The 143,491-nt window shown below is 47.5% G+C and overlaps 4 protein-coding genes across 5 annotated transcripts in view; 3 read left to right on the top strand and 1 right to left on the bottom strand.

The window, feature by feature from the left end:
- Positions 1–37,366, top strand: part of CFAP77 (cilia and flagella associated protein 77) — a gene marked incomplete at both ends in the record, with an annotated part of 121,864 nt that extends 84,498 nt beyond the window's left edge. Inside the window, 3 exons of the mRNA XM_080927378.1 lie at positions 7,289–7,394; positions 12,548–12,649; positions 37,244–37,366. Coding sequence (XP_080783504.1) covers positions 7,289–7,394; positions 12,548–12,649; positions 37,244–37,366 — 331 coding nt within the window. The remainder of the gene's footprint in view (positions 1–7,288; positions 7,395–12,547; positions 12,650–37,243) is intronic.
- Positions 37,367–48,549: 11,183 nt separating this feature from the next.
- Positions 48,550–54,490, top strand: BARHL1 (BarH like homeobox 1; the record flags this gene model as incomplete). Its single annotated transcript, XM_080927186.1, has 3 exons — positions 48,550–49,015; positions 52,584–52,806; positions 54,196–54,490. The coding sequence occupies 3 exons, from the start codon at positions 48,550–48,552 to the stop codon at positions 54,488–54,490; spliced, it is 984 nt and encodes a 327-aa protein (XP_080783312.1).
- Positions 54,491–58,528: 4,038 nt separating this feature from the next.
- On the bottom strand, positions 58,529–119,296 carry DDX31 (DEAD-box helicase 31). Of its 2 annotated transcripts, XM_080927727.1 has the most exons (20): positions 118,998–119,296; positions 114,853–115,109; positions 114,674–114,749; positions 113,888–113,931; positions 112,569–112,639; positions 111,753–111,817; positions 105,678–105,722; positions 104,246–104,287; positions 103,312–103,376; positions 102,615–102,734; positions 102,417–102,523; positions 101,447–101,655; positions 100,650–100,826; positions 97,933–97,992; positions 88,658–88,708; positions 87,073–87,212; positions 82,151–82,232; positions 76,840–76,951; positions 71,634–71,796; positions 58,529–59,480 (listed from the first exon to the last, which is right to left on the bottom strand). In XM_080927727.1, exons 1-20 carry the CDS (start codon positions 119,004–119,006, stop codon positions 59,312–59,314), a joined length of 2,064 nt encoding a protein of 687 aa, XP_080783853.1. In that variant the 5' UTR covers positions 119,007–119,296; the 3' UTR covers positions 58,529–59,311. The 2 variants fall into 2 exon arrangements, with proteins under 2 accessions (XP_080783853.1, XP_080783854.1); XM_080927728.1 differs by lacking the exon at positions 114,853–115,109.
- A 266-nt stretch (positions 119,297–119,562) lies between these two features.
- GTF3C4 (general transcription factor IIIC subunit 4) lies at positions 119,563–137,656 on the top strand. Its single transcript, XM_080927726.1, has 5 exons — positions 119,563–119,968; positions 124,701–126,524; positions 129,566–129,696; positions 132,792–132,880; positions 133,520–137,656. Exons 1-5 carry the CDS (start codon positions 119,624–119,626, stop codon positions 133,582–133,584), a joined length of 2,454 nt encoding a protein of 817 aa, XP_080783852.1. The 5' UTR covers positions 119,563–119,623; the 3' UTR covers positions 133,585–137,656.
- The last annotated feature ends 5,835 nt before the right edge of the window (positions 137,657–143,491 follow it).

Here is a 143,491-nt window from a genome sequence, read left to right as displayed (position 1 = left end):
CTGCACTGAATCCAGTTTGTCAGACCCGGATCTCCTTCTTAAACACCTTTCAACACATGTGTACCTAAAGTCCCTCAGAAGGCGCCTTCACTTTCCTGGCTCCCGCCAAGTTCTGGGCTCAGCAAAGTTTTAATGAGCCTCTGGGATGAAGATGAGTTTCTATGAGAGGGCCTCTCTGATCCACGGAGCTCTTGCTCAGAGACGGCGGGCAAATCAGAGCTGTCAGCCCTCATTTGTGCCCACCCCGCACCACGCGACACCCATGTCAACCTAACATGTGCAAATGATCCCCTCCATCTCCCTTGTGAGCTCACCCCGAGCCTTCATTGGAGATCAAGCCTTGGTCTGGGGTATCAATTGCAAAGCTTTGAGGGTAGATTTGATGGAACGAATCTGAACCTTCTCAGGGCCCGCCTGCAGCCCAAGCTGGTTTCCATTCCGTTTATTCCCGACTTTTTGCACCATTAGACTTAATTGTGACATGGTGTGGCTGAGACAGGAGCATCGGGGCCGGAAGGGACTTCTCTGAAGGTCCCTTCCAAGCTACAGCAAAGGATTTGTTGGAGCTCTAAGCAGTGGCTTGGCCATCACAGCAGACCGTGTGAGACTCCCCAGGCCAGGACTAGGCTGGCTTCAGAGGCAGGGGAAGCATCGGGCCCAGTCCAGGCGCCCCAGTGTGGATCAGTAAATGTAAAAGCCCTGATATCCAGTGAAGAAAAAGCATGTTTCCATCCTCCAAAAGTCCCCATGTCTCCTTGCAACCAGTCTCTGTCCCACCTCTGACTTGGATCAGCTCTTCCTGCTACTCCTAGAGCTGCCTGTTCTCTCTCTCTCTCTCTCTCTCTCTCTCTCTCTCTCTCTCTCTCTCTCTCTCTCTCTCTCTCTCTCTCTGCACTGAAAATATCTGGGTAACTGGGCATACCTTACTATCCCAAAGACTGTCCTGCCCACCTCCTCTGCCATCCCCACTTGGGACATTTAGCCTCCCACAGAGGCACAGAATTGCATAGCCCACCCACATGGCTTTTGGGCATTATTTTCAAGACGGGACATGAATGACTGCCACTGGTGTCCGAGACTCTAGTCCCCTGGTTCAGGAAAGCATGGCCAGCCTCCAGGGGTAGAGACCTTGGATTCTGCTCTATCATGAGGATTTCACAGGTCAGACACATCAATACTTGCCCTGAGTCCCTGTACCCTTTCTAAGAATGTCAGGCCTGTTACAGGGTTCTTTGAGACAGGCACCCCTCTCCCACTTCCTCTTCCTGAGCTGTGCAGATGAACAGGGCAGTTGTCCTCAAGAGCGCTCAGGGGCCTCCAGGGATAGTTGGTGCTTATCAGAGGATAGCAAGCATCTGGCATGTCTGCTTACATTGGATGAATTATCTGAACCCACACAGGACTGTCTACCTGTAGCCTGCACATTTGGAAAACAAATTGCAAAAACCCACTTACAGCAGTAACAAAAAAATCACCCATACACCTCAAAAAAACTAATAAAGGGGCTAAGGATGATAGAGGGCTGGCCTAGCATGCAAAGGCCCCAGGTTCGATCCCCAGCCGTGCATAAACCAGGCACATCTGGTACGATCCCATCACTTGGGAAGCCAAGGTAAGAAGATCAGAAGTTCGAGGCCTTCCTTGGCTACATAGTTACTATGAAAGCCACTCTGGGCCGTATGAGCCCCTCATATTTTAAGTAAGTTTAGGATTTTGTATTGGTCCAACTTATCAGTATCTTGGGCTGCAAGTCTGATAACCTTGGACGGAGTACAAATCCAACTCCAGCCTAGAGATTCCCGGAGAATGTCGTGGGAAAGCTGATTAGAACAGGTTGGAAGCGTGGGCAGTAATCACCAACATTATGAATGGTCCCAATCTATCCCATGCATAGTACAGCTCAGGGTAGCCTGGGGTAGCCTGGGGTAGCCTGGGGCTGCCTGACCAAGGAAAGGAGAATCCAAGGAGAAGGATGCAGATGACATTCAGGGAACCCTTGGGGAGATCAGGAAGATGGTGGTCAGCTGAAATGTGGCAGGGGGTCCTTAGAAAATGGAGTAGTCTATCCTGAGAGCCCAGGTGCCAGCTTGGAACAGCTGTCAGCCTCCCCTAAGACCCCAGCTCAGGCAGGGCACCAGGTGACAGTGTCTGCTGAAGGGAGCAGTGACTGAGAAAGCCTGGGGTCTTCTGTGTAAGGAGCCAGACTCCCTGGACTCGGCCTCCAGTGAATGCTGATCAGAATGTACTGGACTGCGGCATCTGTAGCTAGAAAGCTGGGAGTTCAAGCTTCACCACTCGTGTGCTGTGTGACCCTGGGCAAGCCGTTTGACCTCTCTGAGCATCTGCTGCCCCAATCCCACCCTTTCCTGTGCACATTTAGTAAAGATAAATAATTAAGCTTTTCTGGGTGAACTCCTCTGGCTCCTCAAAAGAGAGGCACAGGAAGGGCAGCTGTAATTGTTGGAGAAGGGGCCTCAGCCTGTGGCAAAATCATTCATGTTAGAGTCAGAAAAAGCTTCAGTAAAAAGCTAAACTAAACAAAAAATAAGTAAGTGGGCCATAGTCACGACGCTGGAAGCAGCTCTGCTAGCACAGCCCCTCCCTCACCACATAGGGATGTGGGATACAGGACAGTGCTTGCCCGGTGTACAGAGGCCCTCACGTCTTTACATGCAGGTAGGGTGCCTGAGAGATGGAGGCCAGAGAACCAGACGTTCAAGGTCATCCTCAGCTATAGGATGAGTCTGAGGATAGCCTGTCTGCATGAGACCCCGTCTCAAAATCCTACGAGAACAAATAGTCTTTACCGAGCTCTAAACCTCACAGGTTTTCTCTTGTGCCTTTGGCTGTGTTTGTTTTATATTTGAACTGATATCCATCTGAAGCGAGAGACTTAGGTCGAAGGACAGCGTTTGTTTTGTTAGTTGCTCTGAGAGGCTCAGTATCGGTCATCCCTCCACTTGTGAGGAAGGCGGCCATCCTCCCTGAAGGCGAATTCCACCAGTTTAACCCCATAACTTACTGTAGTGCTCACATAGCCTAAGTTGTACTGTGCAAACTGAAGACAGACTAGCTGCCAAGAATCTGCTTAAAATTTCTTTTCCCTTTTTTTCTCATCCCTCCTCGGTTCTTCCTGCTTCATTTTCCTGTGTAAATGTGCATGTGTGTGCACGTGTGTGTGTGCACCGGTGTGTGTGCATGGGCACACTTGTATGCAGGTGCATGTCTTGCAGGTATGTGTGTGCGCCTGTGTGTGGAAGACAGATTAGCCTCCGCCATCACTCCCCTGGCACTACTCACCTTCTTTTCTGAGACAGGGTCTCTCACTGGCCTGGAACCACCTCCCTAGTGCTGGGATTAAAACTGTGCACCACCACACCCAGTTTTTGTCCTTTCTTAAAAAACATGAGTCCTAAGGGATTGAACTGGGGCTCCATTGTTGGCAGAACTATACCCCCACATATCTGTTCGTGTGGAGTCCTGTCAGCCCCCAGAAGGCACAAAATTGTTTCTGCCCTCTGGCACTAGCTGAATTCAAAATTTGAGGTTCTTTGTCACCAGAAGAGGGATGATTGGGCTTATGTCCAGGTGGAAGGACACCTAGCCAGGCTGTTTAGGGCAGGGTAGCTGGGACCCAACCCTTGGAGGAGGCAACCCCACAGTTAAACCTATATATGAAGGAGAGACTGCATATGGGAGCATGCTATCTAGAAGAACTCTCCCCAGGAAAGCCAGGCAGGGTAGAGTCAGTGCCAGGAGTTGAAGAGGGAGCTGAGCCAGGGGAACCACAGCTTTGAGTCCAGGTTTAGCACAGAAATGGGAGTCTGTGCAGGGATGATGACATCCAATTTATGGCCTGAGTTCTCTCCACCCCAGGCCAGCCTCTGCACCTGTTTATCCACGTTAATGAGCCAGAACAGGAACTAGCAAGCTTGTGGGTGGCCGTGGAGGACCTAGGCCAGGGTTGCCTGCCATAACTCACAGTGTCAGAGGTTCCCCCTGGCTCAGCCTCCACTGCTTCTTCCCAGAGAGTAAGAATTGCTGGGCTGGCCAGAGCAGGACCGAGTGGGTCATCCAGGCTGGGGGAGGGTTGAAGAGCTGGCATGAAGTGATGGATACAGGGGGGTGCTGGGAAGATGGCTGTTCTCTGGGAGCAGCCTCTTGGGGTAGGTATTTCCAGATTACGCTCACAGTGTCGTTAAAAACACAGCTATAAATTAGGTTGCTCAGAGGCATGGGGCGTGTAATAATTAAGTAATAAAAGTCGCCACAGGGGTACAGGAGGCAGGAACAAAGAGCCACTGTCTTGTCTATGAGAATCAAAGCCTGGGACCTCTGCTCAAATAGAATCCAGCCTAGCAGCTTCCTCTCGTGCCAAGGCACAATAGGCTGGGGGAGTGGGTGGTTACTCAGGATCCTGGTTAGCTCTGGTTGTCTCTGGGGCCACACATCATGGAAAGAGCCTGTCGGGGATTACAGTTTACCAGTGCCAGGACAGCGAGAAAGCTGAGAATTGGAGCTAACGGGCAGCTGGGACAGTAAGGAACACCCACCAGGAATTTGGGCCTATTGGTCAGAACTTACTTTCACAAGAGCTGTTTTAAAAATGCTGGCTGTCCTGTTTCTGCACGGGGAGGGGTGTGTGTGTTTCAGGGGTGGAAGTCAGGGGTCAACTGTGGTTGTTAGAGGTCAACTGTAGTGTCCTCCTTGTTTTTGAGACAGGGTCTCTCCTCAGCCTAGTGCTGGCAAAGTCTGCCTAGTGAGTCCCAGTGATCTGCTGGTCTTCCCTGCCCCCCGTGCTAGGACCAGTGCATATCACATCAGGCTGTTTTCACATAGATTCTGGGGATTTAAGTCAGGGTCTTATGCTTGTGGAGCCAGTGCTGCACAGAGTGCGCATCAACCCAGCACAGACACTCGTATTTCTAAGGGTTGACAATCATTTCAGACTTTTAGAGCTGCCATTCGGACCAGATCAATCAAATCGAAGGGCAGAGGTTTGCAGCCTCTGGACCTTGCTGGTCAGTTAAGGGGCTTGCTGCTCCTCTGGGGTCTACCTCCTCTTCCTCTGGTGTGGGCAGAGGGGTCCCAGGCTGAGCTGCTTCTCATACCCACCCTCCCTGGCCGCTTTGGAAAACTCTCAGCGCTATGACTATCCAGACAGGTGTCTGGAAGCAGCTGAGAGGTGACTGTCGAAGCCTCCTGGGACCTCAGGGGTGTGAGTCTCGGGACTGAGAGAACCCCTAAATTGCTGTGTATAGTGTGTCTGGCTCTGACTTTCTCATAGCATTTCCTAGAGCATCCTGGGGCTTCCGTAACAAGTTGCCACAAATGGGGGCGAGGGAGGTTAGAGAAGAAGGTGGGAGGATAGTTAAACAACACCAACTTGGGTTCTCAAAGCTGTGGGGGCCAGAAGTCCGACCCTGAGGTGTCACCTCTTCCAGTGTCAGTGACATGCAGTCTAGCTGGAGGATGCCTGTGCGAGATAGCGCTGGTCTGAAGGGCTGTCCCCAAACACAAGTGGCAGGAGATGCTGCACACCTCCCAGGGCAAGACTTCTGGAACAGTCCACTGCTAACAAGGTTGAAATGGTCATTTATTTATGTGTGGTGCTGGGGCTCGAACCCAGGGCCTCACACACTCGAGGCAAGCACTCTTTCATTGAAATACCCCAAGCTTGAGTGTGCTCTCTTATGGCATGGCTGTGTCAGCACAGCAGTGAAATAACAGCAGTAAGACCTGGCCGTGCTGCACTGTGGCTGAAGTCACCATCCCCGGGGAAGCTCACCCACTGGGAAGTTCTTATTAGCCTTCTGGCCATTTCGGCCCCTACCGATGAGCATCACCTATACTTCTATTAATTATTCATTATTATATATCTAATTCTTAAATTTATGTGTATGAGTACTTCTCTGGCACGTGTGGCTCTGTACTAAGTCAGTGCCTGGTGCCCTCAGAAGCCAGAACATCCAGTCTCTTGGAACCGGAGTTACAGGCAGTTGTAAATCACTATGAGAGCGCTGGGAACAGAACTTGGCTCCTCTCAGAGCATCCTGTGCTCTAACTACTGAACCATCTCTCCAGCCCCTATTATCACGTGTGTTTTAGAGACAGGGTCTCAGTATGCACCTCAGGCAGGTCTCACTGAAAAACGAAGGGTAGGTAGTTAAGGTAGAGATTCAGGAAATCACGGAGGCCTTAAAGGCCAAAGTCAACTTTGAACTTGTGGTTCTCCTGCCTCCACTTCCCAAGTACTGGAGTTATAAGAGTGTGAAGCTTTGTTTTCTGCAGGTTTGACACAGTGGGGTGGCTTCCTGTCTGGTGTGTGTGTATACTCTGTCTTACAAGCTGTTTAGGGCTCATCCTCAACCTGGAGTCCTGGCAATGAGGCAGTACCAGCAACAGGCCTGTCTCCTGAATAGCTTCTGCTCGCGAAATCGGTTCTCCTCTGAACATGGCCGCTGTCCATTTGTACACCTGTCGTTCAATCTGTTGAGGACTCGGTTCCAACCTGATCTCGGTTAGCTTTGAGCTCACTCGGAGCGCTGCTCACTCTGGGACCACCTCTTCTCCTTATCACTACGATGATGAAGGGTAATTCCTGCAGTGTGCCCAGCATGCCCAGAACTGGCTCAGGTTTCCAAACTGCAGGAGTGGAGAAATCTAGTGCAACTTCTGATGGGTCCTGGTGCAAAGCTGAGGTTAGTCTCACCAGGCCAGTGGGATTGACAAATGTGGAGTCAGTTCTCCAGGACAAGACAGAATCTGAGTGAGAAGAGACCCCAAGGGTGGCAGCTTATAGCTCATCCAACTTGGCGGCATTCTTGCTGAGGTGGACCAGGACAATCAGACACCAAGGCTCTAAAGGAAGATCCTGAGCATTCTCCAGGGAAGTTAGGCACTGAGGGTGGAATACCTTCTTGGCAAGAGTCTTTTCCAGGACTAGCCTCAGCAGACTGAGAGCAGAGCCCAGGGTCTGTGAGAGGCATAGTTGGAAGGGTTCTAAGGAGCCTATGAACCCTATCTAACCTCAGTTCAAGGACAGAATCTTTGTTCCATCTGGTTATCCCATGGAGGCTCCCCATGTTTGCAGAGCACTTTGTATATGGGATCTGACTCTCTGAGGTTTCTAGGTGCTACAGGAACCCTTTCCTGGCCCCAGGGAAGGTTATTGGGTCTGCACCTGCTGATAGTGAGGCTTGTGGCTTGTGGAGAGGGAGGTGTCTTGATCTTTAAGAGACCCTGGCCTTACCCAGGCCTCAAGCTCTGTTTGACCTTCTCCCCACAGGCCCTCAACACCCTTCTTTGACCTGTTACAACATCGGTACCAGCAGCTGTGGGTACAGGAGCAGAAGGCCACTCAGCAAGCCATCAAAATGGAGAAGAAACAGAAGGTAGCTGTGTCCTTACTTCTGAGGGACTAAAGCTTGGGGAGGAAGAGAAGAGTTAACTAACATCAGGACATGTGGTTGGGACAGGAGCAGGGGCTAGTCATATCTTACTGCAATGAATTCAAATCTGGACCAGTCTCAGAGATGCTGTCCTTCAGCTTGTACCTAATCCTGGATTGTGTAAAAGATGACTGGACATCAGTCAGATGTCACCTCCAGGCTGGGATTAGGTCCCAGTCACATTGACTCTTACATGGAAGCCATTTTCTGAACTTCTGCCTGACTTGTTACAGGGGAAAGCAGTGCCCCACACTGGCTGATGTGACATCGTAAAAATCCATTTCTACCGGAGTGTGTTAGAGAACGTGTTTACTTAAACAATAGGAAAGTGTGTTTTGTCACTAAGTACTGATCAACCTTCTCAAGAGTAACACAGCTTCTCATATCATACTGGGGGTTGCAGGAGGCAGCATCCTTATCCTACATCCTAGACAGGTGTCTTAGTTAGGGTTTTACTGTTGTGAACAGATACCATGACCAAGGCAACTCCTATAAGGATAACATTTAATTGGGGCTGCCTTATAGGTTCAGAGGTTCAGTTCATTATCATCAAGGCAGGAGCATGGCAGCATCCAAGCAGGCATGATGCAGGAGGAACTGAGAGTTTTACATCTTGATCTGATGGTTGCTAGCAGAATACTGGCTTCCAGGCAGCTAGGACAAGGGTATTAAAGCCCACAGTCACAAGGCCACACCTACTCCAACAAAGTCACACCTCCCAATAGCCCTACTCTTTGGACCAAGCATATTCAAACCATCACAGCAGGGAAGGCTGTAAGAAGCAACCAGGGTTGCACAGAGAAGGGAGAGCCACAGGCCCAAACTCCCCCAGTTGCTACTGATGTGTGTTATTAGCAATGGCATGAAGTCACTTTAGTGAGATGTGTACTAGAAAAACACTCAGAGGCTCTTCCTTTAAAATATTCCAAACTTGAGACTTTGAGAGGGTCCATGGTGCTTCCTTAGTTGATCCAGACCTGTGCCTTTTAGATTTCCCTGGAAGTAGATTCAGGAAACAAGGTATGGGGTCATGCGCTCACCACACTTGCACCTGAGGGTGGAGTCAGAAGGATCAGGAGTTCAAGGTCAGCCTCACCTGCCATAGCAAGTGTGAGGCCAACCTGGGCTGTGGGAGCTCATTCAGTCTAACACACAGATCTCTGATCTTGCAACAATCACAGACAACCCCCAAGTCTTACTCCCTCCCCTGAGAGCTGGGAAGTCCCCCACAGCCTATGATCGGGCTTCTGGGAGCTTTGGTGGGTCAGCATCTCCAGCTAGGATTCCTTCACTTTATGGAAGAACTGAGGTTCAGAGAAATGAAGAGACAGAGATTGGGGAAATGGCTGTTAGTACAATGCTTACCAAAAAAGCATCAGGACCTGAATTTGGATTCCCAGCATCCTCATCTAAAGCTGGGTGCCCAGTGCTGAGGACAGGGGAGGAGGACAAGACTCCCCAGAGTTTAGCTGGGGAGCTCTATATTCAGTGAGAAACTCTAAAAACGTAAGTGAGTGATTGAGGAAGGCCCCCGGCATCGACCTCTGACATCCACAGGCATGTGCATGCACGTATATGTGTACTCCCACACACACACAAACACAAGTGCACACCCACAAAGAGAAAAACAGGGAGATAAAATGACTCTCCAGTGGCTTCTAACCAGATGTGTCTGGCCCAAGTGCAGACTCTTCTTGAAGCTGGGGCCCTTGCTTGCTGATTACTAGAAGATCAGGAAAATGGTCCTAGGAGCATACTGGGGTTCAGGGGAGCCTTTGCAGGTAGGATAGTGTAGCCTTTAGGATGTGTGTTCATGTGGTTTGGTGTTCATCTGAGAGGTCAGCATTGAAATGTTTTAATAAGTCAACACTCCATGTAAGAGTGTGCTTTAGTGGGACCATTACTACTCCAAGCTGTTTCATAGCTCCACAGGGAAGCCTCCTACTTTAGTCAGCAGCTGGTTCCCACCATTCAGAGCCTCCTGCCCCTCCCACTAAAGCAGACAGCCATATTGAACCAGAAGATATCTATCCTGGGTTCATAGTGGAGACCTGTGTGATGAAAGAGATAAACAGAGGTGTTGGAGAGTTGGCTCAGGAGCTAAGAACACATACCGCCTAACCAGAGGACTGGAGCTCAGTTCTCAGTACCCGTGCCTGTTGGTTCACAATGACCCAGAAATCCAGCTCCAGAGGAATAAAGCACCTCTGGCCTCTGCAGGCACACACACACACACACACACACACACATACACACACACACACAAATCAGATAAAATATTTAAAAGGAGGAATTCCCCTGACTCAGGGATCTTTCCAAAGAAACGAAGACCCAAAGAAGCAGGCTTTTGTATTTTTGTATTGAGTTTGAGGAGATGTTGGGCCACGCTGGGAAAGAGGAGAAGACAGACATGGTCATACGGTGATTTTTAAAGGACATGTGCTCAGATTCTCCTCTGTGTCCTGCATTCTCAGAGACACAAAGGTCCCTCCTATAGGAAAGCAGTCATTCAGAGGGTCTCAGGGCCCTTCGGGAGAAGACTGAGCATCCTTCCTGGGATGTGGGTCCCACCCCAAGGATGAAGGGTGGCAGGATGTGAGGGCTGGATGAACTTCCTGGGTATATCTTTTTGAGAGGCTGAGGTAGCATTTAGGGAGTAATATCACCAGTCCCACATATTAGCACACAGTTGACATTCAGAAAGTGGCAACCAACTTTAGAATTCGATTCTCATTCCATGTATGTGCATATGCACGCACACATACATTCAGGTACACAGACACACACGTAGAGGCCAGAGGTCAACACAGAGTATCTTCCTCGGTCACTGTTCCCTTGCTTTTTGAGTCTCAATAAACCTAGGATTCCCTGGTTCATAGACTGTTTGCCCAGCAAACCCCACGGTTTGCCTGCCTCTACCTCCCCAAAGCTGAGGTTACGGACAAGTGCCACTATGTCTAGCTTTTAATGGGAGTGCTGGGATTTGAACTGAGGTCCTCACGTTTGCCTGGCAAGCACTTTGCCCACTGAACTGTCTCCCTAAGCATCCTGATTCAGGTCTTTGTAGGGATCGTGTTGTCTTACATATGCCAGGGAAGCTGCCAGGTGCTGAACCTTGTCTGAGCTGATCACAGCTTACCAGGCTTGAAAAGATAATCGGTCTTCAGGGCCAAATCACCCACATCCCAGAGGAAGCCTGGCTCTACCATAAGCCTGCATGCTGCTGCTGAGGGGAACTCTAGCCCTTGGACAGCAGGGATCCCTAATGAAGTTCTTGGGGACAGTTGCCATCTAGTAAGCAATGACCTTGGGCTGGCTACTCTGCTCTAAGCACAAATGAGCAGCTCCTACAAGAGTCACACTGTCAGGTATCAGCACACCCTTTCTAGTCAGGGGAATGCAGCATCAGCAAGGCCACAGGCTGAGTCTGTTGCATTCCTAAGCCCAGCTTGGCCACCTCTGACAGACACCTGTTCTACGGACTGCAGTTGTACTGGGTGGGAACTCACACTTGACTCCATCCAACCTCAAGAACAGTCACACGGGGGTTAGGGCTGCACCATCTGAGTTTGGAAGGGACACACCTTAATCCTGGACAGACACCCGGAACTACAAGACTGGCTGTGAACCTGCTGGTACCTGTTAGTGGGACTTGAACTCGGGTTCAGGCTCTAGGTATGCTCCAGTTCCCTCTCCCCAAAGATGCCTACCACCTTTCCTCCTTCCTCCTGGGCAGGTCATCATAGGTACAGTGACACCCTGTTGAGTCCTACATTTCTTCACACAGACACCAGGGTTCCCATTAGTGATTCTCAAACAGTTGCTACTCTATAACCAAACCAGAACCCAAAATGTCTTAGGGTTCTATTGCTGTGATGAAACACCATGACCAGAAGCAAGCTGGGGAGGAACGAGTTTATTTGGCTCACACTTCCACATCAGAACCCATTATTGGAGGAAGTTGGGACAGGAACTCAAACAGGGGTGGAACCTGGAGGCCGGAGCTGATGCAGAGGCCATGGAGGGTCCCCAGTCATCTCTGGTTAAAGAACTGATCAGCCCCTGGCTGGACAGAGGAGATAGGAAGGCTGGACTTCTCATCCCAGCCACGGGTCCCAGGTAGAGAGAGAAATAAGAGAAAGACCATGCAGAGAGAAGGTCATGAGGATTCACCATGTGTTTGCAGTGAGAGAGCAGACATGAGGACACACATGAACCAGAGTGAACCAGGGGGAGACTCAGATTCAAGGTAAAGGACCATGCGGCTGGGAAGTAGATAGCCTTAGAGGGACGGAATGGCTCCGAACCTGCCCGATCTAGGCTTGAAGCTTGTCAATAAACTTAATAGGTCTTCATGTCGATTATTTGGGAGCTAGAATGGGCACAGATAAGGCTCTCATGCTTAAATTGAAGGCTACACCCAGGACTACCAGCCCAGGGATGGCATCACCCACAATGTGCTGGGCCCTCCCCACTGGTCACTAATCGAGAAAATGTCTTACTGTTGGATCTTATGGAGGCTCCTTCCTGTCTGATAACTCCAGCTTGTGCCAAGTCAATACACAAAGCCAGCCAGTACCCAAAGCAACCATGAACTGCACACAGGGGTAGGGCCAGGAGTCCAGAGTTGTGAATGGCCTAGGAGAAAGACCAGAGGCTGGAGGAACTCTCAAGACTGTTGGCCCATAATTCCAGCCCCTTCCCCAGGGCCCTGTGGTCACTGCCCTGGAGTATTAGCTGTATTGTTGCTATGGCATGCATGATAAAATGACTTAAAGAGGGAGGGACTTCCTTTGGCTCAGTGTTAGAAGACAGGTTCATCCTAGCCTAGAAGGCATGGAGGTGGAAGTTACATTGTATCAATCAGAAAGCAGGGAAAAGGCGGATGTTTCTGCTCAGCTCCCTTCCTCTTTCTGTTGGTTCAGGACCCCAGCCTGTGGGATAGATGTGCTCACATTCAGTGTGTGTCTTCCCTCCTTGCTTAGCCTTGTCTAGAAACTACTCCACAGACATGCTCAGAGGTTTTGTTTCCATGGCGATTCTAAAGCCTACAGGTAGCAGGGCAAGCATCTCAGCACTGCCTTTCCGGCCTGCAGGTGATCCTGGGGAAACTGTATGAGACTAGGAGCAGTCAGCTGAGGAAGTACAAGCCTCCCGTGAAGCTGGATGCTCTCTGGCACATGCCTCACTTCAAGAAGGTCAGTGGCCCCTCTCCACCTTTCCGCACCAAAGCCGGTGCTGGCTAATGCCCACCTGTGTCAGAGTTCTGCCATCTCAGGACACAGCAGCTGGCGGCAGCTGGCATCTGAGAGCTTTCCCTCCATCCAGGTTCAGAGTGCATTTAGCTCACCAGAGATTCTAATTTTTAAAACATATGTGTAGTATGCACATGTGTGTACATATGTGAGTGCAGATGTTCACTATGGAAACAACTTTGGGTGTCACTCCTGTCTTTTATCTGAATCTGGGTGGACTCTCTGTTCTTGTATGGAAGGCTAGCTGGCCCAAGTTTCTGGGCATTCTCCTGTCTCTACTTCCAATCTCAGTATAGATATGGTGGGCTTGCAGAGGCAGGCAGTGGCAGCAGACTTCATGTGGCTTCTGGGGATCCAAACACTGATCCTCATGTTTGTGCAGCAAGCGCTTTCCCCACTGAGCCCTCTTCAGCTTGCCCATGATAACCACCCATGGGCAAGCTGCTGGGAAGAGGCAGAGCCTTGGGAGCTCTCAGTCATCTCAGTACAGAGCTGGAATGGCTGGCTACCGGGATCCACCATCATTGAGAGGCAGGGAATGACCTTAGGCTCCGCCCCATAATCAGGGCATCTGAATAAAAAGGAGTTAGGACACAGGGTCCAGGCTGAACTCTGGATTTACAGCTAAATTTGTTCTTTCACCATGTGGCCCTGTAGTCACATGGCCATGGAGTCATGTTCAGAATTTTTTAGCAGGTCAAGGACAATGTGGGGTGGGGCAGGGTAGCATTGTAGAGACTAAGGGCCTAAAATGCTGGGTCTAGAATAAGAAAGGCTGCATCGGCTGTGAGTAGCCAACCCAGGCAGAAGGAGTCTTTCTTGAAGGTCATGAGGGACACCCCTGGCCCTATCAAGACAGCTGCACCAGCAATATTCCCAGGCAGCCGGTCAGACAGTGACTGGACCACTGCCTTCCTGAGTCTAATGCACTTGAACAAGCTGCTGAGCTTCCTCGGGAAAGCACCTCTCCACACTGGATGTGGCCTCTTGTGTCTTGCCCAAGTGGCCTCTATCGACAGATGTCAGTGACCATGTGCCCTGCTGCCCATCAGCCCAGGCCTCTGCTGGGCTCACAGCAAATGTCACAGAAAGAACATGACCGAATACTGAGCAGGAGGTGGCAGGGGTCACCGCCACACTGCCAGCTCTTAGCACCTGTCAGCGCGGAGTCTCAACAGCAAAACCTCCCTCCGGTTTCTCCATCTCTCTCAGTGTCCCACACAGATCTCTCTACTTGCCTTCAGCTGGTCGATGCCTCTCCTGCAGCCCCTCCCCTGTCTCATTTCCTTCCTGGCACTGCCGTTTCCCTGTTATAGCAGTGACCAAGTTCATGCAGGCATCTGGGTGACATTGCCATAGGAGCACCAGGGCCCCTGGCTCCCATGGGCACAAGATGCCTTCCAGGTGTCCTCTATTTTTACAGTACCTGGCCCTGATAGAAGCTCGGGGGTAGGAATGAGTCAGTGCTTGTGTTTGGCAGACAAGGGGGTTTGTCTCAGGGTCTGGGGAATTCTGCTACCCATTAGGGCTTCTGAGGTACCGTTAGAAGCAGTTACCCAGCAATGACAACACTTTCTGGGGGCAGGCATCATGTGTGGTATAAGTGTGTGGCTAATGTGATGTAAATAGTGTCATTTTATCCTCAGGACAAACATCCCAACCCTGCCTTGCAGGTGATGAGGGTGCCCTGCTTCTTCAGCCTCCCTGGAGTGGCTAGCCCGGAACATTGCATGGTGCCTCTTTGCCCATGCTGGTAACACACTAACCACTTGAGACAGAGGGGCAAGGCTAAGCCCCAAGTCTTTCCAAGGACACCCCTGGGATCACCCCCTACATGGGCCCTGGATTGCAGCGTGTGTGCCAGGCTCTTTGAGCGACTGCTCGGGTGCGTTATCAGACGTTAGGGAGCCTCAGACCTCTGCTGCTGTCATAGTAACTGAGCCTGCAGCACATACTCAGTATTGGATAAGTACAACTTGTATGTGTTAGCGCACCAGTGGGGATGCTGAGGATAGAGCTGCCTTAATCTTGGGGTTCCTGAGACTCCTTCCTGTCTCTGAAGCACCTCTATCAGGTCCTTCCTCATCACCAAGGGGTGCCTCAGGCCTCCAAGCTTCCCTTTGAAGGGCTTAGCAACTTTGCAGTCAGTGATTAACTATACAGTCTTTCATCTTCTTCAGTAATTCATAAGTCCACAAGAAACAGGCTTCAAGGCCCTAGCCATGTTCTCGAGCTAAGCGGGGTGCCTGACACAGAGGAAGTGGTGAGTCACCCCTGGAATGAATGAATGGATGAATGAATGAGTAACTAGTCCAGAATGACCGAAGAGTTCAAAGCCTCTCACAGACACAATGAAATCCTCACACAGATGCCCCAGCACTGCCATTTACCTGCCACCAAGCAGGGGCTGTACTCAGAGGCAGGCCAGGGCCAGGTCAGGCTGCTGCTGTTGCACAGTACGTGAAGCCCCAGGGGGGTCTTTGTATGGGTTGCATGTCACTGCTGATCTCCCGCCCCCATCCTGGCCCCATTATGATGGGAAAAAAAGCACTTCCAAAAAAGTTGAACCTGTCACAGTGATGGATAACCTAAACAGACCCTCCCTGCTCAAGAACAGATGTGGAGGCTGAACTCTGTCAAAATAATTAAACACCTTTCACATGGAAAAGCAGCGTGCAGGGTGGGGCGTCCACCCTGGGCTGGGTCACTGTGTCAGACAGGCTGCTTTCTGCTCCAGCCACAAGGGGGTCTGGGGAGAGCCAGGGAAGGCAGTGGCACATCCTTGTAGTGGGCCCTGTGGACAGGGCTTCCAGTGGCCCTGGCTTCTTTCTAGCCTCCGTGTTCTGCAGTTGGCAGGCAGTAACAGTATCAAGGTATAAGCTTACCCATGAGCTGGTTTGGAGCCTTGCAGCCAGGATGTTCGTAATGTAAGGGCCCAGTTGAGAGGCTGGGAATTTGTAGCTTCAGTCTCTATATCCGAAAATGAGAGAGTAGGCTCAGACCTATGAGGCCTATTCTGGACTGAGACTCCACGGTTTTCTCTTACTTGGCCAAGGAGCCATGTGGGAGTCAGAGCAAGAACTCTTGGGAATAAACGACCCCAAACTATTAGGGGAATAACAGACTCTCTGTGTTCCCATATGGACATGAAGTCTTCATCTCCCAGCCCTGAGGGAAGAGTCACCGGGCTGACTTTTCTGCTCCCAGTGACGTGGAGACTCTTGTTCAATCCGCAGTGTGTCCTGGGGACCTCAGAGGAGGATAGAGGCCAGTGACAGGGAGGTGGGAATGGCCTGGTATGATATGTGTGTGCAAGAGAGCCTCCACCATCAGGCAATCAAATGGTGATGGTGTCAATCCTTGACCTGTCCAAGGTCTTTGCCTGTCTAAGACTCACATCTTTTTCTGTAAAATGTGCTAATGAAGTTCTCTGTCAGGACACATTTGTGCAGAATTAAGCAGAGCTCCTGGCTTCCAGTAAGCTGAGGGTAGAGGTGATTGTCTATCTATCCATCCATCATCCATCCATTTATCCACCCATCCATCCACCCACTTATCCATGCATTCACCCATCCATCCATCCATCCATCCATCCATCCATCCATCCATCCATCCATCATTTTCTCATCTATCCGTTCACTCATCCATTCACAAATTTCCTTCTTGAATGTCTCCATGGCAGGTACTCTAATCTGAGGTCATGTGATGAACAAACCAGAATGACTTTGGCCACCCTGCTGCCACGGAGTTACCAGCCACTGAATTAGCAGGACATGAATAGAGAAGTCACAGACTGCCAATGGGACAATATATAGGCAGCAGTGGAAGTTTGGACTATTGTCCTCAGTGACAGAGCAACCCCACATTTGGGAGGTGGTAACAATTCCTATAATGACAATTGTACCATCCAGGCATCTGCACACGTACATCACACTACACACCTATACCACACACATTACACCACACACATATACTACATATCACACCATTTATATCACATTTTACATACACACTTACACCACACACATCACACACACACACACACACACACACACATATCACATGCTCACATATAAAGAAAGCCACACTCACTCCTGCCCATACTCCATCCTTCCTGCTTGAGCTTTTCTGTCTATAGGGCTGATTCCCGCCAACATTACATAGTCTTTCAGTCACTAAAGTGTGAACAAATTGACTATATTTTCATTTGGCTTTTGGTTTCAGCCCCACTGCTTTAGAATAATGGCCCAAGCCATTAAGCTAACAGTTTGATTTACAAGCTCCTGTGCTCTGGACGCTGGGATCAGCCTCCTCTTTCTGTGGAAGACTAACCCTGCCTTGGGTCTCCTGGGCCTCTGGCTCCTTAACTAGAGCTGGAGATTGAGGGAAGAAATGCATCTGCAGTCAGCCAAGCAGGGCCACCCGGAGAAGCAGCCGATTAGGAGAAGCAGCTGCATGTAAGAAAGGGATTTTCTCTGCTGCCTTTAAGCTCTTGTACAAATCATAACTGGCTGCAAAGTTAACTCGCTGTTAAAGCCTAGAGGTCTCCACCCAGCCTACTCTATGGCCCGTCCTTTCTGAAATGTCTTCCTCCATGTCCTGCTTGTCCCCTCCTGTCAGCCTGCACCAAAGTGGCTGGTGAAATGGTCGCTGATGCTGCCCGATTCCCATGGTGGGTTCTAGCAGGTGAATGGCATTCCATGGTTGAGTAGGATAAATCCGGCACTTGTGGATAAAGTGGGTGGAGTGTACGAAGCTATTACTAAAGCAAGCATACCTTCATGGGATTCCTATAGAGAAGATGTGCCCTCAAGGGCATCAGAGAACACCCTGGAGAGGAGGGTAGTGGACACTGTGGCCTTCTCCCTTCCTCTACTCAAAGGCATCCTGGGAAGTGGTGCTTTAGAGCAACGCAAACAATTGTGGGTGGTTTAACCAAAGACTTGTGGATGGAAGCGAGCAGGCAAGGGAGTGGTGGGGAGTGTGACAGAGAAGGTGGGTGCCGTGACTATGACAGCCATGTCCTTGGTCCACCCACGCCTCATTCCAACCTGGGTGCCTCTGAATTGTCCCATTTCATGGCACTCTCTCAGTTAACCAGTGCCATGAGAGAGTCCCCTGACTTGGTGATGGGGAACCCAGGTCTCAGTGGCTCACAGTCACAGGCCAGGTTAATAGCCAGGAAGGTACCCAGTAGAGACTTGGACTTTGACTGCCACCCTCCAGGATCAGGCTCTGAAAGAGCTTATGAGGGCTGGAGGCCGAAAGCTGAGGTCTGGGGTCAGCAGTTCGAACTGCAGGGCCTGGGGAGGGAAATGGAGGAGAGAGAAAAGCACTCAGTAGCAAGGCTTTGATGGGTGTCCAGAGGGCTGTGGCCAGCTTCGGCTAATTTAAGCCCTTGCTGTAAACTTCCCACTGCCCTGAAAGCCATTCGACTTTGGTAAAAACCCCTGACAGCTTTTAAATTGCAGTTTGGCCCCAAGGCCAAAGAGGAAAGAGAATGTCTCTTCGAGACCCAAGATGCTATGTTACAAGTGGGAAGCATTCACAATCGTGGCAAATGGCTCAGATTTGCAGGCCGAGAAGCCGCAAGCTGGCTCCATGGCTTGCCTCATGGCTACCCCCTCACTGCCGTGTGAGCACCGCCATTAGGCGCAATGAGTATGTACAAAGCCCTTGGCCAGTACCTGGCCAGAGAACAGTCAAGCAGCACCGTAATAACTGGTCTGTGCAAGGCCTTGGCATCTTCTCTCATGAGAAAGGAACTTTCTAGCATAGACCTGGCGCTCAAATAAAGATTCTAGGACCTGATGTGGGACAACTTCCAGACTTGTACTTTTGGCAGGCAGTTACTCAAGCACCCTGGGTCAAGGTTAGCACTTGGTAGCTCAGGCTATGCATTTACTAAGGCGAGTGTGTATCTATTACGTGTGCTATGCAGCAAGCTGGGCCTTCCATCAGGAACCAGACCTGCTGGTGACAGGCCCTAAGGACCAGTCTTCCCTGGGCTACTATCACAGAATACCCCAGGTTGGAGCAGCCTGCTTGAGGTTGCTATCACATAGTACCCCAGGCTGGACCCACCTGCTCAGGGCTGCTATCACAGAACAGCCTGGGCTGGGCAGCCTCAGCAGCAGATGTGGTTGTTTGGTGTTGGAGGCTAAAAATTCAGTTTGCAGTACAGGCAGGTTCTGATACGCATGCCTTCTCGCTGTGCCCAAATATGAGGAATATGGTGGGGAAGGGGTAGAGAGAGGTGGGAGTGGTCCTTAGATGGCCACCTGTGTTATCCCTGATGCTCCTGATCACGACATCACTGCCTCCCTAGGTCCTGGCTCCAGCACCACCTCACAGCACTTTCCCTATGACTTGAAGGGACCCATCATCAGTCCTTGGCAACTTCTTTCCCAAGTTCAATGCAAATCTGTCTCCTCCTGCCTCCCACCTCCTGGTTATATTTCTGGCTTCTGAAGCCCCCTGAATCCCTGGCTCCCCCTTGAACATGACAGCTTTGCAAATTTCCCAAGGCAGTTAACTTTTCCACAGCTGCCAGGTTCTTGACTGCTCCTGGGGGGCAGAGCTCTGAGTGTGGAAGGTGGAGCCCTGCCTTGTAACAATAGGGACCCACTCAGACCGTGACCTCTGGCCCTCAGCAGTGTCTTCTCTACCTTTCGCCCCTGTCCTGATTTGTCAGTCTGAATGTTCTTTTGTACATTTTCGAATGACACTATAGCTGAAGATGCTCAACAGATGCCCCCTGACTCATTCCCTGTGTGGGAAGCTTCCACTAGGGGGCACGCAGGAGAGGTGCTGCTGGGTTTATGAACTACTGTGTTGTAACATTGGTAGTAGCCGCTCTGCCTTGAATGCCAGGGCCAGGCGCTAGATACCAAGTTATGAACCTGACAGTGATCACACAGGATGGATGGACCGTGTGACTCTGACCTTGTATGTGAGAAACTAGGGTTCGTGGACACACAGTGGTGGGGCCAGGATTAGACATCAGCTCCATCTGCCTCAGCACATGCCTTCCTATGCACAAGGTGCTGCCTCTCCCTTTGCGGAAAAGTGTGACTAATGTGAAGCTGTGTGCTCCTTTGTGCCCCACATAGCAGACCCCAAACAAGAGAACGTGTTCAGCCAGGGGCCCCAGAACATCTGAATTTCACACCACTCTAGATCTGCTTTACACAACCCTGGAATATCTTGGTTTTCTCACATGCAACCCATTGTGAACCTTCAAATCACCTGGAAGGAAATAGGCTAGAGATATTGGAGAAAATGAAATACCTTCTTGCACTTAAGGTTTAAATTGAGCAAAGCAGATGAATTTCTAAGGGCTCTGTTGTTTCACTTCAGGTTTCTAATCCATCCATTCATCCATCCACCCATCCATCCATCCATCCATACACCCACCCATCCATCCATCCATCCACCCACCCATCCATCCATCCACCCACCCATCCACCCATCCATCCATCCACCCATCCACCCACTCATCCATCCATCCACCCACCCATCCATCCATCCATCCATCCACCCATCCATCCATCCACCCATCCATCCACCCATCCATCCATCCACCCACCCATCCACCCACCCATTCATTCATCTACTCATCCATCCACCCACCTACCCATCCATCCATCCATCCATCCATCCATGCATCCATCCATCCATCCATCAATGCATGAACCCTAGTGTCCATTTACCCATTCAATTCCTACATATATCTATCTTTCCATCCACACACACACACACACACACACACACACACACACATTCATACCACGTAATGTATTCCATCTATCTGTGCATCCATCATCTATCCTTTTGTTTCTATAGCAAATGTTCATTAAATATCTACTGAACACACTTGATGGTAGACATCTCTCCTAAAACACCGTCCAGAACACAGTGTGGACATTCTTCCCATCTAGATGACTTGACGTGGTCAGCATCGCTGACCATGGGAAAGTTCGATTCCTCTTAAGACACCACAGAAGGATGTGTTCTGATCATTATTCCGCTAAGGCAGAGCAGCATCAAGCCCTACACCCACAGGCTGAGACGCCAATCATCCCGGAGAGGGTCTGGCTGCCCTAGCACTATTGCAGGAGCTGCTCAACACCCTATATGAATACTCAATTAGGCGCAGGGAGGCACCATATGAGCGGGACAGCAAAGGACTTAATTTACAGCCGAGCACAAAATCAAAGGCTCTGTCAACCGAGGCACTGTGCGCTCAGATAACCACCTGAGAAAGAACTACCCGGGAAATTTCCAGAGAAAGTAATTAAGGAATCCCCATTGACCAAATTCAGCAACAAAATTTGGAGCTCTGGAGTTTGAAGCTCATCAGGGATCCAGTGTCTCCTCCCATTTGATCCTTCATCAAAATGAGCTGTAGCGTCTGGGAAGGGATCGGCTGGGAGCCTCCCTGCGTCTCCCTAGCACACCTCTCCAGCACTGTGTGTGCCTGCATGTGTTGTCTTGTCAAAAAGCTGTAAGCAACAAATGAGACCGCCACTGTGTAAGATGGAGTGAGATTAATGCACCTCTGCTCTCCAAGGTCTGCCGAGAGCCAGTTAGTATTTGTCAAGTACCTGTGGTGTGAGTGGTTCTGAGAGTCCGCACACCGCACGCATCATCCCTGGCTTCAGGGTGACTCCACTCACAAATCCTATCCTCTGAGCGCCTGGATGTGCTGGTCAGAGAGGCCAATGGGGACTTGGGCAGTATTTCTGTAAGTGGCTGTTTGAGGACCATGCAGCGCTGTTGACTACATGTCCTTACTGTGCTATGGTCTGTCCCCCAGGGGATGCTGCTGAGATAGCCCAGGTCCCTGGGACATTTCCATTTACCGAGGGTCCTCAGAAAGGTTGCTTTCAGGATATCTCCTCCCCCAACTTTTCTAGATAAGTGAGCATGACCCTCTATGTTCTGATATTCTTAAGGGGTATGATGTTCTACAGCTAAGCTTGGGGTCCCCACTGCTTGTTGGTTGGCTAAACCCCCTGTGGCTGGAGGCCTGGGGGCACTACTCCCAAAAGAATAGAGCCAAAGGACGCCCATCATGCAGCCTCTGAAAGGGGGATCCCCCCCCTTCTCAGCAGCTCAGCTTCTCACTGTTTATTGACAGGCCCACTGAAAGGAGACCTCCCTGCTGCTGTGAAGTTCTGTCTCCCATTCACTCCTTTCTCAGACAGTTTTTGAAAGAGGAAAAGTCTGCGTGAACATACAAACACACACACACCCCACGATGGCTCCTGGGTTTGGCCCGGCTCACAGAGGGAAAAGGGGCACAGCCAGGGTGAGCGGATTGCTGCGCCTTCTCACCTGGTCCCACCGTGCACCGCCTCCAATTAAATCAAAACGGTTTGTTTTTAATGGTCTTTTACACTGACAAGTGGGCGATCATTTTGGGCCCACGAGCTGTCAGGGAGCTGAGGCAAATCCTCCGTTGATAATGCCCAATGCTTCCAATTAGGAGCTGCGGCCGATCCTGGCGCGCTAACGATTCCCCAGTCGCCCCCCAGGCCCCTTTGGCGCTGGCTGTTTCTTCTGCCTCTTCCACCGCAAATTACTGACACAAAACGGAAGGCCCCTCGTCTCCTCCACCACGCCAGGCCCAGGCCCTGTTGGGTTTAATGAGCCGATGGAAGTTTCGTGGCTCCCGCGCTAAATTCTTTTCTTGTTTGACAGCTGCTCGGCTAAGGCGAGTGTTGACCTTATAAAAGATTTAGTGTCCCTCATTATTTTCTGTCAAGCTTCACAGTGATGGGTGGGTGGTTATCATTTGCATCCCAGGGTGTGTGTGCAAGCATGTGTGCTTGTATGTTTGTGCATGCATGTGTTACATGGGGGGCTTGAGGTGGAGACAGAAATGGGGGCAGAAGAGGGGTCTCTCTGTATGATACACACACACACACACACACACACACACACGCCTCAACATGGCATCTTCCAGTGTGACATTCTTCCTGGGCTGAGGTGTTTCAAAGAGCAGGAAAGCTGCAAGTTCAATATAATATACAGTTCTGGGGTTTGGGTGGAGACTCAGGAGAACGCTGTGCTGGGACAGACCCTGGGAGGACTACACTGGGGCTCAGGACAGATGGAGGTGGCACAGGAGACCTCCCCAGGGGAACTCAGTGACAAGGATATGGCCACAGCTTATCCACCACTACTCCAAAGCCTGTTCAAGATTGTAACAGTTTTAAAGGCAGATCCATTTTTTTGAATGACTCATTTAAAGCAGGTGGGGGTGGTGGTGGGCACTTTGCATACCAGCAGTAGGGAGGAGTGGGGGGAACGGAGCTTTGAGTTTGAGGCCAGTCTGGTCTACAGAGTGAGTTCCAGGACAGCCAAGACTACCCCTTCTCTAAAACAAAAACAAAACAAACCATGCTCATTTAAGGTAATTATGGAAGCCTGCATTGCTCCCGATTCTATTCTGGACCCATACCACACTAAGACGGTTCGAGGTTCATGCTGTCACGGGCCCTGCTGTCCTCCCTGTCTCCTCTTGAATTATGAATCTGTCCCACACTGCCATGGAGAGGTGAGCTCCCCCAACACACTGACTGTCCCAGGGCCAGGTGACCCAAAGTTACGTAAGGGGGAAAGGTACATCCATCCATCTTTGTTGCCTTGGAAGATGGCTTTGAGGGGTCACTAAAATTAACCTCTTAAGTAGTTGTATTCCTATTTTTTTCCTTTAATGCCCCATCAATATGATTCTTTATGCAAAAGAAAAGAAAATATAACTCACTCAAACAAACATACAAACAAACAGACAAACTAGGTTTCAGATGTTCTTACTTCTTGGCCTCTTGGCCAAGATAAAATGTAAGAATGTTTGTGCACCAAATACTATGTCAAGATAATGAAAAGAAAATGGGGTTGGTGGTGCATACCCTGAATCCAGCACGAGGTCTTCAAGGATATCCTTGGCTATGTGATGAGAGCTGGGCCAGGAGATCCTGCCTGATCTGAGACTTGCACCCTTGGTTATATGAGGGACTCTGGTAACTTGATAATAAAAAAATAAATGTCCGAAGTTCAACGTGAGCAGACTCTCTGAAGATGTCATACAGACTGCCAGTCAGCACACAAGATGCCCAGCATCACTGGCCACTGGGGAAATGTGAGCCAAAGTGTCAGGGGCTACCCCGGCACTCAAGCTTGGCTACGATGGAAGAGACCTTATAAGTGTTGGCAAGACAGGGAAGAAAGCAGAGCTGAGGTGTTGCTGGTGGAAATAAACCCCACTTTTGCAAAAGCACTTTGGTAGTTTGCTATGAACCCAAACAGTCCCACGGGTGCAGCACTTCTTACCATGTACAGCCAAACCATGCAAACATACAGACACACAGACTTGTACTCAGGCATTCCTAACACACATCCGCACATCCATCGGTTAATACACAAAGAAAATGCAGCCTGCCCATGCAAGGAACTGTGTCTCATAGAAGCAGAGTTTGCTCATCAACCCAGGCTGACATGGAGAACATCATGCCAAGGGATAGACACCCTCACCAAGAACCACAGGTGTCTAAGCTGAAAACTATGCCAGTGCACAGGGACAGGAAGTGAGTGGTGTTTGCAGAGGCTGAAGAGTGACTGTTTATCGGACCAGATGAGTCTCTGGCCTATAACCTATGAACACGCACGGATAGTTGATTTCTACACTTATGCTAAGGAAACAGTCAGTCAGGTCCCCCCACCCCTGATGTAAGTGTGTGCGCACGAGAGTACATCAGTGAGGGGCTGTACACACACGCACGAGTACCGGAAGAGAGTAGAAGATGACCTTGGGTGTTTTCTTCAGGCACTGCCCACTTTCCTTTTTGTTTCCTTTAAGGCAGCATCTCCCATTAGCCTAGAACTCAGCAATTTGGCTAGATTTGCTGGTTAACAAGCCCTAGGATATACTTGTCTAGCTTCCCCATTATGAGAGGGTGTGCCATGCCTGGCTTTAAAATCAAGCACATGGGGGTGGAGATTTAGCTCAGTGGTAGAGTGCTTGCATAGCTAGCACAAGGTCCTGGGTTCGGGCCTCAGCTCTGGGGGGTGGGAGGGAAGCAAGCACAAAACCATGGTTCTGGGGTTTGGGTGGGGGTGAACTGCAGACTAATGCTATCTCCTAAGCCCTTCAAATCCCTTGAAAAACAAGCAGCTCCCTTGGGTTTGAGGAGCAGTTGTGCAGACCCTGTCCTATGGAGGCCAGAGCTGGCTGACCTCTGATGGTAGGAGTCTGGTGTGTCCTCAGATCACACTTACACTGCCCCTCCTGTGGCTGGAGGGGCAGCTCGGCCTGACTTGGAGGTCTGTGGGAAGTCCAGCCACACATCCTACCTGTGACTGAGGCTACTGTTTTGTCCACCTCCACTGGCAACAGCAAACGGCTTTACTGGGGAATTTTGTGCTGCTGTAGACTGGCCCTAGCCACTCCTAGCGCAGACGGAGAGCTGTAGATTCTCACGTGTTTGTGTGATGTGTGTGTACACAGATATGGAAGCCAGAGGTCAAGATCAGTGCCTTCCTTTGCCACTTCCCAACTCCACTCTCCTAAAATCAGTTTATTCATTGATTATTGTGTGTGTGCACGTGCATGTGTGATGACCGTGTGGGGCCATGACACTACCGCAGAGGTCAGAGGACAACCTGGTGGACTCAGTTTTCTCCTTCCGTCTGTACATGGGTGCCAGGGATCGAACTCACTTTCCCTGCAGAGGCATCTCTCCCTGCCCTCCACCTTATTTGAGGCCCTCTCTGAACCCGGAGCTCATCGATTCTGCCAAACCGCCTGGCCGATGAACGCCAGGGATCTGCCTGTCTCTGCCTCCTCGGTGTGGGATTTTAGGTGAGTGTTGCCATGCCCAACTTTTATGTGGGTGCTGGGGATGGACTTCATGCTTCCGAACTCTGCGCCCATGATTTCTCCTGGCCTGGTGAGTTGGTAGACACAAACCTGGTTTTCTAGTAGCAGGACCTCTCCTGGCTTACAGAGAGACTCTTTGTCTCTCTGCACTAAAGTCCCCTCTCTTGTGGAGTGAGGGCAGTCCCTCCCCCAACCCCTTTCCGATCATGAGTCAGGACTGGTGTGGCTCTGAGCTGAACAGAACCCTTTCGGGGAGGCAGGAAGTTTGCCTGCACAGTTGTCAGATGTCTTTTGAAGCCCTGGCGTGTGTCAGCAGGGAGGGTCGGATTCTGTGTCCTTGCTCGGCTATTTTTGGAGCCAGTAGCAGAATAACAATTTAGGGGACCAGATGTCTCAGGAGAGATTGTTCTCCTCATTAATTACTTAAACCACAACCTGCTACATCAGAGGGGGGCTCCAGCCTGCTCACCAAAGAGGTCTTGCCCGGACTAGTGTTCTGCTGGGGCCTCTGACCTCCAGCTGCCCCGAACTTGACAGAAATTACTGGCCTGGGACTGATCCATAATTTTCAAGTGCCTCTCATTAGAGCAGACAGCCCCTCAATCTTTATAGCAGGATCTCTCTCCCAGTCACCTGCGTAGTTGTCATTTAAGAAACTCAACTAAACCTCAGTGGCTGTCACTCCCACCCCTCCCCTGAGCTCTTTGGTAGATTTTTTTTTCTTTCTTTCTTTTTTCCTACTCCAGCTATCCTTCCTTCAAACCTCTGTTCACCTTATCGGGCCTCAGACCTGTCTCTGGAAAGCTGGGTGTCTGGCTGGAGACCATGTGTAGTTAGGGAGAGGAACCAAGTGTCAGAGGGCCTAACAATGGGTACACATCAGAGGCTGGAGTCTATTGAACTCGGTGGAAAAGCTGCTTGACCTGGGCGTTCACGGTCTTAGGACTGAGTTTTCCTGTCCATTGCAAGCATGGGAGGGGCGTGGATGCACCACACCATACCCCTTTTGGACTCTGGCACAGTTATCCAAGCAGCTTTAAGACTCCATTTTGGAGCTTATAGCCAATTCCTGCTGCCCTGGTCCCTGGAGGAACCCCACTATGACAGCCTAAACTCCTCATCTGTAGCAGAGGCTCAAGCTGAAGAAATGTGGAAAACACAAGATAAAGAGGAGAAAGCCAAATTCGCCCTTGACCTTGAGCAGGTGCCGAGGCCACCCTGTTAGCCACGGGCCACCTGCACTAGACCTTACCTATCTTCTGTTCTTATCTAAAAGTGGGCTGGAGATACAGCTCAGCTTTTAAGAACACAGAGGACCTGGGCTCAATTCTCAGCACCCACACTGTAGTTTGCAACTCCAGTTCCAGAGAGATGATACCTTCTTCTGGCCTTTGCCAGCTCTACATGCACACATGACACACAGACATGCATGCAAGAAAAAAAACTCCATATGCATAAAATAAAAATATATAAATTTAAAGGGCAACGTCCATGTGTTCTAGTCTGTAGCCATCTTCTGTGATTATTTCATGTAGCCTCGTGGCTTTGAAGTGTTCGATATTGATTTAGATAAATCTAGTGCAGCTCTGTAGAGTTCTACCGACATCGTGGCTGCAAGCTGTATGGATGAAGGCTTTACTTGATGTTTAGTTCGCTGGGATCTAAGGAGCTGTACAGGGTGAGGGTTACCACAGTGTCCACCTCGGTCCGGCAGGCTCCATGGACTCGGTCCCATCAAGGAGGCATGTTCTGGATCCCAGTGTTCATTCCGTGTTACCAATGGTTACACACGCCTCCTCTAAAACTTTTAGAGGACACCATTAAGAGTCTCTTTTGGTTCCCTTGTAAAGTAAAACCACTCACAGGAACTTTGTGTCTGTGTGCATGCATGCTTACATGCATGTGTGTGTGTGTGTGTGTGTGTGTGTGTGTGTGTGTGTATGCTTCAAAACAAAATTACAGTTTCCTCCCTAGCTCCTACTCCTAAAATGACGACTCTGAGACTAATTATTTATTAATAAGCGCCTTGGCCACAGCCTTGGCTCATTCTCTGACTAGCGCGTAACTTATTTAGCCCATTCAAACTATTCTGTGTCTTCCACTAGGTTAGTTACCTCTCCTTCAGTCCTGGCCTGCCTCTTCCTTCGCTTCTTCTTCAGGGTTCCTCCCCCATCTCTCCCTGCATCTCCTTTTATTCTCTCCCATTTCCCAGAATCCTTTCTCTTCCTGCCAGTGTCCCACCTCCTATTTCCTACCTCAGCTCCTTGGCCATTGGCTTTTTTTTTTTTTTTTTTTAAATTAACAGGTGACTCGTATAAGAGATTTTCTCTACTGTGCCTGTGTATGTTGTAGGCTGGGTGTGGGGAGGGTACCAGAGATCAACTTCTGTTGCTTTTTACCTTATTTTGAGTCTGTCCCTCAGAGCTTGCCATTTCTGCTAGTCTGCCTAGCCACTGAGTGCCCAGGATCTCCTGTTGTCCTGTCCCTTCCCCCTCCCCCATCCCCCTCCCTCCCCCTCCCCCGTGCTGGGATCACAGGCACTTACCATTATACCTGGCTTTTATGTGTCTGCTGGGAATCTGGTCTTCCTGCCTGGGCAGCAGCACTTCACTGACCAAGCCGTCTGGCCAGCCTCTCATTTTGTCATTGATGTTTCACTAGATAGCACAGGCTGGTCTCAAACACATCTCTGCTTCCCAGTTCTTGGGATTACCAGTACACCTCACCGCAACCAACCAGCAACCACGCCTATGTTAATGGCAGACATTGTTATTTGGAGTGGTGTGTCCCCACCCCCTGGCTCCCCATCACTTTCAGATCCCATGTGCCTGTGTCTGTTGGCCACGGAGGCCTCCACTCTGGCAGCCACCTGCTCATGTCTTCCACCCATGAGCCCATCCTCACAGGGCACACATTCCTTTCCCTGGCCAGCTCCACTTCGTCTTTGTGGTCTGCATCCAAGTCTCTTCCACAAGACTCTTCTCAGTGTGCATTGTTGGGGGACCCCAGGACCTCAATATACTAAGCAAGCACTCTACTGCTTGTCTGTAATATGTACAGCATAAACTTGGCTCAAGGGGGAAATGCTTAAAATGAGGTGTGAGACTGCACACCTGTACTTGCCCTTGGAAAATACAGTCAGATCAGACCACCATCATCCTCAGCTATAACATGAGTTCAAGGCTAGCCTGGGCTAGAGTCTGGGGGGAGGGCTAGCGTTAAAAGAGAATGACTGGGGTCCAGGGAAGGGTGCAATGATAGTCTCCGAAACATCTTTAAAAGGGGAGTGGCCAAAATAGTCATTTTAGAAGGAAACAACTGCTGCTGTTGATGGATCAGAAAAACCAGTGCAAGGGTAGCTAGCCAGGCAGACTGTGGAAGCTGGGAAGGACAACTGTGAACTTGCAGAAGCAGGAAGGGTCAAAACGGTGAAGAAGCAGCAAAGCATTATGGACTATCAACAGCACCCTGGAGGGCAGAGCCAGAGCCTAAGAAGGGAATGGGTGCTTGTGGGTGGAGTCCAGGGGAAGGGGACATGAGGGAGGGCAGGGGGCAGGGGGGAGGCTGGCTCTGGCCCAGCTCTCCCCTTGCTCACGGGAGACTCAAGATTGCTTTCTGCATCTGGCTGGGAGCTCTTTACCTGTGGTGTGTTGCATTCACAAAGTCTCTGCCAGCCCCAAATTTTTGAGATTCTTTTATTCAGTCTGCTGCAGGGCACAAAGGATCTGGCCTGTGAGGGGATGGTGACCCCTAGGCACACTGGGGATAAATCTATGCTGGCATCTGCAGTGTGGGCTCACTGACCCAGGCCACACTTGCTTGCCTTCATTTTCTCTAATTTGCCAAAATTCCTTCCACATCAGACCTTAGGTTAATCCCTCCTGTCTGGGACATTTCTCTTCTTCCTTCCCCTGGGCAGTTTCTCATCCTTTCTAGAGATTCTGCCTATGCCCATAAAGTTAGATTATCCTGCCCCAGATCTCATTTAACAGCTCTGGTGTGAACTTTAATTCAGCGATTGTGTGCTTACCAACTGTGCCGCTGGGCAGTGTGGGCAGGGCTTGTCCTGTCTTCCTCCATGGCGTCTCTAGGGCACTGGAGCAGGACTCCTGGACTCCTGGTCTTTGAAAATTCCTGCAGTGACCCGCCTTTAAGCAGGGCCACACCTTTGTTGACTAGGGGTAGGGTTACAGGTTTGGAGTGTTCCCTGGGTTGCTAGGGAGCTGTGGTCATGCTTCTTATTTACCCGCATTGACCTTAGAGTGGCTCCACTCAGCAAAGCTGTCTCCTGCCAAAGCCATTACAGTTTCTTAGCTCCAGGCGGAGACAGACTGTGGATGGCTTAATTTAGAAGCATCTCAGAAGGAATTCCTTACTCCACGGCTCTTCATCATCGGCTCCACAGGGTCTCACGGTCACGACCATGCAGCCGCTCTCAGGCTGATGCTTAATGGGATCCTCCAGGCAGGGCAGCAGGTGGCTCCTTTGTAAGGGGAGCTATTGCAGAAAACTGTGAACTTCACCCCAAAGCCTACATTGAACCTCTGATCCTCCTGCCTCTGTCCCCCCAGTGCTAGGATTCACAGGAGCATGCCACCATGCTCCGTGTGTGCATTGTTGGGGGACCCCAGGACCTCAATATACTAAGCAAGCACTCTACTAGCTGAGCCACATCCCAGTCACTCCTCTCTTTTAGACTCCTTCTTACTTGAGTTGGCTTCAGGGTGAGTCAACAGGCTGGCCATTAAGCAGATCCCTAGAGTCTCACTTCTTAGGCAACTCCAAGCTCAAGAGGTATACATTTCCTCTTTACCTCTGCTGACACTATTTCCCCCCTAGAGCCTACCTTCCCCTCCTGATATGCCCAGTTTCACCTTCACTGACCACCTGAGGCCACACAATTTATATCCTTTTTAATTGACCTTTTTAATCTCTCTTTATTGGGTCTATCCGGTTTAACCACGTCTCCAGTACCAGGTCTCATGCTGAAAGAATACCATGCCTCAGATAACTTGTTGCTCAATGTGCATACCTGCCCAAGCTCCCACTGTGAGTGAGTCCAGTACAGGGGCTGTCCTCCAGTGGTGTGCCTGTGACTTGCCCCACAGTTAGCCTGGTGCTACTGAGAACAGAGCAGGTGAGAGATGGATGCCCATGCCAGTCTCAGGAAAGGACTTCCCACAGCCCAAACACCCAGTCAGTAAACAAACCCATGAGGGATGGAGACTGGATTGATGACAGGTAAGAAAAGTGAGCTTAGCTGGGCACTGTGACACACCCCTTGATCCCAGTACTCAGAGGCAGAAGCAGGCAGATCTCTGAGTTTGAGGCCAGCCTCATCTACATAGTGAGCTCTAGGACAGCCAAGGCTATGTAGAGAGAACCCATTTCAAAAAAAAAAAAAAAACTAAAACAAAGCAACAATAACAAAGAGATAGGAGTTTAACTATCATAGTAGACTGTTGGTGCTTAATAAATGTATTCCAGATGGGTGGATTGATGCATGTTTCTGCTTCAGTGGGATTGTTTGTGAGGTATGCAAAAATGTGTCTTTGGATGGGTGAGTTTGTATGTGTGTGTAGGCTAGAGGTTAACTTCTGGGGTCCTGTCTCCTTAGTCAGTGCTCACCTTAGTTTTATTTTATGTATATAAGTATTTTTGCCTGCATGTATATAAGTTCATCACACATGTGCTGTCCCCCTTGGATACCAGCAAAGGGCATGTGGCTCCCCAGGAACTGGAGTTACAGTTGGGAATGTGTTGTAGTTGCCCTGGAGCTGTTTGTATTTTGATGCTAATTATGCTACCCCCAAGAAGGGCTGCCTAGTGTACTCAGGTGACTTCATCAGAACCTTCTCCCAATTTTAACTTGTGAAATAAAGGCAAGAGCAGGTGGTTGGGCAGGGAAAGAGAAGGTAGAGCTCAAGAGTTATCCGGGATTGGGGAGAAGGAAGAAGATGGAGCTGAAGCACGTAGCCCTGAGAAACTGCAAGTTGTAAGGGATCTCATAGCTGGGGATCCCATAGCTGGGGAACATAGTGTAGTGGTAGGTAGATCTGCCCAATCTAGGTGCGCTGCTTGTATTCATATTAATTGAGTTGTGTTTTCTTTACATGGGTATATCTGGGTTGAAGTGGTTATTGCAACAGTTATGGACTATCATGTGGTGCTAGGAAATACTCATGGCCCTCTGCAAGGGCAGCAGGCTCCTACCCTTAAGTACTGGACCACCCCTTCAGCATCTGCTCACCATAATTTTTCAGACATGTCTCACACTGGGACCTGGGGCTCACCAAGTAGGCTAATCTGTCATCCCCAGATCTGTCTCTTTCTCTCTAGCCCTGGGATTATAGACATATATGTCTATAATGGCTTGTATGTAGGTGCTACGGATCAAACTCAGATCTTTCTGCTTGTAAGGCAAATGTTTTACCAACTGGAGTTTCAGTTCCATGTTGTGATTAAATACCCTGACAAAACCAGTTTTAAGGGAGAGTTTTAGCTAACAGCTTCCGGTGACAGTCTATCACTGTAGGGAAATTAAGGCAGGAACTTGAAGCGGCTGGTCACATCCACAGTCAAGAGAAAAGAGAATGAGTACATGTTTGTTAGTGATCTGCTCACTCTCTCCACTCTCATAGTTCAAGACCCCTTGCCTAGGGAATGGTTCTGCCCACAGTGGCCTGGGTGCTCCCATATCAAATAATCTCCCATAGACATGCCCTAGACCAAACTGATTTAGAAAATCCCTTATGAGACTTTCCCTTCCCAGGTGATTTCTTGATTATATCAAGTTGACAATTAATGTAAGACCCAAATTGAGTTTTATCTATTTGAGGCTCCCATGAATGAGCCGCAAGATCAGGGATCGATGCAAAAGCAAGAGGTTTATTAGTCCAGTGCACTGGGGTGGCATACATCCAGAAGAGAGGCAACCCCAAAAAGCTGTAACAAGCAGTTTTTATACTTTTTAGGGGTACAAGTTACATCAGCAAGGTTATATTTTAAACTTATTGGCTAAGTGTATTGGCCTTTGAATCTGTTGGCTAGCAAGCATGTGACAGGCATTTGAACTCTATCTGGGACCAGAGAGTCAGGTGACTATCAGTCAGTACATTCTGTGGTTTTTCAAGAATGTTCCTGCTCCTTCTGTGAACTGTGGGTGGAGAATGGAACTTGGCCTAGCCTTGACCTGAAACAGTGAGTGTAAGGCTGGCAAAAGCCCCTAGGGTCCTTGGTCACCAATTATGTCAGTACACCAATTGTGCTAGATCCTCAGGCCCCACAAAAGAACATTTCTATTAGGGCTTCTCTTATAGTATGTGAGTCAGTTGAACAGTTCCACAGGGTTTCCAGCTCCTTCAATAGTGTTCAGGTCTGCCTTGAGGCTCCTATAACAAATCACCCTAAGCATGGAATGTATTCTCTTATAGTTCTGGAGAACAGAAATCTAAAGCTAAGGTATGGGCTCCTTCCAAGGTTCTGAGGATCCATCCTGCCTTCTTTATGCTCTGGTGGCTCCTAGCATTTCTGGGCCAAGCTTCAGCACTTCAACCTCTTTCATGGCCTCCTCTGTGTCTTCTGTCACTTAAAAAATGCCAGGGATAGGGAAATGGCTTAGCTGGTAAAGATATTTGCCTCAGACCTCCAAAACTCATGTGTAAAAGCCAGGTGATGGTAAGGTAAGAAGCAGAGACAGGTGGATCTCATGGAAGCTGGAGTCAGCTAGCCTGGCCTCTGAGGACAATGTTTGGGGCCTGTGATAGACCTTGCATCAAACAAAAGGTAGGAAATACCAGAGGCTGTCCTCCGATCTTCACCCTCACAGCATGCATGCATGTACACACACACACACACACACACACACACACACACACACACACACACGTAAAAACCAACCACAAATGAAAAATACTATTCTGGCATGAGGGGATGTCTCAGTGGCTCAAGTACTTGCTGATCAAGCCTGAATTTGAACTCCCAGGACACACACGAAGAAGCCAGGTATGGTGGCATGTGCCTGTAACTTCGTTGCTGAGGAAGAAGAGACAGGTGGATCCCCAAACTCCCTACCCAGCCAGCCTGAAGTGGTGAGCTCTGGGTCAGTTAGAAACCCTGTTAAAACAAATGTGGGGAACAATTGAGGAAGCCAGCTTCTGTCCCAGTGACCTCAAACTCTCTCCTCCCGGAGCTGAGATTAGCTGTGTCCAGCACATCCACATTTTTCTATTTGATTTCAAAATCCTCCTTCCTTTTTCAGTCTCTGGAGGTTTATGTTTTTATTATTGTGCACAGATGTGTGATGGACACGTGAGTGGAGGTCAGCAGACAACTTTGTAAAATTGCTTCATTCCACCTTTCTGTGGGTCATCAGGTGGGCAGCAAGTTCGCCCATGTTTATTTAAAACAAGCTTTAGGTGCTGGAAAGATGGCTCAGTGACTAAGAGCACTGGCTGCTCTTCCTGGGGACCCAAGGTCAATTCCCAGAATCCATATCGCAGCTCTGTATCTCCAGTTCCAGGGGCTCCAGTGCCCTCTCCTGACTGCTGAAGGCACCAGGCACATGCTTGTGGGGCACAGACATACATGCAGACTAAACACCCATACACATAAAATAAATAATAGTTTTTAAAATTGAAAGCACTGGATGCTCTTGCAGAGGGCCAGGTTTCATTTCCCAGTATTCACATGGCAGCTCACAGCTACCTAGAGCTCTGGTTCAAAGGGACCTGACCCCGTCCTCTGGCCTTCCACAGGTACTACATGCACATGACGCAAGGAAGATATTCATCATACAAGACAGAACAGGAATAAACAAACATTTAACAGTAATATAATAATAGTAATGATGATGATAATAATAATTAAAAAACAAGGTTTCATTAATTTTCTCAGCAGGCCTCAGGTCTGTGCTCCTGCCTCAGCCTACCCAGTGACTGGGATTGTAGGAGTGTGCCACCACGCCCCACAGAGTTTTCTTGGAAGAAGGAAAATTATTTTTCAGTGATGTTCCATCACTGTTATGATGTTGTTAAACATGGAAGGTTATTTTGCATAATGTTAAACATTTTGTAAAGCTGTGTCTTTTACCTTTATAGACACTAAGGAGTAAACCGCTAGTATTTTAAAAGGCAAACTCAACTGAATAACCAGCCGCTAAGGACAGAACTCCTCTGATCATAATGCCTGCTGGAGACTGGGGGACCTAAGAATGAGCCACTAAGTGTCCCCTCAGTGGGGTCCCCAAGCCCACTAAACCACACCTGCCCAGAAGTTTCAACTGTCTTTTGGGAGCACAGGGTTTATCTGCTATCAGACAGCCCTGGAGCCAGTTCTGAGGACTGGTTTCCTCCAGGATTGAGCACTGAACCCGAGGCTTCCCACTAAGTTCTTCTCCTTTCTCTCTGATACTTTGTTCCCTTTCCTGGGTCCTTTCTCTTGGCCTTTTTTTCATGAAGGCTGGGAGCTGCTGCTGAGAACATGGCTCAGTTAGTCACATTCCCGTTGCTGCATCTGTGTTCCAGAACTGCTACATGGGAGGGGAGCTTGTGGTGGTGCCTGTCTAAGGCCAGGGGAGGGTTCAGAGTCAGGCAGACCCCTGGTGTAGCTATTTTGTGAGCTCCAGGTTCAATGGAAGGCCTTGTCACAAAAAGGGGGGGGGGGGTGGAGAGACGCCTCGGCAGCTAAGAAAGCTTGCTGCTCTTTCTGAGGACCCAAGTTCAGTTCCCGGTGACATACCATCACCTGTAACTCCAGATGCAGAGGATCTGACAAACTCTTCTGGGTTCTGCAAGCACTAGTTCATGTGCCACGGACATGCGCACACATGCAGAGGCTGCTAACCCAGACACACACCTACAAGGTTGGCATTGGCCTGGGTTCTTGATGAGGACCCTGCCTTATCCTGAAGCCGCGCTCCTGACAGTACAACACTGTGTCTTTTGGTCCTCTACCTCTGCCACCCCATGACATCTTGAACTTAAGCTGTAACTGAGCTGGGTGGGCAGACATTCCCTCTCTGCCTAGGAATTCCCTGCGTGTCCTTCCAGCAGCTCTCCATATCTATGTCTCTCCTCCAGACCCCTCCTCTGGACCCACCAAGCCTTGGGTTCAGGCTGTTTATTGCATACAGCTATCTTCCCTGACTATAAAGAAGTACTCTGGAAGTTGTGGGGAGACGTTTGCTTTCCAGAAGGGCTCTTCCAATAGAGTAGGTCTTCCTGGAAGTGGTATGTCCATGTTTGATCCAGAGCTGTGTTCAATGGGCGTGACTGAATGAGAGAGGGAGAGAATGCCTAGAAGTCATCAGTGGTCAGCTTGCATCTTCCTGCTCTCATGGTATCCCAAAGAGAAACGCTGCATTGGGGGTGTCTCACCGATGCACGGGGTCTCACAGCCTCTGGACCAGTCCAGGGGCAGCAGGAGAAGAGACAGGTTCTCAACTTGCCACTGTCTGGAGAGAGAAGAAACAAGCTGAGTAACTGACGCATAACAGCTTGTCTTTTTTTAACCTTTAGATTTTAAATTTGTGTTTTTATATTGATGAGTGTTTTACCTGTCTTGATACCATGTGTGTGCCTGGTGTCCAAGAAGGCCAGAAGGATCCCCTGAGCCTGGAGTTACACATGGTTGTGAGCTAACATGTGGGTGCTAGGAACTAAACTTAGGTCCTCTGCAAGAGCAGCAGATGCTCTTAACTGCTGAGCCATCTCTGCAGCACACCCCAACCCTTTTTTAAATTTTTCTCTTTGCCTGACAGGGGATGAACCCAGGGTCTCACACAAGCCAACACCTTCTCCCTGAACCACACACCAGTGTCCCATGATAGTCCTAACTGCAGAGGTTGTCACTTTTTGAATTTGTCTCCTTCCCATGTTTTATTTTAGTTTGCTTTAAGACTGGGTCTCATGTAGCCCAGGCTGGCTTTAAACTTACTGTGTAGCTGAGGATGGCCTTGAATTTCTGGTGTTTCTGCCTCTGCATCTGAAGTACTGGGATTGAAGTTCTTTTTTTATTTGGTGCCAGAAATGGAACCCAGGGCATCTCCCATGGTAGGCAAGCGCTGACCTATGTGCCTAGCACTCCGCATGCTTTCTGCTTGTTATTTTCTTGCATCGTAAGGCAACATGTCCCTGAGCATGCTCTGGTAATCTTGAGAGTCATGATGTCCCACAGGAGAGGAGAAATTAGATTATCCTCTTGGGAGGAAAGGATGTTTCCTGTCCTCCCTCCCCAACCCCGTGTGTGTGTGTGTGTGTGTGTGTGTGTGTGTGTGTGTGTGTGCTCACACAATTGGGTTTGGCAGCAAGCATCTTTACTTCCTGAGCCATCTTTGGGGACTTTTAATGGTAGAAAATTGCCATGTGAAGGTTACCAGCTCCTACTGAATGTCAACTCCAGTCACTGCTGGGTGATGTCTATCAGACATACATCTTTCTCAGCAATAAGCTGAAAAGAACCTATGGTAGCCTCTGTCCCTGCTGCCTTTGCTCTGGCTCCTCCGGGCCAGAGCCAGAGCTGCCCCTTCCTGCCTGCCCCACTCACAGCTGCTTTTACTTCCTCTGGGACTGAGGATTGGGGAGGGAGAGGGGGGCACATGACAGGCCTCAGTTGACTGAGATCAATCAGCTGTCCTTTCCCTCTGTCCACAGGTGGCTCCCCATCTTGCTACATTCCCTACTGAGGCTGATCGCCAGAGAGCTCTCAAAGCCCACAGGGAAGAGTACGCTGTGCGCCAGGGCACCCTGCGGATGGGCAACTACACCCACCCCTAGCCCTCCCCACAGGAGGAGCCTCCTAGATGTGATAGGAAAAAAAAAATCCCCAAGGAACTCAAGTTTTCTCCCCAAACTCCAGGAAGACATTCCTACATTTTGACACAGCCCTTTGCCAGAGGGACCTCAGATTCAAGTCTTAGGTTACTTATTTTCTTTATAAGAACCCAACCTCTTACCTTTTGTTACACAACACCAGTCTTGTCTTTCCCTTACTTTGCCTCTGCCTAGAAACCACTATCCTCTTCAAAATTCTCTTCCTCCTCTCCTTTCCCTTTCCTCTCCTCTTTCTTTTCTCTTTCCATGTTCACCCCCTCCTCCTTTTCCAGGACACCCACTCTGCCTCTTTGCAAGTCTTACTTTACAAGATAAACCAAAAAATACAAGGCAGTTCTTAAAAAAAAAAAAATCCAGGCTAAGAGTCAATTTCACAACCCTGCCTATGCCTGTGAACTTCCTGCAGAAAGTGTAGCACCAGCAGGCATTGAAAGCACTCATTTCTTATTCCAAACATGAGTTTTAATTGCCCTTCTGGGGAAGACTGGGGTCTCGACACGGGAGGATTCTCTCTCTGGGACCCTCGACAGCAGGAAGAACCCGAGGTTCATTACTCAGGGCCAGGCTCCGCCCCCAGTGCTGTGGCCCTGTCAATCAGGCAGACCAGCATGGACTTCTTAAGGCTACTGGATGTGGTTCACCATTCCAAAGGAGAATGCCTTGTGGGCAGGTGGCTGGGGGTGTCCAGCTGTGGGATATCTCTAGGACCTTCGATCACACCTTTTTCCCTATGTCTTTGGCTTCTCTCCACAAAGTCCAAAGGGATTTATTTTAAATATAAAAAGTTGACTTGCCCTCTTCTCCTTGTGTCTTTATTTTCAAACACACTGTGAAGGGAATGAATTAATGTGTGATGTGGATGCTGCCTTGCAGAGCCTTCCGAGGTGTGCCAACCTTAACATTATGGCCACAGAGCCCTTCTTCCGGCCAGTTTTCAAGGGTCTAAGAGCTCGCCTTGGTCACTGTTGTGTTGCTGTGAGGAGGCAGAATGGCCACAGAGGCTCTTACAAAGGAAAGCATTTCACCGGGGTTGGCTTACACTCTCAGAGGTTTAGTCCATTGTCTTCATGGTGGGAAGCATGGCGGTGTGCAGGCAGAGGTGGTGCTGGAGAAGCAGCTTTGAGGATTCTCCATCTGGATCCACAGGCAGCAGGAAGAGAGAGCCACTGGGCCTGACTTTACCACTTGACTCCCCAAAGCCCACCCCCAGTGACACACTTCCTCCAAAAACTCTTAATCTCAGTCAGACAGTGCCACTCCCTAAAGACCAAGCATTGGGAGCACTGGGGGGGGGGAGTTCCTATTGATACCACCTCCGAGCCCCAGGCAACTTGAGGTTAGGCTGATGCCTGGACGGGGAGCCCGACATCTCTTTGTTTCTAATCAACCCCACGTACACAGAACTGTTTTCCCCAAGTCTGCTTCCTCCCAGGTGACACCCTGCATCCAACCGCTAAAACCTAAACCTTCCTCGGGTCACTTTATCTGTCACATCTAACCCACCACAAGACTCTGGGGGTGTAGTTCAATTGGTAGAGTGCTTGCCCAGCATGTGCCAACCCCAGGTTCCATTCCCAGCATGGCATAAACCCAGAATAGAGGCATCACCTATAACCCCAGTCCTTAGACACAGAGGCAACATAGTAACCTCAAGCCTTAAACCCAGTACAGAGGCATCACCTATAACCCCAGCTCTTAGACACTGAGGTAACATAGTAACCTCGAGCCGTGTGGGACAGGGTCTTAGAAAATATAGGCAGAGTGGTGCACAGCTTTAATCCAGCACCCAGGAGGCACAGGCAAGAGGATCTCTGTGAGTTCAAGGCCAGCCTGGTCTATAGAGTGAGTTCCAGGACAGCCAGGGATAGTGGATGCAGTGAAGCCCTGTCTCAGAACAAAACAGAAAAGAGAAAAAAAGGAAAGAAAACTAGGTAAGTGTGATTTACCAGGATCCCGGGGATGCTGTCTACAAAGAACCAGCAGCCCTGTCTTTCTAGCTCTGCTCTCTGCATCCCAACTCCCCCACACGCCCCCACCCACCACTTCTCAGCTTCTTACAAGCCTTGCTCTACAGCAGGTTTTCAAAGTCTGTGGCTTCTGAAGGAAGAGGCCCAGGTACAGCAGGTGAGGTCCCCAGGCCCAGCACAGAGTCACTTCCTACCTGAGCCCTGAGTCACCCCCCACCTCCTGCCCCTTCTCTTTCCCTCTGGGCATGCTCACTTCTGCCTCAGGCTTAAAGGCTGTTTTCTTCTCTGCCTGCTGCACAGAAGGTCCACACTGTCACCTGACTCTTGTCTTTCAGATCTTTCCCTCCTCCAACAGCCCCAGGTAAATTCACACGAGCCTGTGTGAATTCTGTGCAGCACCAGACCCCACTCCAGTTTCTTCACTGACTCACTGTCTGTCTTCCCTCCAGAGGGACTCTACCCCTGCCAGCAGGGATCTCGGACCTCAGAGCCAAATCCCAGGGGTCATGGGCTGGTCACCCGGTAGGTGTTCAGGGCTGTCTGCATAGTACCCACTGATTGGAGATCCCCTGGGCCTGGATGGTTTCTGCAGCACTAATCGGAACAGGTACATATACCACATACATACCTATACACACATATATTCACATGCAACACACACACACACACACACACACACACACACACACACCTATGCTGTAGCTCATTAGCAGCCACACACTGACCTCTCTGGGAAATTGTGAGGCTTTGATGAACCCTACACCACCTATAGACTTGAACCCTGTTCGCATTCCCAGAGAGAAACAAGTCTCCTGACTCATTTGTCTAAAGCCATCGCGAGTCCCTGAGCCTGGTAGAGATGCGGAGATGAGCCAGAGGGGGAATTCAGCCACAGAGCTAGCAAATCAAGTCACGGTGGCTAAGAGCGTGGAGCTGGTATAATCTGGAACAAGTGGCTTAATCTCTGAGCCTGGGTTATCCTGATTCATCATAGCTGAGTTGGCAGGACCTTAAAGAACGTGTACACCAGTCACGTGATAAACTTCACAAACATGAGCTTTGGTTTTCTTGCACTAAACCACTCTGGAGTGAGATATTAAGTCCCATGTTCAAAGGACTAATGGGGCAAGGAAAAGATATTTGGAATTGTGCCATCTTTTAGCAAGAAGATAGGCTATATAAAGAGCCAGAGAATTTTCCAACGCACCCCCTGCACCAACCCCATCCCCCAAAAAACCCCAGGCTTTGAACTACCAAGTAGGAGTTGAACTAATCCAAGACACACTGATGTGTCCTCTTTGCCCAGCTACTGTGTGTCCTGTGCTAGTTGTGGAGCCTGTGACAAATGCCTGGGTCCTGTCTCCATGGGTCATACTCAGGATTCTGGCCAGATCAGGGATCTCAGTGTAGACCCTCGGCTCCTTGTCCTACAGCGCCACCCTCTGGAGAGCCAGAGGCAGACTGTGGAGATTCCTGGCCCTGCACTTGATTCTTCTAAGCTCATCAATTATTTGAGCCTATACAAAGCCCCAAGTCTGGGGCTGGTCTGATTTCACTGCCTCAAGTATCCTGTCACATTAGCCAAAGCCCTGCCCCCACTTGAGCCTGGTTTGTGGTTTGGGTGCAGCTGCTTGTCCCCTGTTGATCTAGGATAGAGAGAAGCGTTGAAGGCTTTAGCCTATACTGACTAGGGATTGGTTTTGTTAACTTCATGAACCTCCATCTACCACAGTCCCTCAACAATTTCACAGGTGGCAAATACATGTTCCAATGACACTAGAACCCATGGCTGGGGGGTGGTATAGTCAAAAATTGCTTGCCTTACCAGAATAAAGATGTGCCTCCTCTCTCCCCTCCTCTTCCTCCTTCCCCCTCCTCTTCCTCCTTCCCCCTCCTCTTCCTCCTTCCCCCTCCTCTTCCTCCTTCCCCCTCCTCTTCCTCCTTCCCCCTCCTCTTTCTCCTTCCCCCTCCTCTTCCTCCTTCCCCCTCCTTCCCCCTCCTCTTTCTCCTTCCCCCTCCTCTTCCTCCTTCCCCCTCCTCTTCCTCCTTCCCCCTCCTCTTCCTCCTTCCCCCTCCTCTTCCTCCTTCCCCCTCCTCTTCCTCTACAGTGTCTCAATTTGTAGCTCTCTGTCCTGGAACTTGATATGTGGACCAGGATGGCCTTGAACTCAGAGTTCTGACTCCCTTCACCCCCAAGTACTTGGATTAAAGTGTGTGTGCCAGCACATGAAACCAATGTGCCTGACATCTTCTAATCCCAGTGTTGAGGAAGGAAATTCAAGTGGATCCCTAGAGTTTGCAGGCCAGACTTGGCTCTCACCAGTCCAGCGAAAGACTCCGTCTCAAAAAGTAAGGTGGATGGCTCCAGAAGAACATCATCTGAGATTAATCTCTGACCTGATTCCTCCTAACACACACACACACACACACACACACACACACACACACACTAGAGAGAGAGAGATGGGGGGGAGAGAGAACAAACTGAGTAAGGGTAGACTACATACCATTTCAGAACCTGCCCCAAAAATGACTTCTCAACTAGGGTTGCACACAAATGGGAGAACTTAGTTTTCCATCCCTGGCCCTCGTCTAGCAGTGCTGGTGAGGACAGGTGTCAGGAAGGTGTGCCTGGACCATCCCACAGCATCACCTGTTAGCGTGCAGGAGCATTCTTCCTCCTACTGGTTTCTTGGCCCTAGTGCATTTACACTGGAGCCACAGGAAGGCGTGAGGTCTGGGTCCACTGGTCTGCTTACAAATTTTTGGCTTGCCTTTTGAGGTGGGGGCAGGTGGTACCAAGCAGATATGCACCCAGTAGGAAGGGACGGCATGTATGAGCCTGTGGTCTAGGGGTGTTGAGATGGAGCCCCTGAAGAATGGAGAGTTCCAAGGGAAGGCCTGGAACCTTCACAGGAAGCTGTGGGGGTTGGAGTGCCACTCAGCGGCAAGACCAGAAGAGAGCTCAAGCACAGCAGAGTCCCATCTCCTCTTGTGCTGAGTCCCCACTTCCTACAGTGAAATTCCTAAATCCAAACTAGCACCATTCCCATTCCTGCCCCTGAATAACTTGAGAATATTAAAAATTATTATTGAGAATATTTCTTCCTTGAGACAGTGTCTCATGTAGCTCAACTTGGTCCTGGCCCCTCTATTTAACCAAGAGTAAGTAACTGAGTTCCTGATTTGCCTACCTCCATCTTCCAAGTGCTGGGATTACAGACCTGTGCCACCATACCCAGTTTTACCCAAGGCTTTGAGCTTGCTAGGCAAGAACTCCACAGAACCAACTGACTGTAGCCCCACCACCGAGACAATACCTTTCTTGTCCAGAAGGAATGAAAGCTGCTTCTAAAATAGAACTTGTTTAGCAGAGGACTGTCTGAAAGCAGGGTCGTCAGCAGGCTGTGTGCCACTTGCCTGAGGCATTTCATAGCTCCAGTCCAATTCCAGTTTCGGGAGGGGACCCTAGGTCCACAGAACCTTGTTCTTTTTCCAAGTTAGGGTAAAGCCCTTCCCTGACCTGACATTTGTGAGATCCTGGGATCAATCCCAAGTATCACACTACATTTTAAAAAGCCCAGCTTGAAAGTTGAACATGCCACACCTTTAATTCCAGCACTTGGGAGGCAGAGGCAGCGGGATCTCTGTGAGTTCAAGCACAGCTAGATCTGTGTAGTGAAACCCTGTCTCAAAAAACACTTGATATTTTTTTCCTAGACAAGATTTTCCTAAGGAGACCAGGTTGCTGGCCCTGGACTTGCTGTCCTCTGACCCCATGCACTGGTGCTGGCCTCTGCACCCCATTCTTCATCTGCTCATTCAGCACCCCAACTAGTGCTGGCTCTGAATGGTGCTGAGGTAGGCTTGCACTGGGGCCACACTGCTCTCTTGTCTTCACCCTAGCAGCTTCTCTTTCCCTTATCCTTGTGGACCGATTTCCTTTCTTCATTACCTTTCCTGGGGGAAAGTCTTTGATGTTTGGGATAATCATTAAGGGGAAAGAAAACACACATGGGGGGGCAAAAACCTGAAAACCTCAGCCAGTTCCCCCCAAACCCCACTCAGAGTCTTGCCCATAGAAAGGTAAACAATCTGTCACTGAGCTAAGTCCCCAGCCCTTGGTTGGCTTTTGATTCAGGTTCCTCACATTACTTGCAGGGAAATGACAAACTTGAACCTATAGGTTGGAAATCTACAAAGTGTGCACACATATGTATGCTAGGATTTGAACCCAGGGCCTCACACATATTAGACAGATTCACTACTACAGATTCACAACCAGCTCCGTGTTAGGAAGGGGATTTAGACAGACATGCAAGATTGGGTCTCTGGGTGACACCCTAAGACTCGCTGGCATCTGGCATGAAGCGTAGATTTTATGGAAGGGAGGGAGGAAACAAAGGTAAGAATGCTTCATGCTTCTCCTTCTGGTTTCAGGGGCTCCCCAGGGCTTTGACCTAAACAAGCACAAAGAATTGGGAACAGCCTGGCCTCGAGGCTGCTGTTTGTCCAGAGCCTTTTGGACCCATCTGCCTGAGAGCACAGAGATGCCCCCAGGCCTAAACTGCACCCCCAATCGTCCACCCTAAGAACTGGCTTTGGTAGGAAGGTCCTGAGCAAAGGGGTATCTGATGTCTCCTGGGACTGGGGAGCCAAGCCTGGGGCTCTAGTCTGCAGGCAGGAACAGTTCTTATTAGCCGTGGTTCTCTGAATGGCACAGTATAGCTATTCTCCAGGATCAGACCCAAGTGCGGAGATGCCTCTGAAGAACTGGAGAAAGTGGGCATCAAGAACCTCATCTTACAAGTGGAACTTCACAAGAAAATGAAAGTTAGAAAAACAAACAAACAAACAAGAAAGCAGCCTGCCCTTTTGCAAAAGATGACTTTTCTCAGGGTGCCAGAACAGAGCTTCGAGAAAGACAGGTACAAAGTTTAAGGGAATACCAAAATAACCCAGCAACCAAGACAATATTTAAAGTGAAATCATGTTTAAAAAAATTTTCAACCCCAGGCTGGATAAAATACACATCTTAAATGAAGATGTGCTGAGGTTATCAGGTCACAGTCTGAGATTCAGTCCCTCTGGCTGGTTCTTGAGTGAATATTCACAGTCCTCTGGCCCTGTTCTTTAGTGACCTAGAGCTTTGTATATATTAGCACAGAACATTTCAGAGGCATTCTGAAAAGACACAGAAACTTCTCAGGCAAGCAGAAAGAGCAGAAACAAGCCTGTGTCCAATCCCAGGTCTGCATGTGGTACTGGAAAATGAAAGAGAGAGGAAGGGGTGGGGAAGAGGGGGTGTGGAACTGGGAAAATGAAGCATCCAGGTCTAGCCTTGACTCAAAGGCAAGTCTAGTCTGTGGCCCTTGATGGAGAAGCCTGTGGATTCTTCAGGCAGGCTGCTTCACCCCACCCACAGGACCCTCCTACCCTCTACCCTCTGTCTTAGGAGAAGGCTCTGTGTGTGCCTTTGTAGTAAAGGGAAACTTGAGCTCCTAGCAGGAGCACCAAGTTCAAAGCAAGTAGGGGCTAGAGCTTCTGAAGACTTGTCCTCTCACCTGCCTGCCCTGCCACACCTTTCTGCTAGGGTGGTTTTGGGGCTCTGGATCTATGAGAGGCAGTCTCTATGACACATGCACAGGAGACAAATAGAGACTGGGGTCTGAAGCAAGGAATTATTAGAGGAAGTGGGGGTGGGAAAAAAGATCCCAGGTCCTGAGTGTGAAGCCAGAAAGAGGGGCTTTAGATGCTGAGGTGACAGCCCTGGGTCCTGCAGTAACATTGAAATGTTTAGCCCACTCCTTCCTTTGAGGACCCCAGATCTTCAGGAGGTGACCGGGAACAGCTAAAGTACCAGTGTCTGGGGAGATCAACCTCCTTCTGTGTAAAGGGAAAGGTGCTTAGAGGGGCTGGAACTTACAGAGGCTCCAACCCAACCTTTTAGGACCTCAATGTCCTGACACCCCTCCTTGCCAACCAGGCTTCCTTGTTGAAAAGTGAATTGGATCCAGGCTCTCTGGACCACTTGGTGAGAAATTTTCCCTTGTATTTCCTCCCCAGACAAACACAAGGCCAGTTGAGCCCACACACTCACCCTCTGCTTCAGACAGGCTGAGACGCAGGAGCCTGCTGGGAGGAATACCTCTCTGGTCAACACCCTAAGTCGGGGAGGAAAAAGGCAGGCACATGAGAAGGGCTATACTCTGAATTTCTAAAGAAACAACCCACGCAGCATGTTTTATATTGTTATAGATTACAATAATTCAGAACTAATGAAGTTCTATTAACCAGCTATTAAATGTTCTTGGGCCTCCAAGAAGCATAGAGAAGCCAGTTCGCGCTGCAAGACGTTGGGTCCTATCCTGGTTTGTTTTTTTACCTCTGCCCTGAGAAGAATCGAACTTCCTGCTTTCTCGGGCTCTGATCCGTGAGACTATGGCTTCACTTTCTCTGGGACTAAGAAACTAAGGGTTTCTGCTAGGAACCCTTGACTCAGCGAAGACTGGAGACATATCTACAGAAACCGCAGCTCTTCGCCGGCCATGACAATAATGCTTACAGGCTCCGAAAGACTGAGGTATCTGCAACTCATGTAGACTTAGGGTGCTATGAAAAATGAGGGTCCTCATGAGATGAGAAGCAGCCGAAGTGCGGGCGACCGGATAGGGACCCGCCTGCAGCATCAGAGAAGCCCGAGCTGGAGGCTGGTAGGGAAGGCCTCGAGACACCCTGCTCACGGTGATTTATGACTCGCATCCCCCGCCGCCAAACTGAAAAGAAAGACAGGCAAGGCCCAGCGGGAGGCACCCAGCGTGGGGGCCGCCGAGCTGCGGCCGGGGCCCCCGCCCTCCAGCCTCCCCGACAGCTTGCAGCCGAGCTCGACCCGCAGTCCCCCGGGAGCAGCGGGCCCTCGCTCCCAGCCCGGCCGGCGGCGGGGCCGCTTCCAATCTGCCGGCCGGCGCAGAGGGAGCGTCGGGATTCGGGCGCGAGGCCACTGCCGGCCCAGCCCGGGTGAGGACAAAGTTTCCGTTCTGCGCACTGCGAGGGGCCACTCCCGGCCGGAGATCGCGTCTACGGGCTGCGGCGCTTAACGATCTTACGGCGGCCTCGGACGGACGCCGAGCTGGACGCGGGCCACCGATAGTTTCCCAGGGGCCTAGAACAAGGGGTAGGGATGAACCGAAGGAGAAACTCTGGGCTCCCCGCGAGCCTTGGGGCCCCTGTTGCTCAGGTGCGCATCGCCGCTCTCTCGCGGACCAGGGCACAGTCCACCCTGGAGCTGAGCGCAGAGTATCCAGGCCCCTGACCTGTTGCAGCTACTTTGGAGACCCGGGCCCCTGCACTAGGAGCGGAGCTAGAGCGCGGTCCGGAGGGCGAAGGAGAAAAAAAGCCGTTTCTTCATTTTCTGCACTGCCTTGAAAGTAGTATCCTGGCTAGCCACGGCTGGCCTTAGACATCCTTCCTCGCGCTATCTCAGAACTTGCATTGTCCGGTCTAGAGGTATATAACACACACACACACACACACACACACACACACACACACACACACACACACACACGGATCCAAAAACTACTAGCTTCTCAGGGCATGCGCCCCAGGGAGGCCACTGACTGAGGATGAAGAGGTCACTGCCTTGTTTCTTGTGTCTTTTCCCTTGGGCCACTGTCATATCTGTGAGTCCCCTTAACGTTCCAGACTTGATCTTTCCCACGGCTCAGCTCTCGACTCTGAAATAGGCAGCACCCTGGTCTCTTCTCTGAAAGACACCAGGCCTAACCTTCTGCAGGCCCAGAGGCCAGAAAGAATTGTCCTACATGATGTGTGTGAGAGAGTGAGAATGAAAGGGGGAGAGAGAGACCTAGAACCCAAACAAAATACCCAGAAAACAAAATTTAGGAAAAGGAATTCCTACACACTCGGGTCTTTTCTCCACCGGGTTTTGTTGCCATTTTGTGGGATGAGGAAGAGAAACTGGGAGGAAGAAAGGGGGTGTAGATAGCATCGCAGTTTGGTCGAGTAGCTTGAATAATTGTGGACAGGCTCGGGAGAAGGCTTTCAAGGCCCCACATCCAAACTACGAGCCCCGCAGCCCTCCGGCCCCTGCTCCCCTTGGCTAATCATCTTCATTAAGGGCATCATCACCGACCTAATGAAAGCAAACTGTGTGGAAATCGCCGGTAAACAGTTAGGTCTGCGCTGTAATTAATTCAGTGTCTCTTTTAATCAAACTGGAAAAGAATCGGGCCGCGGGTTGTGGAGCCGTGACATCACCCCCAAAATCGGCCCGAACCAATCAGCGTCATCACTCCGGGGACACGTGGGTGAGTCCCCTTTACAAAAAAAAAAAAAAAAACACAACACAACGAAAAAAAAAGAGAGAGAGAGAAAGAGAGAAACAACAACAAAAAAAGCCAGCCCTAAAGTAAAAGTGACACAAGTTCTTTTTTTTTTTTTTAAAGGAAGTGGGGGTGGCGGCGAAGGCGCGCGCCGAGGACAGGTGAGAGCTGCAGTGGGCACCGCGCGGGCGCTGTCCGCGGTGCTGACGGGCCTGGCGGGGCCGAGTGTGCGCCGGAGTCCGGGGCCAGGTGGGGCGGTTTGATCCCGGGGCCGCTGCCGCTGTCCGCGGTGCTGAGGCCTCCAGGTGCGCTCTGCTCTGCCTGCCGGTAACGTGGCCCGGGCCGTCTGCTCTCCGCCGTGCTGACCTCTGCTCTGGGCTACCGTTTGCCTGGAGGAAGCGTGCGGTTTGGATTTTGCTTTTTTCAAAAGACGATCTTTATTCAGATTCCATCAGCCTCGCGTTTCTTCTCTGCCAAAGGGGCCCTCGGGCCGTTCTTCTACCCTTTGACTCTCCCCAACTTGGCGCGCCCTCCTCCCATTCCTCCCTGACACTCCCACCACCACCACCCCACCCCCTCGGCTCCGCGGCTCGGCGCGGTGCTGCAGAAGACGCGTTGAGCCCTTTTGGATGTAATGCGCAGAGGAGGTTGGCCCAGAGCTCCCGGGCTCCCCCAAGGCTGAACTCCATCCAAGGTGCCCACAGGCTCCCTGCCCGCCTTCGCCATGCCAGCCCGCAGCTAGGGGCAGGGGCAGCGGCGGCTGGGGTTGGGGGTGGGTGGGGAGCTTTTGGGGAGGACAGGTCGCAGCTTGGCTATGGAAGGCTCCAATGGCTTTGGGATTGACTCCATTCTCTCCCACCGAGCGGGCAGCCCCGCCCTTCCCAAGGGGGACCCCTTGCTTGGGGACTGCCGTTCACCCCTGGAGCTGAGTCCACGCTCAGAGAGCAGCAGCGACTGCTCTTCGCCAGCCTCGCCCGGAAGAGACTGTCTGGAGACCAGCACCTCACGGCCTGGGGCAGCATCTGGCCCAGGTTTGGACTCCCACCTGCAGTCAGGGCAGCTTTCAGCCCCAGCCCAGTCGCGAACCGTCACCTCCTCCTTTCTGATCAGGGACATCCTTGCTGACTGCAAACCTCTTGCGGCCTGTGCACCCTACTCTAGCAGTGGGCAGCCTGCAGCCCCTGAGCCTGGGGGCCGCCTTGCGGCCAAGGCCGGGGAGGACTTTCGAGACAAGCTGGACAAAAGTGTCAGCAGCGCTTCATCGGACTCTGAGTACAAAGGTAAGAAACCAAGGGGAAAACCGGGATGGGGGTTTCTAAAAAGTGACATGTTAAACTTGAGAGAAGACACTTGGGGACAGGACACACAGTCATCTCCAGGATCTCCCAGGCCTAGGCTGAGAGTTGTTTTTTGTCTAAACCTCTCTCACGGACCCAGAGGTTGGGGCCCTGGAGAGCAACAAAGAGTTCAGTGTGTGTGGCCGGGAGAAGCTGAGGAGGATACGGTGTGTAGAGGAGAGCAAACCTCCCCAGGTGGACAGAGCAAACTTTTGAACTTCCTGACTGGGACCACAACTCTTCCACCAGCACAGTGGGCAAGAACCAGGATCCCTGTGAGGAGACATTGCAACGGTGCAGCTTGGAGGCTGCTGCCTGGTTGGAGTAAGAACCTGGTAGAAAATCCTCCCCCCCCCGCCCCCAGAGTCCTTAGTACAGTAAGAATTTTCTGGCTTTTAATCTGAATTTCCCAACAAGAGGAACAAGTGGACCTCCCCACCCACTGGGTGCTGCGTAGTCTAGGCCTGTGAACCATGCAGAAGAAGAGATGACTTGAACAAGGAACAGGCAACCAGGCCGGGTGGCTGGCCCGAATAGGTTCTGAGGTGGAGGGGACATCACATCTCCACAGCAGTGCTGCTCTCTGACCTAGGCTCGCATAGTGGTCCGCCAGGCTGTATTCAAGACCCAGAGATTCCTGAGTGGTTAAGTTAGTCCTGGTTTCACTCTGGAGATCTCTGTGACGGCTCCTCTGGGTTCTTAACTAAGGAGCTGAGGCTGCGTTAAAGGGGAGGGAAGAGAAGAAAAGAAAGAAGAGGGGAGGGAGGAGAGAGGGAAAAGGGTCCTTCCCTTTAGACTGCCTTGGCTTTAGCTGCTTATTGGGCCCCGAGGCACAAAGTTCTTTCCCCAGGAGAAGTTAAGTGGCAGAGGCCAGGGGTGTCAAAGGTATCAGGGGATGGAGCTCTCTTGCCAGGCAACAGCTCCTGGATTTGTAACTAGTACAACTGATTCCTGAGCCTCTTCCTCGGGTGAATACTTTGCTAGAAGGACAGCATCATTGTTGCATGTGCCTCCTGGTCTCTATTTGTGCTAAATTTCACAAAAATTTAGTTAGAGTCACTTGAGTCTTCCTTCCAACCAGGAATTCCTTTGAGAGTAGACCCAGGCTCCAAACTGAAGCCCATCAGGGGTTCTAGTTTAGACCCCATTTTCTCTCTTCTTCCCCTAGTAGAATGGCTAGGCCACCTCAACTAGGCTGTGGTAACACCATTTCTAGAAAACCTCTAGTTTCAGCCACAGCATTGGATGTTTGGAAATTTTGGCCATTGTGCTTCCCCCTTCCCAGGGGCCTGTTTAGAAAGGCAAAGAGAACTTGGAGAAAGGTGTGTGTGTGTGTGTGTGTGTGTGCGTGTGTGCGCGAGCGCGCGTGCGTGCTATTCCTTACAATTTGCAACTTGATTGGGGCAAAGAGCAGTTGGGTCCAGCCCTGCTGGACAAACAATTACCTTCTTTTATGGTTTTGCCCCTAAGCAGGATTTTGAGGAGAGATTCCATTTCGTTTAAGATAATTGGAATATCAATTTTCTTCTCCTGTCCCTGATGATATCTGAGGAGGGAGATGACGAGAGAGCCCGAAACAAATCACTTAAACAGGTTTGGAGCAGAAATGCTGCAGAAAGTTCCAGCCACCCCTAGGCACTGGCCACCCGTTGCTTTTGCCCTCAACAAATGTCTCTGAAGTGAATGCATGCATGTGAATGTGTGTGTGTATGTGTGTGTGTGTGTGTGTGTGTGTGTGTGTGAGAGAGAGAGAGAGAGAGAGAGAGAGAGAGAGAGAGAGAGAGAGAGCAAAGCCACGCCTAGCAGATCTCTCAAGCAGGGGTGACTTTTGCAAAGTCTGAGTTAGGAAACTAGTTTGAGAGACAGACACTGGGGCCATCCTGTAGGTGCATGTAAGTCTGTCACCACCCAGCCACAAACTACTCTGGGTCGTTTTGTCCTTGGAGGCAGGGCTGGGGAACAGTCTCATCAGAAATTTCTGGCGTGAAAGGTTTCCCAAACAGTAGCTACTGAAGTTGGAACAGGAAGTAAGGCAGGTGGCAACAGTACCCTGGTTGGAGCTCCCGGGCTCTGCAGAAACCAGACCAGGCTTCTCTCCTCAAAGAAAGGGTCTCTGGCCCCCAGGCTCTGAGGCCAAAGTCTGAAAAATTGGACACAAGGCGGACAGACTGTACTGTGGGAATCCCAAAGGCTCCGGCAGAGCCGGGGAAAAGAAACGGCTGACCACTCCACCATAATGGGGGATTGTTATAAATAATTAGGATTGTTATAAATTAATTAGTCCAAATAATTAAGGGTAAAGTAAGATCATTGCAACATCAAGTTTGAGGTTTGAATAAGTTTTAAGCTTTCAATGGTGGAAAAGTCGTCTTCGTCCCTGGCAGTTCCGAAGCCTCCCCGCAGAGGTGGAAAGCCGAAGGAAGGCCCTCGCAGTAGCGGCAGAGTTACCCCGGGACTGGAAGTGCTCGGGTGCTGGGGCTTCAGGCTCCCTCCCTGCCGTAAAGCCCAGCCTTTCCGGCTGAAAAGCCTCCCTCCCCAGTGACTCAATTAACCGGATTATTGTTTCCTACAGAGAAAAATCACCTCGCATTCAGCTGAACCCTGTCACGGCAAATGCCACGCACAATGAAACTCACCATAAAAGAAATAAAGCAGGGGTAGGGTGGGCGGGATCCCCGGCCTACAGGGTTATTTTGGAAGAAGTGTACTATTCTGTTCCAATCTTTCCTTGGGAGATGGAGATGGAATGCCGGACTTGTTCAATTAAATGTGTGTTTTCTGTTAAGTCAACCCCAACGAAAGTAGAGGAAAACGAACTAATCTAGCTTTGTCCCGTCTCCGCTGGACCTCAGGAGCCGGGAACAGATGGACATTTGCCCGACCGAGGGCTCCTGCGCGGGTGGGGTGGGAGCCACAGGGTTGCACAGCGAAGCCGGGACCTTTGTAATGCACACAACTCTTTGCGCCCTGAGATGATTTTTTTTTTTGCAACTCGGAGAACTTTCAGATGCCGGCCTTCCATCCGCTTAGTTCGAATCTGGTCTAGGAATCCATCTGTATAGATTCCTGGCCAAACCAGGGTCGGTGAGGCGTGGACACAATTATCTGCTCTTGAGATGATGGGATGCTGAGGAGCAGATAGGGTTTTGTTTCTCCACGGGAGCTTTGCGCCCAAACGAGGAGCCCATCCTCTAGAAACCGGTTCTCGGCCAGTAGCACACTAGGCCGGTCCGCCCCAGGCAGTCTTTATCTCCCCCCCCCCGTGGGGGGGTAGTGGGGCCGGAGAAAAAGCATTAAGTTTCTTCGGGGAGCTGCCAGCGGCTTTGGCCCCCGAGCACTTCCTACACCGTTTTCTCCTCGCTCACAGTTCGCGTCGTTCTGCGGGCAGGGAATCCTAGCTCCGATAGCGTCCCCAAGGGTGCTATGGGACCCCAGAGGTTTCCGCCCAGACAACTGGGACCCGAGGGTGCAGGCACTGCCGAGCCTTGACGTGCTTTCTGTGTCTCCGCAGTGAAGGAGGAGGGTGACCGCGAAATCTCCAGCTCTCGGGACAGTCCCCCGGTACGCCTGAAAAAGCCACGCAAAGCACGCACCGCCTTCACCGACCATCAGCTGGCGCAGCTGGAGCGTAGCTTCGAGCGGCAGAAATACCTGAGCGTGCAAGACCGCATGGAGCTAGCCGCCTCGCTCAACCTCACCGACACGCAGGTCAAGACCTGGTACCAGAACCGAAGGTGAGGTTTTGCTGTGGGGCGGGGTCGGTAGGGCTCTTCCTCTGGAGCCTTGGATCTCTCCCAATCTGCAAAAATAGGGAAACTGAGGCTCTGTGAAAAGACTCACTGTGCCATAAGTAAGTCCCACAGTGGGGGACAGAAAGGACAGCAGACTGGGACCAGGGACAGGTGGACCTACACAGAGGGTTTCAAGCCCTGCTCCATCCCAGCACAAGTCCCCAAGGACAGCCCTAGGCTAGGCTTTGAGGCTTCTAGGTTCTTCGGATGGAAGGCCCAAGCCCTTAGGGGAGAGTGGTAGCCCCAGTTTCCAGAGAGCAGAGAAGTCCCTGAGGTGGTAACTGCTTGTATCTCAGAGCATTTCTTCCTCAGGCCTCCTAGCGTTTACAGCCAAGAGGGGGGGTCTCTGTCTTACCCCAGCTCCTGTGGGACGGAGAGACTGGGAAATTAATATTAAGACACTGGTCTTGAACCTGCTTCTTTATCTCCTCCTTGAACATTCACAGGACTTGAATAGATAGGCACAACATGCGCACCCAGACAGCATAGTGACACACACTTCCCATATACATAGCAGAGGCAGGAATGATGCCTTCCATAAACAAGCCTCAGAACACACTGCCCCATTAATAATAAATACCGATTACTGCTTCAGGCATCAATAATTAAGGCTCCTTGCAGTAATTACACAATTATGATGATAATAAATTATTCAGGGGGGTGGGGACAGGACTAGTGTGACTGAGCCCACCTCGACCTCACTGGAACCCAGGCAGGCATCCCCAGCCTCACTACAGGTAGGTACAGAACCTTCAGACAGACTCATGTCTGTCTTGCCCTAGGCCTTTCAACTTCTGGGCCAGAGGGGCTCTGGGCTATCAATCCGACTCGCTGGGAGGCCTGAGTGTGGGAGAAGTTGGGAGATGAGGAGTATACATTCCTTCAGAGAAATAATTGCTTGCAGTTCCAGCCTGCTTGCTTCAAGTCTGGGCCTCTGGGGCTACACGGGGTGGGGGGTTGGGGGTAAGGAGTAGGGGTGGGGCCGGACACACGGGCCAGTAGGCAGCTCCACCGCTTTCATTAGGGGCCTTCCCAGGGGAAGCATATTCATCTGGTTTGGAGCAGGGGCTCTGCCTGACACTTTGCAGACCATCGTGAAAACTAGTTCACACCTCAAGCTTTTAATCTGTAAAATGGGGACAAAAGTCATGGAAAGCCAGTGGAAGAGAGAAAGATACAAGGTGCATTTGACAAGGATACTCCATTATTTATTAACAAGTTAGCATGTTCCCTGTTGGCCATCTTGCGGTTCTCGGTGCCAGTCACTAGGAAGGGGCAAGGGTTGTGAGTGTCCTAGTTCTGATCCCTGATTGTCTTGATTTCGATTCCTAGGACTAAATGGAAGCGACAGACGGCCGTAGGACTGGAGCTGTTAGCGGAGGCAGGCAATTACTCGGCGCTCCAGAGAATGTTCCCGTCGCCTTATTTCTACCCTCAGAGTCTTGTTTCCAACCTGGACCCCGGCGCCGCACTCTATTTGTACCGCGGACCCAGCGCGCCGCCACCTGCTCTCCAGAGACCTCTGGTGCCCCGCATCCTCATCCACGGACTCCAAGGCACCAGCGAGCCGCCCCCGCCGCTGCCCCCGCTGCCCGGCGTCCTCCCGCGCGCCGCGCAACCTCGGTGAAGCGCCCGCTTGCCCCAAGCCATGTTCTGGGACCCCCAGCTCAGGCTGGGCGCGGGTCCCTCCCTTCTCCCCGGGGCAGGGCTGTCGGGATCCCCGACACAGCCCAGTGTCCCGGTGGGGAAGAGATTCACTGAGGCTACCCTTTCCCCGCGTCCTCTCTTGGCTGCTCCATCCAGGAGCCATTTACACCCGCCGGATGTACATATGCGCCCCTGCCCACCTCTCAACCACCCCCGGGTCCCTGCGGGCTTCCCTAGGCGCCCCCAGTCCCCTCAGCAGCAGCAGGTAGGGGACGCAGGTTTCCCAGGCCTGGGCCCACCCTTCTTGGACTTCTGCGGGACAGGGTGGGAGCGCTGTACGGAGCTTTCCTCCCGTTCTCTTTATTCTCCCTGAGCCCCAGGCTAGCAGCGGAGCTGTACATACAGTGTGCAAAGTGTATATGAAGTTATTTATTCGTGACCCATGAGCCCGTGACCGTGTCCGTGAATCAGTGAGTCTGTGGCTTGTGCCCTCCCCATCCCGGGTAGGACAGGAAGGGGCCGAGAGGGCTTGCCCACGCATCATGGCCCCAGCCCCGCTCCCTCCACCCAGGTCCCAGGGCAGCCAGACCTCTTGGGTTCTCTTTTTTTAATGTGGAAATAAACTTCTTACAAATGACCAGGCGCTTGTCCGCGCTACCGTCCGTTGGCTCCCGCTCAGGCCCACCCCACCCCTTCCTCCATAAATAACTTCGGCATCTCTCGAACTACTCCATCCATTCGCAAGAAGTAAAGTAAACCCTCTTGTCCCGGTCCCTAGTTCCTGGGTGCTGCAGTCATGCTTAGGAGACCCGGGCTGGACTCCCAGGGGCTTCCCCGCTTCCACCCCGAGGCTCTCGGCCTTCCCATCTGATTCGTCCCGCTTCTACACGGTCTTGGGGGGTCACCGGCGGGGCCAATGCTCGGCCTCCCTTAGCTGCGTGGCAGGCCGCGAAGCACTGAGCCGACTCATCTGGCTCAGGCCAGGGCGCCGGCAGCTGGTGCGCGGCCCTGCGAGCGCGGGGCGGACAGATGGACTCCGAGGCTGCTCCCGTGGCCCCACCCTCCTCAGCCCAGCGTCCTCCGCTCTGGCTACCCGCAGCTTCTAGTTTTTAATGCCTGGTAGGACCCCAAGGGCCTTCGCGAGCTAGACGCCACGTCGGGCAACCCTTTGCTCTCTCACCATCCACCCCCACTCCCCCGTCCCGATCCTGGGAGAAATAGGAGCAGAGGAGGGGGCAGATCACACCACTCGCTTCTGGCTCTGAGACTTTAGGAGTCAGCCTCCAGATCACGTTCAAAGGGCCAAGGTCATCTCTTGACACTGGTCTGTCTCCCGGGACGTGGGCGCAGGTGCTCCTCCTCCCCCACACCACCTGCAGCACACTGACCTGCAGATGGAAAAAATGTTAGGGAGTTTGGATACTTGCAAGCCGAGCACCTTCCCAGCATTTCTGGTCAAACTTAAGAGAACCCGGCAGTGGAGGGAGGGGACAAGTTCAGAAAGACACCTCCCTCAACCATTTTGGCTACTGTTTCCTCCCCACCCCCCAACAACCTAGCACCAGGCATTCTTTTCTGGGGTGGCGGGGGTATTATTCTAATTTTGCAAAATGCACAGCAGCTAATTAAGTCAAGGAGCCCCTCGGCTTTCAAGTTCTTTTGCATGTGAATGCGGGTTGGTAAATCCCTCGATCTGGCTGTGGTGGGGTGTGAGGGGGAACTGTCCCCAACTCAGGGTTAATGAAGTGGGAAAGGAGTCTCTCATAGCCTCCTGCAAACAAAACCCCCCAAGCAACAAACCCTGCCCAAATCCTACACGGATTGACTTAAACCCAGGGGATAAGTGCTTTAAATTAATCTCATTGAATAAGAATGAGACCAAACAAAACTCTTTAAAATCATATTAAAAATCTATCAAAGGACAACTTGCGGTGGTGTGCTTTTCATTTTGTGCGAGTGGAGGAGGCAGGCTGGAGCAGCCACCCTCACATTTACACAGTGCAATGTAAACCGCAGACACATTCTGACTATGTAATTGTCCTTGTACCGCCGAGGCCATTTCATATCTTACATTAATGAAGAACAAGGCTTCCCTACAAGTTTATAATTACAATATTTTAAATTGTCCTGCACATCCCACCTGTAATAATAACTCTACAACCTCTGCAGTGAGGCGGGCTTGTGCCTCCCATCCATTTAGAAGGCTAAATTGGTTTCTCTGTTCCTAACCCAGGGGTTGGGTGCCCTCATTTAAAACAGAAAAAAAAAAAAAAAAAAAAGAAGACCACGAGAGACCCCCAGTTGGACCAAAAATAAGGCAGGTCCTGAGGCAAACATTCCCTTCTAATGCTAGACTCCAAAGGGCAGGGGCAACAAAGTTTATGAGGTTAGCTCTTTCAGCTGGTCCTCAGCTGTAAGACTTATGGAACCCAGGCTGCTCTTTTATTTGGGGGTTGGAGGGTGGTGCACTACCACCAACTTGGCTCTATATTTTCCTATGGTCTAGCCAACTGAGGAAGTTTGACGGTCATGTAGGTAAACTGGCAAGGCCTGGTAATCATTTTTTAATCCCGGAAGCTTGTCAGTAGAAATGCCTGAAGGTCCTATCTCTGAAGTGGTGGGTGTGGTTTAATGGCTTCTGCTGGCTGTGTGAAGAGCTAGACCCAACCACTGGCAGCTTAGAATCACCTGCACTCAGAGCTGCACTCTGCTCATGCCTGGAAGAGAGAAATCAGAGCAGTCCTCTGGGGGCTCAGCTGGGCTATGCTTGTCCCTGGCTTCTGTGGGAATGGAGGCTATCCATGGTGTCCCACTGAAGGCAGCAGCTCACCAAGGGTTCTCTGCCCTCCAGAAGAAGGACAGCAGCAGGGCTGCAAATGAAGAAGGCTTTGGGCCCCAAACCAGTACTCTATAGTCACAGCACTCCCTTTGCTGCCTAAATCTTCTGAGACTTTAATATAGCAACCAGGCTGATGGCAGAAATACACTAAGTCTGGGACCTTAGAAAAGGGTATGATTAAAAATACTCACAAAAGGATGGGGAATGGCTCAGCAGTTAAGAGCACTGTTTGCTCTTCAGAGGACCCAGATTCAAAACTCCAGCACCCACATGGCAGCTCACAACTGTTTGTAACTTCAGTTCCACAGGATCTGATGCCCCCCAGGGACTCAAACACAGGCAGAAGATTAACACACAGACATACCCACTCACACTCAGACTATGCATATGGGAATGGGCTAACACACTGCCCAGTAGACACATTTTAAGGTTGTTGAAATTCAGAGATATTAACCCTTGATCTGTCAAGTTTCCATTACCTTATCTAAGCAGCAGGTCCACCCAGCATCTGACAAGACACCCTTGCTAAATTAGAAAACTCCATGTGTAAATTTCAACTTTGGGGTGCGGTCACCTCAACAATGTCCCAGCAACCTCACAGCTTTGCAGCGGAGCTGTTAGGAGCCGTTGCTGGGAGCCAGACTCAGGTTTTTAGGAGGCTATCCCTGATTACAGGCACTAATCCTGTTTTCTCACAGCTGGGTGAATCTTCATAGTTTGATCCCTCCTTTCCCATCAAAAGCATGTAAGTCACTACAAATCCAAAGAAGGTGGCCGCTTTGTCCAGTTTGACATCTGCTGTAACTTCAAAATACCCTCATGGATCTCACCAACAGGCTCTCCTGATTCTGTGACTGCTAACCCTGAGGTGGCCATGATGCCCCTTCCACAGCATTTTTTTCCTAGTGTGGTGTTCACTGACCTTTCTCCTCTCCCCACCACAGTTTCAACCCTGCCAGCTTTCAGGAGGAGCAAAGTGGTACTACTTGCCCTAGGGCTGGCTTTAGAGGACCTGGGTGGCCTGTGCACACAGTAACCCAGAGGAAAGCAGACACAGAATGGTATCTGAATAGATCATGCTGAGCTTTAACCCTTTCTCTCCTTAGTCCTCTGTAGTGTCCAAATCTTACATTTATTGAGAAATCAATACGCTCCAGGGGGCCTCTTTCAAACCTCCCAGAAACACAATGGTGTTTTCGTTCTGTGTCTAGGTCACACACAAAGACCTCAGACCTCGAAGAGCAGTCAGGCTTCAATGGCAAAAGGCAAGATCGGGTGCTGGTGTCTTTTGGCTTCAAAGGCAAATAATAAAAAGGCAACACTAAATCAGTTAGCCCAGAGAAAGTGCGTTGTCCGTGGACACGAAAGGGGAGGCAACGCACATGGTGCTATGCTGCGCTTACAGAAGAAAGAAGTGTCGCTTTCAACATATCCAGGTTTTTGACCCAAAGTAAAAGCTCTTAGTCCTTCCTAACAGAACATACAGACTAAGAAAATAACTATTCAACAATTAATTTATCCTTCTGTACAAAGTTCAATTCCTGTTTTTAACATCTTTTATCTTACAGTACTCATGCAATACACACATGGCTGCTTCATCTGGCAAGCTTGCTAGGAGTTACACTCATCCTGGCTGACACACAGGATGTTTGCTGTCCATGAGCACAATCTCACAAGAGGCTTGGCCAAAGGTGGGTGTCTGTCTAGCCCTGGCCCCTGCCTACTTGGCTTCCATCAAGGCTCCTTCTCCATCAGGTGAGGATCTGCGCTCTTTCGAGGCTGTACTCAGGGAGAGGTGCCCGTTCTTTTTCAGAAGCTTTGATGATAAGAACAGGACATCAATCTATGTTGAATCTATGTGCCATGTTGAATCCACCCTAACCTGGTCCTGTAGCAATTTAAAAAAAAACACCAAAAGACGCTTGCTGGCTGGCAGCGAGCCTTCCGGGTGCAGAAGCAGCATCATTCTCTCCGTGGCCCAGGTTTGCTAGGTGCCACCTGAAGGCCCTGCAGTTTGCCTTGCTTTCTGCTCTTCATGCCAGTGCCCTCCAGCCCACTTGAGTGTTCCGAGTGCAGGACTTCAGCAGGCACAAGGTGGTGCTTCCTCTGGGTCTTCCTCCGAGGGTCAGGCCTGAGAAACAGTAAGAGCAGAGGGAAAACTTCAGTGTTTTCTTTCCCGTTTGAAAAGAGGCTGACAGCAGCTGGCTGTGAGACCAGGAGGCTGACATTTCTGTATCAGCAGAAGAGCAGCCTCTTCCATAGCACTTGTTTTGATATTCTATGCACCAGAAGATTAGATACGGTACTGACAGATTTTCATAATGGTGGCAAAATATCATGGCATTTTTAAAAGTGAGGCTTTGTTCTGAATTGTTTTCATGGGGAAAGAAGAGACCTACACTCTCACATTCTGACTGCAAATGAGGTATATGAGACAGCAATTTGCCCATGGATGGAAAAGCCTACAGAAACCTGGAAACAAAGCAGTTGAGCTGCAAGGCTTCCATGTGCAGGCCTCGGGGATGAACCCTTGAGAGCAGACTACCCTCAGTAGTAGGCACAGCACCCTAATAGGTCAGCTTCCAAGGTGTCTCCACAGACGCTCCAACACTCACTAGAGTTCGAAGACACCCTGATCCCATAAAATCCAAGCCCAAGGGCATCTGAGCACAACCAACACATAGACCTTGGACTAGAAGGAGATCATCTCTTGTCCTGATACACAGGATGCCAAAGCCTACCATCAGGTTCAGTACAGATGCCTAGAAACTTCAGGAAAGACAGTAGTCCTACCACTTGATCAGAAGAGAGAATCTGTAGAAATTCAGTCACACACAGAGAGGTGAGAAAGCAACCAGAAGAATAAAACTAAACAGCTCAGAGGTAATGATGAGCAAGTCCACAATGACAGCAACCCAGGGAAATTCAGTGTAGGAGCTCAAGAAAGGCCACTGGCTGCTCTCTGACTTGACAGCATATTCTGTACTGTGGTAGTCTGAGACTGTACTCAAACAGTCCTTTAAAGTCCAAGAATTAGACACAGCCAGCACTGCGTATTAGCCTGATTAGAAAGCTTGAAGAATCCCATTATAATAAAGGCAAAGCCATTTATAATCTTATCCAGAGTACAGGGCTGCAGTTATAAGAAACTTTTTCTTGCAAGAGAGAAAGTCAGCTTTTGCTAGGGAAGACCTGAGGAAAGGGTGTGTTAGCGATGATACGTAGGGCTTGATTCACTCAGTAAATGTGCTGAGGCAAGGCTCAAGACCACTAGCACCACACAGTCCCGCACACCCTTGTGATCCGTTTCACAGCAGTCTGTGGATTATGTGAACTTTACCCCAACGCTGCTGTCTGAGCTCCCAGGCCTGTGCATGTAGACCAGGTGGTTGTTGGAATCACTGCCTTGCTCCACAGCAAAGGCTGTAGTTCCTGTGCTTGTAGTTTATTTTTAGTCAGGTTACATGACAGAACGAGAGGTTCTGACAGGAAGGGATGCCTTTTCTTCCCTCTTGTTTGAAGTACTCACAATGTGTATAATTTTAAATTTAACAACCTGAGTGAATTTCAAGATATGCAAAATTTCACTCAAAATACTATCCCCAGCAAAAGTACTTGCTTCTGCCATCACTGCAGACAATAGTAAACAAACCCTTATCTGGTGACTGATCCATGAACTGCCTATAGAGCAAGTGCAGCCTGTGGGAAGTGGCTCAGAGCATCATACCCATTCCTTCAGCTGCTAGTGACAACACACCCCACAGGGGCCCCTTCCAGGGTGCCAGAATAGTCTGTTCTCAGGCAGAGATCTGGGTAGGGCAGAGATGGGTAAGCTCTGGGCCCATACTGCCAGACAGACTCTAGAAAGTGTGTCTTGGGGCTGGCGTGGCTCAGGGGCAGTGTATGTTTAGCAGGCACAAGTTGTCATGAATTACTGTCACCCTTCTGAGCATCTCACACAAACCTAGTGGCCCACTCATGCAGCAAACAAGCAGGTACAATACACTCCAACTCAGGCTGCTATTAGGTAGGCAGCCCTGCAGGGTCTCACTGCTGTCACAGAGCCATGCCAACAGGATGCACTTCTCCCCATTTCCCCTTTGTTCTCAGGCCCATAGCTGAGAAGGTGCAGTACAGATGGGAAGGTGAACCCTCTAAACCAAAGCACGCATCATGCCTTCTAACAAGCTGCCGTTGTCTCAGAATCCTGCCAACTTTCTAGCCCTCCAAATACCTGGCTGGACTCAGCCTTTCTGACTCAGGCTTCCTGAGCATCCACTGTGGAAATCTTGTGGTTACCAAGCAACAGATCAGTTTATCTAACTGCAGGGAGCTCTCTCACAGTGGAGGCTGAAGACCCTGTTCTCCAGGCTAGATTACTCAGCAGGGCAGGCAGGTGCTGCTACTTCCACTGCCAGTAAAGCAGTCAGCCTGACTAGTGATCATCCCTGCTCACTGCCACCAGGTTCCTGAAGGAAGTGCTGCACAGCCCCCTCCCAACTTCATCTGCAAACTCAACAGGCACTTGCCTAGGCAAAAAGCAATTTAACCCAGGACTTCGCTCACAGCATTCTTTTATAGGACATAATCTATTATATTCATTTTTTAATTCAAGATAGAGTTTCTCTGTGTCCCCCTGTCTGTCCTGGAATTCATTCTGTAGACCAGGCTGGCCTGAACTTAGAGATCCTCCTGCCTCTGCCTCCCAAGTGCTGGGATCAAGGGCACTTGCCACCATGCCCAGCTCATGACAGGAAAAAAAAGACCCATTTTAAATCACTATTTCTTCTTCTTATTTTTAAAAAATTGCTTTAGGGTCATGGCACAGCAAAGCCATGCTTTGCTTTTTTGAGACAGGGTTTTCTTTGTGTGACAGAGTCCTGGCTGTCCTGGACTCTCTTTGTAGACCAGGCTGTCCTCAAACTCAGACATCTGCCCACCTCTGCTTTCCGAGAGCTAGGATTAAAGGTGTGCACCAGTACGCCAGCCTTGTTTTAATATTTAAAACCAGTCAAGCAGACCTTTTTGATGATTACTGCTTGAACTTCCATCTTGCTTTCATGTTACCTTAAGGTACGGATACAACAATTTCTTTCCAAGAGTTACCCATAACACTACACAGTAAGTCCAAGCTAACCTTGGATTTTGAGTTTCTGTGTAACTTCTGGTTTTAAGATTCTGCTGAAGTTTTTTAAGATTTATTTATTATATGAGAATACACTGTAGCTGTCTTCAGACACACCGAAAGAGGGCATTGGATCTCATCACAGATGGTTGTGAGTCACCATGTGGTTGCTGGGATTTGAACTTAGGGCCTCTGGAAGAGCAGTTGGTGCTCTTAACCACTGAGCCATCTCTCCAGTCCCTAACTTCTGGTTATTAGTTTATAAAATGGGCATTTGTTTTTTTGAATAATGATGGGGAAAAAAAATCAGTATAATCTGTTTACAGAAAATAGACGTAATTTATTCTATGCCAAAACCTCAAAGTATTTTGATTTTCTACTTTTGAAACTTCATTGCTTTTTGGCCCCAGTTATTTGATTTTCTAAGCCTTCTTCTGTTGCACTGTAATTAATACACCCAAGAACCAATTCTTCCTTTCTAATCTTTCCTGCTTTGCAATCTGGAAGACTGAGTGTACGTCTACAATACAGGGGGCAGTAGTGACCTCAGGTAACATCAGGCTGACTACAAATTTCTCCACGGTGCCTGAACAAACTGAAGAGGAAATGGCAGACCATCATCAGGGTTCTGTTGGCTTTTGGATGAGAGAGAGAGAGAGAAGGGAACCCCTCTCCCTAGCACAGCATAGAACTCAGTGAAGCAGCAGCCAGTATGGGAGGATCAGCTTGCCTCCTGAAGGGGAGCATGCATTTTAACATCTAACTTGTTAAAGTCACTGGTGGGAAGGACAGGCAGCATTTTCCAGGCCCAGCTTTGAGTTGTATGGGCAGAGATGTTGGCTGGCAACCCTACCACTGAAAATTTTATCTTTGACTTTCAGGATCCAACTAAGTCTAGTTTCTGTGCTACTGTGGGCCCTTTTGCAGACAGAAGTCAGTCCTAAGCTATGTGTGCTGGTTAGTGCTTTGTTAACTTAATGCAGGTTATAATTTATTTGAGAAGAGGAATCCTCACACTATTGAGAAAAACCTCCACCAGATTGGCCTGTGAGCAATGCCACTTCAGGTAGGTGGCCCTGCATGGTAGAAAAAAAGCAGGCTGAGCCAGCCATGAGAAGCAAGTCAGGATTACTTCAGGGTTTCTGCTTCCCTTTCTCACTCTAGGTCCTGCCCTGACATCCCTTAGGGATGAACTCTAAACTACAGGCCGAAAGAAACCCTTTCCCTCCAAGTAGCTTTTACTTAATATTTACTAAGCACAGTGACAGAAATGTAACCAGGACACCTTGAACATTTATTCAGCTTCTGTCAAAAAAAGCAAGGCTACTGAAGAATGGAACATAACTTTGGAGTCCTTAGCTAGAAGCAGGCCAATGTTGGGAGTGTGAGGCGTGGAGACTGGCAAAAGCCTGCTGAAGCTAGGGCTTGTGCACTGTGGAGTGCAGAGGTCCTCAGGTGACTTCGAGGAAGCACTGAACTAGAGTCCACAAGTGGGAGGAACGCTGAATCTTCTTAGCCTAGGAGACCAAAACCCTTAGGAGAATTCTCAGCCCTTACGCATGAACCTTAAGCATCAGGTAGCCAGGTTGTGGAGTAGGGAGAAGAATAGCATCTGCTGGTAATGGTTAGAACCCCAGCTCAGATACTCAATTAGCTGATGACTTGAAGTCAGCAGCAAGTTCAGAAACGGCCTGAGCAGAGAGGACAAGCAGTATTAGTATGGAAGTCTATTGGTGTTACTTCAGTTCTTCATAAAAATACTATGAATTATTGTTAAGGTGGACAAGTAGTGGGTAGCCCTGGAAAACAAACATATTTAAAACTGCTATGGTTAGATTCTGAGAATACCAAGATTGACCAGCTTAAGAGCAGAATCTTGGGACCAAATCTGAGGACTCGGCCCTCTGGGCCTCCCATCTGTGACCTGGGTAATGTCGAGTGCATTTATTACATTGCAAAGGAAGGACAACACAATGCTCTACTGGATCCAAAGGACAGGCTCAGCAGGTGACCTTCAAGCTGGACAGATATAAACATAAGGGGAAAGGAGCTCTCGTGTGTGCAGTCACCAGGCTGTTAGCCAGATCTGATCTGGACTTAGATCCCAGGTCTACCCTGCTGACAACAGGGGAGCTTTAGGCAGCCTCATTTTCAGACACAGAAAGATGAGGATAGATCATCCGAGGACAGGGCCAGTCCCTAGTTGTGGTGGAGATCAAGTCACAGTTCCCATAGACATCATGAGCTCTACCATTGGAAGTACCCATTTGGGCACCTGTGCTAGACAGTCTCTACTGTATGTGTGAATGGTTTTCATGAAACAGGTGAGTATTATTAGTAGGGATAATATGGGACAGAGGAAATAAAGGGGAGGAGGTAAGGACCACCATCTGATATGTGGCCTCTTGTGGACCAGGATATAGTTGATTGGTGTCACTAACACCTCGATGCTATATGCAAATGGTGCACACACAGCATCCGAGTGTCACAGAGAACAACTATTTATGGAACTCTAATGGTATGCTGGGGCCACCACAGAGTAGGCATCCCTGAAAGTGGCACCGGAGCGGGATGCAGGGCTTACTAAACACAGGCCACACCACTCATCAGAAAAATGTTAGAGAGATGAAGGTCAGGCCATGGTAGATAGAAAAGAGGAATAGGGGAAGAGAGCCTTTCCTGAGCACTCTTGGCTTTGTACTGCACCACAGGCCAGGCATTCATGGTTCCCTCCCACACAGGCTAATAATCTGCTGCCCTTTCCACCTTACAGGCAGGCTGTCCCCAGTGCTAGGGGTTAGGACTGTCCACGAAGGGCCAACTCCAGCACCTGGCTACCTCTGGTACCGTCCTACCTCTCCACGCACAAAAACTGACACCACAACAGGCCTGCTGCTGGCTACCCCACAAGCCAAGCCATAAATCACACCCATTCTATATACAACCTTGTCTCTTGCTCTAAGTCCATTTCTTTGGTTACACAAAGAATGATCTCACATTTAAAAAGAAATCCCCTTGGACTGGAAAGATGGATTCCTGGGTAAAGGTGCTTGCTATGCAAGCCTGCTAACCTGAGCCCAGCCACTGCCCTGAACCCACATGCAGAGGGAAGAAAAAACCAATGCCACAGACACACACAGAGGGGAAACAAAGAGGGAGAGAAGTGAAGTACAGTCCCCTTTACAGGGCTGCATACTTGTTACTTAGCTCAAGAATGACTCTGGAAACAATCATCACTCCTGCAGAGGATGGGTCTCCACAGTATAATGCGCTCAAGAGAACCAGCTTGGCATAGAGCATGCGTCCTCAGGAGAGAAACCCCTGATGTCAAACAGTTCAAGTTCCACATGCTGAGTGACCTGGAAGGCTGGCTCTCAGTGGCCCCACCCCCTTTGGCGTTTTGAAACAGGACTTCTCTACAGAGCTCTGGCTCTCCTGAAACTCACTATTTAGACCAGGCTGAACTTGAACTCATAGAAATCCACCAGACTCTGCCAGGATTAAAGGTGTACTCAGACACACCCTACAGCACCCTCTTCTTGAGGGTTAGTCTCTTCAAGTTAATCTTATTTTTCTGACTGCTACTTAGGAGTTCAGGGCCAGAATAAAGGAAAACAGTTCATACAGCTCAAAATTGGAATGGAAGGTCTTGGTCTCTGGAGAATGGACGGAGGGAGGGATGGGGTGTGCACTTTCCTCCTGCAGAGGTGGCTCAGCAGGAGTAAGGGAGGGTGAAGAAGAGTAAACTGCAGGCAGCAGGGGGAGAGCTAGGGCCTCTCTTGACTTTCCCAATGACAGGAGCCAGGTAAGCCAACGCAGGCAATGTTTAACGGGAACCACTCTCCTGTTGCATGCTGCCTCTGGTGTGGCCAGTTTTCAAGACCAGCTATGGCTTCCAAGTCCAGTGCTTGGATGACTCTAGCAACAAACTTCACCGTCTCCAATGCTCTTAGGAGAGGCTGACTGGGTTCCTGCTCTTTCCTGTCAGCCCTGACTGTGTGACAGAAAGTATACCCTATGGCTCCTGCTGTCTGCAGGTGACTCAGGTGTGGAGGAAATTCAAGGTCACTGTGAATTCCCCCTAATCACCTTATTAGCTGAGCACAGATGAGGGTTTGTTCATTCCACTAGGAGGCAGAAAGCTGGTAATTGCACAATGTCACATAGGGGGAAAAAGTGATAGGAACAAAGAGGGCAGAGGTAAAGGTTGCAAGCGCAGAGCTGTAATTACCCCAGAGTCTAGGCGGAGCTGCAGAGAGGAGAGCCCACATGGTCAGTCTATTTGGATGGGCCTGTGAACATGCTGCGAGCTTACAAGTAGGTCCAATGCCCCATGTCATTATTTTCCCAGTCCAGAAAAGCCCATTCACTCATTCAGCCACCTTCTTGATGGACGAGCACCCAGCCTGCACTTGCATGTTTACCCTACTGCCTGGCCAAAGGTCCCTTGCATAGCTCTTTTACCCTTAGTTCTGTGGCACAGACACTACTGGCTCCTGCCTGTCACACTGTTAAGGACACCCTTTTCAGTTCCCAGGTCAAGTCTGTTGTCATCTCTATGTTGCTCTCTGTGACTGAACTGTGGTCTCTGGGGTAGGGCCTGGGCACGTGGTTTTCACGGTGCTCCCCAGCAGACTTTAGGAGTAGATTCCTTTTTTCATCCATGTCTGTGTGTCCCCACAGCTCTTGCTCAAACAAGACTGAGTCTGGGTTTGGACGAGCGGGTAGAAACAGCGATGGTAGCTTGCCGCCTGCTCTCTTCACTCTCACCTGGGAAGCTGGGCTAAGCTGATCCTCCTAAGGGACTAGCAACAATGTGGGGGTAGTCTAGCCCCACTCTACTCCACACAGAAGGGCTGCCACCTGGCACACGGAGCTGTGAAAGATGACGGTGACTCCACCAGGTAGGGCTGGTCATCTTCATAGTTCACCTTCCTTCATAGTAGAACAACTCCTTCTCCCTTAGAGTTCTAGAATGATTCTACCATCTAATCCAAAGTGTTTCCTTTGTACCTACTATGCACCAGGAGTGAGATGCAGGCACAGTGGACAAAAAGTCTAACGAAGTTTCTGCTGAGGCACTCAGACAAATCCCACATATAGACTTGATTATGCCACTGTTGTCACAACAAGTAAGGACATCTGTGTGCTTAGGCAGGTCTGAGAGGAGAGGGGGAGAGCCTGTATCAGGTCCAGGTCTTGAAAGTGACAGCAGGATGTCACCAGAGGTTCTAAGTCAGAGCTGCATGGGTTAAGAAGGGAGTGGGAGATGTCTGCACAGCAGTGGCCACAGGAGGCATGGGAAGAGACCAGGACCTCAGTAGAAGTCAGCAGCCAAGAGAAATACTCATAAACACAGAGTTTTAGAAGTTGAGGGAAGAGATGGAGTCAAGTAGGCCCGAGGGACCCAGGCTGTTACGTGCTGTAAGATGGACCAAGAGCACACCAACTCAGGTGCAGTAGACACACATGGAGAAAGCCCTGTGCTTCCAAGTGGCTGCGCCCAGCCTCTCATCTCACATTTGGCCAATCTGTTTTTTGCAGAATAACTGGCTCAAAGAAATTGAGAAAAAATTCACAATGGGCAAGATTCCAGGTTTCCTTCAGCTAATTAAGTGATATTAGGGAGGTTGTAAATGCCACGTAAAAATTGGCAGGCAAGCTGCTCCTAATGATGAGGATATTGCTTCACAGGGTGATGCAGCTGCAGCTTCTTAGTGCTCATCTTCGGGGGACCTGTTTCTGCTCTCAAGGTTGTTCCAGAGTGCTGGAAGGTTGCAGCTACTTCCATACATACTCTGGTTCTTAGTCCCAGGAATACTTGGCTATTGGAGGTCAGTAGACAGGACAAGTCATAAGGCCACCGTCATAATGGCTAAATGTTTGTTTCTTACAAGACACTGAAGCAAAGTTTCATACTCAGCATCTGGCTTGTCTCCACAGTGATGGATAGCATGTAGCTCAAGTATCTTCCTTCAAGAGGCAAGAGAACTGAAGGACACTTCTTTGTGTGTGCCCAAAGGCGCACACAGCATGCAAGCAACTTAGCCTACCCACCATGTGACACTTTGATAGACTTCAGAAGTAAGGGAAGGGCAACTAATGGGGAACAAACAGAACCAACAGCAAAAGCTAAAGCAGTTCCATAAGTGAGCACTTATTGGCTGTTTACAATGCCACAAGCAAGAGCTGTTAACATGAAAAGTGCTCCAAGCCAGTGAACTCCAGTGAGGAGGCATTTGTGCTGATGCAGGGAGGGGCAAGTCTTTCCTAAGTAATTGACTGCCCTGTGTGATTTCAGTAAGGATTCACTATTCTCAGACTTCAAAGACTTAAGGGGCTTTGGTAGTGTGGAAGGAAAAGCTACCGCTGTGCTGCTCTGGCCAAGTAGAGCCAGCCCCCAACATGTTCTTATCCCTGACCAAGCATGGCTACATCTAGGAAGGACCAGAAGAAGAGGCTTCAGAATGCTTGCTTTGTTGGTAAGATGGGAGCTAGTAACACTGACAAGGATGGATTGAGAGAAGTGATTTAAGAACAGATAACTGAGACTGCCATTCCTCTAATCAATTTTAAAGGAGATGAGCTGAGAACAGGAACAAGAGGTAGAATTCTGATGACACTGTCACTATGACCACACTGGAGGTGACAGCAGAAGCTGAGAGAACTGTCTTGGTTAAAGTGATGCTGGGTATATGGAATAATTCACACAAGGCGGGGGATTAAGAAACAGCAGTCACATTTCCACACTATCAGTGACACTGGCTTTGTTATTTTGGAACCGTTTCCTACCAGGTGAAAAGGAATTATGGCCTCACAGAGCAGGTCCTGGACTCACATCACTCATTTGTGCCTAGACAGATGTCTTGGCCAACAGTCTAACTGTCCTTGTGCAGCAGACAGGCCTTGGCCCCATGTCTCCAAGAAAGATGGCAATTTCAGAGGACTATGTTACCACTTTTGCTTCCCAGGAACTGCTGTTTTTGTGATGAATGTTGCTGAGGGGGCCATTCAATATTTTACTAACAGCATCCGTGTAGATGTTTGGGGTGGGGGCTGTTTTGACAGGTTTGTGTGTAGGTGCCAGAAAAGGTTTTGTGACTCTGACTGTACTCCTATGTGTAGAGAGATGTTTATTGTTCCTTTTCAGAACTGAAGCTGAGGGTTGGGAGGCTGACAGAGACCTGACTGTTAGGATCTCATTTAGAGACTTTACTTATTTCCTTGTTCTGAGAAGTGGCCTTGTTGTGTGAAGGAAAGGGGCCATGTACACGAAAGGCAAAGCCCTTTGCCACTGCATGGGACTGCCCTGCTCGGCCTGTCCTTGGCTCACACCTAACAAGTACTAGGCTTCCTATCTGAAGCCAACAGGCTCGGAGCCTGCTGCACTCTGCTGGCAGACGTCATGGGTTTGAGCACCGCAGGAACCAGAACTGGGAAACAGAGCACTGAGAACTCAGCACCACTACTGCACTCGTCTGCACTCGTCTGCATGCGGCAGAAGGAACCGTTCTCTGTCCTGACAGGCAGATTTCAGGGAAGACATTCAGCTCAGAACAATAGTCATGGCCACAGCAGGCCTAACTCTTTGTACCTTGTGGGGTTTAATGGACTTTTCTTTGCAGTCCTTAAAAAGCAGCACCTGGCATTTGCTTGAGTCCTGACGAAGAAGTGTGGACAATCTGTCAGGTTCTCCCTGCCATTCACCCTGGCCACAATTATACAGTGCATGTGCAGATTAGCTGCAAAGTCACTTCTCTTCCAGGAGTGACAACACTTTCCCAAATACAAAAAGGTACCTACAGTCTCCTCAGTGCCCGTGTGGTGAGAAACGCCTTCAAAATAAGGGCACAGCAGAAAGGGCTGTTCTACAGCGTGACAGGGTAAGAAGAGAGAGGCACAGTCACTCAGAGTGATCCTGTGACACACTGCTGTCACTCAATGCCTGGCTCCCTGCTGCGCCAGCCAGACATCAAAGGCTGCCCCATACCATCTTACATGCTCTTTAGCAGCTAATCAGCCCATTCTTTCCTGAATAAAGCCCTGTTCAATCAGCTGCTCACAGGGCTATAGTGGTCTTGATGCCCATCTGCTGGCTAGGGTCAGCTGAGACATGGAGTGGTGATCGCTCTCTCCCCAGTGGCTTCTCATGGTAATGTCTATGTTGCCACTTAAGTCATCTGCTTCCTAGGACCCCATCAGAAGGACCCTACTCTGGGCAGCCCCTCCTCCCTTTCCCTCTTAAGCTAGGTGCTGACCCGGCTAGCGAGGCAATCAGTGTGTCCTGGTAAAGGAGCAGGGTAGCAGGACAGACCGTGTGGGAACAGCAAAGCATGAGGACGTACCCTCCAAGTCAGGCCAAAAATACGGCAGCATTTGCAACCAGCATGCAGAAAAAAGGCACACAATGTAGTATGTACCCAGAGTGGTCAAGGAATCTACACCAAAACCCGGGCAAGGGAAGAAATGTTTTTATACTACAACACTCAGTGTCGTGTCCCCCACCCCCAGAGGTCACCCAACAAAAATGCCCCTACCCCAAAGCCCCCTACAGAGCACTCTGGGGGTCTGGGGGGAGCCCCCAGTGCTCAGACTATGGTGGGAGGCTGAGCCTGCTGTTCAAAGAACACCATTCCTTAGAGAAAGAAAGCAGACAACACAGACAATTTGCTGAACAATCATTAACTCAGGTCAGTACTGTGGGACTAGACTCAAGGTCAAGCCTAGTTCCCGACTCCAGCGACTCGAAGGTCAGTTTTGCTTATACTGACATTTCTTTTCCAAAGAGTCCTAGGACGAAGCAATCTTGCACCCAGATGTTGCTTTTTGGTGGAAAGGGCAAGGGGCTGTGCTTTCACTTCTGCACGACTCAGCACCAGAACTAATGCTATGGAGCACACAAGAAGCCTCCCGCGCTACTCTAGTGGGACATGAAGACAACAGAGCCATCTTTCTGCTCAGCAATCTCCACTACTTTGTGTCCAACTGAATTTTTGCAGGGTTAGGGATGATTTTCCCTCTTGTTCCAAGTGCTTCTGTATTGAAGACAGGCACTAGTGGTAATTTCTCTCACCGCCACCCCCATGAACGCCAGTCTTCTACATAAGCTCACCTGCTAATGTAAATAGAATCTTGAACAAGGTCTAACGCCCATCTCACCTTTTTAAGCTTGCTTTCTTCACAGTAGACACACTGAGGTTTCTAGGAGCATCTCTTAGTCCAAAACTCTTAGCCACATGCCCAAGGTGTAGGGATCGGACATGGAAGATAGATTTCAGCTCCTTGGGGTAGGTGGCATAGGCTCGGATGAAGGACTGCAGGGCTAGAAGAAAGGGGAGGGGAGGTCAGGATAGGGGATCTGAAGTCTCAAAGCTACCCATCCCTATGTTACCCTACTTTATCTTGCCAAGGACAATTACGGCATAGGCACCCTTGTGTATGTATTTAAAATCTCTAAAGGGCTGGCAAGATGCTCACTCAGTGGTTAAAAGGATTTACTGTTCTTGCATAAGACCTGACATCTTATAATAGCTCTGTAGGGATCTGATGTCTCTCTAGGCGACTGCACTTACATATGTCTATACCTGCACAGATACACATGCATACATGTAATGAGAATAATAAAAATAAAGTCTGAAAAAAATCACTAAACAAAAATTATAGCCAAAATTATCACTTAAATAAATCCTATAAAATTTCCTTTGCTTCATGAAGAGTTGTGACATTCCAACAGAGCAGGATTTCTCTTTTGTCACATACAGTCTCAGGGCCTACCTCAGAGCCTGGCATGTCACATGCACTTGACACCTGTTGCTACATACAGTAAAATGAAGGAAGAAACTAAGTGATCAACATTTCCTTCTGAAAATGAGAAAATCCTTAGACATATATTAGGGGAAAACCAGTTACTTTTGAATAATGAATGCACACAGCATGCCAAGGAGAAAGAAAATTATAAAAGATAAAATAGTGCAGAAGGCAGCTGACCTGGGTGCCTGCCACCAGCCTGGAGAGTCCAGCCGCAAAGCTGCAGCCCCACTGTAAAGTTAGGAGGAACAGATTCCTGTTCTAGACCCCAGTGCAGATACAGAGGACCTGGGCTCATTCCTGGGTGCTGGAGCTGTGGCTAGGCCTCAGTCCCTTACCCTGACATCCTCCTTGAAGACAGACAGAACCAGCCCTGTACACTAACAAAAGAGGTACCAAGTACCAGCCTCTCTCAGCTAGGTAGTTGAGCCACTGGACTGGCAAGTTTGCCCACAGCTTAAGTGTAATATCCCAGCAGTACCTGGAGATTGCCGTTTATGAACAGTAATAAAAAGTGTCATTTTAGCAGATCATCTCCTGGAAGGATCCTGGGAATCCATCAAAGCTCTATTTACTGAGCAAAGTGAACTCCTTTTCCCAATCGATGGGAAATAATAAGCATGGCAACTCCTCTGCACCTCTCTCCTAAATCTGTGTTCACTTCTCTTCCAATAACCAGGGACCAGCTTTTTCAAAGAACATCTTTAACACTTCAAACCGTCTGCTCTGTCTGGAGGGTTCCAACACTGGCCCCACCCACAGTTGCTCACATTCCCAAAAAGGAGCTCACTGGCACTGCAGTGACCACTAATACCTGACTTCCCTTTCTTTCCCCAGTTCCAACACCGCTCTAAAACATTCCTCGGAGCCAATCCAATCCAAGAGTCTGGGCCACCCTAAGGGTAGCATGTATATATCACTTCCTGCCACTCTTTTATATAAGCAGCTGAGCCCCAACCATTTGCTTGACTCATAACCATCCTTTCCTCCACAAAACACATGAAGCAAGCAAGTAAAGAGATGTCTGCCCCAAGAGATGTAAGGGCCCAGCTAAAAGCTTCATAGAAATACCCAGTTGCTGAGCAATGGCAGAAAATGTTTACGCCCTAGACATCAGCCCAGGCAGCATTTCACACTGCATATTTTAACTAAGCCTTCATGTCCTCTAGGCTCTAGTGTCACTGGGGACAGGAGCAGCTGCCTGTCCTTGCACACCTGCATGGTCTTCCAAGTTTGGCTAACTCTAAGACAGCAGGGGCAGGAAGTGGTTCATTTGGCAGTGTCTAGAATGTATAGAAGGAATATGGCCGTGGGGACAACACAGTACAAAGTGGAAAACTGGAAGGAGATGTTTATTCAGGGTGACGGGTGGCCACAGGCTATGAAAGTTGAACATTTGAGTTGCTGGCTCTTATTTCCAGGGAGCTATTTAAGGTGCATGAATTAGAGGGAATCTGTCTACAATAGTCCACCTGGACACCCTGGCCTTTTTTTATTCATGGGCATCTGGATTAGGAATGGAAGTGTCATACAGATGACTCCTAGGATAAGAAGGCAAAGGAACAATACTACAGCCTGAAGACACTCCTGCCCCACATCACAAACCCAGTCTGGCCCATGGCAAAGGCACACATACCTATATCAACTGTCACATTACCCAAAGGATGTGAGAAAAGAAATGCCTTCTTACAGTTCTCTAAAAGACAAAGCACTCAGCAAGGTGCCTAGCCAATGCTATCCCACTGAGGCAAAAAGGTAAATATATTTACACTACTAACAAGTGTCCTTTGCAAGTGCAGGTGTAAGGGCCACACACGATCCCTACTCTACAGGGAGGCCAGAAGATGATTATGACAGACTATCGAAACAGGGGCACATATAAGCAGAGGACTCTGCTCTGCAAAACTTCCCTTCAGAGTCTAGAATGAAAACACAACACCACTATTTCTACAGCCCAAGTCCCAGCTAAAAGACACACAGACAGAAGGAAAAGATGTAACTGTTCTAGGGATTGTCAACAATCAAACTGATTATTAACAATGATGGGGGTCAAAAAATGAAAAATAACTACAAATGCAGACTTGGCCCAGTTCCTATCTAGTTTTCTGCTGTAAAGGCAAGGGCAGCTGCATGGTTAATTATTCATGAGGTGGGTTCTACAATGCCACAAAAGGGAATCAGGTTGGTTGAGGAATTTGCATATGTAAACTGAAATGCAAAAGGTAAGTGTCATCTTATGGGACAGAATGGCTTTTCCTATATCTTAAGTTCAGTTTCTTTAGAGCAGTGTGGATACATTCTCCAAACCTCCCAAAGTCATAATCCTAAGTGACAGGAGAAATTAGAGAGGAGCTTTGTGTCCCAAGGTAGGTGACTAAGATCTAAGGGGTGAGGGCAGCTGGTTCCAGCCCCTATCAACCTGGAGTGAAAATGAGTCAGCAAACAAGAGAATGATTCACACATCTCCTTGTTGTACTAAATACCATAAACACCTGGAAACAGTTCTGTTCTGACAGCTTCAATGGAAAACCAGTAACTCTGATGACAGATAATACCTCCAATCACAATCTGTCACAACTGCTTGCTAACTTTCATGGGACTATCCAGGTAGTCCCTTGGTATGGGAACACTACTGACACCCAAAGTGTGTGGGCAGGCATCTTTTCCTCCACTGCAAGGTTAGCAACCTTAATTCAGCTGAGTCAGCTACCTTCTTCCAAAGGTCAAAACCACAGTGACAGTCTCTGGCTTCTCGACAAGGAGGTTCTTGGGGAACTACTTGGAATTGCTAAATTCACATTTGGGAAATGCTGAAGACAGAGCATTATTCGAGAAAAGACCAGAAGGACATCAGTACATATCTGGCGGGCAGTGACGGACTTCCATTGCATGCAATTGTGTCTGAAGTGTTCTGACAATCAAATCTGTGCAGACGATGAATGGTGGCTATCGGAAAACATTTATTTTTTTATTGTTAGTGCCGGGGCTGGAGCTGGGGGGATATGGCGCTTGTGCTATCTGGGCAAGTGCTGACCACTGAGTTCCATCTCCAGTCCTGATGTTTTTTTTCTCACCTACCACTTGCTGGCTGTTCACTGTAGCCCAATTTCTGCTTTCAATCTTACCCAGGGTCAATTCTCACACTGTAGCTAGGTGATCTTTTAAAACCCATGGCCCACTGAACCACATCTCAGCTCAAACCCCCCCCTTGCGCCCCCCACAACTCCCCTAGTGGTTCCCAGTCCCCTCAGGGTGACTTCAGAGCAGTCTCTGAGCTCTACAGGGCTGTCTCAGCTAATCCAGTCTCATGGTAATCCATTTCCTTCCTTGTTTTGCTCAAATATCTCCTCCTTAGCTGGGCTTATGCTGACCTCACCAAACACACCGCAGCACTACACCAGCCTCTTACCTGGTCTACTTCTCTGTAGGTTGCACCACTGTCTAGAGCTCCCTCACTGTGCCCATTAGCTCACAAAGCAGAGGACGAATTCCACCTGCCTCCTCACGTGCCGAAGCACCTGGCACAGTGCGAACTCTAACACTGCCAAGCAATTATTTTATAAAAGGTACTGCCAGCTGGGAGTGGTGGTACATGTCTGTAGTCCCAGCACTTGAGAGACTGTGGCAAGAGGTCCCCAGTGTGAGACCTGCTTGGGCTATATGTGTAACACGACCCTGTCTCAAAACTAAGTGAATTTAGAAGAAAGAATGATAGTAAGTCCTAGTAACACCTTCAATCCTAGCACTCAGCAGGCAGACAGATCACTTTTGAGGCCAGCCTGGTCTATAGAATCCCCCCCCACCCCAAGCTTCACTTTCCTTCCCGGTCACTCTAAGACCAGTCTGGCCTTAAACCCAGAGATCTGCCTACCTCTGCTTCCCCCAACTGCTAGGATTAAAGGCAAGTGCCATCATGACCTCCACTGGGCTCCAACTCAGGTTTTATTAGTACTAATTAGTCACTAGCCAGAACATCTCACTAGGAAAAAGAGTTGGCTATTTATGAGTACTGTTTAAGTGGAACTATTAATTCCACCTTTAGCACTGGGACCCCAGGGATAACTTACTCTAAAAAGGGTCTGAGAACTACATCAGCACCACTGGGATGAACTGTCCAGTTTCAAACCATCCTCACCTCACCATTCTCAGTCTCCTTTGCCCCTTCGGACAGGCACTGCTTAGGTTGATGCTTCCTTCCACCCTCACACTCATCTCCAACGTCTGCCCTCCAACTACTACAGCCAGCACGTCACCTCTGCTGTCTGGTGTTCACAGAGAAAAACAGATCCCCAAGATCCAAGTTGTTGGGTCAAAGCTTTAGCCCTAATATAAGCCAAGATAAAGCCTCATTTGTGTAAAAGATGGAGATGGATGAAATTAACATTTAATATCACTTTAAAGCCTTCTGAGCCTGCTTCCAAACCCTGCAGAATTACTGCAGAATGAAGGCTTTGATTGGTACACAGAGGATGTCCTCTCAACCACGGAAGGATGTGGTGAGGGGTGAAGTCAGGACGAAGGGTGACCACACCCCCAACCTCCTGAGTGTGCCACTGACCTTTCTTTGCCCAGGAGACCATCCTCTGACTGGAGTGCACGTAATCTTCAAACACTGTCTGCAATACTGTGGCTCGTTCTCGGATTTCCTGGGGGCCAATGGCATGGGATTTCTGGGAGGGTGATGGAAGGATTATAGGAGAGACAGAGTTGAAGTCAGGAATAATGAAGCAGTTTATAATAGATTTAATAACAGTAAAATCACACGGTAACCACCCAGGGGCCAACAAGGGTAATCCTTTCAATATTACTAGAGAAAGAAGGGAGCTATAAAGATGTTAAAGTCAAGCAAAGATGAGAACTGCGTAAAAAGGGGGCAGAGCAGGTCTGTTTGTTTGCCCACTTTCCTTCGCAACCTTGTGTCACCCGTACTCAAGTGAAAAGGCAGTGGCGGAGTTTCCAAGTCTGATTCTGGCATTTTAAACAATGAACGACAGGCTGTTTTGAAAGAACTCTTCTTTATTTATTAAGAGTTTTCTCCCTTTTCCCCCTCCCCTCTCATCAGTGGAAAAAGCATTCCCACCTCTCCTTAAGACCATTCCAGTGATCTGCCTAAAATTCAGCCTTATAAAGCTATGTGCCCCTGAACTTAGAGCTTGCTTCCTCCCTTCCCAGAGGTGGGTTGTGAGTGGTTTAGATTTGCTCCAGAAGCCCATACAACCAAGCTGAGTTCTGAGGACCTATTAAGAAGGCAGCTTTTCAGTAAGCCATATTCAGAGGCTGTTTGAGTCTCTGCAACCAGGAGCACTGCTGTAGCCTCTGAAAATTATTAATAACATAGGACCATTTTCATCTTTTAAAAGTCCCAGAGAAAAAAATGTCTTTTAAAAATTCCTTCTAGAAAGTACTGATTTCTATTTCCTATATTTTACAACAAACACAGGTACTTTTTATTGACTAGGAGGAGGTTTTGCAGCCTAAGTAGGTGGCCACTACTCATGTGGAGGGGTTACTGAGCCCCATACTCCAATCTCATGTGTGGAACCTAGACCCTCAGAGGACAGATGTCAGACTTGTGTCTGACCTGTGTCTTCCCTTCCCTTTTAAGGCTGGAAGAGGAGGAAGAAAAGGGAGAGGAGGGAAAGCCTCTCTTTTTGGGTAGACAATCATCTCTGCATTAATAGAGACTTAACAACTTGAAGATGCTTTTGGTGTAGTCACATTGTCCTGCTGCCTATTTGGCTGATTTCACAGTACATGGTCCCCCTAAGGGTTTTATCCACTACAATGTCAGGAAAAGCGCCACTGAGGAGCTGTGTTACCAAAGTGGACATTTGCTATTGTCATTAGCAAGGATTTTTCACCCCTGACTGATGTGAAATGCAAACTTCTCCACTGCCCTCCTTTCGTTAAGCCACCTCAGCAGCACAACTGTCACCTTGCCTGCATTTTTTTTTAATATGAATGTGAAATTAGTGAGGATGCCCTTTCCCCTGGCGGACAGAATCCTCTGTTATTAAAAAGTAAAGCACTTTAATAATGAAAACTTTTTCCTCTTTTTCCTGTGTTTTAACTGTTTAAAATTAATGAGAAGGGCAGAATGGTTGTCAAAGCGATATTGAAAGCCGGGCAGCCAGGACCGAATAAGCACAAAAATCCCTCTAGAGTGTTAAATAAACAGAGCTGCAGCCCTCTCTGGATCCCTCTGTTGGTTATTGTATACATTCTGTAACAGCTCTCAGAATAGATCTGAGAGCCAGGGAGGCAGAGAGGTTTCAGAATTCCAATAAAGGCCTCAAATTAAAGACAGCCTGGTGCGAATTCCAGGAGAAAATTAAAGAGACCTCAAGCTTAAGTGACAGGTGACTTGCTTCTGTGTCACAACTGTCAGGGGATTTAGTGATAATATGGCAATATATTACAAAGGGCTTTTCTTATTCCCCCCTTTAGGTTTCAAAATGAGGCATCTTTTCTTCCCAACCCAAAAAAAAAAAAAAAAAAATTACATATATATAATGTGAGTGTATATACAAGTGAAATGTGTAGAAAATGATAAAATCAGGCTTACAGTTAAAATGATGAGGTCAGTTTTAGAAAAACGTAAGAAAAAGTTAATGACAGAAAACAATACATGTAGGAAAAAGCATATCTTACCACACTTCCAGAAACACTGTTAAGACTGCCCCTCCTGAGACTGAACGAGGTAACTTTTGGTTATGGGGAAGACAGTCTAAATTTAAACTGAAGACAGAATGGGGCAGAGTTCGGCAGTGCCACCTCAGCCCTAGACAGGTAAATGCTCCTGTAATGAGAATGGGTCAGAGCCCCGAGGCTTTCGAGCAGGCAGCACTGCCTCTCCCACCCTCCCAGACACAGGCTGGGTACTGGTTAATGAAGCCAACCTGCAGCTAGCAGACCACAGGCAGTTGAGAAAAACATGCTCCTGCGCCTACTGGCTCTGTGTGCCTCTGTTTGCAACACCCCACTGATCCTCCAGACAAAAGATCATGAGAAAGGATGAGCTAGGGGCTCTGATCTGATTTTAACACTTCCCAATGCCAGCGACAGTTTGGAGAATTTTATAAGCAGAGCTCACAGGACAAAAAAACTTGTGGAAAAACATGCTGGGAGGGTGTACACCCTGCATGAAAACTTTACAATGCCCAGAAACTGAGACACCTCGGTAAAAACTAGGCTGGACCCTTCAACCTGTGAAAAGTTTTAGGTGGTGGCAGTGGCACACAGGGGTGTAAACACACTGAGGCATTGTGCTAAATAGCCAACTTCCAAGATATATTTAGCAAAATGGAAGGGCTTTGTTTTAATCACTTTCTTGCCTAGCTAAGCTTCACCCCGTGGTCCACAGAACCTTCTGAGTGCCTCCTAGTCAAGCTGAAAGATCAAATTTATTCTCTTTGTAGGGAGGTGAACACTCACACACAGACGCAGCTGTATATATATTTCATACACCTAAATATGAAATATACATTTTACAGATGCTTCACTAGCTTTCTTTCTGTTCACAGAAGCCCAAAACTGTGTGTGCCAAAGGGACATTTACCATGAGCTCGAGTGGAGCTGGTGAAGTAGAGGGGACAGTAACGAGGCACACATTTGTATGCTGGCCACTTTGTGCATCTGCTGCAGAGCTGTCTGCGCTGCAGGGAGTGGGGTAGCCAGGACAGGTACACTTTTCATGAGAAACAGAGCAGAAGCTGGACCCCTCACTCCCTCCATCTTTCTAGGCCGGATAGCTATGTGATTAACAGCACAGCAACAACTTAGATCAGGTGGTCCTTCGAGTTAAAACGAGGCTGGGTCCTACAAACTAGGCCTCATTCAATAGGAAGTCGAGTGTGATAAATTTAGTTTTCCAAGTTAATCATATCTAGCAATGTCAGTGAAAACCCAATCTTACTTAGCATTTCCCCCTCAAAACAGCAGCAAATTATAAAACTAGAAAAGATTCAATTCATTTCTACCAAAGGGTAGGAGCCTGGGGTGAGGTGATGCGATGCTCCCTGCTCTGGAGAACTTACACTGTTTGAAAGCATGCCAAGCTCTTTCTGCCTCATTTCATTCAACCCCCAGGCAACCCTCAAATATGGGCACTCTCATAATCCTTCTGCAGAAAGGAAGACTGAGTTCCTGCCCAAGGCCACAGAGGTACCAGCTGTGAGGCACGGACTCAAGTCCTGGCTGACTCTTGCCCAGACCTTTACAATGGTTCTTAGGGCTCAGGACGTCTTTGAGGCTGGCCCCCAGCCAGGAAAAGGCTTAAGGAGAAGGCCACAGAAGGGCAGATGTTAAAAATGACATGGCCAGTTGCTGAAAGGATAGAGGGAGATGCAGCTGCTCTGCACTTTCCCTGGGGACATGTACTCCTGCGGGGTGGGGGTGCTGTTAAGACTTACACAACAATCACCTCCCTGGAGGAAAAGTCTGTGTTCAGGGATAAAGACTACTCAAACCAAAGCTGGTCTCAGAAACAATCTACAGAAGGCTAAGTTTGATCCAACCTTTAGGATTTCACTATGTCATTTTCCAGCTGGTTCTCACTTCTGGACGGCAGGCAGATGCCCATGATCCATTGATTTATTAGGATACAGCACTGCCGGCACAGTGTGCAACTACAGTGTCAGCCTTCTGTACCTTGCAGTAGTGTACTGGGTGCTTTAGGATCGTTTCTTACACTACCCTGTATTCTCCTTTAAGTGAGTACTGTATATCTCAATTTCAACGTGAAAAAGCCGAGGCTTGCAAAGGGCCAGAACTTTGCCAGAGTTTCCCAGAGGCACCCAGCTGGAGTCTGACCCAGGGATCTGTTCTCACCCACTCTCAACACTGCATCCTCTGTAGCTCCCAAGCTCCCTGCTGACACTGTGGACTGGACTGGAACCACAGTGAAGTAGCCAGAGGAGCATTAAAGCGTAAACACTCTAAACACCGTCGTTACAGAATAACTGAGATGTAAAGACATAGTGCATCTGTGTCAGCTGCCCAATCCCTTAAAAACAGACCCATAAGCTTGCTCTAGTGTGGCTGTGATGTTCACATAGAAAGTCACTCAAAATAACTTGCTGATGTAAACTCCCTTAGGTGTGCTCTGGAAGAAGGGAGCTTAAGCCAGGACCAGATAAATCTAGCTCCTGCCTCAAAAGCAGTATCGATTCAGATAAAGGCACTTGATACATGAGGAAAATACCACAGCCTAATCTAAGTGGGTTTGATTTCTTCACTCTATCCTCATGCTTAAGAAAATAAACATAAAATATTCACAAAATTAGCCAAGTCACATAGAGCAACACACATGTGCATATACTATACTAAGCAATGGACTAGAGGGCAGGGCCGAGAGGCAGCAGGGAGGGGATGCTCAGGCCCGAGGCACAGCTCGGTATCTCCATATGGAGCTGCATGGATAGTAAACATTTTTCTTTTTAATGATCTCAACCTTACTCTTCCTCTATAGACAGTGCATTCACATTAAAAACTGGGGAGCCTGAGTATGTCTGAGAGAGACAGCAGTATTTATCTCTTCCCTCGTGCTATAGGGATGAACAGGTCTAGCCAGTGGTCCTTGCTGATGATCTGGAGAGAGGCCACCACCTGGGTGAGCTCACAATGCTGGCTCCAGACTCAATGCCCTAGACCTCCTTTCTGCAGAGCCTGCTGCTGCCTGGCAGTCCTCCAGAATGGACTGGCGCCCATCAACGGGATGAAATGAGCAAAAATATTCAGAGGGAAGAGAAGGAAAAAAACCAAAGCACTACAAGGTATGACTTGATGTTCACAGTCCTTAAAATGTACATTCTATGTGGCAGAAGAAACAGCCCACGCATAAAGTCTCCATCAAGATATGAACCACTCACCTGGGCTCCCCTTTGTCTCCTTTTAAAACAATCATCCTTTGCCAGGACAGCCAAAATATCTTCCATCTTAATCTCAGAAACACTAAGAGGAAGAGCACAAGGAAGTCAGCACTTTCCCAGAGATAGCCCAGATTCTGATGTATAGAATCAGTCCATTCTGAAATGAGACCTAAGGACAAGCGACATCTTGTCCTCAGATGGTACAGGAGCTTGCTCCCAAGCCTACAACCTGACTTCAACCACTAGGACCTAGAAGGGGAGAACCGAACCCCAGAGCTATCCTTTACACTTTTACCTCCCACTACAACATCAATGTGAATAAAAATCTGTCAAGAAGACGATACTCTTTTCCTCTTTGTTGTTGTTTGTTTTGAGACAGGGATTTTCTGTGTAATCCTGGCTATCTTGGAACTCATTCTGTAGACCAGGCTGGCCTCAAACTCATAGAGATCTGCCTGCCAATGCCTCCTGAGTGCTGGGATTAAAGACAGGTAATTAAAGATAATTCTCTTAAGCCTTTAGGCATTTGAAAAAAGAAAAGGTGGCAACAGGGCCAAGTTAGCCAGTGTCCCCTGCTAATGGGCCTAAATAAAGGTTACCTAACATGGGGGTCTTCCTTGTATCTGTCCACCCAGCTTGCCTTCATTCTTCTTTCTTCATCCCCCTTTTTGAGGAAAGGTCTCGCGTACCCTAAACTGTCGGTCTCTCACTATGGAACCGAGGATGTCCTAGATTCCCCTGCTTCCATCCAGTGCTGGGGTTATAAGCAAATACCACTATACTAGGCTTCTACCATCATTCCTTCCTTTCTTTGTATGTGCTTGTGTGTGTAAATGGGCACACACAACATGGCTTGTGTATGGGAATCAGAGTAACTTCAGGAGTCCGTTCTACCATGTGGGTCCTGAGGATGAAGCCAGCCCTCGGCTTTTGCTTCTTCCTAAAGCATAGTTACCAACACAGTAGGCTTATTTTTTGACATAATACTTGAACAGGTAAGAATATCATTTCACACAGGCTGCTGTGCAAGATCATTAACTACTGAACAAGGACCGCAGTGACAGTGGTGAGCGTCCTAGCTCTGTGCACAACTCCTCTCTACTCTAGAGAGTCTCCCATGCTCTGGTCTCTAAACCATTCAGGGACGAAGACCAAATGATGGCCTAAGACCTGCAGCCACAAGCAAACTGCTGAAGGCAGGAATCAAAACAAGGGAACATGACTGGCTTCTGAGAAGAGTCTGGCAGCCACTAATGTACTCAGCGACTACAATCTCATGGCTCTAGAATTGGGGAACAACACAGAAGTACAATTAGAGACAGGAAATGTGAGAGGCTCATCTTCCAGAGGAAAGAAGCTCCAGGGGAGAAAAACTGATCATAAAAAGACAAATGATTTTGTTCTATATTTTGTTTTTTGAAAATGTTAACAGCAAATTAAACCACAAATGGAAATCTCTTTTAGATGAAGACAATTCTCTTTTCCCAATGATTACTGTGACAAGGATGTGAGTGAAGCTGCCACATATGACAGCCATTCACCTGAGACCTGTCAACTCTCCTGAGCCCCAACCCTGGCTCCATCCCTGAGCATCCACAGGCCCATAAAGGAGAGATGTTGCTACATAAGGGAGAGGTAGCTGCAAGAGTGGAGGCTCGGAAGACAGAAGGAAAGATTTCTCCAGCTTCTAATCTGTGAAGGACATATATGGTGGCTGACTCTGGGGATGAGACAGATGTACTTGTCTCACATGACTCCTGTGTCATCTTTGGGGCAGGCAGAGACAGATACACTAATAGAAAATAAATTGTGAAGTGGAGTTTGGTGTCTCACAGCTACAATTACAGCATATGGGGCTAAAGCAAGAGGACTGACACAAGCCTGAGGCTAGCTTAGGCTATGCAGTGAACTTAAGGCCGGCCTGGGCTACAGAGTAAGACCCTCTTTCAAAAACGTTAAACAAAACAACAAAAAACAATTTTGGGGGTGAAATTTTAATAGAGAGGAAATCATATGATAAGAAGTTTAGGAATAGAAAAAGTGATTAAACAACCACCAAACCAATTCAACCCCAGAAAAGAAAGATGCCTGTGTATAAGAAGGCCAGGGTATCAGCAAACTGGAATGGCAAAGACCTGCAGTCACCAAGTTTAAAGGTCTTCTTAACCTGAGGCAGTGCTTCTGGGAAACAAAGCAGATTTACCATGATTAGTTTAATCCTGTGGACAGATCTGAATAGTTCTGTCTTGCTAGGAAAAGAAAAGAGTAAATATATCCAGCATGTTCTGACAAAGCTTCTACATTTTAACAAACCAGCGATGATTTTCTTAACAACACACTGAAGCAGGAAGGAACTAGCACCATAAATAAGTGGGAAGGATGGAGAAACAAAGCTCTGAGCACAGATGGGGTAGCAACAGCCAGGGGCTCGTATCCCTTGCCCAGATAGAGTGGACTGTGAGGCAACTTCTGCATCTCCCACATAAGAGCACTTCTACTGCCTTGTTCTTTGAATGATTAATGTTCCCTTTAATTTTCAAAAATTTCTTAGGCTATTTCTGTCTATTGCATATAATGTAGTCAATGTGTTATAAAAAGATGAAGAGGGGGAGATATGTCCTATGGAGGCATGGTGATGTGTGGGAGGAAGGGGCGGCCTCTGGCGGACCCATGTTGAGGCATCCCTTTCCTGTGAGAGAAGAGGCCAGTCATGAGAATGTGGAGAAAGACGGGAAAAGGGAATGGAGAGAGAGCAGGGGCAAGAAGGCAAGAGAGGAGCGAGATCAAGAGCAAGCAAGAGAAGCAAGAGAGAGAGGAGGGGGCAAGTAACCCCTTCTATAGTGCCAGGCATACCTGGTTGCTGCCAAGTAACTGTAGGGTAGAGCTTAGACAGAATGCTAACAGTAGTGACTTTTTAAAAAAAGTTTTAAAGAGTCTTAACTATTTATTTACTTATTTATCATTACTTTTTAAGACAGAGTATCATGTAGACCGGCTGGCCTTGAACTTCTGATCCCCCAAGTACTATGATTACAGGCCTGTACCACCCTTCTCAGTTTTCACTGTAGATGGGATGGAATCAAGGGATCTGTGTATTAGCAAGCACTCTACAACTGAGCTCCAACTCCATCCAGCTCCAGCTCTTATAACGTAGGCTTTCTCATTAGAGTTTATTTTAGTTTCTCTTTAAGGTATCAACAACATTGCTACTGTGGACTATGACAGAGCTAATAGGCCTCCAGAGCACCCTGAGTAGGCAATAGGAAGGGTGAGTGAACAGGTCTTGCAGGCCTAGACTAGGAGTTAAAGGAGCTAGGGGAAGATGAGTTGCAATGGGGCATGCTCCAGGCCCTCAGCACAGGATGTGGAAGATGCTTTCTACATGTGCATAGATTGTAGACAGGAGAGCATTACAGTGCTATATTGCTCCCTCTGGTGAGAATCAGCAGGGAAAACTGAGCACCAGCTCCAGCAACAGGCTTCCAACTCAATTTGCCAGGACTCCCCCAGAACACAAGCCTAGGAAAAGGGCAGCCCAGACACTGACTGCCACAAGGAGCACCATAAACCCCAGATTAGAGGGCTCTGAACCCAGCTGGACACATCCAAAGGAGAGAAAACCACCTGACCAATACGGGGCGTCATGAGCAAGCGAGTGTACCACAGAACAAAGCCACTCTTTTCCTTGACAGACAGTTAAGATGAGGAAAAAGAGAAAGAAAACCAAAGCTACCTTAATTTAGACCCACTTGAATGACAACCAGGAATAGGTGTCCACTGCTCCACATCAGAGGAAGTTAGTGTGCTCTGTCTCAGCCCACAAATGCCCACACCAACAATCCTGAAAGAGCTGTGAGACGTCTCACTAGAAAGAGCAAGTGCTGCCTGCTGGGAAATGGTAAGAGTTGGTGGCACAGCTACACACAGCTCTCAAGTCTGTAGTCAGTTGGGCTGGCATCTTCACACCAGGTCCCCAGCAGTGTTTACAACTTTGTAAAGGAGAGAATGTCCTTGGAGTTTCATGTTTTACATAAAATGTATGACTGGTCAAAGAGGAAAAGACAGGGAATCCCTGCACTCAGAAGCTCCACAGAGACATGCAGACACATGCACATGATTCAGCATCAGTGTTCATCAACACCTGAGCAGCCAACAAGACGTCTGGGCTTGGCAGGCATCATGTCCCAGCACCTTGGGCAGACACATGGCTCTTCCAGGGCTTCCAAATAGACTTGTATCCACCATCCCACCATGTTTAAGGAGAAGAAACTCTTAAGAGTAGGCCTGTGTCAGACACTGCATGCCTTTACAAGCTCACTGCCAGAGCCTGTGACTTCAGGAATCAGAGAATTTATGGGAGGCAGGACAAGTCCTTGTAAGTGGCACAGGCCCACAACCATTTCCATGTGAGCTTCCCACAGGGGCACGAGGCCAGTTTTCTGACAATACTACATGCAAGATGCAAACTGGGCCGACCTGGCTGCAACTATGCAGACAGTGTGCCTTGTTCTGATTACTCTGAGGATCCCTTTTCTTCCTGAAGAAAAAGGTTGTGGGCTTAGCAAAAACATTCTTGTTTCTATAAAGACAAATCAGCAGTGAAGCTGTTAAGATGCTAACCCCAAGGATAAAAATTGAGAATGAAGAGGCTTTTGAGAAGCTGGCGTTAAGGGCCTGCCTCCTACTGAAAAGCTGAAAAGCCAGGGGCACAGACGCCCTGTAAGTTACTGGCACTGCAATGAGAACTGCCAGGTGTGAAGGGTACTGAGGGCTTCAGTTTTTGCCACTGGCTATCCTGGAACTCATTAGGGATCACAAGGGTTAATGGCGCTTCAGCAGCTTACAAGGCCCATCCACTTAAAAAGCGACAGAATGTTAATTATGTGAAATCTGCTGAAACCCCTTTCAGGTTTCTGACTCACTTGATTTTGTGAGAAGCCAACGAGTTGACATATTCTGCCTCCGAAGGAGCCAAAATGAGCAGGCTGCTCCCATGACAGCCAATCCGGGCAGTTCTTCCGATGCGGTGAATGTACTCTGCAGGTGAAGACGGAGCACTGTACTAAAAAGGACAACACAAATGAAGGCGGTCATAGATCAAGGGACTGCCACTAATAGGAAGAACAACACCCCGCACCTGCAGCAGGTACCAGGTACGGCTACTCTAACACAACTGGAATCTGTCATTTTCAACCTGAAGCTCCTGGCTTCACTGGAACAAGGCTCTTCCTTTTCCAGTTTGCATCTTTTAACTAAGGTGACTGTGCAAGGTGAAATGTAAGCAGGTGGGTAAATCTCTCCAGGATGACATGACCTTGGCCTACTTCTTTGGTAGATGTAGCAGCTGGGAGGCAGCAACAGTGGACAAGCAGTGCAAGAATGAAGGACAACAACCACTGTGCTGGCAGAGTCCACCTCCAGGGGCAGGCCAACCATTTCACCGGTGGGGAAGTAGACCGTTAAGAGAGACAGTGCAGGCTTCTGCTATGGGGAATGTGTTCCTGACTCAGGGAAAGGACAAGTTCCCACTTAAGAGAACAGGCAAGCATCTTGTTATTTCTGGCAGTAGCCCTGCCACCATTAAAGTTCAATCTATCTATTAAAGATCTATCTCTCTTTCTTTTCTTTCTTTACTTCTCTCTCTTTCTTTCTCTTTTTTTGCTGCTAAACAGATCAAAGATTAGCAGTCCAAGGTGAAGATATTATATGAAAGGCCAGTCATTTTAAATCTGTCAATATTTACAGTAAGAGGCTTCACATAATCAAATCAGAGTCTGCCCTGGCACACTAAAGTCACCCCTGACTTCCCATCTCCCACTGGTTCTGTGGCAGCAGGAAAGAGACACAATACTTCTAGTTCCAACATGATCACTTATGACGAGCAGATCAAGATCAGATTTTTCCAGCCCAAGACAGGTAAGAAATGCCACAAAGTGTGAATAAACCATGAGTCACGTAAACAGGGCACATGTCCCCTAGTCCACACAGACAGGCTTAAAAATACCATTCTGCAGACTAATGAAAAGAAAAAACACCAAACAAACAAAAAGAAACAAGCAAAACCCACTAGAGTATATCGCTAACACCTTTACCCTCCAGCAAAGTGTCTAAGGCAGGAGGTATGTGTAAGATGCTGTCAGGACCTTAATTGCTCCCTGCAGGTCAATGTACATGGACACAGTTCTCAGGACAGCTGAGCCATTTCCTTCTGGACACAATGAGGCCTCCCGGGGGCCTAGGTAACTCCTGTTATTTTCAGAATCCAGAAACTTTGGTTTGTGACATGAATTAGTCTGGAAGCAGAGGTGCTCGTGCCCTCTCCTGAGAATGCTGTCCTGGCTGTTCTCCTGCACTGCTGCAGAGGGGATGGGCTAAGGAAAGATGTCAGAACTGTCGAGATGGCTGGCTGCTGCCTGGTTACCAGGGCAACACCCAAGAGAGTAATAATGATCATTCAATGCATCTTCTCCTGCTCATATACTCACACCTCAGTGACTAGAAGATTACCTGCACAATCCAGGTGACTTGTGGAAGATCCAAGCCTCGAGATGCAACATCCTTTAAAACAAAGAAAATATGGTTTTTGATTTAAAACTGAGTTTCTGTACCTTTTTTTTAAAGACAAAATTACTACTCTGTAGTCCTAGAACTTTGTAACCCAGGCTGGCCTTGAAGTTAAGGTAATTTTCTTGTTTCAGCCTTATCAATGTGTGTTACTACTCCTGGCCAAATAGCTGAACTTTTACTACTTAGTTACACAAATTCTGAAGACAGACAGACAGATAGACAGACACACACACACACATACACACACACACACAACACACACACACACACACACACACACAAACTGAATGAGAAGCCAGCAAGACGGCTCAAAGTGTAAAAGCTCCTGCTCTTCATCTTGACAACGTGAATGTGATCCTCAAAACCTCCATGGTAGAAGTAGAGGACCAATTCCCACGTGCTGCCCTCCGACTTCCACATATGGACCAGGCGATGCAACCTACTCACATCCAATGCATAAATATAAAAAAATTGGACCGGGGGTGAGTTAGATAAGATCCTTTCATAACTCATAACACAATGTGCAGGTCAACCCAAGACCTTAAATTGTAGCTGACACTGTACCATGTAAGAATTCTGAAATCTTGGACAGCTTCAATGGCACACACCTATAATCCCAACCCTTGGATGACTGTAGGGAGGAGGATCAGGAACTAAAGCAACTGTGAGCGCAGTCTGGGCTATAAGAGACCATGTTTAGAACATACAAACAATCATCCCTCAAATAAAAGTAAAAGTCATTTAGGATAAATGTACCATGGACTATCCCAGCCCTTCAATACCAGCAATGCCAAGAAACAACAGTCACATAGATGCTGGCATCCTTTTGGAACACTCCTCCTCAAGGCACTCACTTGTAAAAGTGGTAGTTGCAGTGTTTACTGAGGACTCTGCCATTGGGTTTAGAGCAGGAAGGATTAAGTAATTTGCAGTCATTTCTGGGAGTTAAGATTAGGATACATTCCAATCTTAACAAACCTGTCCATCATTTCAAAGACTTGATTAGACAGCTAAGTCATAAAAGGAATAGAGATTTATTTTTCCCTTGCAACTGGTCACTATCCGAAGAACCAAAGTTCTTAGCTCTCTGTCTTTCTGCCACTCTGGTGGACTAGATGGAAGCCCCAGTCTGAGCAGTAATGTGCATTCAGCTTTCACATTCACGTAACCACAGCAGGAATCCAGCATTCAGCATTTTACATACAGAATCTCAATCTTTATTCAAAAAATTATTCTGTGTATTTAATGGGGGGAGGGGGGGTCCTGTATGCCACTGCACATGTGTGAAGGTCAGAAGGTGACCAACAATACTGGTCCTCTCCTCATACTGCATGGTTCCTAGAACCACAATCATGGTCAGGCTGCTCCATCTCACCAACATGCCTTACCTAATCTTAAAAACAGCTATCATCTCCATCTATCAGGGTAAAGAAACAAGGTTTGAAGCCTATGTGGTAACTTCAGTGCAGCCTCATCAGCCAACAGTATAGCCTACTATGCAGGAGATGCTGGGTCCCCATACACTGTGGTGGCAATGCAGAGCCGAGCACTCTCACAGCGAGAAGCTGGTGAAACTTGGAAAGCACTTGCCCCCTAGAAAGCAGCCTCATTTCTACAGAGATGCTGGCAAAAGGCAAGCGGAAGCTATTCCTTCAGCAGTGTCTATGAAGAAACACTGAACAAAAGATAAAGAAGAAAACTCTACTACTAACTTGAAGAGTTTCTAAGAGACCTTTGTATCTATCTGTCTAAAATGTTTTTGTGTAAGAAACAGAGGCATACATGTTTATATTTTCTTAAAAATCACTTTCCTTTTTTAGTTACCTTCAGGAAGAGGAGATCAGGAAAAAGACTGACAAAGACAGAGTGCACACTAGAGTGTCTGCTCTGAAGGACAGCGATCAGATCTTATGTGATAGGAATCAGTGTGGCCTATGATACCTCTTGACAAAAACTAAAGTCTAGAAGCCAAATCTAATCAAATGTCTAGAACCAACTATTAATTTGCAGGAATACAGGAGACAAGAACATGCTAAACAACTCCAAAAAGATGTACCTCAGAACAAGACCATGAGAAAAATGAGAGCTTGGGAGAAGGCTCAGTAGGGAAAGCACTTTGCAGGCAAGCATGATGATCTGAGTTTGAGTGCCCAGAACCCACACAAAACCAGGCACAGTAGTGCCTGTCTATAAGCCCAATGATTAAACTGAGACAGAAAAATCCCTGGGAGCTCATGGGCCAGTCAGCATACAGTGGAAAAACAACAAGGAGAACTTGTCTCAGATAAGGTAGAAGAGGGCCGACTGAAGCTGTCCTCTAAACCCCCATACACGGGCAAAGTCATGCCCACACTTGCACACATATGCACACATACAGGAAAAGAAATAAGGAATAAGTAATCTGATTTTCATAGCCAAAAAAATCTGGGAGAGTGGGGATATCAATGAGAAATAATAATAAAAAGTTCACTAATTAGATGGATGAATATTCCAAAAAAGGCTCAAAATTGTCAACAGCTATGTGTGTTGTTTCACACCTATAATTCCATAATCACAGTGTTCAGAGTAGAGTCAGGATCATGACACTGAGCTAAAATCCAGCCTCATGTACATAGCAAGTTTTAGGCTAGCCAGGGCCACATGGTAAAATCTTGTCTCACACAACAAAAAGTAACTGATTTTCAGACAGAGAAATTAAAAATGTTTTAAACTTTTCTCTTTATATTTCCTACAGTGTTTGCTTTGTTTTAAAGAAATAGGTGTTACCCATTCTTCTGAAATTTTGATTTAGAAAACTTCTAACCTACAGAAGAGTGTCCATCTCTTCTGTAACCCATCAACTGCTAATCCTTAACACATTTGCTTTCTCCTTCCATCTGAACACACAGACACAGTAGACAGAGTGATCGGATGTGAAATACATGCATACACAAACCTTAACTGTCTAAAGCCACCTGCAAATGTCGTGACATTTCAGTCTGCAATACTTTAGCAAGGGCTCCCAAGTCAGACAGTCCTCATCTACTAACCACCATACGCGACTCAAGAGAACGAGAAACACTGTTCTCAACAGTCATTGGCAAATTTCCCCACTCAAACTGAAATGACTCGTATGAAAGCTTTGCTTTCTAGTCCAGAAGTAAGCAGTGAACACAGTCCTTGTTCAAGAGTTGTAGACTTCCTTAATCTGAAGTGGTGTCAGCAATGTTTGGATGAAAACGCCCCCCCAAAGACTCAAAGGGAGTGGCATCATATTGGAGGTATGGCCTTGTTGGATGGAGTAAGTCACTAGTGGGGGAGGGTCTTTGAGGTTTCAGAAGCTCAAGCCAGGCCAAGAGTCACTCTCTTCTTACTGCCTAATTATCCAGATGTAGAACTCTCAGCTACTTCTCTAGCTCCATGTCAGCCTGCATGCCATCATGCTTCCTGCCATGATGATACCTCTGAATGGTAAGCTAGGCCTAGCTAAATGCTTTCCTTTATAAGAGTTGTCATGATTCATTGTGTCTCTTCCCAGCAGTAGAACACGGACTAACACAAAACCCCTGCTTTCCACTGACTTTTGAATTTTTTATGTGTATGTGTGTGGGCCTGAATATATGTTTATGTATTCCACGTACATACAGGTATAGTGGAGACCGGAAGAGGGTGCAGGATCCCCTGGAGCTGGAGTTACAGGTGGTGGTGAATCCCTAATGTGGGCAAGAGGAACCAAACCCAACCAAAACCCAGTTCCTCCGAAAGAGTAGCAGGTGCTCCTAACTGCTGAACCAGTTCCTTGTTTAGCTTTTGATGCTTTCCAAGAAACAGCCCATATTTCAGGTTTTCCCACTTGCTTTCCACATGGTAAGGATTCTGGCAGGAATGGTACCTTTGGACTGTAATAAACTACATATGGCTCCCTGACATTGGGAGGCCTACTAGCTGAATATGGGAAACACTTAATCATGGGAATAAGTGCTGTGTACCAGTTCTTTCTACTGATGAGGAACAGAACTGGGAAGTCAGATTTAAAATCATGGTAGTATCATTCCCCTAAACATTTCATCAAGGATCTCAGTTCTAGGGATGTTCCTTGTCTATATCAATTGCTACCCTGATAACACAAAGAATGACTAAATCTACCCCGCTTTCCTTAATTTCCCGGCTGAGAAATGTTGGTGTTAAAAACAGCTTCCCAACAGGGTAGTGTTGGTATACACCTTTAATCCCAGCACTTGGGAGACAGAGGGAGGCCAATCTCTGTAAGTTCCAGGCCAGCCTGGTCTACATAGGCTACACAGAATAATGCTGTCTCAGGGGAGAAAACAAAACAAAACAAACCCAGCTTCCCCACCACCTTTTTAAAGTAAGAATTTTACCAGGTGTGTAGATTCAGGCCTTTACTATACCTGGTGTGTGTGAGGCCTTGGGTGAGCTTCACAGCACTACGGTACCCAAACCAACAACTGACAAATCATGACACTCACTGAGCCCAAATGTGCTGACAGTGTGCTGAGGGACACAAACAGCCCTAGGCAGGGTGTGACCACTGTTTCATCTACTTCAGCCAGCACCTACTCCATCTCTGACAGTCTTGCTAAGGATCACAGGCTGAACTTGAACTCCATTCCTTCCTTCTCAGCCTCTCAAGTTAGGGCTGTAGGCATGTGTTATCTCCGGCTGTTTATTTTGTTGAGTGGATCTTGCGAATTGCCAGGCACTTCCACCTAGGTTTAATCCAGACACTTTCCCCTGCCCAGGCAACAGAGGCAGAGAGAAGGAATCAGACCTGGTCCACACCAGGGAGGACTGGTACCAGCATGGCAGTAGTGGGAGCCAGCTAGCCCACTGCACCAAGCCACCTACCTATCCTGTGGATAAGAACTACCTTGTTAATGAAGAACAAAAGAGACAAAGTATGCAGGAACCACCCTAGAACAGTGCTGCTTCATAATGAAGAAATGGTGGCAAGTGTAACACTTTCTCACCACTTCGTGCTTGGCCCTCGACAGGCACCAGAGACAAACCAACAATGGTCCTATCTTCCAGGAAGGTGTTAGCTACCTACACTACATCAACAGAAGACTGACTTGCTGGAAAGGCTTCAGTTCTGTCCTCTCAGCTCTCAGAACTTAAGCCTAATCACAGCCTCATTTTATTCCTTTAACCTAATTAGGGCAAAAGAATCACTAAAGTCAGCTCTGAAAGACATTCACCAATGAAGCCTTGAAGGCCCCGGGCTCGACAACTGGCAGCCTCCATGAGACCCAAGAGTACAGATGGAAGGCAGCTTGCTCAGGTGCCAGCCTGTCAGTTGGATTAAAATGACTCATTTATTTACCCAAGAACCTCACAAAGTGCTTTTACTAACAGGGAGAGGGGGCCTGCCATCTCTCTGAGAAGGGACTCACAGACTCGCCTCTGACGCCTTCCTGGCCTGCCAAAAGTCATTATTGCCATGTGTGGAAAGCCATCAGCAGGGTACAGGCCCCCGTTGTCCCGGTGACAGATTGGGCTGCGTAATCAGAGGAGGAAGGGGAGAGTGCAGAAGCTGTCAGAGGCGAGAGATCTTGGCTGGAGCCGCCAAAAAACTGGCAACATGAGTTAGTGTGACTGAGTAAACAGCAAACAATCTCCAAATGATCCTTCCATTAGCAGAGAAGAAACACAGTGTTAAGAATAAACTTCCCCTGAAAAGCACAACCAGAGAAGCATAGGAACCACACTCATGCGGGGCACTCAAGCCAGTCTTGGGACATGTACAGTCCTTGCTCCTTTGTCTCTTGGCTTCTGACACAGTAAATTCCCTAGGAGGAGAGGAAATGAAGAACTGCAGACAACAGTGTACTTCAGTCGGAGAAAACAAAGCAAAACCAATGAGCCAGTGGAGGGCAGCACAGCTGACTCACTTGCATCTTTTAAGTATAAAACTGTCCTGGTGGGCACCTATGGTTCATCTGTCCTAGCTGTTTTTAACCAATAAACTCAGGAATCAGAAGCTTCTCCTTTCTGAGACAGGCACGGCCGGCATCCCACTCATCCAGGAGCAACCAAGGAACAAACATGCCAGGAAAAACCTAGGTGCCCACCTTAAAACCAGAGGGGACTCTGAAATTTCATTTTGTGGTTACCCAGTTGCATTTTCCTGCATGGAACTAAGAACAGTACCTCCTCCTGCCTTGGCTCTGGGCTAGTCATAACAATGAACAGACAGAAAAAAATATGCTCTGTAGATAAATCAAAATCCGGAGCCTAATTCCTTTGATTTCTTAATCCTATTAAAATAAACAACAACAACAAAAAGAAAACCCCAGGCCTTTAAGGTTCAATATCCTGTCTTGTCCTAACTCTGCCTCACTCATGTTTTTGTGACAGGGCATTTTGAGGTCTAAGTTTGGATCTTCCTGCTTCCACTTCTCCAATCCTGGGATTACAGGGAGGTGTGTTCCAATATACCATCCATCCCTCCTCAGCTAAGACTTCTCTTGTACACGGCAAGCTCTGTCCCAATTGTCCTTTAGTTCTGCATGCCCAACCCCTACCACAGCCTTACACTATCAAACAGCCAGTCTACAAGAGCCCTACTATGTATGTGGTCCTGGGGAAATTTCATGAAATTACAAAGGTCCTAGCTTGTAAGACAAGTATAATTAAGACGAACACACATCTTACACACCCTGAACTGTTACTCGCAGGAAGAAAAATGAAGCAGAGAAACCTGCAAACAGCAAAGAACACTGTTATACCACCAGGTCTTCTCTAACCTTATTAAAAGAATCTACGGTGGCTTGTTTTTAAAGGAAAAAGGCTTGGTATAAAGGGGAAAATCCCCACACAATTAACAACATGACTTATCAAGAGAGACCAGCTCTCCATCTGCCTCATGCTGACATGGCCCTCATTCCTCATTAACACCACAGAGTCTCCTGGAGTGTTCCGATAGCCTGGCAAGCAACAGGCTGCTTATAAGGAGTCAGAGTGACATTATCTCCCCAGCCTGAGCATTGTCTATCTGGTATGGCTCACAGACCCTACGGGTCACAGAAACAGTATTGAGAGAAAGCAAACAAATATAACAGTAGCAACAGGGACACAGCACCTATCACCATGGAACTTGAGCTGCATCTTCTCTTAGAGGTGAGTTCTACTCAGTTTCGTAGTCTCCGTAGCACTGAGAAAAGCTGAGACCACAGTATGCTGGTATCAATCTGAACAAGCAACCACCGCGACCAGGAGTTCAGGAAATTAGATGTGGACAAGAGTTTGCTTCACTCATGGTGGGAAGGAGCTGAAGGCTCTGTGCTTTGCCATGACAATGACTAGCTGACATCAACTGCCTGTAGGCAGCAGCCAGATAGAACAGGAAGTGAGCACATGCTTACCCCAGCGAGATTTACTTCAGAAAACGTGATCTTTTTTTCCATGTAGAGCTTCTAAAACACTCAACTTCAGATACCTGGACTTTCTAAAATGTAAAGATCCCCAGTGTCTGGAAAGCATATTTTTTACATATAGGAAGTCTTCAAACCAAACCAAACCAAACCAAACCAAACCAAACCAAACCAAACCAAACAACACAGTGAATCTAGGATATTCAGACTCCTAACTCCCATTCTAGCATAAAGGTTCCTACTACTGTGTTTCAATAAAGACAATATTTAAGTTCACTTTTCAGAACTTATTCTTCATAAGCAAGTATATTAAATCACACCTCTGTCTTTTGCAAACAGGTAGGTCTTACCAATCAGTCTCAGAGGCCTATCTACCCACTCAGCTCCTGCATAAATACTATGGGCCTACTATGCTCCTCTGTGTTGTCACTGGGATAGAACTGAAAATAAACAGCCCTGTCTTCTTGGAGCTTAGGATCCTGCACATGCTCTGTAACAGGTGAGAACATCAGAGACACATAGTACCCAGCAAGTACCCAGTGAGAGGGAACTGGAGCTCTAAGTGGACCTAGCTGGTCTATGCTAGGCAGAAAGAGGTGTTACAAAGAAGTGCAGTGAGAGATCCAGAACATTCCTACTGGTGGTAAGGGCTACTGAACATTTCCTTACTAAGTACCATATTTGAATTTGATCTTCGCTTCAGAAAAGTTATTTGCTCAGACATAGGTCTCCTTAGGAGGCAAGTGGTTTAAGAGAAATTAAACAATGTGTATAGGGCTAAAGAAATGTTCGCAGGGTCACTTTATCATAGACACGAGAAAATGGTGGTGGGGTGAGGTTTCTGGGTAGGCCGTATAGTAGAAGGAAGTACGTGTGCATGTACACACACACACACACACACACACACACACACATACACACGAAGCTGACCTTACCCACAGTCTGCTTCTGAAGGGAAACAGACTCTACTACTTTTGAATTAAACTTGGAGTATGAGTTCTTACAAAGTAACTGCAGTAACTGCGGCATTCAGATGGCTAAATGTCAGTTCCCACCCAGCGCCGGCTCGAAAGATTTCCCAAGTTCACAGTGCAGTAACCTTACTACCCATACAGGAGTTCTCTAACAGCCATTTGTGAGCTATGCCATTCAAATGTCACAGGAGGACAAAGTATTTTAGTCTTGGGAGGGAGTAGCAGCCAAGGAAAAGTGGATCCCTAAGGAGGTGGGGAACATGGAAGTCATGTGTTTTCAATCTCAAAACAGTATTAGAGATGCACAGTAAAAGGGTGAGGTATGTGCTGGAGGCCACAAGACAGCACTGCAGACTGAAGCAAATGAACTGGCCAGTGCCACAATGATAATGTCAGACCTGCGCAGATAGAACCTGCCAAGTGTTGTGGCTTTTCTTTAAGAAGGTGAGCAAAGCATAGGCACCTTGTTGTGCAAAGACTTTCTCAGCTCCAATTACTCCCAGTAGCTGTAATTTACAAGTTTCTGGTTGATAAATTCACACCTTTCCAGACTAACAGCAGCCACTATTAGTGAGCAAATTGCCAAGTCTTCTCAATGGTGGCAGCCAGTATCATGTGGCACAGCCAGGTGGCAATCCAGAGGTGCAGAGAAACCAGATTCACTAAGTGTCCCAACTATTCTTCAGGAGGTTAGACACAGGACAAACTGTCAAAGAATCACAGCATTCAGAGGGCAGAGGCAGGAGGAGCTCTGTGTGGCCAGCCAGGACTACTACATAGTAAGATCCTGTCTTAAATAACAGCAACACAATAGCCAATGCCACTGTTGTCGCAGAAAGGGGCCTTGACAGCGTAGAGTGACACTTACTGTGCAGAGCAGGACTCCCGTTCTAGAATGTGAGAATTCCTGAAACACGCAAGTTCTTTCCTGCAGAAACAGGAAGAGCCAGAGAAACTCTTGAGATAAATGTTAGCATAGGCAGGTTTAAACACAACTTTTCAAAATGTCTTTGTTCTAGCTTAGAGGTTCAGCAGAAAAGAGGAAGGAAGTGTATATTCATGAGATATTCATGTATCACTGAACCTGAAACCAGGTAAAGCAGCACATTTCAATAAGCCAGTATCAATGGAGTATTGCCTAAAATGTCATTCATTCATAAATACCAGCACTTGCAAAGAAGTAACCCATTTAAAGTATTATTAAAGTATTAATTGGAGAGTCTAAAATTTTCCCTAATTGTACCTAGTTTTTAAAACTAGAAATGACAACCCTAAGTGAGTAAAACTAGACCTGCAAACCATTTACTGTTAGTACACCATGTACGTATCTACCTGGAGGCAGGGTCTCTCTGTGTAGCCCAGTCTGTCCTGGAACTCAGTCTATAGACCAGGCTGTGCTTGAACTCAGAGATCCACCTGCCTCTGCCTTCCGAATGCTGGGAGTAAGGCTATATACCAACACCGCCCTTTAAGCTCCTTTTCTATGCCCATGTGGTCATAAGCACGATGCCTCACTGTAACATGCCTTAATCACATACCAGTCAAACATAAGCATCTCTGCCAGTAAAAATCCTGATACCACAACTTCTCACAGAGCGCAATAGGACTTAGCCAATCAGCTGCAACATTATTTCATGACTAGTGTTTTGTTACTAGGTAAGCTTCTCTTTAAAAAGTCTCTATATTTACCAATGGGTCCTTTAGTTAAGTTTTAAAGAGATCTGTGGTGGCAGAGGTGAGTGAATCCTGAGGCTTCTTTATGAACTTTCCAGTGCATACAACACAGTGAAGCACACACCTGACATCTGGCTTCATCTACCTGCTATTAACAGATAGATACAATGCTGAAAGAATGTCTCCCTATAGTGCTGGCACAGTCCCAAGAACTATGGTGAACAGTTCCAGTTATTTATGGGTGTGTCCTCTGTCCTATGGCTGCAAGCACACCTCACTCAGGGCATCAAGGGACACAATAGCAGCCAACCTTCACCAGGGGTTTTTTTTAAGTCTTAATGTAAGTATTCCACCTAACTCACTAAGCTGTTACATTGTTCGGGGGAGGAGATGAAGGAAGGGTTGTCACAGAAGCCTTCTATAATTTTCTCTCAACACCACTGCAAAAGTATATTCCTGCCCTTCACAGTCAGTGGGAGCAAAGACATCCACACGGCCTCCAGCATCAATGCGTGTCACAGACCTCAGCATGCTATCTGGTGCCAGCACAGGCCATGGACATCAACATGGCCTCTGGGGGCATGGGCCATGGACACCAATCTGATCGCCAGCAGTGGCTTCAGGTGGTAGCACAGACCACGGACATCCACCAGCCTTCTGGTGAGCCACAGATACCAACATGACCTTCTTCAGGGAATGGGGTTATATTATTGTCTCAAATCAGAGAGCCAGAAGACAAGCAGTCTGTCCCAGAATGAGATGAACAGTCTAACATCATTTAACTATGAATCTTTATTGATCTACTAAAACCCATTCAATCTTTTAGGTCCATAAGCACCTTGTTGTCCTCAGTCACCTTCCAAGGAATGGCTCTAGGTAGCAAGAGCCCAAAGGATTAAAAACCAAGTTTAAAATAAAACCTCAAAACACACATGGACTCAAGAAAAAAAAAAAAAAAAAAAAAACAAAACAAAAAAACAAAAAAAAAACAAAAAAAAAAAAAAAAAAACAACTGTCTGAACCAACTGGGGAGTTATAAGTATAATAGGAATATAACAAAGGCCAAAATATTCTGTGACTTCTATAAATCTAGTGGCAAAGAAGCAGAGTCCATGAGTGACCTTCAACAAGGTCATTTGTAGGCTCCATTTAAAAACTAAACCGTAAGGATGTGAACCTGTTTCCAAGCACCTCAGACCTCTGACATCTCTTTTAGCTCTCCACAAGGCTACCCTGACTTGCAACTTTCTGGTTTTCTAAGATGCCTGGAAACCTCATCACAAGATGGCTTCTACTTCAATCCTAAGCACTGTCTTAAGAGGGAGGTGTCCCTCCCAACTCCCTATGACAGCCTTGTTAAGAACATAGGAGTGAGGCTTACACAGAACATCTAAATGCAGGGAAGGGTATTCTTCAGGAAGCTCACTCTGCAGAGAAAGAACAGGGACCAAAGCCTTTTGGTGTGCAGTACCCTCTCCCAGCCCCAAGTGCTCACAGAGTGCAGCGCTGTGTCTTGTTGACAATGACAGCCGCCGCGCTCAGCAGTACCATATGGGATCTACAATTTAGCTCCATTAATGCTCTTAATTTGAAGACATCAAGCCCTAATTACACACTGGGTACTAAAAAGGCAAAGCCTTCCCTGGTGCCAGCTACTTAGTGCCACTCAGTTGCCGTAACAGCTGGCTCAAGTAGACACAGGCCAAGCAGGCCTGTGAGCTCTCAGGTGGAAGAGGCAACTCCAGAGCAGGAGCCCAAGGAACAATGGGCTTCTCACCACAACTACTAGCAGCTCTCTGGTTTTTGCTGTTGTTTCTGTCCTGGGCCAGGAGAACCTGACAAGGACATAAGTGCAGCAGGACTCTGTAGCTACCAGGTTCATGGCATGTGGGGTGGGGAAGAGCGGCTCACCTCCTGCTTCATGTTGCCATGCAGCCGAAGGAATTTCAGTGTCCAGGAGGCAGATGGCAGCTGCTCTGAAGTAGGGGTCCCTGAGTGGCAAAGCAGGGCATGAAGGAAGAGGCTGTAGTGGAACTCCACCAGCTCACAACTTGAGAAAAAGACAATCATCTTCTGGTCTTTCTCAAACTACACAAACACAAGAGGAAAGCAAGCACATGGCCGTAAGCATAGACGCCCTCGAAATGAGCATGTTTGTCTCTAAGTTACAGGTACATGCTGGCCCTGATGTGGAAACACGGAGACATAGCTTTAATCTGCAAAAAATACCAACATTGATATTCTACCCTATAAAGTGACAGAAAAGAAAATGACAAGAGCCCCAACCTCTAAAGGAAACACAAATGTCCTTTAGGATGAGTTATCCCACACACTTGGGCCTATCACCATCAGTAACCCTGGCCACAGCCCCAGTGTGCAGTGACTCCAAAAGCTATTCTCTCACATCTCAGAGTCACCCCATGAATCTGGGAAGCAAATACACTAAGTGGTCTAGGAGAGTACACGAAACACCTCACTCCTGCATGCCTGTCATCTGTGACATTCCCCCAATGTTAGCCCCCCAAAGGCAGATACTTGGGCTCTTTACCACTGTTTCAGAATTCATAATCACGCGCACACACACACTCAGAACAAACTTAATAGCTCCTCCCTTTCTTGTCTTGCTCCCTTAGTGCAAAGCTGTGTTTACCAAGCACAAATGAAGATCTACTACCCTAGATCGGTCCAGATTTAAGCCACACTCCTACCTTGCACTTCTGTAGGATGAAGGCTGCAAGGCAGACAAGGCGCAGCTTGCTGGGTACCAACACCACATGCTGGTCGAGACTCTCTGGTATAGCAAAGCTGTCCAGCTGGGTACTAGCAACTTCCTTAGGATTGGGCTGGTCCCAGCTTTTGTCCAGGACAGAGATACTGACTGGATTGTGCAAACTGATATCAGCTAGCCGTGTTACACCTTAGATACAATGAGAAGGATAAAAGGGTGGTAACATATACATCCCCAGAGCACATGTTCTTTAGGAAAAGTCCAACACTGATCTGCCCCCTTGCCACGTTGGTGAGTTAATGCACAGTCCAGTGCCCACAATACTAGCATTTTCTATGTTCTTATCAAGCATCTGTATCTCACTGTACCAAAGGTTCTCTGTTCACCACAAAAACCTTACATCAAAAGAGTTCCATTGACTTCTTGGCTACAGTTCTTCTCAGAATCTTTACTGAACTCATGACAACCATAATTCAAAAGACTGAGGTCATGAAACAATCCTTAAATTTATCTGATCACAGAATCCCTTTTCTGAAAATCATTTCTCAAGAGTAATATTTCTTAGTAACACTTTAATGGCACTCAAATGGCACCTAACTTGTGTTACCTTTTGAGGCCTAGACAACCAAGTAAACCACACATGGCCATGAAAGCACCGGTAGCACCTGCACATTGACTCTCTATGCAGGGTGGAACTGGTGGAGTGGTTGTTTTCTAAGCCTAGTCTCCCAGCAAAACAGCTAAGGATCTCTTGCAGTGAAATTGGAGTCAGAATGTGGACCCAATGAAAAGGGCGATGAGCACATAAAACTAGTGCTAAGGAGAGGGCAAAGCAAAGCCCTAGTGTGTACACCAGACCTCATTGGTGCACAGGATCCCCTGGGTATGCAGAGGCTGTCTGATCTGTAAGAGGGACACCTACTGCATCAGCTCACAACTTCTCAACTCACCTTCTGTGAGAGTCGCTGACAGGAGGACATTCTGCCGTTTCTGACACTCGGCATTTACAGCATTTAGAATCACTGTGATGTCCTTCTCAAAACCCAAATCCAAGATCCTGAAGGTGTAAGAGAAAGACTTTGCCCCATGTCCTGGAGATGGCAGACAAACAACCCCTTTCTACTTTCCGTCTCCTAGACTAGGCTCACCTGTCTGCTTCATCCACAACCAGCCACCGTATTCGGTTAAAGTGAATGTTCTTTGTGGACTTTATATGATCCACTAGACGGCCAGGAGTTGAGATAAGGATATTTATGCCTTTTCGGAGTCTGTTTAAATCATGTATCATAAAAGAAAGTATGTCAAACAGTGTAGCAACAAAAATCACAAGAAACAGGCAAAGGAGACAATCATTTTGTGTCCAGCACAACTGCAACAGCCTCAAGTCAAAAGAACAAACGGGTGAGATTTTACTCTTATGTGTAGACCCGCTAAGACCATGGAGTTTGACTTTGAAAGTTTTTAAGCATATAACCCAATGCTTTCTATGTGATTCACGAATTCCTTCTAGACCATTCTAGATAGATGGACATCTAGCCAATCCCTTTCTTCTTTCAAAAATATCAATTCCTACCCCAAGATAGGGTTTTTCTGTGTAGCCCTGGCTGTCCTGGAGCTCTCTCTGTAGACTAAGTTAGCCACAAACTCAGGTCACAGTACTGTCACTAACCACATGAAGGGAATCTGTGACAAAGAGCACTGTCTAGAGGTGACTGCTGACCTGGTCTATTTCTACATGTAGAGACCAAGAAGCATACATAGTAGCAGAGGAGGCTCTTACATGTTGAAGAACCAAAAGACAAGGCAGACTCCAAGAGTTAGATAAACAAACCCACTTCCTCCTACCTAGCTTTTTCCGATTTCCTCTTCTCTCCGCCCATCAACACTCCAGGAACAATCCAGGTGAATGGCTATATAAAAATACCAGGCCATAATCAACACAAAGCCACTTTCCTAGAAGCACAGCTGATCCTAAGTTCCTAGCAAAAGCCAGTCTGCAGCAGGGAGCACTCGGCATTTACAGTATGGGAGGAGTGTCTGTGCAGATGCAATCTGGTGGCACCAAGGAACCTGGCGTTATTACCTGTAGTCCAGACCAGTGGTATACAACAGGACAGGACAAATGTGAGCTTACAGAATGATCCAAGTAGCTAGCTCCCCTGCTTTCTCCCATGATATCCAAATAAAAAAGTTAAGTTCACTGCCTTGCAGATAGAGTGGGGATAAAAACCTACGCAACATATTCTCCACTCACTGCTAGGACACAGAAAGGAAAAATAAATTCTTAGTCAACCTTTGTAGGTGCTCAACTTTGGCTCTGCTATTTTCTCTTCCAAATGCCCTTAAAAGTTCCTGATGCTTTCCACTGGGTTTCTTGAGGGCTGCACATTCAAGTCACTGCATGCAGCTTGCTACAAACCAGGGTGAGCTAACAATAACACTTAACCACTAGCAACTTCTTGCAAGAGTTATTTATTAACCGGTGCAGGAGGGGAATGCCTTTAATCCCGGTATTCAGGAGACAGAGGTAGGCTGAGGAGTTCCAGGGTAGCCTGGTCTACATAGTGACTTCCAGGACAGCCAAGGCTATACAGAGAAACCCTGTGTCAAAAAAACCAAAAAGGTCTGCCAGTGAAACTTACCAACTGCTCTTAGAAAGACCAGAAACACACTAGGAAGATGAGACAGGAACCATTCCCACTTTCCTAACAACTGTGCCACATGGCTTTCCCTCACAATGTCAGAAGGGATGACAATACTGACACACGGCTTATCTTACCTTAAGGAGCTTCTGAACAGTGTCAAAGCTTTGCAGAGCCAACTGTAAGTATGAAAAAGTTCGAGAGAGTGAGCAGGGCCCCTTGTTTCCTTTTTACATTTTTAAAGAAAAGACTGTCTGAACTGATCAGGGTACAACACTGGACCTCAAGGCTTAGGACAAGTAGATCCTACATAGAGAATCCACCCTGAAAATACCCTCTTCTTTAATTGGTTTGAAATCTGTCAGTTTAAGAAATGAGGGTGAGATATCACACACATTCTTAGACATACAAAAATAGTGTTCTGTGCTCCCTCTGCTGGCTCAGATTCCCAGTGTCACACAGAGAAGTTCAGTGTAGGCTTGGAAGAAAAGGAAACCAAGTCAACCTGGCCTTGGCTCTCCACAGAGAGCAAGAGTACTGCGCACTAAAGGGAGAGCGCAACAGAGGCCTGACAGGCACTGGGAGAACTTGACTGCATTCTCAGATGCACATGCTCAGTCCTAAGTTTATAAAACAAAAGCCCAACAGACATAGGAATAGTGAGTAATCTAGGTGGCAACCTCTAAACACCATCAAAACAGCCTAAAGAATCATGTTTACAGTTGTGTTCCGTCCCTACAATGCTTAGCATTCTAGAAGTGACAGGTTTGCTGCTGAAAACAGTTCAGTATGCCTCCCTGAACAGAACAGAAACAGGGTAGAAAGCAGGCTGTATGAAAGGCTGACCACAGGGGCTGGACAGAACTTAGCAGTCAAGAGCACTGGCTGCTCTCGCAGAGGACCCAGGTTCAGTTCCCAGCATCAACATGGCAGCTCACAATTATTTCTAACTTCAGTTCTAGGAATCTGACACCATCTTCTGGTTTCCATGGGCACTGTACATATATGGTTCACAGACATACATGTAGGTAAAACACTCAAACACATTAAATAAAAATAAATTTTAAAAGAAAACAAAATCAGAAACAAAGAAAAAAAAAAGCAAAGCTGTCTGGAAATTTCCATTTTCCTGAAAGTTTTCTGAGGATGTGTCACCCAGATCCGACAGAAGCAATTTCTATTTATTTCTACAAAGAAGAGCTTCAACAGCAAAGGTGGCTTCGTTAAACTAGGTTCATTTTTAGATCCAAATGTTTTCAGTCACTTTCTTTAAAATATTTGAAGCAAAAATGCAATTCTTCTAATTCATTTTGAAGAATTAGCAATCTAAGTCTTGTAACTGTTTTATTACACAATGAAAAAATGTTTTCTTGTACCAAGCTCATGATTCTCAAAGAGCACTTAAACCTTCCTCAACAAAAATTAGCAGGATGGTGCCTAAGAAGGTCTGTGAAGAAGAGCAGGTACAGTGATTTGTTTGCAGGGAGGAAGTAGAAAAACTGCTTCAAGTCAATAGGCCATCATCACTTCAAGTGCATATAAACCTCACCCTATAAGCACACTGCTTACCTCTCTGGTGGGCACCAGGACCAAAGCATAGGGGCCGTCACTGCGCTGTTGATAGAAAAGAGAAATGCCAATGAGTAGAGGCCAGGTACAGACTGAGGCAGGCAGGAAGATCAGAAGGTTTTTAGTTTGAGGAAGCTTGAGCTATCTATGTGAAATCTTGTCTTTAAAAAGAATTATAAAATGAACCCCATGAGGACAAATGGAGGTTAGACTGAGATAGATAACATTTATGGATGGTCAGCTAAAAACATCAGAAGCTTTTCTATGGAAGAAGAAGAGACAAGAATGGCCATTATGTCTATGATAACAAACTATGGCTCCAACAGTCCTGCCCCATTTAACCAAACAGGATGAAGATATGTACAAAACTGGAAAATAGAAGACAAATTATAATCACAAGAATATGATGTCACTTTATCTTAGATGAGGGAAACTATAAACTATAACAGACTCAATAAGGTATTTCAGACAAGTAGCTGAATGTAAAATATAAAATATAACAATCAACAGCCAACCTGGGCTGGACAGATAATTTCTTAACAGTGGTTAAGAAAACTGGCTGCTCTTCCGTAGGACCAGGATTCAGTTCCTAGCATCTACATGATGGCTCACAACTGTTAACTGTGCTTTGAGGGGATCCAACATTCTCTTCTGGCTTCTACAGATACTGCACACATGTGATGCACAAGCACACATGCAAACAAAACATATATATAACAAAACCAACAAAAAACAGCCAAGTCAGGCATGGTGAAGCACATCTTTAAACACAGGACATGGGAGGCAGAGGCAGGTGGATGTCTGTGATTTTGAGGCCACTCTGGTCACTACAGTGAGTTCTAGGCCAGCCAGGACTACATAGCAAGACCCTGTCTCAACAGCAACAACAATAACAAGCCAGAGCAGTGCATCCAGCAGGAGAGCAATTCAATCTACCCTGTGCACTCCCAAGCACACCAGGATTACATCCTATGATGCCAAATTAAAAAAAAAAAAAGAAACAATAGCCTTCTAATATAAAAAACTAGAAGATGTAATGAAAAGAAAATATATGAAAGGTAATGAAATTATTCTACATGAAGAACTAAACCTAAAACACACTTGAAGGGTGTCTTTTTTTTTTTTTTTAAAGGAAAGATGTATCCTCTCCTTGGAGAAGATTCAGTATCGCAGTGACTGCTCCTTAAATGAGTTCAAAGTGTAATGTAGTCCGACCAAATGCCCCAGGGAATGTGGCATATAATAGCAGGGCCACACACAGACAGTTCCAAGGTAAGTTTTCACCTTTAAAAGTACAAAAGCCTCTAAGACAAATCTGTGAGAAAGCATCCCACAGAAAGTGACTTAAAGCTGCAGCAGTCATAAAGCAGTACCATATAGAGGTCACAAGAGCAACTGGGTCTAGAACAGAATCCAGCAAGACTTGTGAGGTAGCTGAATGCCAACGGTCCCTGACCACATCACACTACTGGTAGGTACACAGCAGTAAAACCCTCTAACAGATTAATGTGGCTATTAACACAAAACTACAAATCCCATTTCCAGAAATCATTCCTACATAGGCACATGTGTGTAAAGGAGCTGGGGAATATTTCAGATGTCCAGAACTGTAACTGTTCTCTGCTGCACAATCCTGGACGGAATACATGAATGTCACTTGCCGGTATGGGCATGGCTCAAAAATCTGACACACATGGAATGGAAGGCAAAGGGAAGAGCAGGGTCAGAGCTCCATGAGACCCTGACAAAGCAGCAATACAAGCAAGCAGCACAACCAGGGGGCACAGTGAGAAACTACCCCAGGCTTGACAACCGCAGCACAACTGTAATCTAGGGACTGGGTGAGGCTGGGCTAGACCATATTCACATTAAAAGAAGGGCAAGTGGTGGCATATATGAACACCCATGTGCTTAGCACAACAAAGAAACAAAGGACTCCAAGTAAAAAGGTGCCCGGAAGTGTGCAGTCCTCTTTGATGAACATAACAGGCTGTCCCTTGGAGAGACCCGGCCTGGGAAGGTGAGGCTTTGTTTCTACCCTATAAATTCTTGGAATTCTTTGAATAATTTAAATTTTTACTCGACGTTCTAAACAATAATAAACACCAAAAACAATGGAAAGAAGGTACTATATTTCAATGAAGCCTTCCTCATCAAGGGCTCAGAGAGCATGACCAAGCAACTATGAGAGTGAAGACTGGGCTCTGCAGCAAATCCAATTAGGTTTTGGCTTTCATGCCGTGTATTGGAAACATTTACTCAGAGAGGAGGATTTAGAATTTGAAGCAGTGTAGTCTACACTCAACACCAACTTTGTGAGACTGCACTGGAGCCCCAGAGAAGAACAATAAACATGCTAGTACAAGAGGATTAATGTGCCACCATGTGACGGTAGGAGATTCTGACATTTCAAAAGGTGTTACTACACAGAAAAGAAGAAAGAAACATCAATTCCTCGAAGGGTGTGAGTACAAGAAATGGGATGGATGTGATGTGTAAAATATCAGAGCCAAACCAAAATAACTAGTAGAGCAGATGTTGAAGGGGTCTATGCACACCAGCCCCTTAGCCGAGAAAAGGCTAGGGTCCAGGGCTTACAGCTTCTAGGTCACATAATTTTATAATGAACTGTAAGGAGCTGCACTGAACACAACTAGAAACAGTGAATTAAACTGAGGCTTACAGGGGATAAATAGCTCAGCGTTAAAAGGCTTGCTGCTTTTACACACACACACACACACACACACACACATCACAGCCTGCACTTGCCACACAAGCTGGCTCACTACAATTCTAGTTCCAGGGATCTGATATTCTTTTCTGATTCCCCACAGGCACTAGGCATTTAGAATAAACATATATGCAAACAAAACACCCATCATGCATACGAAAAAGTCAGTTTTCACTTTTTGAGACAGTCTTGATTGTGTAGGTCACCTGTCTTCTAAGTTGCCACCCTTCCGAGTGTTGCAAGTACCGACATGAGTAACAACATTCAGTTTGGAAAACCATTTCTACAGGACATTTCAATCTTTGATCTTAATGATCGTGAGCAAATATGCAATCACAAGGCTTGTATTAATTCCTCTGAATGTAAGCAGATCCAATCACTGCTGTTTGAAATGGCCACATGACCGTGCTGGTAGTGATGACAGCTAATATCTAACACTTACACGAGCAGTTCATGCTATCTATCATAACTCTGGGAACGGGCATAAAGGATCTGTCCAGTTAAATTTGGGATGGGAGAGATTATCACAACAGAGTGAGCTGAACATACACTGGCCCCAGGCTCAGTCTCAGCACTGAAATAAAAGTACAAGCAGCACTCAGAACCTGCCACCTGCCTGTGTCATCTAATCTCTTGCTCTCAGTTCACTGTCTATGAGAGCTGGGCTGAAACTGTAGGATTAACTCCAACCCAAAGACTGTCAAACTCTGCAGCTTGATATAAAGAAAGAAAAATTCTTTACTGGCCAGTTGTAGAATCTACGGGTGAGACTTGACCACACAGAGACTAAGTTACATCCATGCTTCTCTGACTGTGCACTAGGGGCAAGGTTAAGCACTGTACATGAACCAGTTCTCTACAAAGTTCTCAGTGGGGAAATCATTTACCCCCTAGAAAATGGAATTCTCCACTTACCTACCTCAGAAAGCCGCTGTCAGCAATTGGCAGACCCATAGCTCATGCACATTGTCTCCGTTTGCTTTGTACCGCTGTGATAAACATGGACAGAAACTAGCTGGTTTAGTTTACAGTTCATCATGAGATGACACCAAAGCTGGAACCTCGAGGCATTGATGCAGAAGCCCTAGAGGAATGCTGCTTACTGTTCTGTTCCCTGTGCTTTGCTCAGCCTGCTTTCTTATAGCACCAAGGACCATCTGCCTAGGGCTGGCCTTACCCAATGTGGGCTGGGTCCACCAAAGTCAAAATCAAGACAGTGGCCCACAGACTTGTGACAGGCTAATCTGATGGAGATAATTCCTCTGCTCAGATTCCTACTTCCCACATGTGTATATGTTTGTGTTAGGTTGACAAAAAAACAATCAGCAGAAACACAGGTAGCACTAAATGGACATTAAATTTGAGAGGGCGGGACTGGAAAAGAAAAGTAGGGAGAATAAAGGAGAAACAAGATCTAACATACAGGATGTATGTATGATGACTGGATAAAAAGTTTTTAAAATTGCTGAGCAACACATGGTGACATACACCCACAGTCAATACTCGGAAGGCAGAGGCAGGAGAACCAGGAGCTTGAGCTTAGCTGTATCACACCTTTTCTCAAATGACAAAAAGAAAAGCAAACCCCCAGCTTGGCATTCTAGATCCCTGAGCCACAAGACAAGCGGCCGTTTGTGAAAGTGCAGTCATAGCATGCACGTCTGTAGCCTTCATTTCTTCAGCTAACAAAGCAAGAGCATGTGTTCAAGTCTACAAAGTTATAAAGAAACACCACTTTAAATATTCTTATAGAACAACCATTTTTAACTGATTTAAAATAAATTTAACCTAGTTTGAAAGTTCAGACTTTTACAAAGATGGTAAAAATAAACAAATTATACAACCAACTCTGACATTCTCAATTTGTACACGCCATCATTCAAACCACAGGCTTATCAGAACTAGGAAATGAACACTGACTCAGTATTAATTCATAGGCTTCATTCTAATCTCATCAACTGACCTGCAGGTGTCTGTTTTCAGCCTAGACCCCATGTACATTGCCGGCATGCTTTCTTTGTCATGCTCTGTCTGCGACAACTTTATGTCTGTAACATTCTTCAGCATTTCTCTTTTATACCCTCAGCCTTCTTAAAGATTGCCAGCCAGAAATTTTGCAGAGCACCCCTCAACTGGTACAATCTCATGTTTCCTTGATATTAAACTCAGTTTTGTCAAAAACCAACCTACATAAGTAACATGTCCTATTAGGACTGGCAAAGGAGTAGCAGCCCGGGCTTCCTGCTGCAGTTACTGTCTTTGCTTCTGCTCAGAAGTATGGACCCTTGAAGGCCAAGGAGGTGCCATTTCTCCTCTCACTGTCAGCTCCTCGGCTTTAGCCTCTGATGATGCACGCCAGAGACAGCTGACCAAGTGCCAGCTCTTCCAACTCCTCCCTTGTCTTCTCTTTACTGATTCAATAATCCACCCGAGCACTCACTCTACACTCTGTCAGCACTCACTCATCCAACACCCTACTTCTGATCTCACCACTGTCTCCACATAAAGTAAGGGTGCTGCACCACTAAGACTGTTTGGGATGTATGACGTAGTCTGTACCCACAGTTTACAGCAGCCACCTGGGCTTCTCAACGCAACTTTAGCTGCTAGTCTGCCCAGAGCAATAGCCTCGTTTGCAACTGCTAAACCTTCACTCATGGCGTTCATCTCCACAGTCAGTACTGATAAACCACCATGCTAAAGAGAAAGTCCAGCTTTCCCTATTCAAAAGAAAACACACTGGAACCTATGCAGCTGTAATGTACAAGGGATACCCTAAGTAAGACAGTAAATGGACAGGGTAATCAAAGCATATTGGAGTATTTCCCTAACAGAAATTCTGTAGGAGGTTCCGTGCTGGGTGCTATGTGAAAGACAAAGGGAAGGCCCCCAAACAGGGCAAGAGCCTGTACCAGAGCTTCACCACAGACCCTGACCCAGATGCCAGAGCTTCCTCTCAAGTCACACAGGAGTAAGGTGGAATCTATGCCTACTGGTACTTCTATGTGGCCTTGGCTGTTTTACTTTCCTACACTACTAAAGTCACAGGACACATACACCTTGACAGTGAGCAGAGGATGGGGAGTTAAGAAGTGAGACGTGCCCAGCACTTGGCACATCTGGCACATTGGAAGCATTTCACCCATAAGCCCTACACATGGACAACAGTGGCCAGGAAGAGTTTGTGCTACTCCACTCATCACACACTCACACTTACTTTGATAGGAAGACAAAACAATACCAAGTGCAGACAGCAACTACTCTAGTATTACCACTACCTGCCTGAAGCCAGGCAGAAGCATGGGCACAGCAGACTACAGTAGAGAAATACATTTTCTGCTTACCTGTATTTTTGATGTCAGCGCTTGAAGAGACTGGACCACAGGGATGCAATAGGCAAGAGTTTTACCTTTCAAAAGAAAGTAACATCAGCTGGGCTGCACACAGATAGAAATAATGCTAAATCTGGGAGAAGCTAAACGGTGTGTTCTACATTCTCCAGCACCACATCTTTCTGTCTTGACTCTTAACTTTGCAATTCAGTACTCTAGAAAGCCCTGAAAGCTTCAGCTCCTCAGGTTATCTACAATGGAGGTGTGATGCCTTTCACGTTTGATAGAAGCAGCTGTATGCGAGAGCTAAGAAATGGCTACTTCCAAGTTCTCTCTCCCTCATCTAAATGGCTTCTGTAGTGCTGGTGTGTCAGGTGTGAATCCAAGCCACTTCTGAAGACACAAAGACTAAAAGGAAGCTCTGAGCTTCTCCTTACCACAGCTAAGCTTGCAAGAAGGCAAAAGTGGGGCAGAAGCACAGACCAGGTAAAGTGGTCTATCCCTGACACTCCTGTGCTCAGGCCTGAACTGCTTTCAAGCCATAAACCATCAATCCATCCAGACTGAAGGCTGGCCAATAGCAGCAGGCACACAGGAAGCAGTAGAGCTCAACCGTGAATACTCCCTCATCGCTAGTGACCATAGCCCCACCACCTTCTCTCTACTGTAACAACTTCAGGTCTCCCATCCAAAGCAAGCATGGCTGCCCTTCCCCAAACAAGACAAGTCAGACGTTGCCACCACAAACACCTTACTTTAGAGACTAACATGTGACCATGGGCTAGGTGCCCGCAGGACAAATGGCAGGGTAAATAATCAGCAACTGACCTGAGCCCGTCTGGGACCGCACAAGGGCATCTCTGCCTTCCAGCAGCACTGGGATACTCTGCTTCTGAATACTGGGGCAAAAGAGAGAGCATACTTCTTTACCACATGGCTCCATCATGCATGCGGGCAGATCACACGGGTAACCTGACACACAAACATCCTCTGCTTGGCTCTGCCTACTTACTGCCCAATCAGAATAAGCTTTTAAAACTCCTTAAACTTGGCTGAAAGTGGAGAATACAGCCAGAGATGTGCTACAGTACTAAGCTAATTAAAAAAAAAAATTTTTTTGGCTAGATGTGATGGCACATGCCTTTAATTCCAGCACTTGGAAGGCAGAGGCAGGTATATGAGTTCGAGGCTAGCCTTGTCTACAAAGTGAGTTCCAAGATGGCCAGGACTAAACAGAGAAACCCAAAAAACAAACTAACAAACAAACAAACAAAAAAAAAAAAAACCCAAAACAGGCATAACAACAAATCAGAGTCAACCACATACCCTCCAGCCTCCTGTGCAGCATGGGACTGGGAGCATGTAACACATGTAAGAGTCCCACACAGAAAAGCAAAAGGAGGCTTACAGCACCCAAGAAACAGCAGCAGCTCCCTTCAAAAACAAGAAACATGTACTGAAAACAGTGTCCACGTGAACATTAAAATCTAAGCCCAAAATGGATAGAGAACTCATTTAAATGAGGTCGAGCCAATAAGCAAACCAAGCGGCATGGTGCACATGCCTGCAGTCCTAGCATTTGGGAAACTGAGGCAAAAGAAAAATAAGTTTGAGGCCAGCTGAACTATGAGACTGTCACAGAAGCAAAACAAAATGGAAACGGCTGGTGGTCCTCTTTTCTTCCACATTCTTTTGTTTTGTTTATGCAAAGTGAACTACAATTACACACAGTTCTCATTACTCATAGTCTGATCCTAAATTTCTCTTTTACAAGTTTTTCCAATGCAACAGCATTCAGAATGCCTTTTCAGTCTCCCACTAAACCCTAGCAAACATTTACTCCCATCATTTTGATTGACCTTATTTTTACTGCTAAGAAATAACATGACCAAATACTGTATTTTGGCCCAAGTCCTTCACAGAGATGGCAGATGTCTGAAACCAGCTATGTCTTGCGGTAGGGAGCTGGAAGGAGACCCTGTCTGCCGATAAACAGGAGGGGAGTTTCACAGGCCAAGCACTAGGTCCGTAGCTGTTTGTGCTGTTTCCAGCAACAGACACAAATATGCTCTGCCTTCCAGACAACTGGGATTACATCTGCTTGTACTCAAACCCTAAGAAAATCAAAATTAGCTTCAACCTCTTACCTGGTCATACTGGACATTTTTAAGACTGTATTAATTGTGGAAATCTAAAAGAGAATATGAAAAAAATACTAGTTTAATGCAAATATATTCAACAGCATAAAGACAAAATGTTGGAGTGACAACATTTGACATTTATGATTAAATAAAATTCCACTAACCCAGTACTTTCAACTGGAGGGGGTGTGATTCTACCCTCTACCCTATATTATTGGTAGGATTTGCTTTTACAAACTGATAATACATAAGGCAAGCCTCATAGCTCATCACCTAAGTACCATCTATATAACACTCAGGCTGAGAAACAATCCTACACAGCCTACCAGAAAGAAGAGGTCAGTTGTGCCCAAATGACAAGGGAATCCAGACTTCCAATGGTTCCTCTCTCCCTTTTCACAATAACTAGAAAACTCACTCATGCCATTAAACAAAAGGGAAAAGAGAGCTGTCCATTTGCTTATAGAAAGCACACTTCAAGCAGTCTTTTTTCATTTATTCTTACTGTCCTTTGACAGTAAGAAGCCAGCTCAGCTTCTTCCCCAAGGCCACAAAGACATCTGACACCATAGAGCAACATCACATCTATCCAGAAATTAGAAAGCTGCTTTAAGCCCAAGTCTGGAACTTAAAAATCACCATGGAGACAAGAGTGGAGATAGCAGCATATCTGCTGCCAGGGAGTGACCCATCACCTGTGGTCACCCAGGTAGCCAGGAACAGAAACAGACCCCCCCCACACACATACACACACATGCACACACACCCTGCAAAGCAGCGCAGGATACTTACTAGATGTGGGTGGAGGTCCAGCTCCTGGAAAGCTTCTGGAGAGAACACTTGCTCTCGAGCCTGCTTCACTACAGTTCTGCAGAGGAAAGACAAAGTGTGCATCAGTGCCAAGACAGCAAAGGAGAACTCGGTGTCCATGACTGCTCACAACTGAGGCACACCTGCTCTGTAAAACACACCTGTGGAGTTCTGGGATCTCAGGATTGTTTTTAAACAGCGACGAAGTCTTGATGCATGGCTTCTCCTCTTGCCTTCCATTGCCTATACTGTCCAAATACTTTTTTGGAGGAAAAGTTTTGGGTGTGTTCCCTTTAAATGTTCTCAGAGTTTCTTTATCGCTTGCTTTTCTGGCTGAAAGAGAGAATATTTCATTCCTCCGTTTTGCTGGTGGAGCATCACTGGACACTTGGTGCTTTCTCTTGGTAGCCTCTGTTTGCTGTGTTGTTCCCAAAAGGAAAGATCAAGAAGAGGTGCATTAGTCCATGAAGACAATCCTCAGAGTGAAGCCTGACTGCCCACAGAATGTATCTCTTCCTGCAGAGATCATTATGCCCCATATGCCAACCATCAGTTTAGGGTTTACAAACAGATTCTTTGGCTTTATCTGAAATGGGGGAGGGGGAAGACACACAACCTCAGTCCATTCATTTAGCAGGCCTCAATCCACCTGAACTGTTAAGTCTCGGAAGATGAGAGCAGGGATCAGGAAGAGACATTAAGCAGTTCAGTCCATTCTAAGGAGAACAAGACCTGCCGGCTTATTAAGTCAAACCACACCCGAGTCCATTTTATGTGAGAACAGAACACAGGGCAATGAAGTCTCTCTCTCTCTCTCTCTCTCTCTAACCAACAAATCATGTTGAGAGTGGAAAGGTAAATGGGATGTCGAAACTCAGCACATGCCCAGGAAGCGGAAACTGTCATTACTGTTCTTCCCTAGGGTTTGGATCTGTCGTCCTTTCCCCTCAAGCTGCTCAGGTTCAGATGGTCTGGAGTCAGTTCCTACTTGCCGTCCCCACTCCAAATGAGAGTGTCACTCCATCCATCACTTCTATCATATTGTCTCCAACCGTCCTTGCCTTTAGAGTCCCCGCCTGACTGCTGATCACAGGCACAGACTATCAGGTGCTTCTTGCCTGTTGCTTATTCTCACAACTTGGATGTGATTAAATGCATGGTGCCTAAACTTCTAGAACATCGATTCTCAATGGTCATTGTCAATTCCTCTAGGATTCAAACAGCTCTTTCACAGGGGTTGCATATCATATATTTACATTATGATTCATAACTGGAGCAAAAATTAGTTATGAAATAGTAATGAAAATAATTTGGTGTTTTCACCACAACATGAGGGATTGTATTAAAGGGTCACAGCATTGGAAGGTTGAGAACTACCACCCTAGAAGAAACATCTTGTATTTTCTTTAGCTTTTTCTTCCAGTCTGCACAAGGACATGGGTAGCCAATGTCTTGAGTTTTAGAATACATCCTCTTTCTCTTTACTTCAAACAATGATTTGTATTTACACAATGACTTGTTTCACAAAGACTGTCAGCTTCACACCAACCCACCTATGAAAAAGACAAGTCTCTTCCTGGAAATCATAAGAATTCCTTTAACGAACTCAATGAATACAATTTGAAATATTGAACATTAGTTAAGTAATCCTTCATCTTAAAATTTGTTTTTGCAAAGTTCCAAGTTTATACATTTTCCAGTTAGGGGAAATGAAGTCAATGCTCGGGTCTGCTGGATCTTTGGTCAGACAGCACAAGATCTGCAAGCCTCACCAGACAGTTACAAAGGGCCTGAAGGTCACCCTACCACAGGCTTCCTGAGCTGACCAAGCAACCTGCCCACAGGCCTTCTCCATTCAGGATGCAAGCTATTCTGCTCCAAGCTAATCTCAGGTTCAGGAAGCTTTTCAACCAATCAAGACAGGAGGGTGTCTCTTTTACAGACCTTCCCCTTTCCCTTCTTTGGACTAAACACACCAGGTAGCACAAAGACAGAGACCTCCGCATCCTTACTCACCCGTTACAGTAAGTCAGTCTCTCGAAAACCAAGCACTCAGAAGCTAGCTAGTGTGACAGCTCACACAGATAAGCTCAGCACTCAGGAGCCTAAGTCAGGACTGCTGAGTTTTAGGTCAGCCTGGGCAACAAAGCGAATTCCAGGTCACCAGGCTAGACTAAGATCATGTCACAAACAAAACAAGAGCTGAACTGAAACACGTTCTCCGCTGTTGTTAGGCTAACACTGAAAAATCTCCAGGGAGATCTAGGAAGTCTCTAGAATACAACCTTTACCCATCTCCTTAGCCTCAAGTTCATTTTTACTCTTTGCTGGTCTTTCTTAAATTCCCAGAATGTACTGTGCTCTTCCATGAAGATAATGCTGAGATGCCAGATTAACTATAGCCTATTTGGCTTGAAAAGATCACATAGTTATGTTTCTTTGAAGGCTACACATCAAAATGCTGAAAGTTATTTCTGGGAATGGCAACTATAGGTGGGGTTGTATCTTCTAATTTTTCTTAAATAAAACTGTATCACTTTAATAACCAGAAAACATCCTTAAGTGAAAAAATGTACATAGTATTAAGACAGAGCAAGCCAATTTAAGCTGTGAAGGGTCTCAGCTATTCATCCTGAGCACTCTCGTTAAGCAAATCTGTTCAGCACATCTTCCAGTCCTATGGATACATATCCAAAGCACAGATATCAGGGCCTAAATGGGCACCTGCAGCATCGTTATTGGTTTGTGTGTGAGCACACGTGTCATGGACAGCATGACAACTATGAGTTCTCTCGTCCCCTATACCTGAGTCCTGGAGATTAAACTCGGGACAGCAGGCTCGGCAACAAGCACCTCACCCACTGAGACATCTCACCGCCCTCTATCACCTTTCTTTCTGTCTTTTTCTTTTCTTTTCTTTTCTTTTCTTTCCTTCCTCCCTTCCTCCTTCCTTCCTTCCTTTCTGAGAAGTCCTCACTATGTGACCCTAGTTGTCTCAAACTCAGAGACCCAATGGTCTCTACAGCCTCATCACTAGGATTAAAGGAGTGTGCCACCATATCCAGCCTGCATTACCTCTTCGTCACTTTTGAAACAACAGTTGACGTGACCATAAAACCAGATAATCTGTTTCCTCAATAAAAGTTTGGGTTTCTTTCTTTTCTTCTTTTTGTATCGTTGAGAAGAGAACTCAAAAGCCTTGTATAACTAGGCAAGCAAGGTGCATGTTCTTTCTACAGGGCTGGGCATATGTCACCCTGATCCAATGCTGCTAACTTAAGGCAGAATCTACTTCCTCAAATGGGAACAAAATTTTAATTTTAAAAACTTTAATTTCTATTACTAGCACTTAGCAACTGCCTCCAAGTACCAGACAAATATGCAATTATTGCAGGTATTACCCCATTGGAGCCTCATAACAATTTTCTAAGAAACAAATTAGTGCTCCTAGTTATGGACCGGAGAGACTAACTCTCCCAAGGTTGCATAGGCGCCTTTGCTCCAAAACTGAATTCATAATAGTCCAGGTCTACCCTACTGTAAATCCTATGTCCCTTCCTCCTGAGGGTTGACTGTATTTCTCCTCCCACATAGATTCAGCTATACCAATGGCTTGCTGAAGACTCCTTTACTCCTAACCATCTAAGTTTAATAAGGTCCCTCCTTTCTTCTACCAAGGTGAAACTAGGCAGTGGGTATTAGTCAAAGGAGTTTCAAAACACTAGCTGACTTGAAACTGGCTGGCAATTTACATTTCAATTTCATTGGCATTACATTATTACCTCTTGGGTGAGGGGGTGAAGCCTCCTATCACATCTTCCCAGACTGTCTAGAAGATAAACCAGCAACCCCTAAAACCATCTTTTTGCTGTATGAGTCACTTTTGTCCTCTCAAGGGAACGATGACTGCATATTCTTCCCTGATACATAGATGAAAACCTCCAGTTTAAAAGCTCGTCAAAGAAATGAGTCCAGCCTCCATTCCTAACAGAACTGATTCTTCTTGCCAGCAGAAGACCTGGCTCCCGACAGTTAAGACCTGCTGGAGCACGTGTCTCAGGCATTATTTTCCAGCTTGGATACACCCAGCCTCCAATCCTTGCGCTGACTAGTCCCCCATCTAATCTCAGGAACTTGACTAGTTACTACAGCCTCCAATCATAACCCATCTAAGTTCTCTGGTAGTCTCTGGCCCCAAGGCGGGGTTCCCGGCTCACCCACGAGTTTCTGAGAGCCGCCTGCCGGTCCCTCTATATAGCTTGAAGAACCCAATATGCCGCAGCTCCCGAGCTGGGATTGTACTCACCCGCTTCATCTGGGCTTGGGTGGGTCCGAAGCTCGTCCTGGGAGCCCGGTCGAGGAGAGAGCTGCAGGCGGTAGCCAAAATTCAAACTCAGAGCCGCGGGCTGAGCCGGGAGTCCGAGCAGCACGTGGAGACTGAGGTTCTTCACAGCTGTAACCGGTCCGCCGCCGCCCCTTCCGGGTCCGGGAGCCACTGTCGCACGCACCGGCCGGAGACAAGAGGCCCCGAACTCTTCAGAAACCGGAAGAGGCCGCCCACCCAGCGGGGTCTCCCTCAGCCATCACGCTGGTCTTCTCAGCACTTCTGCCACCCACGGAGACTCACTCTCCCGTGGGCTCTTAATCGGGCCTAGCACCCAGTGTCTAGGAAAGGGACTCGCTGAAGCTCCCACCTTCTCCGCTTGTCCGCAGGCACGCTGCGGGTCACCCTCCCGGAGAGCACTTTCTAGACAGGCAGTTTCGCGGCCACCTAGCAGGGTGGCGTTGCTTAGCAACAGCGGGGTCCTTTCTGGCTCGGTGGCGCTCGGGGCCTGCGGGGAGCGAACGGCCGCGGAGGGCACTGGGAGCGGCCGGGCAACGGTGGCGAGCGCTCGGTGTGCCCGGTAACCTGACCTCCTCGCCCCGAATAAGATGAGCGAGGCGGACCAGGCCCTGGTGGGGCCCAAGGCTGATGAACCCTCGCCGCCCGCAGAAGAGAAGGACGAAGGGGGCGGGAAGGAGGCGGCTGCCGACGCGGCCCCGGGGCCCAGCGCCTCGTTTCGCCTCATGGTGACTCGGCGGGAGCCTGCCGTGAAGCTGCAGTACGCGGTGAGTGGGTTGGAGCCTCTATCCTGGTCTGAGGACCACCGCGTGTCTGTGTCCACGGCCCGCAGCATCGCCGTGCTGGAACTTATCTGCGATGTGCACAACCCAGGCCAGGACCTGGTGATCCACCGCACCTCGGTACCCGCACCCCTCAACAGCTGCCTCCTTAAGGTAAGTCACCACCGGTTCTCCCGCGGACGCGCCACGTATCCCAAGGGAAGCATGACCTGCACCTGGCTCAAGGATTCCCTGCGCATTCTACTCTTAAGAATGAAGGGACTAGCATCGCCGCAGCTTTACAAAAAAAAAAAAGCCTTGCAAGCTTTTGCGTTATTTACTAGACAGCCCTCCTCCCCGATCCTGTATCCGCTATCTATGCTTTCTTTCCTGGTGGAACAGCTAGCGCTGTTTGCCCCGGTTTTTTTTTTTTTTTTGGGGGGGGGGGGACTCCTGTGACTCCACCCACAGTTGACCCAACCCCTGACCTGTCTGTCTCTAGCGTTGCTCCTATTGTCTGGGGCCAACTCCCCTAGGCCATGGTCTGGCTTTGTTTTTTAAACTATATTGCAAGCCCTCTTCTCTCGCGCCACTTTTGCTTTCAGAAGAAAAACTGGTCTGTTTCGTTGTCTTACCTGTTTGACGATTTCATTGTGAACGGTCCTTGTGTCTCCTTGAGTAAACAGCTCTAAATCTTTGGAAATGGGATGAAAAATAAAACCTCGGAGAGTATCCAGGGCTTAGACTTCCAAGTCCAAGGTCTCTGTAACTCTGAAAATTTAGCGCCTTCAACTTCATATAACCCAAGTTTGCTCCTGAACTTTAGGGCTTCTAAAGTTTTGTTGCATCAATGTAACCATTTTCAAACACGGTTTACTTTAGTGAACCATGTTTCTTTTCATAGCCTAGAAATGTAAAAGCTTACCTTTATTTATACTTCTGTATGTATATACAGTAAATCTGTCTGTCAAAGTGTGTGTCTGTCAAGTGAGTAGGTGCCCACCAAGGTTTTGGGATAAATCAGAGATGAGACAGTCCCTGCCCTCAAAGAACTTAATCCTTTGGCAGGTCATGAGCAAATAATGTAGTCTTAATAGCAAGAAGTGCCATAAAGCTATATACACATACAGCAGTATGCTTATTTGAAAGTAAAGGTTTTCCATACTCTTCTAGACAGCCATTCCAAATCCAGGCGATTAGTCATGGGGACCATTTGAATAGCCCTCATGAGCTCTTTTCAGCACACTTGATTCAAATTTCAAACACAGTGTTGATTTGAATACTATATTTTGTCTTCCTTCCTTCCTTCCCTCCCTCCCTTCCTCCATCCTTCCTTCTTTTCTTCCTTCCTCCCTTCTTTAATAGCATCTTGAGTTTGATAATCTTGTCTGGGATTACAGGTTTACAGATTTAGTCAGCTTTACTGACTGAGAGCCATATAAGATCTTCTTAAAGAAAATCTGAATGAAGTTGTATGGTTTACATATGCTTGGCCCAGGGAGTGGCACTAGTAGAAGGTGTGGCCTTGTTGGAGGATTGTGTCACTCTGGGAGTGGGATTGAAGACACTCCTCCTAGCTGCCTGAGGATGTTTAGTCTGTTCCTGGCTTCTCCTGCACCATGCCTGCCTGGATGCTGCCCTTCTCCTGCCTTGATGATACTGAACTGAATCTCAGAACCTGTAAACCAGCCCCAATTAAATGTTGTCCTTTATAAAACTTGCATTGGTCATGGTGTCTGTTCACAGCAATAAAACCCTAACTAAGACAGAAGTGATTCAAATGTACACTGGTAGTGCTGTTGAAGTGACACACATAGGAGGGAAACAGAAGAAAGGTGTCCTGTACAGCTGCACCCTCTGCTGAACTTACTGTTTGAATGGCTATTCCAGTGCCAAGCAGCTAGGGAAACTCTGGGCCTAGATGGTAAAAACTGACTGTTTTAACAGAGTTTGGTCCATTGAGTCTGTAGCAGTCCTAAGTCTGGTTTATCAGGAACTTAGGCCACTCAAGGTGGCAAGTGAGGCATCCTGCTCGTGCACATAGATCTTGCATCATGAGTGGAGCTGTGTGTGACAATTGCTTGAGTTTTGATGGATCACCTGGAGCTGAAGATTTCCTTCTAGACTCAGAGAAAATGGCACCAGTTTAGAGACAGTGTGAGACTGCTTGGGCTAAGGTCTTAGGTAAGCAGATGACTGCTAGGCTGAGGATAAAAATGGGGGTTAAAAGACTGACCTTTGGCACAAGATAGACCTAACTATAAAGACAAAAAAAAAAAAAAATAGTAAAGCCTACCTTGTTTAGGCTTTATGGAGCATTAAATGTAATACATACATAAAACATCACATAGCACTATCACTGAGTACATGTTAGTGCCTTTATGCTCTAATGTCCTCAATGTTCTTCATCTTTTCTTCATGCTCTCCAGGTTAATGTTGTAAGTGTGGCTCTGAAGGTGATACTAAGATTCAGATAAATTGACATTTTGCTACATTTTCCATTTGCCACATTGTTTAAATAGTAATAGAAAATCCTCATGTAGCCCTCTAATTGATAAGGAGTTTACATGAGAGGCTTCCATTGTTGCAATGGCATAAATACAAAGAAATCACCAGTTGTTTGCTGACCATCCCTAAAGATGTAAATCTGTCCAATGCTGTCCAGCTAGCTGTTGCATAAATTCGACAGCAGATAATTTGTGTGTAACCAAGGGGAATATTTTAATATGTAGAATGGTTAAAGCACTAAACACTGAACCATTTTTGAAGCCGTTGCTCTATGATTCTGTTAAATCACAGTTCAAACATTATCAGTTATATGTAAGTTATCTTGGATACTTCTAGGAGGAATAGTGAGTAATCGTAGGCATTTTCAGAACTTAACTGTCCATAGAAATCTTTTCTAGGAGCACTTTAGGATAGTGTTCTGTAGTGGCATTTAGGAAAGTTGGCTTGAGCTCTATGAACCTGCTACCTCCATCTCACTAAGAATAGAGGCATGTACTCTACCCAGCTTCTTAATAGGAGTAAAATGAATTCTGTCCTGAGTTTGTAGGACAAACTACTTACTGCTGAGCCATCTCCCCTGCTGCTTGCTATCTCACATAGTGTTCACCGCTAATACATTGAGGAATTCTGTCACCAAGTAGGCTTAATAGCTTGTACACACTTAACGATCTTTTTAAATTGGTGTCTATGCTGGCTCACAGTTTGCTAGGATGCAGGTGCTGGTTCTTAGTGACTATTTTCCAAGTTCTGCCTGTGTCCTAGAGCATTACTTCAGTGCTTGGGAACTTAACACCAGTCACTTTTAATAACTCCATAGTGACTGTTTTCCTAGAGCATTGCTTCAGCGCTTGGGAACTTAACATCAGTCACTTGTAATAACTCCATAGACTAAAAGGATTTGGACTCCCTTATAATCATGTCCTACTCTTTTTGTTTCCAAGATCACGTTTCTAAAAAAAGATTGGCACTAAAATCAAAATGGAAACATCTACTTTTTCACTTTTCTCCTTTGTTTTCTTTGGCTATTTGAGATAAAAGTCTGGCCTCATATCCCCAGCTGTGCTGGAACTTGCTGGGGTGATAACTTCTAGCTTTGTGATTACAGATGTACACTGCCATGCCTTTTATCCATCTCTCTAAAGACCATACGGGGCGTTCTCTACATTCAGTGTGTGTGATGGAAATATCTTTAGATCAACCTATGTTCTTTTTGGCTTGAGCCTTCCTGGCTTTAATTTTCATCATAACTTCCTCTGTCTTTGCTGTCTCTTAAAATTTTTTTTTACAGAGCTTTTATCATTTGGCTGAGCACAGATACATGTTACAGACCCAGACAAGGGGCTGATGAAACAAAGCTAGAATGATCTGAGAAGGCCTCCTAAGATTAGACCTGGTAAGATAGATGGGAAGGAGCAAGTCAGGCAAGAGAGCCAGGAAAAGCAGTGGGTGGCATAGAGAGATGTGATAGGACCAGCTTATTTATAGCAAGAGTAGTAGACAAGGCAATGTGTGTGATTTGTTAAAGAAACTGCAGGTTAAAAGGCCTAGAGTTGTTGTGCAAGGTTTAGCAGGTTAAAAAAACAAACAAAAAAAACAAAAACAATAGACTTGATGACTTTGGTTCAATCTCTGGAACACACATGGAAAAAGCCCAATGTGATGGTGCATATCTTAATCCCAACACTCCTGTAGTAAGATGGAAGGAACACAAGAAAGCTGACCAGCTAGCTAACCTGAGCACACAAATACAGCAGAATCAAGCCCTTACTTCAACAAGGTGAGGGGGCGTGGCGTGTTAAAATAAATAAAAAGGCTGGGGTTGGACTGGAAATGTACACAAGGTCTTTGATTTATCTTCAGCATGTGTCACAGAACTATTATAAAGATCCAGATATCTAAATGTAGCAAAAATGAATATAAATAAGTACATATTTCCCTAACTTTTGAAACTACTGTTTTGTGACTAGCTCAGCTAAATGTTCCCCTTACTCTTGTGGATCAAATGTCTATTCTATAGTTCAGTTCTAAAAAGAATATCGACAAGTCATGCATAGTCACATTTATTCTAAGTCATTTAAAAAAGTCACTTCTTTGAGTAAGTGAACATGTAATCTTTAGACATGCTTAATTTTTTAATCATTATTGTTTTGTTTGGAGATGGTTGTTTTAGCTTTGGCTGGGTAAACATGATCTTCCTGCCTTAGCTTCCAGTGTACTTGGATTAGCAAGTATGCATCACCACACCTGGCTGTTTGATCTTTTACATGCACATAATGCTAAGACTAGCAAAATTAGTGTAATATTTAGTGATACAGTGTGTGTGAAAAATTTATTTTGTGTATCAGTGCAGATACTATGGGTGGATGGATATTTATCTGAGAGCTTCTCTTATTTTCAGGTTGGCTCGAAAACAGAAGTTGCTGAGTGCAAGGAAAAGTTTGCTTCCTCTAAAGACCCCACCATCAGCCAGACTTTCATGCTGGACAGGATGTTCAACCCTGAGGGGAAGGCGTTGCCCCCAATGCGGGGTTTCAAATACACTAGCTGGTCTCCCATGGGTTGTGATGCAAATGGCAGGTGCCTCTTGGCAGCACTAACTATGGACAATCGCCTGACTGTGCAGGTGAACCTCAACAGACTGCAGTGGGTTCAGCTCGTTGATCTGACTGAGATTTATGGAGACCGTCTTTATGAGACCAGTTATAGACTATCTAAAAATGAGGCTCCTGAGGGAAATCTTGGGGATTTTGCTGAGTTTCAGAGGAGACACAGCATGCAGACCCCAGTCAGAATGGAATGGTCGAGTATCTGTACCACTCAGCAGGTCAAGCACAATAACGAGTGCCGGGATGTGAGCAGTGTGCTGTTGGCTGTTCTCTTTGAGAACGGGAATATAGCCGTGTGGCAGTTCCAGTTGCCATTCGTGGGCAAGGAGTCCATCTCTTCATGTAACACTATTGAGTCAGGAATCAGCTCCCCCAGTGTTCTGTTTTGGTGGGAATATGAGCACAATAATAGGAAAATGAGTGGCCTTATTGTAGGCAGTGCTTTTGGACCTGTAAAAATTCTCCCCGTCAATCTCAAAGCAGTGAAAGGCTACTTTACACTACGACAGCCTGTTGTCTTGTGGAAAGAAATGGACAAGTTGCCTGTGCACAGCATCAAATGTGTGCCTCTTTATCACCCTTACCAGAAGTGTAGCTGCAGTTTAGTGGTGGCTGCAAGAGGCTCCTATGTGTTCTGGTGTCTTCTTCTGATCTCCAAGGCAGGTCTGAATGTTCACAATTCCCACGTCACAGGCCTTCACTCTCTGCCCATCGTCTCTATCACTGCAGACAAGCAGAATGGAACCGTGTACACCTGCTCTAGTGATGGGAAGGTGAGGCAGTTGATTCCCATCTTCACAGATGTTGCATTAAAGTTTGAACACCAACTGATTAAGCTCTCAGATGTATTTGGCTCAGTGAGGACTCATGGCATTGCAGTGAGTCCCTGTGGTGCTTATTTGGCCATCATCACCACTGAGGGCATGGTCAATGGCCTCCATCCAGTGAACAAGAACTACCAGGTCCAGTTTGTTACTCTCAAGACCTTTGAGGAGGCAGCTGCTCAGCTCTTGGAGTCTTCAGTTCAGAATCTCTTTAAGCAGGTGGACTTGATTGACCTAGTCCGCTGGAAAATTTTAAAAGATAAACATATTCCTCAGTTTTTACATGAAGCTTTGGAAAAAAAGATTGAAAGCAGTGGGGTTACCTATTTTTGGCGTTTTAAGCTTTTCCTCCTAAGGATTTTATATCAGTCAATGCAGAAATCTCCTTCCGAGGCTTTATGGAAGCCCACCCATGAGGACTCAAAAATCTTATTGGTTGACTCACCCGGGATGGGTGATGGTGAGGATGAGCAGCAAGAGGAAGGTACGTCCAAGCAGGGAACAAAGGCTGGCCCTCAGGAGAAGAGCAAAGAGGGTGACACAGAGGAGACCCCTGAGGACTCACTCACTGCTGTGGGAGACACAGGAGGCCGTGAACCCATAGAGGAAAAGCTTCTTGAGATCCAAGGGAAGATTGAGGCTGTGGAGATGCACCTGACCAGGGAGCACATGAAGCGGGTCCTCGGAGAAGTGTACCTGCATACCTGGATCACGGAGAACACCAGCATACCCACCAGAGGGCTCTGTAACTTTCTGATGTCTGACGAGGATTATGATGACAGGACAGCACAGGTGGGTGTCTGTCACAACTGAACCATCTGTTTCACTAGGCGGAAGAGTCTTGGGTTGGCTTTTGCATTGGAATTATTGAGGTAACTGATTGGCATGCGGTACAGGGACTAGTAGGTGGGAAGTATGGATGATGTGAGGACACACTCTTCATGTGTCTTGAGTGCTCTGCAGGGTTGGCCAGATTTCAGGCTGTGGATGAGCTAAGGAGTCTGCAGTGGCAAATGGGGTGTGATAGACTGTCACAGCAGTGGAGATGTCCATCTATACTGTCTTTCATCATGCTTTACAAAGGTTTATTGTGGTGCATGTTCTCTATTTGAAAGGCTTGAGGTTGGATATTGTAAAGAAAACAATTGTTAGGTTCAGTTTATTTTTTTAAACCGGGCAGTTACGTTCTTCTGGTACTGAAACAATATAATAGTCTTGTCTGCAGTGTAGTCCACAAACGTCAAGGTTCTCCCAGAGGCTAGGAAGGCTACAAGCATAAGGAATCCACTAGGATTTGCTCCTCAGTAAGATTCCTGCCACATGCTGTTGTCCTGTGGGTTCTGGAGACTCTTGCAGAAAGCAACCATTACCTAGTCTCCCAGGCTTGGTCAGAGGAACACCATTGGAACAGAATTAGAATCATTAGAACCATTAGAATCCTAAAGAGCTCCCTACCAAGGAACAGGCTGTGCACTGAGAGGTTAAATCACAAGGGTTCCTCTCTGGAGATTGGCACTCACTGACTAAAGGCTCATTGGAAAGAAGTCCAGATAGTTTTGTCCCTGCCAAGTTATTCACAGTGAATTTCTCTTCCCCTGAAACTGCTGCCCACAGGACAATTACAGTGATCTTAAACACAATAAGAGGTACTGGTTATATATGTGACTGTTCTTTAAAAGTAAATGTTTAAACTGTGTTTCCTGCTTTCTAAGTTGTCTAGAAGAATATTATTTTTTATTGACATGGGATTGGCTAGAATTACTATAAATTGTGACATACTAAATGACAGGAGCATTTAGGGAAGGTAGTAGTATTCATCCTTACCTTTAGGATTCTTGTTTGGGGTGTTCTGTGCTTACATACCCATGTCTAACATGGCTATGTGGTTCTGGCTAAGCCAGTATGAAAACAACAGATAGACTGTACCCTACTTTCTCATAGCATCTCAATTCTACTTAAAAGAATGACTTTTTGTGTCCTAAGAATCTAGTTATGCTTCATACAAAGACCTTTCAACCTCTGGTGTTGATTTTACTGCAGTTTTGGATGTTGTGACTACTAGACAGGAAATATACACCTCTCGACCTATTTTCCTTCCCAGCTGCCCCACTTCCCTTCTCCTAGTTCCTGCCTGTGACTTGTTAATAGTTGATACCATAGACCTATTGTATATTTGTTTTTGCCTCCTAAGTGTATCTGAGCTTTATACATAAAAAAGTAACAATTTTTATTCCCCTCCTTGAGAAAGGAATTCTCCATTGAAAATGCAGGAGTCAAACTAAACAGTTGACTTTTATGATTGAGGCCACACAGAAAAAGCAGCTCTTCCTCATATAGAACATAGGCCCACCTCTTACACTGCTTGAGAACTCTGAGCCAGCTTCACTGATTCACACTTGGGATTGCTGGGCTTTTCTGGATACGAGGTGTTTGTCCTTGACGTGAAGTACTATAAATGAGAATTCCGAAGACCAAAAAGTCATTTAAATTTGTAAATCAAATTGGATATGGTGATGCATGCCTCCAGTCCCAGTACTTAGGAGGCAGAGGCAGAAAGAGGTCAGCCCAGTCTACATAGTGAGTTCCAAGATAGACAGGACTATATAGTGAGACCCTCTCAAAAAAAAAAAAAAAAATGCCCACAAGAATTTGTCAATTATATACTGAAGAATTGAAATGTCTAGCCCAAATTAGCGATTAAGAGACCCTTTGAGATTTGGGTGAGTTAATTAACCCAAATTACTAAATCTTGTGAACTGCCAGAAGAGGTAAAGCATAAATACCTTCAAACCTGGGAAGACACAAGTTATTAGTAAAAAAAAAAGTGTTGGTATATATACCCCATGCCTGTAAGGCAGTGTGGTGGTGGTGGGGGGGAGCAGGGGTGGTTCAGCAAATAATAAAATAGACATTGTGTTTCAGACATTTGTCTTTAAAGAATGTAATCTTAAACCAGGTCTGGAAAGCACAGGCCTGTACTCTAATCCAGCTATTCCAGAGGCTGAGGTAGGAGTAAGTATAGTGAGTTCAAGACTGTCTGGACAGCTTACTGTAACCCTTCATAGAATTAAAAATTGGAAGTGGTGGCACTTGCCTAGTGCTTGCAAGGCCATTCAGTCCAGGACCCCAACCCTGCCCTCCCCCAGCACTCTTAATAAGGCCAAGAAAAGCACCAACTTCTCCCATGCTGGGTCACTTGGGGTTATCTCAGGTGCAGGTGCTACTAGACCTGTCGTCTTTGAGCCCTCAGAAGGGGAAGCAATTTTAATTCTATGACAAAAGACTAGACATTGTGGACTAGAGAGAAGGGTCTGCAGTTAAAAATAGCTACTGCTCTTCCAGAGGACCCAGGATATTCCAGCACCCTCCTGGTGACCCACAGCCACTATAGCTGTAGCTACAAGGGCTCCCTTGTGGGCACCTGCACACAAGTGGCACATACACAAACACAATCTTAAAAATAAATGGTTTTCAAAAACTAAACATATATATATCTTTTTACACGTCACATTTTTCATACCTAAGGGCTTATAGATTTCCTTCTGAAAGCACCATAAGTAAAAACTGACCAGTAAAACAGCTGGAATGAAGCAAGAAAGGAGAGCTTGGTTTTTAAAGGTTTCTCCCTTGAGTAGAGCCCAATCTGCAAGTTGGGGTTGTTGGGTCTATTTGCTTTTCTTTGCTGTCGATACTGGTTGGACAGCAGCTTAGCTGTAGAGGCACACTTCGCACACTTGTCCTGTCCTGGCACATCCCTGCAGTCACTGTGAGTAGCCTTTGCTCCCCGACCCCTGTATTCTCTCCTCACTCTACCACCTGTGATGTCTTACCAGGTCTTGATTGGACATATCTCCAAGAAGATGAACAAGCAGACTTTCCCTGAGCGCTGCAGCCTGTGTAAGGAAGTCTTACCATTCACAGATCGAAAACAAGCTGTTTGTTCCAATGGGCACATCTGGCTCCGGTAAGCTCCCCAAGGCTGCTCACCCCCACATCTCAGTTTTGTGCAGCATAGACCTACCATCCAGGGCTGATCTGCTTGACAGACAGAACTATCTGCTTGCTTGGGCTGATGTTTGCCTTGCAGGGTTGGGGTCTTAGAGTTATACTTGTGTGCTTTTGGGGGGCTAAGTTTCATAGTAACAGGCACTGGAGAGATGAGAGGGCATCAGAGAGAATAATCAATACAATATATACATGTATGGAGTTGTCAGGCAGCAAAAACAATAAAGAATTTTCATAATAAAAGAATCATTCCTTACCTCTTGCTGTCCTGTTAGTCTGGTCTTAGAGGTGACCTTAGTGAGCTCTCAGTTTTACTGTCACTCCCTCCATGAGATTTGTTATCACCTCCATTTGTCATCAGCCTCTGACTCCATTTCTAGTTGTGCAGCTCCTGCATCATCTGCACAGTGCCTATCCTTAGGCCTAGCCTTTTGGTCACCCACCGTTCTTTTTATTGTACACTTGTATCTGCCTCAGTCCAGATTTGCAAGTTAACTTCCTGCCTGCTGGACATGTTTATTTAAGTGTAGCTTCACAAGGAATCCAACCCCATCTTCATTTTTGCCTCTGACAGCAGCTGTCTTCCACCTGCCCCTGCTGCTCCCATACCCGAGCCCTCGGTCTGTGCTCTGCAGTTGTAGGCATGACACTCTGTCTTTGTCTGCTCTTGTCACATCAGTCCTCAATACTCTCCACGAGGGCTGTGGTCTGGGTCCCAGAGAGGGCACGCACACTTCTAGCATTTGTAAGGCACAATCCTTCCAAAACCAACAAAAGCTCCCCAAGATCTGATCATTTCTGATGGGAAAGCTGAAACTCTTTTAGTGACTTGCAGCCTCTCACAGCCTGTCATTGCTTCCCTCACCCTCACTCCTGCTCTGAGCTCAGGAGACGGGGCCACTGTGCTCAGGTCTGTATTTACAGGGACACAGATTTCCTAGTGCCCCCTAAGCTTTCCTCACATATGCACACATTCCACCTAGTGCTCTCTGCCTCAGTGTTTTTCTCCTTATAACCACATTTCATTTTTTTTTTCTTTGATGTTTGCTTGATTGTTTGTTTTTTAAAGGCTGGGTCTTCCTGTAGCTTAAGCTGGCCTTGAACTCAAAGCTCTGCCTGCTTAAAGCTGGGATCAAAGACATGCATCACCACACAAAACGCTTTTATACCTTTGCCTAATACCCTTCCTTTGGACTAGGCAGTTGTGTGAGCACAGAGTCTAAAGCAGTGTCTGCTACTACTCAGCAGAAACGTTAGGTATATCTAACTAAAGCAGGCCTATGCTACACATAGCACTTACTCATTTTCTCTCGTTTTGTTGACAGATCTCACCATACTGTTAGACTGGCCTCAAACATAAAAATCCTCCTGCCTCAACCTCCCAGCCTTTCTCTTTTTGGAGTAGTAGGGGGAGTTGAAGCACAGTTACTCTGTGAAGCCCTGGCTGTCCTAGAACTCACTCTGTAGACCATGCTGGCCTCAACCTCAGAAATGCACCTGCCTCTGCTGCCGAATTCTGGTAGTAAAGGTGTGGACCACCACCTAGCCAGGATTTAATTCCTAACAGGGTGGAGCTGGAGCTTTCAGTCATATGGGTGCTCTCCGTTTGCTTCTCTTACAGACATGTTTGTTGTTTAGTTTGTTCAGACTGCTTTTTCCCTGAAGGGAAAGAACAGTTAATACTGGGTGAGTTTTAGGCTTATAGTCAAAGCATCTGTTGAGCAGCCAACTTGCCAGACAGATTGGGACAGATGCACATCCATCAAGTGACTGTATCCTCACAGTAGTCACAGACAGAGCTGATTCCCATTTTATAGTGAGTGGTGTTGGGGGGCGGCTCAGAGCCCACACACAGTTAACACTGCCTGCCCATACCTCGTACATCTGTGGGTTGTCTCACAGAAGTTTTCCATTTTTCTAATTAAGGTTAGTCCCAAAATACATTGGTAAAATTTCTCTCTGGTAAACTCTATTTTTCTGTATACTTAAGTCCTAAGGTCAATTCCCCCAGCCTCCATTTTCTAATCTTTAGTTGTTTATCTGAATACTGCTGCCCCTTGGAAGTCCTCCTCCAGAGCCCAGTTACACTCTCCATCTCCTGCCCTTCCTGCGCGCTTTCCTCTGGCCGGTGGCCGGTGTTCAGCAGATACTCCTTAGACAGAATTGAACCAACCCCTTTGGGCATTTATTAGTTTGTTAGTTTCCGTTCTTCTTCACCATGAATTTCATCTTCAATGTGTCAAGAGAAGTGGGTGGAGTGGGGCTGTACATTGTGTGTGGTCTATGTGTCTGAGGATTATGTTCACTTTTGTGTGTAGAATCTGGAGGACAGCAAGTGTCCTCTGTCGGTCTCCACTCTCTTCCTTTGCTACAAAGCCTCTTTTTGGACTAGACCTCATACTTTTCTACTTGGTTGCCTGGCAATAAGCCCCAGTGATTCTCCTATCTACCCCTCTTTGTACTGGGCTGCAGATGCAAGTGGGAGCACAACTGGCTTGTGACATCAATGCTGGAGTCTGGACTTAGGTCCTCAGCGGTCTCTCTTATCTTCAGAGCTATCTCTCCACTACAGTACCTAAGGCAGCAGTTCTCAACCTTTCTGATGCTGTGATCCTTAAATACATTTCCTCATTTTGAGGTGACCCCCAACCATAAAACCATTATTTTCATTGCTACTTCATAACTAATTTTGCTGCTGTTATGAATCGTAATGTAAATATCTGTTTTCCGATGGTCTTAGGTAACCTCTGTGAAAGGACTGTTCAGCACCTTCTCGGGGGTCTCAAACCTCAGGGCTTTTAAAGATGGTCTGTATTCCTTATTTTGAAAAGTAATGAGTGGTTTTGTATATGATAAGCGAATGTTGTTGATAATGCCGAGAATGCAGTTAGGGAGGACCTAACTGCGGTTAGAAGGACTGTTTCCCAGTGCTTCTGGGTCTTTCTGTAGAGAGGTTCTGTGTCTCTTCAGAGAATGCTAGTGTACCAGGGAAGTATTGCCCTGGTAACTGTGGGCCAGGGAGCACCCACTGACTGGACTCTTATCTTCTTTCAGGTGCTTTCTAACCTACCAGTCCTGCCAGAGCTTGATATACAGAAGGTGTTTGCTCCATGACAGCATCGCCAGGCACCCTGTTCCAGAAGGTGAGTGCTGGCCTAGCCTTGGGGTTGGGGTGGAGTCAGGCTTGATACCACTTAGTGTCCTTCCTGCTCTTGGTTTAAAGCAGAGTGAGTGTGCTCTCTGCAGTTACTGTGAAGCCAGAGCCAGTGTGTGCTGTGTGTCAGCTTCAGTCCAGTGTTAGGGCCTGACTCAGTGGAGTATGTAGACGCGATATTTGGGTGGCAGCTCTGCAAGCAATGCTGTCTACAGAAACAGCATTGAGCTATACCTGGCGCAGGTGTGGCTCTTCTAGAAGCCACTGAGGGCTACTTCCTGGCTGATCTGAATGCTTTTTAGCACAATGCTGTTTCTGAGATCACTAGGTAGAAATAAGATCTTAGGTGTGAGCAAGAGATCAGGCATCTAATAGTCCCCGGATGCCAGTTGTTGGTGTGAGCTTTGCTGACCCTACAGCCAAACCAGAAGGCCAGTGAGACAAGTGTAGAATGAAACACAGTAAGCAGAAAGCAAGAGCGCTCTGCTTAGATTCGGTCTGTACTGATTGTTACTAATTCTCCCAAGGCAGCGTGCATTCTGTCTCTGCTTTTAGTTGACCTCAGTTCTCCTTGTCCTGTCAGCCTTTTCTGAGGCTGAGGCTTGTTCCCGCTGGCTTTCCTTTGCAGATCCTGACTGGATTAAGAGGTTGCTGCAGAGTCCTTGTCCTTTCTGTGATTCTCCTGTCTTCTGAGTTCAGTGAGGAGGATGGAGGATCATGAAGTTGACTAGAGAGTGCCCTGAAGCCTGAAGAGCAGGTGTGCTGGAGGGAACCTGGTGCTGCTCAGTGGAGAGACTCTTCTAACTGGAAGGAGGGAGCTCCTAGGAGCTCATTTCACCAGCATGCACTCCGTCTTCACGGACTGAAGGCTATCTTGTAAATGACTAGATTCAGAGTTTGAGTCATTTAAGGAGAGCACTAGCCGTCGTCACCAGCTCCCCAACCGGTGAGGACCACGTGATTCCCAAGTGTCCTGCCTAAAGCAGCTTCAGGAGAAACCTTCTGCTTCTAGAAACACAGAGTTCTCTTCTAGAGAATCTAAGGACCTTCTTGTGAGTTAGGTTTTTGTCCTTGCTTTGGTCTGGGACTGCCTGTGGCTCCAGAGGGCTGAAGTTGGTTGGTACGTGACCCTGCGTGTGCCAATACACCTTAAAGTGTATAAAGCTAAGCGTGTGGCTGGTGTTTGCTCAGCAAACTCATTTGCCCATTGACTCGTTTTCATTCATATGGGAGACATTTTCCTATAACTATATTTTTAAAGCCAAGAATAAAATCATCTTAATGTATCAAATGATCAGGTGACTATTAGAGGTTAATAATTGTCATTTATTTTTATCTCTTGTGTCATCAGATTTCCTGGCCCAGCTCTTTAATATGTAAGAGGAGATTAAGTACCCCTGCCCTCATCACAGCCCCACTTTATGCCCACGTGGTAACCTACATATTTGTACATACAGGGGAAGTATTGTCTTCTCTTAGTATTAAATTGAAGCTTCAGTATTTTTAACATTGATTTCTCCGGACATCTCACTGAGTTTTTAGGGGGAAGGCTGGTCTAGAGACTTCTGGAGAAAGATGGGAGTTGGGGGTCCTTGCGCTCTGTGCTACAAGCATGTGCAGCTCAAGTGGGAAACCTAAGAATTTCTTCTCTTGCCAAAGGTCCTTACTCTTTGGAATACAGGTATTTTTCTGTGGGCTTAAAGAGGAGACGAGCACTGTCAATTGACTGCTAGCTCTTCACCTAGACCTGAATCGTTCTGGAATCATGGTCTTGGGTCATCAAAGTTTCCTGGGGTTGGTGCTAATAAACTGGACTGTAGTACAGACATTCTGAAACTGTGCAATTGGAAAGTGAGGTAAAAAATAGAGAACATGAAATGCTTTACTCCTTGATGATCTTTTTATCATGATTATTTTAACATACTTTCCCACTTTGATTTTATATCCTTAGCAAAAGACATTCGGTCCTCACTTCAGAAATAATGTCTTAGTACTTGGGTACCACGGCGAGAGACAAACCACACGCCACCCTGCTACACTTCCTGCCTTGAAAAGTAGCTGCACCCTGGGCACAGACCCTAAGAGGCACTTCCAGAAGCTGCTCTGAAATGTCCTATTAAGGTTGTTGCCCTGTGCCGTGTGTTTAATGGAGTTTGTTGGGGCTTTAATGTCTTGGCATAGGGCTGTGTCAAGAACAGCATCTATCTAGACTTGAGGGGCAGCAAGAGCCCCAAGTGGCCCGGTTTAAACTCTGCATGGCTGCAGCAGAGCCTGCAGCTGTCACTCCTCAGAGGAAGAAGATGACAGGAGTGGAGGTGGTTGTGTTCCTATTCCGTCTACCGCGCACACCAAGCTTCCTTTCTCTTGGTCTTTGGAAGCAGTCTCTCTTGGTGTTCTCGCAGAGAATTCATGAGAACTTCAAACCTGATTTTTAAAGCAGTTGTGCAGTTCTGTGAGATTTTAACAGTTAGAAATAAAAAGAATCTCTAAAGTCTGTACTTGTGTAAGGAAGAAGCACGGCAACTGAAACACAAGTTTTCAGCGAGAGGCCTGGCTCTGCAGCATTCTGAGATCTAGCCACAGCCAATAGGGATGTCCCTCGCCCCAACACACACCACAAACCGATGGTAATCTTCAGAGCTGGGTGAACAAGTTTCGGTTAATGGTAGCCTCCTGCATGGTGCACTTCTGAATCCCTCTCCAAGGGTCAGCATAGAGGGCCACAGAGGGTTGGTGAAGAGTCCTTGGAAAAGTGGGAGTGACACCAGGGTCTTGTGCCTCTTCCAGCGTGAAGTCACCTGTGCTGCTTGGCAGAGGAGCTGAGGTGGCTCTCTGTTGCAGCTATAGTAGCTGTTTCAGTAGGGAGAGGAGCCGGCCAAGGGCTGCCTGGCATTTGGAAGACTGAGGCAGAGACCCCGCAGAGACCTTACAAGCTGCAGCACTGCTGTGTACCAGGCTCCGTGCCTGGGGTTTCTGTTACTCTGGGTAGGAATAAGTAACTTGTGGTTGACATTCATACTGATGTCCTGATATGTTCACCCCCAGACTTGAAGCTGTCTCTACAGCAGCTGCCGTGAGTACCAGCAAAGTTTATGGTCAGATGTAACATTGTTCTGCTTGTCCCTCTGGGGTCTAACAAGTTTTTAAGACCATCTGTGTGTAAGCATGTAGGCTGAACCTAGCAATAAGCTTAACAAGTGAATTAATTGGGTTGAGAAAGCTTTGTTTTCTCTTTGTTTTGTTCTGTTTTTTGAGACGGAGTCTTACTATGCTATAGCTCTGGCTGCCCTGGAACTCTTGTAGACCAGGCTGCCATTGAACTTAAATATCTGCCTGCCTCTGCCTCCAATATTGGGAAAGTTTTAAGGGTTAATAATTATCAATCATTTGATTAGTTATATTGGTATCAAATAAGGTGCAGATGGTGGAACACAGCCTTAGTCTGGGAGCCCTACATCCCTGGCAGCGGCTAAGTGACCTGGGTTTGCTGAGTAGCTACAGCTCCTGAAATAGATCAGATTCCGCTTCTGGTCATCCCCCTCTTACTCTATCTTCCCCTAGAGGCGACTCCCAGCATTAGAATGCATTCAGGGCCAGGAAAATGTATAGTGATAAAAATTCCTAAAGGCTAAGCCATGTGGGTCTTCCTAGAAAAAAAAAGTGAAAACAGTGAGAATCTCGTGCTCAGAGGCCCGAGGAACTCAGGGGTGACTGCCAGCTCCTTACCACCAGTGTTGGCTATTCATGCCGAGCTGAGTGGAGTACATTCCCAGTCAGTATGGACCCTCATTAGTCAGATACACAGAGCTCTCTCACCACAGCACACCTTGGCCTTCAGGAGCCACAGCTAGGCTTTGGCAGTCACTCATGGTATGGTCCACTGCAAAATCTCAACAGCCTTACCTTCCCCTTGGAAGGACACCTCTCAGGGTGCAAGAAAGGGGGTAGTCTGGCTTTAGTTAGGGAGAAGCACCAGTGTCCCCTAAAGTGTCACACTTCAGAGTGTGCTTCAGGCTGGCGTGATTAGTTTTTACCAGCTTTCTTGAAGCTAAGAAGTTCTTGAAGGTAAATCTGCTTTGATTCTGCTGTTCAACCTAAGTGTTCAGTAAGATGTCCTTAAATGGAACCAAGCTGCACCCAAGGTAGTTCTGGCTGTCAACAGTCATGGCAGCTCTGTCCATGGATCAGGCAGGAGGCAGTGTTCTTGGATCATTTTCTATCTGGAGGAAAGACTGATGCAGTCAGGGTTCTAGTCATAAACTTACTGCCTAGCATTCACAAGGCCTCAGGTTCTATCCTCAGCCCTTGGGGCAGGGTTACTGTTTACATCACTATCATGAAATTCTGTTGCTTTTCAAAAAGAAAAATACTCTAAAATAGATTGGGCGAGGCATGGCGGCACACCTGTGTTTTAAGCACTCAGGAGTCTGAGGCAGGAGGATGAAGTTGAAGGCTGTGTGGAGAGAACCTGTCTCAGAAAACCAATGCTCAGATTGGGCAGCATCAGAGGTAGTGATGATGTTGCGGCGTGCATTTGGCTGACGTGCTAGGGTGAGTACTAGTGTTCTCACTGTAAGGTACTAATATAAAAAACCACACAGTATCCATGAACTGTGTTTTCCAAGGCTTTGTTTCACGTTTGTATTTTGATACGACATGGATGTGAGCGTCACAGTTGTTTAAACAGACGTCTGCTGTGCTCAGTGGTTGTACTTCTGTTTACCTGATGCCTGTGTAAAGTCTTTGCTTGGCTTTGAATTGTATGTTTACACCTTACTGTTTTTAAATAAAAAGAAAATTTTATGATTATGCAAAGGAATTTTTTTATTCTTACCATCTAATGAATTTTAATTTTCAATATTTTAGCTAAAAACTAAGACTAATAAGTGTTTCTTGGAATAACCCAAACAAGCCAGCCGTTATTTCCCTCAGCGTGCGTACCCAGTGTGTCTCTCCAGGGCCAGGACTGTGTCTCAGTTCATGATGCTGGTGAGCTGGTCAGTGGGGCTCCCCTCCTTTACTCCCCTTCATGGTCAGCTGCATGGAGCCACGAAGGCAGGAGAAGGCAGGGTTGACTAGACAAGGACACAGCACTGCTTAGTCTTTTTAAGGCTCCCCAGACCCATCAGAGCTAAGGGTGCTGTTGGAAACACCCAATCCCATGTTTTAGCAGACATGGCTTCCTTTAAGGATGAAGAGTACCTGACCATCACCTACAGAGGTGACTCTCCCTTGACCCTCCCCCAGGTCAGAAACTCAGTTCTTTTTAGCCTCGGACAGGAGTGCAACTCACTGCTAGTTGCCCAGCAAGCACAAGGCCACAGGTTCCATTCCTAGCACCATCCACACCCAGGTCAGGAGGGGGTCGGGGAACAGGCTGGGTGGTCACCAAAGAGCCACATGGTTTGAAAGTTGAGGAAGGAGTGCACAGAGATGTGGCTAGCCCAGGCTCAGATCCTAAGGCAGCCACAGTGACAAGTACCAGTGCTGCCTCATTGCAGTGTCAAGAGAGGGACCCAAATGCTCCATTGCAGAGAGGGGCAGATTAGAAGAGACCTAAGGCAGGCAACATTCCTCCAGAGAAAGACATTTTCAGCAAAAGCGAGGGCAGGGCGGCCGTGGTGGTCAGGGAGAGGCTAGTGGTGGCTGTACTCCAGCCCAGGACTGACAGCAAGTCGTCTGTCACGATGGGTCAAAGATGGGGTTCCTCCGTACCCCTCCTGATGGAATTCTGGAACAGCAGAGCTGGTGGCCCTCAAATGAGAAAGTGGCTAGTCTCAGGAGGCTTAATGCTGCAAAGTTTGGCCCAGACCCATAGACCCTGCTATCTTACCCCAGGGGTAAGGGACATAGATGAACGGAACCATGAAGGTATTATTTGATTTTAACCATAATTAGTAGATCAAAGTCTTCAAAACATATTGTCTGCATCTTCCCAGCCTGAAGCTGGCGAAGCAGGGTTGGCTGGCTAGCCATTAGCCCCAGGGATCTGCCACAGCATCTCGCTTTTTCCAAGATGGGTTCTGAGGATAAAACCCAGGCCCTTGGATTTGCAAGAAAAGCACTTTACCAGCTGAGCTATCTCTGCGTTAGGGCTTCCAAGACAGAACAAATGAATGTATACGTAAGTCAACCTAATAAAACATTCATATACACACACACTCACAGACACAGATATGGCCAGAATAATCTAACAGTGGCTGAGTCACTGGAAAGGGAAGAACCCAGTAGTTGCTTATTCCACAAGGCCGAATACTCCAGCAGTCCCCTTTTGACATCCAAGGCCTGGAGAGATGATGGTCTTCAGTCTACATGAGAAGCCTGAAGAATCCAGTTCTGACATCAGTGAAGGAAATGTAGCAGCAGCTGTAGCAGGATCGGGGCTCTGGTTATGAAATTGTCAGTCTTCCCATCTATAAAATGGGTGTCACAGAAGGCACCTGTCTAGCAGATTCTACCCTGGCAGGAGGCCTCAGTTTCTTCTCTCTTTGGCTCTCACCCCCACGGGAAGGAAGGAAGCACGTTAGCGATTGCTTTTTCACATCCTGTACTGCTTTTTCTCACCCAAAGCTGCTTCTGGTTCAGACACTAACCCCCTCCTACACACAGCCTAGGGTTTCAAGTAGGCTGGGCTCTCACCTCCTGCCTTGGATGGTCAGCACCACCAACACCCTGCTCCTGAGGGAGGTCAGGGAACAGGCTGGGTGGTCACCAAAGAGCCACATGGTTTGAAAGTTGAGGAAGGAGTGCACAGAGATGTGGCTAGCCCAGGCTCAGATCCTAAGGCAGCCACAGTGACAGGTACCAGTGCTGCCTCATTGCAATGCTGAAATAGAGACCCCCTTCTACCTTGGATGATCAGGAACCCTAGAAAGGTTCAGACCCAGGCCTGGCCACAGGGCTTAAAGTGCTCCAGGGAACTGATGTCCATGCCTTCCAGGAGTGGGATAGTAATTCCTACCATCCACTGGTTCTGTTTATTTGGTTTCAAGACAGGGTTTCTCTATGTGGTCCTGGCTCTGTAGATCAGGCTGGCTTTGAACTCAGAGATCCACCTGCCTCTGCCTCTCAAGTGCTGGTGGCATACGCCTTTAATCCCAGCACTCAGGAGGCAGTAGCAGTACATCTCCCTGAGTTCGAGGCCAGCCTGATCTTCAGAGTGTGTTCCAGGACAGCCAGGGCTACACAAAGAAACCCTGTCTTGAAAAACAAAACAAAAAAGGACATGGGCCACCACCTCCAAGTTCTGTTTGTTTTTGAGGCAGAGTCTTACTATGTAGCTCAGACTGGCCTTGAACCCACAATCCTCCAGCCTTAACCTCCCAAAGGCTGGGATTAAAGGACATGCCCAGTGTCCTATCATTGTAATGAGGAAACAGCAACTTTGCTGAAATATCTTATTGGCTAGAACCATGTTCTCTAGCTGTGAGGAAAATTGGGATATACAGCTGCTAACTTAGCAACTGAAGTAAACTAAAAATTCTCATGACATAGAGGAAAAAGCCTTGAAAGTAGACAGCACAGGGATGGGGAGATGGCTTAGCATACAGTGCTTGCCGCCCATGTATGAAGATACCCATCACCCAGAAATGCCAGTTAGCCATGCCCTTCCTACTACCTCAACATAGGGAAGCAAACTGGCAAGCTAGACTTGCGGAATTTGATGAGCCCTGGATTCAACAGGAAACTCTGCCTAAATACAGAACTGAGGAAGATGCCTGCCTCTGGTCCACACGCACAAACATGCTCCTACACAAGGAAGTGTTAGAAACAAGTGTATGCAATAGAATCCTACCATTGTACCTGTCCATCCATCCATCCATATACCCACTCATCCATCCATCTACCCTTTCATCCATCCACCCACCCATCCACCCACCCACCCATTCATCCACCCACCCACCCATCCATCCATCCATCCACCCATCCATCCATCCACCCACCCATCCACCCACCCACCCATCCATCCATCCATCCACCCACCCACCCATCCATCCATCCATCCATCCACCCATCCATCCACCCACCCACCCATTCATCCACCCTCCATCCATCCATCCACCCACCCATTCATTCACCCACCCATTCATCCACCTGCCCACCCACCCATCCATCCACCCATCCATCCATCCACCCACCCATTCACCCACCCACCTATCCATCCATCCACCCACCCACCCATCCATCCATCCACCCACCCACCCATCCATCCACCCACCCACCCATCCATCCATCCATCCACCCACCCACCCATCCATCCATCCACCCACCCACCCATCCATCCATCCATCCACCCATCCATCCACCCACCCACCCATCCATCCATCCATCCACCCATCCATCCACCCACCCATCCATCCACCCACCCACCCATCCACCCACCCACCCACCCATCCATCCATCCACCCACCCATCCACCCACCCACCCACCCATCCACCCACCCATTCATCCACCTGCCCACCCACCTGCAACTGTGGTCACCACAGCGATGGCCAGGAAGATGGGCATTTTCTTCCTGTGTGTTCAGGCACAGTATTTGCACTTTCTTTTTTTAAAGCAAGGAATGTATTTTAATAAAAGATACCTATAATTATGTTTTTTAAAAATGGAAGTTTGTTCTGTGGTCAACTATATGACTTTTTTTTATAATGACCATGAACTTCTTAAAACTCAACATCTAAGCTGCCTCTGTCTTCCATGGGGTCTCCCATGAGTGTGGCTGCATTTAAATTGCCTCCTTTCTGGTCCCCTGGGAACACCCTAGACTAGACATATTCTTACCATGATACTCAGGAACCTTGACTGATAGCCCTAGGTAAGAAGAAAGCCTGTGACAGATGCAAGTATTTAATAGGACTGTTAAACGGGATGGTTTTCAGGGGCCATCAGAAACCGGATTGTTTCCCTGTCTCACTTTTGCTGTCTATAGAAAATGCCAGTCCTGTGTACAGAAACTTGGCCTTCTTCCTTCTGCTGTCTACCTAGTCTTGGAGACATGGCTGGGATTCAGTAATCATTTGCTGGCCAGGAGATGTGGTTCAGTTGTCAGAGTGCTTGCCTTGAATGCAGGAATCCCTGGGTTCCACCTCCAAAGCTGAATAAACCAAATGTGGTGGTACACACCTGTAATCTCAGTACTCAGGAGGTACGGGCAGGAGGACCAGAAGTTCAAGACCTGTCTGGACTATATGAGTTCTTGTCTCACAATATCAAACAAAGCACACAAACACTTGACGAGGGACAAGGCAGGCAGGAGCCTGCTTCCATTTTCTGCAAGCAAAGTTTCACTACTCCCCTGTACTTGGCAGATCCCAGATCCTCTCCCTTCTGTGGCAGCTGGCTGCCTGTTTTTCACTTTGTCTGAAACGAGGGAGAAACAGACTGGACAGGCAAGGCAGGTGTGGTCCTGGTCTCACTGAAGCCACAACCAAGGGCCACTGGAAGAGGGGAACACCTCCCCCCAAAGATACCCCCCCATACCAATATGAGCGGATTTCACCTCAGTGAGGTCCTATGGTGCCCAGCTCTTGCAGACCTACAGTGTCTGGATGGCAGATTATTCCAGGAGAGCTCCCCCAATGTGTAAGGGTCCTGCAGATGGTCTCAACCTGGTGAAGGGGCAATGCAGGTGACTCTCTGAAAGCCAGGATGCCTGTATTTCAGCCACCTGGACAGCTGTAACAGGAAAGCAGGTAAGGCCAGGGTCCACTGTCCCATATAGATGAGAAGTCATTGGTCCTGTCTCCCCTACTGCCACGGGTGGCTAATGGGCAGGCTGTCTAACTTCTCAGAGCTCCAGTGCCCCCTCTGGGGATGAAACAGAGACTTCCTGGTCTGTGGAAATGAGAAGGCTGTTCTGTGTGCTCAGCCTTCTCCCTGAAGGCATTAGTTGCTCACCCTCAGCTTAGGAAGGCACAGGCTAAACCACTTGCTTTGGTGGCTACTTTTTCTTTTCTTTCCTTTTTTTTTTTTTTTTTTTTAAGATTTAAAAAATAAAGCACGGGGCTGGGACAGTGGCACACAAGTGTCCCAGGGGTTAAGAGCACTTGCTACTCTACTAGAAGATCCTGAGTTTGGTTCCCAGCACCCATGTTAGGTGACCCACAACTGCCTGTAACTGCACACACAGCATGCATGCACACACAGAGAAATAAAAATCTAAAAAAGCTTTTAAATATTATGTGTATGTATGTCTCTGTGTGGGTTTGTGTGTACGTGTCTTGCCCATGGAGGAAAAGGGACATCAGACCTCCTGGAGACGGAATAATAGGCAGTTGTGAGCTGCTTGAAGTGGGTGCCGGGGAGCAAGCCTACCGGGACAGCAAGCCGCCTCCTCCTCTTTTTAATTTTTAATATTTATTTAATGTATATAAATACACTGTAGCTGTCTTTAGATACACCAGAAAAGGGCGTCTGATCCATTAATGGTTGCGAGCCACCACCATGTGGTTGCTGGGAATTGAATTCAGGACCTCTGAACCACTGCGCCATCTCTCCAGCCCCCTTCTTTCTCTCTTTTGAGATAAGGTATCATTCCGTAGCTCTGGCTGTCCTGAAGCTCACTATGTAGACAAGGCTGGTCTCAAACACACAGAAATC

Source organism: Micromys minutus, assembly GCF_963924665.1.
Source record: "Micromys minutus genome assembly, chromosome: 13".
Taxonomy (NCBI): Eukaryota; Metazoa; Chordata; class Mammalia; order Rodentia; family Muridae; genus Micromys; species Micromys minutus.
Note: the sequence above shows the minus strand (reverse complement) of the source record. Positions and strands in the feature narration are given on the sequence as shown.

Excerpts from the sequence above, each read along its gene's own strand:
- DDX31 (XM_080927727.1), bottom strand. Across the intron at positions 103,377-104,245 it reads CTGTTCAGAAGCTCCTTAAG|CCATTCACCTGGATTGTTCC; the intron begins GTAAGATAAGCC and ends ATTTTTATATAG. Across the intron at positions 88,709-97,932 it reads CGGGAGTCCTGCTCTGCACA|GATGTTGCATCTCGAGGCTT; the intron begins GTAAGTGTCACT and ends TTTGTTTTAAAG.
- GTF3C4 (XM_080927726.1), top strand. The coding sequence starts at position 119,624 with ATGAGCGAGGCGGACCAGGCCCTGGTGGGGCCCAAGGCTGATGAACCC. Across the intron at positions 119,969-124,700 it reads TCAACAGCTGCCTCCTTAAG|GTTGGCTCGAAAACAGAAGT; the intron begins GTAAGTCACCAC and ends TCTTATTTTCAG. Across the intron at positions 126,525-129,565 it reads ATGATGACAGGACAGCACAG|GTCTTGATTGGACATATCTC; the intron begins GTGGGTGTCTGT and ends ATGTCTTACCAG.